Genomic DNA, 141557 nt, shown 5'->3' with positions numbered 1-141557 from the left:
TTCTATGTTTGATTTTTTTTTCAATAATTTTGCATCTATTGATAATATAAGATATTTCGTATTTTTTTCTATTGAATTTACATACTATAGTGAGAATAATATTTAAGGATTTAGAATTCTATATACAAATAAGTAATTATATTTTATTTTAAATTAGTTTTAATCATAAAAATAAAATTTTAATCTTACAATTTCATTATTTAATTCTTTTTATCACTTACAAACTTTCATAAAAAAATTTCACTCTAAATTCAAATAACATAAGTTTTCCCTTTTTTTCTCAAATTTATCATTTTTCTCTTCTTCAAATTTTCTTTTTAATCAAAACAAAGTTATAAATTTTATCCTTTATGAAGAGGCCTAGTAGATAAATTCTTTTGAGTGTATTGGGCCTAGGTTTGCCATAGGTGGGTAAATGTGTTTTTATGTTTCGTGTGTTTAATCAAACAACTTTTCTATTTATTTATGGCAGACCAATTTATCTTTAACTAGAATAAATTAAAATTTTCACTTTAGCTCAATTTTCTTAACCTAGTAGTAAGACTTACCGAAATAAATAAAATTTATCTATTTTTTATTTTTAATTTAAAAATAAAAATTTATATTTATATATAAAGGGATTCCCATCTTTAATTATTTCTTTATAAATTATTTTTTAATATTACTCTTATATCAATATATATTTTATTTTAAATATTTCAGCAATTTTATTATTTTTCTGAACAATAACTACATATACAATAGATTATATAAGATTTGATTTTGAAAATTATTTTACTTTTTAAATTAATTTATTTTTTTCTTTAAATTAATATCCGGTAGTGAATATTCTTTCTCCATATCACACATTCGTGTTGAAGAAATGAAATGAAATAGAAAAGAATAGTAGTACCTGTAGAAGAGGATTGGGAAGATCGCAGCAGTGATATTCAACAAAAAGAATCGTGTCCGTGCACTTATGGCCGAAAATTGCACCAACGAAACGTTTGCGATGAAGAGAGTGAGAGGTGAAGCAATTCAAATTGAAGGAAGCAAAAATGGAAATTCAAGAGAGAAAGAGAGAGATACATGAAGTTAATCGCGTCCGAAAGTGAGAAAGTAGTGTATACGTTGAATGAAAGTGCCTTCGAAGAACCGTAGGAAAGACACAATGACTATCGGACTGATCAAACCATGGCACACCAATAACCATAAAATAGTTTTAGTATTAAATTTGATATGCTTGGACATTTTGCTCTATCATAGGCGCTAGTACTTTGTCCATCAATCTTTGGTAAGTCGCCCCTACATTCTTAAGCCCAGAGGGCATCACCTTATAACAATAACAAGACAACTCTGTCATGAACGCAGTCTTGCACTCATCCCTGAGATGCATCCTGATCTGATTGTAACCAGAAAAGGCGTCCAGGAAGCTGAGTAGTCTGCAGCCAGATGCACTATCTACCAAAGGATCAATACTGGGCAGCGGATAGGAGTCCTTCGGACAGGCCTTGTTGAGGTCTGTGAAGTCAACGGACATCCTCCATTTTCCACTAGCCTTCTTCACCAACACCACGTTTTTCAGCCACTCAGGGTACTGGATCTCCCTGATGTGACCAACGCTGAGTAGCTTCTGCGTCTCTTCTCTGACGAGCTGGCGCCTCTCGTCATTGAACTTTCTTCTTCTCTGGCGAATAGGTCGGACCTGGGGTCCATGGTGAGACGATGACACAGGAAGTCAAGATCTATGCAAGGGATGTCTCAGGCAGACCATGCAAAAGCATCCAGGTGTAGCGCTATGACTTTGCCGATCTGGTCCTGTGTCTCTTGGCCTAGATATTTGCCAAGCTTGAACTTCTTCCTCTCGATTTCCCTTTCTAACATGTCCTCCGCTGGTTCAGGCCGTCTCTCCCGGGCGATCTCTGCTCGGGTGACCCCTTCTTCCCTTGGAGGCTGGGTGGTGACAGCGAACACTCCTATCTTCGTCTTGAGGCTATTCTCGTAACACTTCTTACCCTCCTTCTGGTCAGACTTGATAGTGATCACCATCCCCTCCAAGGAGGGCAGCTTCATCTTCATGTGCCTCGTAGAGGCTATCGCTCCAATGTTGTTTAAAGCAGGTCTACCCAAGAGTATGTTATAAGTTGATGGAGCGTTAACAACAAGGTACCAAATGCTTGCAGTGCGTGAAGTTGTGCCATCTGTGAAGGTCGTCCTTAGCTCTATGTGTCCACGCACTTCTACCTGGTCTCCGGCGAAACCATACAAGCAACCGGTATAAGGTCTCAATCTGGAGACAACTGTAGCTTATTGAAGGTCAACCAGAACATCACATCAGTCGAACTTCCCTGGTCCACGAGAACGCGATGCACCTTCCTTCCTATTGTTACTACCGAAATCATCACTGGATCATTGTCATGTGGGATGGTGTCCTGGTGGTCGGCCTTGGTGAAGAGAAGGTTGACATCGGGAGTCGGATCTGCCTCCTGCACCTCTACCGCTATCACCTCTCGTGCATACTTCTTCCGCTAGGAGGCGGTGCATCCTCCTCCTGAGAACCCTCAAGAGATGGTGTTGATCTCACCATGTATGGGCACCTCGTGCCCCTGGTCACCTCTTGGGAATATTGACGCCTGAGCCCCCTATGGCTCTTGGAGGTAGTCATTCAAGAAGCCACTCTTTACTAGCTCGTCCAACTGGTACCCCAGTGACAAGCAGTTGCGTATGGCATGGCCATAGGCATGCTGGAGTTCGCACCAAGCATTCTTGCTGGGCCCCAATATTTTATCAGTCTTTAGGGGTGTCTTTAATCTTTCCGCTATGTTAGGAATAGCGATAAGCTCCTTCAACTCTACTTGGAAATTATGCTTGGGGCGCGCGTCTTCCATCGTGCGTCCCCTAGTCTGATGCTTCATGGTCTTGTAGGGTTGTTGCTTCCTCAAGGTCTTCTTCTCCGTCGTCGCCTCATGCACCCTCATGGGTTGAGGTCGACCTGTTGCTCGAGGTCGGATGTGGCCAACGCTACTGTGTTTCTCTATGACCCGGTCCTCGGCGACAATGTGTGCCACAACCCGACGCCTAATCTCGAAGAACGTTTTCGGGCAATATCTAATCAGTGAGTCGCTGAAGGGCCCCGATAGCACTCCTTTGGTGAAGGCATGCACTGCCATGGCTTCATCCTTGGTGTTTAGCCTCACCACTTGGACCCCAAACCTGTTCAAGAACTCTTTCAAGGAATCTCCTTAGTATTGCTTTATGTCAAAGACATCGTAAGACATAGGAGGGAGAGCCCTGTTGACGAGGAACTGTTCTCTGAACAGCGTTGAGAATTGGTCGAAGGTAGTAATGTGTCCGTCAGGAAGACTGACGAACCATTCCAATGTTGCACCTGCCAACGTGCTCATAAAAAGCTTGTTGTATACAGCATCAGAACCTGGTTTTGCGCAGGTCTTCGTTGCTTGCCTGGGACGCGGCTAGGTCAACCTGAAAACGATCTTGGTCGACCCTAGACGGCACTACCTCCTCCTGAAGGGCATGCATGGTCTCCATGATTTGTTGCATGGTGACATTGTCCCATCCTGAGGGCGCAACAGATCCTTGCCTCGTACTCCTCATATTGCTGGTAAGCTTTTAACACGATTGTGAGTGAGACCTATTTTTATCGGGCCCCACGGTGGGCGCCAAATGTTCTTGCCGGTTGACTCGAACGACAGTCTCTGGCCCGCCTATCTCCGCTTGAGAATCAAACTTCCTTGGGTTGAAGAACTTCTCACCTGCAGAGACAAAAGGGTGCCTTGGCGGTCGTTTGCACTCCGACGCTCAATTCAGTACTGGGGCAAAGAAACAGTAAGTGTATAAAGTAGCTTCAGTCTTAGAAACAGTGTACCTTGTTAGGGTTCTTACCACCATTTATATAGGTTGTAGCTAGGGTTTACTTATGATCTGTTACCCATCTCTAGGGTTCCCAGGAGAACGTCCTTGCACCGCTATTACACAATCTTAGTCTGGCACATAAGACTTCCCTTTACTAGAGTGCAACGACTAACAGTATGGGTGCCCTAAGTATGGGTGCCCTACTCATGCACCAATGTTGCGGGGCCATCTGTTTTATGGGTGCCCTAAGTATTCTCGTGTCATGCATGCAGTCTTTCTCTGGAAACCCTAACGGGCCTTAGCACCTCCAAGGAACACTTGTTTGTGTCGTACCTGAATGTACTGTACACACCCCATGCATGATCCTCTCGTGACTAGGCGTTGACTTCATGTCAACTCGTACTGCTTGTGGGTCCCAACTTACGTGGCCCACCATTACTATCCAACTTATGGGCCACCATTACAAGGCATCCATACTCACACGACCCTATTCATTCTACGTAAAGTCACTTCAACGTGTGCCAAACTAAATAACTTCATCTCACAGGGTGCCTATGCTCGGGTAGTCGTATTTACACCGAGCTAGGTCGTCTTACCATGTGTCAAAAACAAAAAAATTCATCCAATCAATTCATCTCATAGGGCGCCTATGCTCGGGTAGTCATACTTACGCCGAGCTAAGTGGTTTTACCATGCATCATATCAAGTAATTCATCAACAAGAATAAATTTATCTCACATGACACCTATACTCGGATAGTCGTGCTTAAACTGAGCTAAGTCGTCTTACCATGTACTTCATCAAATAAATTCATCTTCACAAGGAGCCTATACTCGGATGACTCTATTCATTTTAAGCTATGACGTCTTACCATGTGTGGATGACTTTATTCATAACAAACCAATTCGCAGAGCGCCTATACTTGGGTAGTCGCTCTTACACCGAGTTAGGTCGTCTTACCTCGCATCGAATCAAACAATTTATCCATAACACATCAATTTGCAAAGCGGTTATACTCGGGTAGTCGTTCTTACGCCGAGTTAGGTCGTCGTACCTTACCAAATAACTCATATATACCAATTTACGCGCAGGGCGCCTATACTCGGGTAGTCGTACTTACGTCGAGCTAGGTCGTCTTGCCTAACACTAAATCAAGTGAACCACTAGACAGACTAATCTCACAAGGTGCCTATGATCGGGTAGTTGTACTTACGCCGAGCTAGGTCGACTTACCGTGTGCTACATCAAGTAAATCAACGAACAAACTAATGCACCATCTTCTGAGAACAAATTTATCACTAGATGAACTCGTTAAAAAACCCCTTCAAAGGAAAAAGAGCATCAAAATGAAATACATTAACTAAAATAAAACATGAGATTTACCACGTTCCACATTCGTGGGATGGCTGCCCCCTCTAGGGTTTCTAGCTTATACGCTCCATTCCCGAGCACCTCGACTGTGCGAAACGGGCAAGTCCACTTTGGAAATAACTTACGCCGAGCTAGGTCGACTTACTGTGTGCTACATCAAGTAAATCAACGAACAAACTAATGCACCATCTTCTGAGAACAAATTTATCACTAGATGAACTCGTTAAAAAACCCCTTCAAAGGAAAAAGAGCATCATCATATTGTTCAAAAGGAAAGCATCAAAATGAAATATATTAACTAAAATAAAACTTGAGATTTACCACGTTCCACATTCGTGGGATGGCTCCCCCCTCTAGGATTTTCAGTTTATACGTTCCATTCCCGAGCACCTCGACTATGTGAAACGGGCCAGTCCACTTTGGAAATAACTTACGCCGAGTTAGGTCGACTTACCGTGTGCTACATCAAGTAAATCAACGAACAAACTAATGCACCATCTTCTGATAACAAATTTATCACTAGATGACCTCGTTAAAAACCCCTTCAAAGGATAAAGAGCATCCTCATATTGTTCAAAAGGAAAGCATCAAAATGAAATATCTTAACTAAAATAAAACTTGAGATTTACCACGTTCCACATTCGTGGGATGGCTCCCCCCTCCAGGGTTTCCAGCTTATACGCTTCATTCCCGAACACCTCAATTATGCGAAACGGGACAGTCCACTTTGGAAATAACTTATTTTCCAACTGGTAGGGGTGGGCCTTCCGCATCACCAAGTCGAAAACCTTGAACTGCAAGGTTTCATCTCGATCTTTTGCTTTAACTCCACCCTTTTGTTTAAAGCCTCTAAGTTAATACAGGCATGTTCATGCATTTTGTCAAACAAATCCATGTTTACCTTCCTTCCTTTGTTAGTTTCCTCAACAACAAAGCTTTGGAACCTAGGAGAATTCTCTTGCATCTCCACTGGTATCATGGCATCTGACCCATATACTAGATTGAAAGGTGTCTCTTTGGTTGTTGATTGCGGAGTGGTGTGATAGGCCCACAAAATTCTAGGAACTTCTTCTGACCAAGTTCCCTTGACCTTTTCTAACCTCCTCTTCAAACCTCTCAATAAGACTTTGTTAGCTGACCCAACCTGGACATTCGTCTGAGGGTGTTCTACTAAGGCGAACATCTGCTTTATTCTGAGCTCTGAGCACAGCTTACCCAACTGTTGGCTGACAAATTGGGTTACGTTGTCGGACACTAGGCGTCTCAATATCCCAAAACAACACACAATGTTGATCTCGACTGTTTTCCTTATGTCTGGGTTGTTTCGACCGTGAGCTGCCATTTTTCCTGAGCACGACCTTTTCAACCTCGATATGTGTTGTAGCTGGTCCACGCACCTTGGATAACGTCTCCGCCGGATTCCTGATTAATGAATCACTGAATGGGCTTGTTGTCATCCGTTGTATGAAAGCAGCAACCACCATTTCTTCATCCTGAGTTTGAATTCTTACTAAGACTACACAGAATCTATTCAAGTATTCATTAAGCAACTCCTCTTCCCTCTGTTTGATATTGAAAAGATCATATAATCGTGGAGGGTTGACCTTATTAGCCGAGAACTGCTCCTTAAACATTTTAGAGAACTGAGGGAAATAGGTGATGTGACCATCTGGGATTCCACTAAACCATTGCAAAGTTGTTCCTGTGATGGTACCCATGAACATCTTACATCGGATTGCATCCGACCACCCAAAGATGATCATTTGAGCCCTAAACGCCTTTAGATGACTCTCGGGGTCCTCTATCCCAAAGAAAAAAGTGATATTGGGTGTGATATAATGAGGCGACACAAGATCTTCCATGATTTGTTGAGAAAACGGCTTGGGGTCATCTCTTGATGACAAGTTTAGTGGAAGCTTCGTAATCGATGAAATACTTGTCTTAATTACTGTGAGAAAATCAGGTTTAGGGATACTCATATTTTTCATGAAGGGAATGTGTGTCGTGATAAGTTAACAAATTTAAGATTTATTCATAGATAATCATTTCATTGGTATAATAGGTTTTCATCTAGTATGTTTTTAGAATTCTTTATGAATAGGTATAGTCTACCTATGTATTGTTTTTGTTAACATATGAGTTTTGGTCTAGTTCCCCATATTTTCTTTTGTATTTTCTTTCTTTTTTCTTTTTTAATAATACTTTTTTTATGTGAGGACAAATGATTGTTGTTACTTGAAATGTTAGTTTAGCTAAAATGTCAAGTTGGATACTGATACCATGAAAGTTTTTATAAAAAATTAATAGATGTACTGTTCTACTTTATTTAGTTACTTAAAACAAGGGTAGTGGAACATTGGGTGTTCATTTACCTTTTTTCATTATGAAATATTTGAATTATGATGTTAAAATATCGATGGAAATGTTTTTTTTTTTTAAAGTCATGTTATTTTAACCTAATTTTTAATTTTTCATATATGAGTAGTTTTATTTTTTTTATAATAGAAAAAAAATTAATTGATACTTTTTTTATTGTGTAACAAAAATAAAGAAACTCACGAAAACACGTTACATATTATTTGTTTCCGTGCACATAAAATTAATGTATAAGAAAAAAAATAAGAGAAATAAATATGATTTTCCACAAACAATTTTTATAAACACATACAAAAACGAGTATACTGATTACGCAATTATACACATTTAAACATAAAGATGAACAACAGTGCGTTAATCTCACTCTCACTAAGTTAGTTTTATACCCATGTATAGATACAATAACTATAACTAGCTATAAAGAAAATAGCAAAAAGTATAAAAAAAAACAAATAAAATAATTATTTAATAATAGATGTTAACAGTTTAAAAGATAGACTGTTTTTTTATGAACAAAGATTAAATAAATATTTCTGTGTACCAAACAATCTCAATCAAACATTCTTATTAAATTATCCAGCTGATGAAAAACAAGACACAACACAAAATTCTAACATTTTCAAAATATGTATAATGAGAAAACTAAAATGGAGAAATAAATCTGCATGTTCTAATATCTTATTATGGTAATTTACGCTTCCATAGTTGAATGCAAGTCATGAACAATCAAAGTTATAGACTTAAGCTTGTTTCCAAAGTGTAATATTCCACATCAATAATCACACTGAAACTATATTCCAACCTAATTTTCATGGTGAATTACTGCTTAATCTTGTTGCCAAAGTGTATGGTCAGATTTCTTGCTTCGTCTGCATAGCAAACAGGTATAAAGGAATTATTGACTTTCTCATTTGACTCATCATAAGTTCTTGCTGAAAGTGATGATGATCTACAAGCACTTGGTATCACTTGGCCTTTGTAAGCCCTACAAATATAGGTCACAAAATTTCTGTAGTCCTGCATCCACAGGAAAAGGCAAAAGAGTTTAGCCACAACGCAATTCACTTGGGTTCTACAATCTTCAATTTGACATCAGTCACAAACCTCTTGGAGTGCTTGGTTGTTGACAACCACCCATGGAACAAACCTATGGAGAGGTTTAAGCTCAGATGTTTCCTTTGCATACCTTAGGTCAATCTGCTTGGTAAACATAAAAGGTGTTTACATATAATTTATTTTTTCCTTTATAAAACTTCATCTTGGAAATTACTATAGAATTTAACAACTCATATAACTTAACACTTCAAATTCAGCAATCATTTATCATTATATGAAAAAGTATTATTAAAGAAGAAAAAAAAATAATCAAGTGGAACTACTGTGGGATATGACTCACATTTTCCATTTTCTTAGCATAATTGGGAGGTTACTTACCGTTTGCAATTTATTGAAATCATTGGAAGGTTACTCACAGTTCACAATTAATTGTTATCAAAGAGAGGTTACTTACCATTAATTGTTTTTATTGTTGTTGTCTCTTAGAATCACTATATATAGTAGCTTCCTTCAAACAATCTAATACAACAAACAACAATATACACTTGCTTCCTCTCTCTTTTCATATACTATATATTTCTTCTCTTAGGTGTAAGTGTTTAACCCATATAGAGAGAAATTGTTTTGGGACTATTTATCTATTAGCCTGAGAGGAATTTATTGTACTCCCAGTACCATTATAGTTGAAGTTTCAGCTCTCTCGCCGGTGGTTTTTTACTTCTATATTAAAGGGATTTTCTACCTAAAAATTATGGTATCATTCTCATTTTTCTTGTTACTTTAATGTCTCATAATCTTTGGTTGAAATTATCACGCTTTCACACACGATATCCCTACAACTACGTAATCCGTCCAAAAGAGTAAAAACCAAACCTTAAAAAGGAATTATCATTTCTTTTTATCAAAGAATATTAGTTATTAACATATTAAATTTAGGGATTTTACTAATAGCATATATTAATTATAGAAGATAGAAATGAAAAATGAAATAAGAGAAGAAAAAGAACTGACAGTTTTCCCATTGCCACTCGTGTAACAATCAATAGGTGATGTGCCCAAACCAGTCATTTGGAAGCAGTTCATCCATTGCCTGTGTCTCCCTTCTAAGCTCAGACGCTCCAAACACTCAACAAATCTGAAATGCTGCATCTGCATGCATCATAATTCTGTGTTAACTCATTACACTCAACAAATCTGAAATGCTGCTTCATGCATGCATGAAAATGTGATGCATGACTACTCATAGTTAGTATCCTAATTTTTGGAGTAACTTCTTCAAAACCAATTTTAACAAAAAAAAAATAAAAAATTAGAAAGTTCAGAGAAAATTAAAATTGTTATATAGGAACTCTACCATGTCAGGATAGATTGTAATAGTGCAGGCCTCGATCGTGTTTAGGAAGCATTCATCCTCTCCATGCTGCAATTATTAAGAGAAAGATAAAATAAAATTGATGATGGTAAAAATAAATTATATAGAACGAAATAAAAATAGAAAATGGTTTTATTAATAAAAGACATTATGATACTGAAGAAAAATATTTTACCCCTTTTTTCCTTTTTTTAATTTGAAGATATTTTGCATATTTGGGTCATTTCCACCACACTTTTACGATTAATAAATATGGAGTTAACATAATTCACAGTCGACAAAGTAAGAATTTGACTCTTTGGTCAAACTAACTTCATTAAAAACTTTTGTCAAACAAATATGGAGACTTTTTTTTACACCCTTCTTAAAAATGGTCTGAAGAGAAAAAAAACGGTGCAAATAGGCAGTTTCTTCCTGACCCCTACATTTTTCTTCCTGCATCCCCACAATTTTGTAAATTCTGAAACTGACATTCACCTGTTATTTGAATTCAAGATCTGAGAGTGTGCTACGGATTCATCAATCCGAAAGTGAATAATGTTTCTTTCCAAATGAGAGGGTGTTTCGGAAATAAAGTTTGCATAAATTGTTGATTTTCAGATTGCTAAATCCGGAAGCCTAATTTCTATTACAGATTGGTGGATCTGGAATATTTTTTTCAATTATGGATTTCTGAATCTGGAAGACATATTTTGAATTATGAATTGGCGGATCTGGAATGGTTTTTTCAATTATGGATGTTTTGCATTTTTTATTTTGGATTAAACTGTCATTCATGTACTACCGGAAGCACCAATCCGGGAGATTACCGGACGCGTCAATCCAAAATTTTACCTGAAGAACCATCCGAAAATTTACCAGATTTCATAATCCAGAATAAAAAAAAATAAATGTACAGTTTTATATAGGGACAGTTTTTGTCTTTGCGTAACCTTGTGGGGTGCAGGAAGAAAAATGTTATCATTTTTAAACCCAAAACAAGAGGGTGATTGGCAGGCCTATAATGATTAAGCCCAATTCGATCCTTCGTAGATGGGTCCTTAACTGCCGACTAACAATAAAATAACATTGAGTTTGCACTACTCAATCTGTCAATCACATTAACAAACTAAAAGTATGTTTAGATAATAAAATAAAAACTTAAATAGTTGTTATAAAATAAAATTAGTTTATAAGTTAATTTTAAAATGTTTTTCATGTTAACTTGTTTAAAATAATTTTATTATGAATCAAACTATAAAAAATATTATATTATCAAAATTTAATATAACACATTTTTTATTTCCATAATAAAGTTATAATTGCATACATTTAAATACAAAATACTAAACAAACTAACAGTAATATAATAATTTTAAAAAATATATAAAATAGAGACTGGAAAATCAATTTAAAAATATAAAAATATTCAATGTGAATATTTTCTCTGATCAACATATATAACACCCAAAAATATAAGCTTATTTCCCATCCCAAGAGACATCACTCCCTTTTGTTTTACCTTATCCTTAAAGGTGGTTGATAATAGTGGTGGGTTGTTGAAGAATTGAATTGGGGAAAGGAGTGAATTGGGCAAATTAAGGGAAGAATTTATTAGGGTGACAGTGCCTTTAAATTAAGTTTTACGGATCCCAGAAATTGACCCATAACTGTTACAAATTTGTTTCAATATCATAACTTCTAGTTCTCTGGTTTCAGATTTGTTCTGGAACCAGTTTCTGCATAGTCATGCAAAGAGTTTAATTACAAATCAATATAGACAAAAAAGGCTGTTCTAATCATCACAATATAGCCAAATAACTAAAATTCAGATGAATTAGGTTTAACACAATTACAGGAATTCAGATCCATTTTTAAAAATATCAACATTTAGAGTATCTGACTTATGAATAGAAAACTCATTTTAGGACATAATTAGAGTATGCTTACACAAATTTATCCCTAATATTTTTAAGAGAATAAATAAATTTTTTCTATAAATGAAAATTAATTCATGTATGAATGGAAGAAATTAAAATTTGAAAGAAATTTGACTTATTAACTTATACATAAAAAAAGTATTTTATTTTGTATTCTTATTTTTTCTCTTAATTATAAAAAATGTATCGAAGCTCGTTCTAAATGAAGAATAAAATTTGATTCCCACTTCCAGATAATATTCTCCTACATAAAAATGAGAACTTCTTCTCTTTCACTAATAAAAATTTGCATTAATAAAAACTATAAATTATCAGGAAAAAATACCTTTAGTTTTAATTAAAAAATAACAACAAAACAAATTAACAATTAAGTTTACATTTTCTCATTAACATAACTGGGTTAATGAATAAAATGATTGAAGACAAAAATGAACAACATGATGAAAAAAAGAATGGAAGAGATATAACCTGACAAATGATAGAGGCATTTGGTGCAATCCAAGCATTGCCCCAAGGGACCAATCTGAGGTTGACAATGGAGATAAGATCCGTTTGGAAGAGCCTCACAAGATGGTTCACAATGAAATCAGCACAATAGGGGCATAAACTCTCATAGTAGAGTGACACAGTTACCTTGTCATTTGGGGCACCAGAAGAAGAAGAAGAAGAAGAAGGTGGCACCAATAGCAAGAGCAGAAGAAAAAGAGAAAGGAGGAGGAAGCAACAGAAGAAGAATGAACGAGGAAAAGAATGAAGAGAAGGAGGCATTTTCATGTGTTGTGCTTAAGAATCAAAGAGCTTATAATTTAGTAATCGTTGTGTTGTGTTGTGTTGTGTGATTCATAGGTTGTGGAAGAAAGGTATCTTCTCCCTCTCTTCTATCATCTGTTTCCTGCAAAGTGTGCCAATGCATGTGTCACTTTTCTTTTCAACTGCAGATTTATTATCAAACAATTTCCATATCTTACTTTTCAATTTTCCTATATATAGAGTAAAATATTCTTTTAAAAATTATTAAATTCGATTTTAGTCTCTTAAAAAAAATATATATTTAGTTTCTTCAATTTTGATACACAGTATTTTTTTTTATCTTCAAAATAGTTTAGATAAGAGATCCACCAACCATTTGACAAACTACTTGTAGAGGATAATAGGGTTATTTGTATTTATAAAAAATAAAATAAAAGATAGAATAATGAGTGTAAGGTGGATTTAAAATTGTATTGGATGTTAAAATATTGTGTGTAGAAAAGTAAGAAGTAATACATTTAAAATTAAAATTAAGAAGAGTAAAAATACAGAAAAAGTTATAATTTTTTGCTTAAATCCATTTTTTATTGTTGTAGTGTCCATAACGTGTGTAATTTTGATTCTAATGCGAATTTGATAGCATATTTAGTTTTTTAAGTTTTTAAAATTAAGTAATATTCAGCCAATATTATCAATTATTGCTAAAAAATATTTATGATATATTTTTTTATAACAAGGTTAAAACTTTTTATGTTATTAGTATTCTACATAAATACGTAATATACATTTTTTCCATTAATAACATGTCAATATTTTCTGTTAGAAATTATAAAAGGTAATCACGAAGTTCCAGAATAGTTTAATTTTAAAAGACTTAAGAATCAAATATACAATTAATTTTTATTGAACCGAAATTTCACGTTTACAAAACCGTCTTTTAAAATTGAATTTAAACCTATTTTATTCAACTTTTAATCCCATTACAATTATTATTACTAGCGGGCACATCTGCGCATTTTTTATTTTTTATTTTTATTATATTTTTATTTTTATTTATTTAAAAAATTTAAATAAATAATGTTATTATTTGCATACTTATATTAATAATATAAATTTATAGTATATTATGAATAAAAAATATCATTATCATCATTATTGTAAAATCATTATACCTTAGTGTTAATTGGCTTAATCAATGCGAGTGTTCGATCATCCTTCTAAGTGTTTCATTATTTTACAAATTTTATTCCTATTAAAGAATGTCAATTATTGTACCGGTATGGCCGAGAGGCCGAGACCTGAGAAGACTTGGCCGAGAGGCTGAGACCTTAGAAGACTTGGCCGAGAGGCCGAGACCTGAGAAGACTTGGCCGAGAGGCCGAGACCTTAGAAGACTTGGCCGAGAGGCCGAGGGGCCGAGACCTTAGAAGGCTTGGCCGAGAGGCCGAGACCTTGGATGGCTTGGCCGAGATGGCCGAGGGGCCGAGACCTTAGAAGACTTGCCCAAGGGGCCGAGACCTTAGAAGACTTGGCCGAGAGGCCGAGACGACCGAGAGGCCGAGACCTTAGAAGACTTGGCCGATACGACCGAGACCACTGAAACATGGCCGATGGCCGACCCATGCCATGATGATTTGGCCGATGGCCGACCCTATTACAGTTAACGCTCAAACCAAGATCAGTGAAGGTAATCTATCATTAAGAATTAGGTAATGCAAACCTAAGAGGTGTCCACCTCGATAAATGGGCCCAACAAGGTAGGCCCACTAGAATAATATAAATAGTACGCATCCTAAGGAGTAAGGTATGTCATTTATCACTCTGAGAGCTGACCACCCGCTTTACTGACTTGAGCGTCGGAGTGCCTTCGCAGGTACCCCCACCATCCGGTGTTCAGCCGAGGCCGAGGGCCGAAGGAGAAGCAGGAGGACGAAGAGAACCTCAGTTCACTACCCAGTCACCTGACCGACCGAAGGAAGGAGAAAAAGACTTCAACAGTTCTCTAGGTCCCATCTCCCTAGCAGGAACAATTGGCGCCCACCGTGGGGCCGAGGGAAACTAGCTGAAGGAAAAAAGTAGATGGTTTCAACAAGAAGCATGGAAAGAATGACTGAAGCCGACCAAACAATGCTGCTACTGTCTCTCCAGAGGGAGATGGCCGAGATGCGAAGAAAGGCCGAGGAGGCCGCTCAGAAAAATGAACAAGAGCTGCAAGTTCTTCGCAGGGAGAACGAAGATATGAGAAAGAAGCTGGGGGAGGGCGGACCCTCTGTCATACCGACGAACGTGGTCGGCAAGTCCTACACCTCTCCCCCCAACCCGGATGTGGCCGAGGGGACGAGAGGCCGACCCCCTCCCCGCGAGACTGAGATGGGCGACGAGTCGTGCCTAATCAGGTCCACCCCGACGACCGACCCGAACTGCCGACATCCCTTTACAAACAACATCATCGAAGTCCCACTTCCTGAGAAGTGGAAGTGTTTCAACCGAGACCGATACGACGGGTCGACCGACCCGGACGAGCATATGGACGCCTACACAACCCATATGAGTCTCTACACCTCGGACGACGCCGTCTTGTGTCGAGTGTTCCCCACATCCTTGAAGGGTGCAGCCCTTAGTTGGTTCACCAAGCTCTCACCCAACTCCATCGACAGCTTTGCCATGCTCGTCACAAAGTTTGAAACGCAGTTCGCGACCAGCCGGCCGCACCATCTAACCTCCATCGCTCTGGTAGGCATTCGCCAGGAGAAGGGAGAGTCGCTGAGAACCTTCGTGGATAGGTTCAGTAAAGTGGCGATGAGCATCCGAAATCTGAGTCCGGACGTCGCCATGCACCACATGCTGACGGCCCTGCGTCCGGAGGAAGCAATGTCGGTACCACCAAAACACCGGACACTCAACCGACGAGTGTCAGGCCCTTAAGGATAAGATCGAGGAACTTATCCAGGCTGGGCATCTCCACCGTTTCGTCAGGAATGGCCGAGACCCTCCGGGCCGGGCGGATCCACCCAGGCGGACAAAATGGCCGAGATAACAGAGGCGACCGACATCCTGCGAGGGCCGACCCCCTCAAAGGGACGATCCCCCCAGGGAGGCCGAGATAGGAGAGGTAACCGAGAAGTTATCAACACTATAGCCGGCGGCTTCGCCGGGGGAGGAAGCACAAACAACGCTCGGAAGAAACACCTCTGGGCGGTACACCAGGTCAACACAGTGGCATTCCGGCCGAGGATGCCACCCATCACCTTCACGGACGAAGACTTCAAGGGCGTAGACTACCGCCAGGAGGACGAGGCCGATGGTCCAGTTGCTCCGAAAGGGCAAAAAATTCGTCTGGGACGACCAATGTGGGGAAATCTTCAAACAATTCAAGGAGTTCCTCACATCCCCGGCCGTCATCCAGAAGCCGAGGCCCGACAACCCAATCGTGGTATATCTAGCAACCTCGGAAGAAGCAGTGAGCGCTGCCCTAGTGCCGGAAGCCGAGGGCGAGGAGCGACCCGTATACTATGTTAGCCGAACCCTCCACTCGGCCGAGACCCGATATCAGATGATTGAGAAGGAGGCTCTCGCACTCGTCCTCACGGCAAGGCGGATGCGCCCCTATTTCCAAAATCACTCCATAACTGTAAGAACAGACTACCCTATTTTTAAAATTTTATCTAAACCGGACCTTGCAGGGAGGATGATAGGATGGTCGGTCGAACTCTCCGAGTTCGACATACGCTATGAGCCGAGGAGCGCCATCAAGTCTCAATGCTTGGCCGACTTCTCGGCAGCCCGACTGCCCGCTTGCTCGATTAACATCGCAAGTGCCGGCCGATCTCCAACCAAACTTGCTCGATGACATCGCAAGTATTGGCCGAACGCCCGCTTGCTCGATTTAACATCGCAAGTGCCGGCCGCCCGCTGCCCGCTTGCTCGATTAAGATCGCAAGTGCCGGCCTGCCGAAGGCCCGCTTGCTCGATCAAACATCGCAAGTGCCGGCCTGCCGAACGCCCGCTTGCTCGATTAACATCGCAAGTGCCGACCTGACGAACGCCCGCTTGCCCGATTAACATCGCAAGTGCCGGCCTGCCGAACGCCCTCTTGCTCGATTAACATCGCAGGTGCCGGCCGCTCAACTGCCCGCTTGCTCGATTAACATCGCAAGTGCCGGCCGATCTCCAACCAAACTTGCTCGATGACATCGCAAGTATTGCCCGACTGCCCACTTGCTCCATTAACATCGCAAGTGCCGGCCAATCGCCAACCAAACTTGCTCGATGACATCGCAAGTGTTGGCCGAACGCCCGCTTGCTCGATTAAACATTGCAAGTGCCGGCCGCCCAACTGCCCGCTTGCTCGATTAAACATCGCAAGTGCCGGCCGATCGCCAACCAAACTTGCTCGATGACATCGCAAGTATTGCCCGACTGCCCGCTTGCTCGATTAACATCGCAAGTGCCGGCCTAGCAAACGCCCGCTTGTTCGATTCCAACATTCGCAAATATTGACCGATCGCCCATATTTTATTTGCTCGAATTACACGTTCACAATTAAAATGGCCGATCGCCCACACTTTACTCGCTCGAGTTTAGCGCTCGCAAATATTGGCCGATCGCCCACATTTTATTTGCTCGAGTTACACGTTCACAATTAAAATGGCCGATCGCCCACATTTTATTTGCTCGAGTTACACGTTCGCAAATATTGGCCGATCGGCCACATTTTACTCGCTCGAGTTTAACGCTCGCAAATATTGGCCGATCGCCCACATTTTATTTGCTCAACTTACACGTTCACAATTAAAATGGCCGATCGCCCACATTTTACTCGCTCGAGTTTAACGCTCGCAAATATCGGCCGATCGCCCATATTTTATTTGTTCGAGTTACACGTCCACAATCAAAATGGCCGACCGCCCGCTACACTTGCTCGATTAACATCGCATGTAATAGCTGGCCACCTATCCTTAGTTGTTCGATTAAAGATCACAATTAAATGGCCGATCGCCCGTTCTTGTTCGATTAAAATCACAATTAAAAAGCCGACCGCCCAAATCCAACTTATTTGATCACACCTAGGGTCACGTCACACCTCGAGAAATGGAATAGCCGCATGATCAAGGGAAACCGACCGAAACCCATCATTAAAGACTCATCGGACATATGTAACACATCTGCCCTTGAGCCTGGGGGGCAAGTGTACCGGTATGGCCGAGAGGCCGAGACCTGAGAAGACTTGGCCGAGAGGCTGAGACCTTAGAAGACTTGGCCGAGAGGCCGAGACCTGAGAAGACTTGGCCGAGAGGCCGAGACCTTAGAAGACTTGCCCAAGGGGCCGAGACCTTAGAAGACTTGGCCGAGAGGCCGAGACGACCGAGAGGCCGAGACCTTAGAAGACTTGGCCGATACGACCGAGACCACTGAAACATGGCCGATGGCCGACCCATGCCATGATGATTTGGCCGATGGCCGACCCTATTACAGTTAACAATTATGAATAAATTGCAAAATACACATAGACATATATATATATATATATATATATATATATATGCAATATACATATATTAATAAATACCTGTTTGTGTAGATAAATGTGTAAATGTTTTGTGTTGATATCTCTATTCAACTGCAACGCCTATATTCTCCTCATATCCTCTCTTTGTATTTTCAATCTTTGGAAAATTCAATGGACACTGCACCCACATGCATAAATAAATTTAAAAAAAACAGAGTAAATTCACACATTGCATATCCATCTTCTATTTTATAATTGAAAAACAATATTTACTGGTTGATTTCGTGGTTTTGGAATGATAATATAACTTCTGAAAATGAAAAAAAAAGTTTGATGGGGGATAAAAATGAAGATGAACGGAAAAAGATACACTTATGCAATGCTCCTGAGCAAGTTTCATTTTGCAATGTTTAATTTTAAATTTAAAAATAGTTTTATTTATTCTGTTAGTCTCACTTTAATATATAAAATTAAAACTACTAAAAAATATCTTCGATCATATATTTGTAAAATAATAAAATAAAATTAAAATATAAAAATAAAATTAAAATAAAATAGAATTTCAGTTAAATAGGAATCTCCTTTATATAGGTATATATATAGGTATAGAAGTATAAATAACATATATTAAAGTTACATATACTTTAATATAATAAAAATGTGAAAACATAAAATAATTAAATTATAAAAATAACATATTAAAGTTATATGTACTTTAATATAATAAAAATACGAAAACATAAAACAATTAAATTTTAAAAATAACATATTAAAGTTATATATTTTTTAATATAATAAAGATATGCGAAAGATTCCTTTAAGCAGATTGGATTTACTTAAAATTTTAATAAAAAAAACTGTATTTACAATTATTTGTTTAAAAAAAATAAAATTTTATTTAAATAGTATCATATTTATAAAAAAAAATCTTTATGTAAATAAAATAATAATATTTATTTAATTTAAAATAAATAATCAAATAATTTTTCATTATTTTAAAATAACTAAATAATTTATTTTGTAAATAAGGTTATATAATATTTTAATACTATTTTTTAATAAAATTACAGTAAAAAAGTAAAAAAAAACTAAGTTAGTTAATAATAATTTAAACGATATTTCAATATTAAATTCGAGTGGTAAACATAAAATTGTTAAAATATAAATAACACTAAAATTAAAATATATTAAAATTAAATAATAAATTGTTATAAATTAAAAGTGCTTAATTTTATAATAATTTCTTTAAAAAATATATTAAAATTGTAAAACTATTAACTAATTTTAGGATTTTTTTTTCTTTTCTTATATATTTTTCATCTTCCATTGTTAAGATTTTGAATGTTTATACCACATTAATCTTTTAAAAATTAAAAATAATTGAATGTAAAATAAATTAATTAGGATTAGTTATATAAAATTAATTAGGATTAGTTATATAATATTTCTTTAAATTATTTTATATGTCACAATTGTTATCATTCAATTTTTTTCACATTTTGCTATCATAAATACACTCTTTAATAATTAAATAAATATTAGTCTTTGCATAAGTAAAAGGATATAATCTCTTTATATTTTATTTTTATAAAATTAATATAAACAAAAACTGAAAATTGTAGTCAAGAATAAAATAAAATATAAAATCCGATGAGACAGAGTTAGCCAACAATATTTTTTGCAAACTTTAGAATAACACGAGAATTCAACTTTTTTCCAATATTAACAAAAAAGTATGAGATTCAAAATCATGAGAATTAAAAGAAAAGAATACTATTATTGTGGAATACTTTTATTTCCAAACATTCCACGAATATGAAAATACATTAATCAACGGTGGTTGATGGTGCCTCATTGTTAACACTACTTTGTGAGGGTCTCAACATTGTTAGAATTTTTTTTTCTCAACATTGTTAGAATGGTCAATCATCGGTTCTTCAGATGCTTCATCATTAGTAGCCAGTGTTTTAGAAGAAGGAAGTTTCCTTGTCAGGCTTTGTTTCCAAATTGTACATCGAATATATAGAAATATCAACCATCATGCCTAACACCTGGAAGACAAAAGATACTAATTAATGGTGAATTACAATCAAATATAATTTTCCAGATATACAATTACATTACTGTAAAAGAAAAAACACTTACGCAAACATTATTGAAAAAACAACTATATGAATAAGTGAAACCCCATGATTGATATAATACTAAATATAAAATAAGATAATAATAATGATTTAATATGACAACAAAAGTGATTACAGTTCTAATGGAGACATTATCTCTAAACTCATCCAAAAAAAACTGCTAAATATCAAAATAATTGTTTTACCTTGCATACACTGAAAAAAAAAATTCCTGCCAAAACTCAAACAAAACACATGAATAAGCAAACAAACAAATCAGTGTTACGTTAATAATCATTTTTCCCCAATTAAAGGGAGTGAAGATGAAGGGATATAGTAGAATGAGAAAAGGAAGAATAAAAGTGAAACGAGGGTTCAAGCAAGCAAGATCAGAATCAACCTAGTTGAGATTAGTGAGAGGGGTCGCAAAAGATTGGGAAGAACAGTTGATTCTCCTTCACCTAGATCAACTTCTCCATTTTCTACTTCTTCCGCCTCCACTTGCTCTTCCAACAATTAAATAATCAAAATTATATAGACTTCTTTTGTGCTTAGAGAGCATTTTGAAAGAGTGGAGGCAGATGAAAAGGCGGAATGAATGTAGTGGACGTGAGATGGGTGAGAGTAGGAGAAGAACACGGAGCGTGAAGGAAGAGGGTTCAAGATGTGTCAAAATTTATGAGCATTTTTTTCGTTGGAGTCGAAATATAAAAGAGAAAATGAAGTGGATGTAACCGGTGAAAACTGCTCCTTTCGGAAGTGGATGTAACTGGTCCTTTTCAACTACTCTTGAAACCCACTACTCCTATGTAACCGCTCAGTAATAATGAAAAATGACAAAATGACAATATACTCAAGAATTTTTTTCAAAACTGCTCACGTTCGACCACTACTCACTATTCCTAATATTGATTTCTCTCTCATCAAACAGACACTCCTCTTATGCAGTTAATTTTCAAAATAAATTATCTCTTTAAATTCAAAACAGTTGCTCGATTTATTTCAAATATTTTTTAAATTTATTTCTCTCTCATAATTTTAAGAGACACTCCCTCCTTTTAGCAATTCATTTTCAAAAATAAACCATCTCTTTTAATTCAAAACCGCTCCTCCATTTATTTCAAATATTTTTAAAAAGAAGAAAATGACGCAATACCCAAAATAATGAAATAAAACTAAATATTAATCTAAGGATAAAATAGAAAGAAATTTGAGAGCAGTTAAAGAGGGAATCCCCTTTATTTATTTATTTATATATATATATATATAATATGTATAAATATATCTATTTTAATTTTTCCTTTTTTTTAATATCACGTTATTTATTACATATCTTAAAGATGATAACATCTTTTTCTAATATTAAATCATTAGAGCACTACAAACAAATGACCATAGTTCAATTAAAAGGTACAAGAATTATTTTTACATAAATTAAACCTTGTTTTTAAATGTGTTTGGTTGGAATTGAAATAGTGAATCACCAAATTGGATGGACGATGAATGGTTGTTAGATTAAGCTTTTGTATATATGTACTCAAATCAATGTATCTATTCAATTTGAATCATCAATGCTCATTAATAAAAATTGAATAATCAATTATCTGAATACATACTTGGCCATATAGGGTTGTTTAATCACTATCTTCCTTGGTTTAGGATCTTTGTAGGTTCGTTCTCTCTTCTCCTCCAAGCCTTAACTTTTATCATCTGAAATTGAAAGTTATGAGACCACCTGGATAGATAAATGTTAAGCAAGAAGGGTTCATGAAATAGTTTATTCAGAATAAGATAGAATTTTGGGGGACATGATGTTCTACAACAAATGGGTGATAGAGATGAGGGGGGATTGTTAAAAGATAACTCAATAAGTATTGTCTTGAAGAAGCCCACATGAACTTAGAATTTTGGGGGACATGATGTTCTACAACAAATGGGTGATAGAGATGAGGGGGGATTGTTAAAAGATAACTGTCTTGAAGAAGCCCACATGAACTTTATAATTGGCTCATATGTTTTGGTGTCCCATTAAACATGAGTTTCCTATGTTCATAGGAATGAATTTTGATTGGATGAATTCAAATGGATGGAGGAGGATGGTTTCTATGGTGATTCAAATTGAACTTGAAATTCAAAACGATGATGACTTAATTAAGAAGATTTAAGTAAATTTTATGGAATGAAAAAGAGTTATTTATAATAATTTAGAAGAACATTTTTAGTAGCAATTAAGTGGTAGGATGTCAAATAGAGATGTTAAAACCTAGGGAAAATAATATAAAATGACCAAAAATTGGCCCAATGGTGGATTCGTGGAAAAGGAAAGTACAAATGTAGGAATAGGATGCAACAATGTAATGTAATGGAAATTGAAAAGAATGCAACAATGTAATGGAAGCATTTCCTACCTTTGAAAATTATTAATGATGTGCAAATGCAAATTATACTAAAACGAAGGATGGTAAGATCTTTGAAATCGAAAATATGAAAACACATTTTGAATATAAGAATAATGACAAATAAACTTCAATTGAACCAAAATTTAAGGATATTTATGACATTGAAAGATTGGTGGTATTGATGGTGTTTTTGCCGGTTGACTTGCTCGCCTGTTAACTCTGGTGACAAACTCTAGCTTCGTTTGTCTCTTCAAGAATCTGTCTAATCTCTTGTAACTTTGGAACGTAGCTCCGTTGAAACAGAGGGGGTCCTACCAATTGATTGTGTTGAATCAAGTGTGTTCAAAGCTTTGAAGAATACAAATCCTTTGAGTTTGATGGAAGGCTTGATGTGCTTGTTGTTGCTGAGGTGTTTTAGAATAGGATTTGGGGTAGATTATCTGTGTAAATGCACTCTTGATTGAATCCAAAGCTTAAGTATTCTCAAACCTTTTTAATTGAAATTGTTTTTCAAACTAAGTGAAAAACAACTTGTTGTTTTGTCGAAACAACCGATTGTTTTATACTTAGGTGTTTTAAGAAAGGTTGAAAACAATTTTTGGTGGTTGACTTGCTGTCAAACCAAAACAATCGATTGATTCGAGCATTCAACCGATTGTTTGTTTTTAAACCATAACAGAAAACTGTTTTGTGCTTTGACTGAGCTTTAAATAATTTTATAACTGAATGCGCTCCTGTTTTAAATGCTTTGACCAATCTTTTAAAGCAATAAATAGTTTGTTAAGCTTTTGTAACAAACAACAACTAAGATTTAATCATAGAAAAACAGATTTGAGTTTTTCACTGATTTGGTTTTTCAAGAGTTGAAAGATTGCTTTGAGATTGCTTTAATCAAGAGATAGTGGAATAGGATTTTCATCTTGTATTGATTTCAGATCATTCTGTAACAAGTGTAATCCTTCTATACTTTGTGTAAGCTCTGGTGTGATAAGCCAAGAAGTGTTGTGTACTCTTGAGGTTGTCAAGATCAACATTCTTGGTGGTGTATGTGCTGAGCCAAAAGAAGTGTGTGTCTTGAGGGGATCAAGGTCACTTCTTTGGTGGTGTGTGTAAGTAATCTAGGTTTGATTGCTTAGTGGATTCCCCCAGTGGTTTCTGGGAATACTGGATGTAGCTCTTGGTTTAAGAGTGAACTAATATAAACTGTGTGTGCAATCTCTCTATCCCTTAAACTCTTTAATTTCAGTTTGTATATTTTAACTGGTATAAACAACCGATTGTTTCTGCGAAACAACCGATTGTTTTTCTGGTGTTGTACTAAATTGCTTTGTGTTTTTGGCAAACTGAGTTCTTAATCAAGTTTTCTCAAAGGAATTTCATTCTAGACTAAAAAGTTTGTGAAAACCCTCTTTAAACCATTCACCCCCCCCCCCCTCTAGTTTAAAGCCATACATTCTAACAATTGGCATCAAGAGCTTGGTTCTTGAAATTTATTCAAGTGTGATCCTAAAACTGTTTTTACATAGTTGATAGATTACACTTTGGGGAGGGTGCTTCAATCAACAAACCACCTCTGTTTTGTGGTTTGAACTACCAATTTTGGAAATTCAGAATGAAAATCTTTGTTGAAAATCCCTTGACAAAGGAATTTGGGATGCAATTGAAAATGACCCCTTTGTTCCAAAATTTGAAAAAGATGGATCTTCCATTGAAAAACCTTGGTCTCAATGGACTGATTCTGAAAGCAAGAATGCCAAATTTGATTGCATTGCTAAAATCATAATAACTTCTACCTTGAATTCAGATGAATTTTTCAGGGTCTCTCAATGCAAATCAGCAAAGGAAATGTGGGACACCTTGGAGGTAACTCATGAAGGTACCAATGAGGTGAAAAGAGTCAGAAAGCATACTCTAATCCAAGAGTATGAAATGTTCAGAATGCTCAAGGGTGAGACTATTGTTGAAGTTCAAAGAAGGTTCACTCACATCATCAACAACCTCATGAGCCTTGAGAAAACCTTTGAAAAAGAAGAGCTAAACATCAAGATTCTCAAATGTCTTGATAGATCTTGGCAACCTAAGGTAACTGCTATATCTGAATCAAAAGATCTAACATCATTGAGTATGGCTTCTTTGTTTGGCAAGCTTAGGGAACATGAGTTGAAGATGAATAGACTCAATATTCAAGAAAGTGAAGATAAACATGTGAGAAACATTGCCTTAAAAGCTATCAAGCACAAAAGCAAGCAAGAATCCAGTGATGAAAGTGATAAAGAGAACCTTAGTTTGCTATTTAGAAAGTTTAGCAAATTCTTGAAAAGGAACCGCAACAAAAACATCAACAAAGAAAGGTATGGAAACAAAAAATCCAATGATTTTAATTCCAATAATTATACTTGTTTTGGTTGTGGTGAGCAAGGGCACATAAAGGCAGATTGCCCAAATAAAGAAAGCAAGGAGAAGAAGTCAAGCTACAAAGAAAAGAAGGGAAAGTCAAAAAGGGCCTACATAGCTTGGGATGAGAATGAAGTCTCCTCATCAAGCTCATCATCAAGTGAAAAAGAAAAGACAAACATATGCTTGATTGCAGAAGGAGATGATGAGTCATGTAGCTCAAGTGATGTAAGTTCATGTGCTTCTCTAAATGTTGAAAATTATAGTGAATTGCTTGAAGTTTTTCAAGAAACACATGATGAAGCTAATCGATTGGTTCTTCCAAACAATCGATTAAAAGAGCTTAACAGTTGGCTTGAAAAGAGAGTTAAGGCACTTGAAGAAGAGTTGGAAAATCAAAAAGTGATTTTGAAAATCTGGAAACTCATTGCAAAAACTCTTCTTGCAAGTGTGACACTCTCATTTGTGAAAATTGTGAAAATCTTGAAAAGAAAGTGCATTATCTTGTTAGTATTGTGGATAAGCTTTCAAAAGGAAAATCCAACTTTGAGAATGTCTTGGCATCTCAAAACCGTGTTTTTGGAAGAGCTGGATTAGGTTTTAATCCACAAAACAAGCAAGATAATTTTTCAAAGAATTTTTCAAAACAGCCAGTAAAACAACCGATTGTTAAGTCGAAACAACCGGTTGTTACATGCTTTTATTGCATGAAGAAAGGCCATTCTGTTAGATTCTGCAAAATAAGGAAATATTTTGTTCCCAGAGGCTTTATGAAATGGATTCCCAAAGATTGTGAGGTTTCAAATGATAAATATAAACCAAATGGACCCACATTTGTAAGGGGACCAAACCTTGTTGCTTGAATTCATGTTTATGCAGGGAATCTAGAAGAACATGAGGCACTGATGAGATTCCAATAGCCACATAGAGAAAGGTTCTTGACCTTCTTAGGAATCAACTTGAGTTGGACAATAGTTAGGCACTTTTTCTTAGAATTGGATCATTGTTCTAAGTCAAGAACTCTCCAAAACTAGCACCAATTTCAAACTCATATGGAAGTTCCAATTATAGTCAAATTGAACCGAACAAAATGGAACAAAAGATAAGCAAACTGAATTAGAAGTGCTGGAAATTAAAATGCACCGAACCAAAACAAAAAAGAATAAGAACAGCTGCTGGAAAATGAAAAATAACCAAACCAAAACTTAAGAACACAAGCTAAACATGAACAATTGAAAGAGTAGGAAGAAAGGAGAAGAGAAAAGCTTATGGAGATGGAAGAGAAGGTGAGTGATCACGCCACTAGAAGGATGGTTGCTCCTAGATGAGTGTACTGCCGCCACTTGAGGACACCATGGATCCTTCAAGATAAGACTAGAGAAGAAGGTTCAAAAGCTCTCCAATGCTCACTCAAAAATTGAGTATAGTTTCTTTACTCTCATTTCAATTCTGAAAAATACAAGGGCTGCACCTTAATTTATAGCCTAAGGTGCTGAAATGTAAGCTACACAAATTCAAAAAACTCCCTCCTAAAAGCTTCTAGAATTGGCGCCTAAAACAATGCATGAGGAAGGTGTGATCCCTTCTCTCACTTTGGCACCTCCTTATTTACTCCTACACCTATCTACTAACACCCCCCCCCCCCTAAAACTCCTAACTAAAGACTAAAAAATGCTTTAACAATAGAGGTTTCTAATGTTTCCCTCTAAGCACCTTCAACAATATTCTTTATTATTTAATACTTGGCCTTGCCCTTCATGAGATGAACTTGGGCTTTGGCCTTCTTGGGCTTGGGCTTTGGGCCTCATCTTTTGCAAAGAATAATAAGAAGAACTTTAAATGTGAGGGCGAATGATCTTGTCCTTCATTATTAAAAGCCTTCTTTATTTGATTCGCATCACTGAGTCATCTCATCAGGTTCTTGGAAGGAAAAGATTAACTTTGAAGTTGAATCAATGTTATGTACCAGTCCAAGGTTCTTAATAGTCAAAAGAGGCTTCTTGATCACAAACAAATGACTCATTGAAGGAACTTCATAAAGGATAAGACCTTCCTTATCTCTATCCATATTTGTTTTTAATTCAAATTCATGCTTAAATATCTCTTGTTAAATGTTCAATTACATCTTCATTGAATCTTATATGCTCATACTTAATAAATCAAAATCTGTTTTACTGTTGCAAAAAAACAACCGATTGTTTTCTCTCTGGTAGCATTGTGAAAGAATGAATTTAATTCTTTTTTAAATTGTGTCTATTGCAGATCTCAATTATGAAAGAATCATGAGTCAATAAAGCTGTATTGAAAGCCTGATCTTGTTCTGGAGGAAGTTACAACATGTCATAAAGGAATATATTCCAAAATCTTGAAAATTTAAGAGCCTTTATGACTAGTCAAAGATCACATGTGATGACCATGTGATTTTCTGTTTTTTCTGACGTTTTCAGTGCAGGTCTTGGTCAACTCTTTTCTCTTTGAAGACTGAAACCCACTAACATCAATTGAATGCAGTTTGGTTATGTTTCTCTTTAAATTCTGGTGCAGCTGTTCTCTCTCACAAGAACAATCAATTGAGCCATCTCTTGCACGGACTTAGGTTTAAAAGAAAACATTTACTTGACCTAGAACCCATACGCACTAAGCGCACCCCTAGGTCCACAAATATCCTTTATTAATCGCCTTGCCTTTGTGTACAAAAAGTTACCTCAATTATACCAAAACGAGTTTACTGTCCAACGGGGGCCCAATCATGTGGCCCATTATACTGGCCCAACTGTCGAGCTGGCCTGCTTGTGCCATGCACCAAGATCCGACCACCGACCATTGAGCCCTGAGCGCTCTGGTCCAATACACAAGCCCCTCAGGCTCGAGCTGAGCTTGCTTTAGCAAAGAGACTATTCGTGTGCTCTGGTGGCTTACGTGTCAATCTCACAATGGGTAGGTGTGGCACAACACACAAAGCGTTTCTGAGGTGATATTTCACCTTACTCAATGGTGGGCGCACAAGTGGCACTCTTATCAACGGTGAAAAAGCATTGTCGCTTGTTATTCCCATATTCGTTTAAGTTAGCGTTCGAAAGCATTCTTGATTCATTTTTTCATTTCCCCTTCACTTGTAACCCTTCGCGCCTCTCTCAGACTCACTACACCTCCTTCACAAACCTAGGAAACCTCCTCACCTTCAACTGCTCCCTGAAACAAGGTACTTTCTTTCACTGAAACCATTACTTTGTGTTTGCATGATGATCTGTTTGGAATATTTGTTTCGATCACACTGCCTAAGCTGGGTCTTTTTCGATTTATTCTTTCCTGCTTATGCTCGTCATTACTTATGCTGGTTATATGGTTTCGTTTGAATCTAAAATGCATATTTGCATGTGGTTTTCTTTGCTTGAATGTGTGTCTGCATTTGTTTGTGTTTGTATTTTCTAGATACTCTTGCAATGGATTACCAAGCTTTATACCCCTGGGCACCCCAGAGTCTATTAGAAGAGGTTTCCACAAACACCTCTCGTGACCAAATAGTGGCACTTAGAAAAGAGAAGTGCCAACATAAGTATCGTTTTGGCAGAGAGAGCGATATAGCCCTTAAGATAATCCCGTGTAGAGAGGATGAGCTTGTTTGTTGCGATGAGTCATCGGACCCTGAGGGTTCTTCTTTGTTATTTTTATGTCATTGTCTTGAAAAATAAATTCTCACCGAGATTAACGTGGCCCCTGCCCAGCTACATCCAAATAACTGGGCATTTGTTTGGGGTTTCTCAATTCTTTGCACACAGTTTGGCCTTTTGCCATCTGTGGAAGTCTTCCTATATTTCTTTGAGACCAAACACCTAGGTTGCCAACTCTGGGTTTCCTTCAATGGGGTGGTTGGGAGAGCATTGTTATCGCTCTTCCAGCAGTCTTACAAAGGTTTAAAAGGCAAATTCCTGAATATACGTTGCAACAAGAAGGACCTCACTCTTCTAGATGGGTTTCCCTTATACTGGACCAAGAAGCCTAACTTCCAGAGTGCTTGGCACCTGGAAGACATGTTTCAACGTGATCAGGAGGTCTGTCACTTCCTTTCCAGCTTAAAGGTGGTTTTTTACACGACCACTCTCATAAGCCCAGAGTTCTCCCAAGGGGACTAAAAGCATATGTTGGTACCTTTCTTTCTTTCACTTAATGATGCTGACTTAATTTATTGTTGATAAATTTCTCTTGTCCTCTTTGCAGACAACATGCTGGCCTGGATCAAAAAGAAGGATCTAGCAGAAAGGGACAAGAAGATGAGGGCAGCTGCCCAAGCGCCCCTAGCCCAGGATCTCAAACTCAAAGTTGTTGGCATCGTAGCTCCAACCCTTACTGAAGACGACGAGGAAACCTATTCTGGGCCAGTCTTTAAAAGGAGAAGGAAGACAACAGATGCCCCTTCCAAGCTCTCCACCTCAGACGAACGTGCTCCCTTTCACCATGCTCCTTAGCCAAGCCCATCCCCACCACGCGACTTGGTAATGGTGTAGGAAGAAGAGGGCATGAGCATCTAGGAAGAAGGACTATGCAACCAAAGCTTGGACGCTCCCTCTTTTCTCAAGAAGGCCCTCCTACCCAACAAGGCCAAGGAGAAGCTGATGGGCCTCGAGGAGGATCGCTTCTGGGGCAAACAAGTTGCCTGGTCGTCTCCAAGCTGAAGGAGTGGAGAGGGTCAGCTGAGAAGAAGTCCCATGAGGTTGTTGAGCCCCTTCCATAAGTAGGAAACCTCAAGCAAGAAACGTCGAAGCTTCATGAGGAACTCCAACAGTCAAGACAGTTACAACAAGAAGCCAAGGCCCTCCTGACTAAGAAGTCCAAGGATGCCTTGGGCTTATATGAAGAGAAAGCAAAACTCTTGGCTAAGATGGAGAGGCTCAAAGAGAAACTGGCACAAAAATATTAGGAGTTAGCCAAGGAGAAGGAAGCCTTCACCAATGACGCTGCTAACTCATACCCGGTGGGCTTTGAAGACGTCGTTGCACAAGCCTTAAGAATTTATCCTAAGATGGACTTCTCTCGGCTTGGCCCGAGCAAAACTATGGTAGACGGGCAGCTCGTGGAAGAGTAGTACTCTTTGTGTAGCTTACCACATTTTGTAGCACTTTGAACAATTTAACTTATTAACCACTCTTATTTATGTATGCTAGTTATAGCCTTCGTTCTGCTTATCTAGCTTTTTATCTTTGGCAAACTTGTGTTATTCATGCTTACCAAAACGTAATTAGCATAAACTTAACACCTATGGGTAAGATACCAATTCACACTTATGCTAATCCATTTAAGCTAAAAGGACAACAAACTTAAAACTTCCATTAATCACCACAAATCACCATGCTTTGGAAATCTAACATTGGGATGATCCATACTCTCGGCTGCAAAGAACCTTTTGATTCGCATAAGTGCTCTTCAGCTGCTTGAATAAAGGGCACATACTTTGATTTTGCTAAACAGGGACTTCGTTACTCAAAGATTCGCGTCTGATCTCCTCTCCCAGGTCAAGGATAACTTGTTCACAATCATGACACGTCTGTCTAGACCGTTGGCTTACGCACCTAATCAATCCCTTGGCTTAGAACATCTAACTTGAGTGTTGGCTTACACACCAAGTTAACAATTATCTTTGTTTAGAGCATCTGACGTGGGTGTTAGTTCACACATCAGGTTGTCCCTTAACCTTTACCTTTCCCTAGAGTTTCTGACTTGGGTATTGGCTTACGCGCCAAGTCAACTCCTCATTAACTTCGCTCGCTTAGAGTATCTGACTTGGGTGTTGACTTACACACCAATCCAACTCTTCCACTATTTCCTTTGTTTAGAGTATCTGACTCAGGTGTTGGCCTACACACCAAGTCAACTCTTCAACAATTTCCTTTGTTTTAGAGTATTTGACTCGGGTGTTGGCTTACACACCAAGTCAACTCTTCCATGATTTCCCTTGTTCAGAGAATCTAACTCGAGTGTTGGTTTACACACCGAGTTAACTTCTAAACAATTTTCTTTTTGGAGTATTGCCACCCTATAGGGTGCTCAAACTCGGATGACTAGGGCTGAGGTAGGCCGTCTTACCTACTCTCAGCGAACAAATCTTAAGTTACAATTACTCAGGATTCAGGGTGTCTAAACTCAAAATCTTACCGAGAAAAGGTTTCCCCATCTGAATTACACAACTTCTAAGCACCTAGACTTGGGATCTTACCAAGGAAATAGGTCATCTCGTCTAATCATTACGTAATTAGTTATGCACACCTGGTGCTTACTCGAATAATCTTACCGGTAAGTCACCTTATCGTGTGCTAACAAGAAAATAATTCTAATGCATCATCATTCAAGAACAATTTTCATTGGGTGACCTCATTAAAAAACCATCATAAGGGAAAAAGAGTGTCCCCTTTTGATACAAACCAAGTAGCCATGAAGATGACCAAGGAAGCAAAAGACAAAGCACATGGCGAACAGTTATCTCAACAAACAATTCAAGACCCCATCAAGGATCTCATAGACCCGACCAGAGGAGATGGGCATAAACCAGAGCACCAACTGTTCTTCCTTTTGGTCTTCTTAAGAGATAGAATATGTTGTAAATAATTTTGGGCTCACTTTAGGGGTCCAAATAGCAAAGATAGGCTAGAATAAGGTACCTTTAGCATAATAGGGGTGTAGTTAGCATTTTAGTTTATTCCTAGCCTTTTAGGAAGGGATTTTGACCTAGCTTCTAGAAGGACAACCCTAGGGTGCAAGTTTGACTTAGTCAAACCTTAAGTGATGTGAGTTGATTTTTAGATGTTTTCATTTAGGTGACACTTTACTTTAAGATTGAGATTTTAGGAGTTAATGGTGATGACCTTAGGAAAATTCCCACTGGACACTAACTTAACCAAGTGGTTAAGTAGGTGTGAAGGTGCATTTCACAAAGGCAAAGATAAAATGACATTGTATGGTGCCATGTATGCAATTGCCGAAGTAAAGAAGAAAACTAGGAAACGTTTATCGAAAGGAAACATGAAGGAAATGGAAGAAGAAACTTATGGAAATGGTGGTAGGTGGTCACGCCACTTCATGGGTGAAAACCACCAAGATAAGTGTTAGGCCGCCACTTGAGAGTTCCATTCTCATCAAGATAAGACCAAAAGGAAGAGAAGACAATACTCACTCAAGCTCTCACAATATTTGTGCAGAGTAACTTTTCTATTCAATTTCAACATGTAAAATACAATGTGGAAGGCCTCCTATTTATAGGTGAATGAGCCTTGGAGAAAAAGAAGCAAGGGTAGGGTGGGAAACACTAAAAAAAGGGCAGCCTTAGGGTTTGACTAAGTCAAACCCGCACCTTAGGCTTGTCTTTCTAGAAACTAGGTCAAATTTCATTCCTAAAGGGCTAGGAACAAGCTAAAATGATACCTACACCCCTTATTATGCTAAAGGAACCTTATTCTATCCTATCTTTTCTATTTGAACCTCTAAAGAGAGCCCAAATTATTTACAACATATTTGTATCTTATAAGAAGACCAAAAGGAAGAATAGTATGTGTGCTAGTTTATGGCCAGCTTCTCTGGTGAGGTCCATGTGATCCTTGGTGGGGTCTTGAATTGTTTACTGAGATGACTGTTCACCATATGCTTTGTCTTTTGCTTCCTTGGTCATCTTCGTAGCTACTTGGGTTGTATCATGCCCCCCAAGTTCGAGAGAATTCGACCTCGAATTCAAAACTTCTGTAGATAACATAGTTAGTTTGTTCACATATAAAATAATGCAAGGATTGGGATGTGAACTCAACTTATGTTCCTTAAGTGTTGGGAGTGCATAAGATGGGGTTCTATATACATACCAAGTTTGAAAAGAATGTTTGGGAATGACAAATCTTTTTTATGAAAATCCTCTTAAAAGGTGGAAACCTTTAGGAGGTGTTTGAAAATCATCCCTAAAATTCTTTAAGAAAGTTGGTAACTAGATAGAAACCTTTGGTAATGAAAAAGAGAAGGAAAAAGTATACCGTGAAGGCGCAATTATTTTTGTGAGGTCTAACAAGATGAGACCCTTTTTACTTTCCTCGGCTTTTTCATTTTCTCTTTTTGTTTTTATTTGTATTTGTTCTTTAGTTGCCAACTTGGTGCTTTTAGTTGGACAGTTGGCAGCGATGTGCCCAAAACCTAAACTTTTAAAACATTTTATATTGGGGGTTTTTGGTTGGTGACTTAGTAGTAGAAGTAGAAAGGTGGTCTTTATAAACCTTTTGGTGAGTAGTGATTTCTTTTGAAAAATGGGAAGGAGAAGTTTTTGTAGAAATGTTGTTTGCATCCTTCCCGAAAGATTTGTAGAAACCATCATTAGGGGTATTTTTGAAAGTTGTTTTCTTTGAAATTTGTGATCCCACCTTGATGACTAGGTGAGCCAACTTCTTTAAAGAGGAATACTCATTTACTTCTACAACATCTCAAATTTCTCTCCTTAAACCACTCACAAACCGAATTATCTTTGACTTATCACTATTAGGCATATAAATGTTAGTCAAAGTTGTTTCTAAGTCTTCAAAATATTCCTTTACCGCCCTAGGTCCTTGATGAAGCCGTTGGAGTTTCAACAAGTGTTCCTTCCTATGAGGAGGAACAAACTGCGTGCACATACATTCTTTCAAATCGTACCAAGAGACCACGGTTGGCCTCTTGTTTAGTCTAATGTCCAATACAGTTTGTTGCCCCCATTGTGTGGCATAGTCTAAAAAAACTAGGGAAGCTAACCTAACCTTTTTGTCCTCGGTGACCTTATACACATTAAAGAGTTTTTCAACTTTAGCTTCACATTCTAAATACAAAGTAGGGTCATTGTACCCATTAAAACTAGGTAACTTTACAAAATTAAAAGAATCTTGTGGTTGTTGTTGGTGTTGATGGTGCCGGTTTGCAAAATTGTGCACTCGCCAATCATGTTATTGATTCCCATAGTACATGGAATGTCTAGTTGATCTTGGCGGTTCCCATCTTCTTTCTTGAGTTTTCCTCGCTTGAGCTTCTTCTAGTCTTTGCAATCTTTACGCTAGTTGGCTTATTTCCTCGTCTTTGTGAACCATTCGCTTCTAGATCTCCACAGTTCTCCCAAAGCGAATGGTCCACAAAGACGAGGAAATAAGCCAACTAGCAAAAAGATTGCAAAGACTAGAAGAAGCTCAAGCAAGGCAAACTCAAGAAAGAAGACGAGAGTCGACAACAACAACTAGACATTCCATGGACTATGGGAGTCAAGAACATGATTGGCAAGTGCACAATTTTGCAAATCGGCACCATCAACACCAACAACAATCACAACATTCCTTTAATTTTGTAAAGTTACATTGTTTTAGTGGGCACAATGACCCTACTTTGTATTTAGAATGGGAAGTTAAAGTTGAAAAACTCTTTAATGTGTATAAGGTCACCGAGGACCAAAAGGTTAGGTTAACTTCCCTAGTTTGTTTAGACTATGTCATACAATGGTGGCAACAAACTGTATTGGACATTGGGCTAAACAAGAGGTCAATTGTGGTCTCTTGGTATGATTTGAAAGAATATATGTGCACGCGGTTTGTTCCTCCTCATAAGAAGGAACACTTGTTGAAGCTCCAACGACTTCATCAAGAACCTAGGACGGTAAAGGAATATTTTGAAGAGTTAGAAACAACTTTGACTAAATTTAATATGCTTAATGAGTCAAAGATAACTCAGTTTGTGAGTGGTTTGAGGAGAGAAATTCAAGATGTTGTAGAAATATACGAGTATTCTTCCTTAAAGAAGTTGGTTCACATAGCCATCAAGGTGGAATCACAAATTTCAAAGAAAACAATTTTCAAAAATACTCCTAATGATGGTTTCTACAAATCTTTCGGGAAGGGTGCAAACAACATTTCTACAAAAACTTTTCCTTCCTATTTTTCAAAAGACATCACTTCTCACCAAAAAGTTTCTAAACACAATCCTTTTACCTCTACCCCTAAGTCACCCACCAAAACTTCAAGCACAAAATGTTTTAAATGTTTAGGTTTTGGGCACATAGCTGAGGTTCAAGCACCAAAACTTCAATCATGCGTTCAAGTACAACCTCTCACAAAATCCAGTTTTCCAGGAGATTAGAATATTAAAACAATTGTATATAGAATTGAAAAAAAAATCAAAAAATTTATTGATCAAAACCTTAGAACTCAATGGGGAATTACAAAGGAATTAACCAAAAGGATTCCATGCGAAGGCAAAAATAAAGAATTACAAAGTAAAGCATAAACTAAGAAAACCCTGTGAAGCTTTTTTTTTTCTCCTTGAATCTTGAGTCTTTTTATAGATTTTTCTGCTCCAAGGGATTTGGGAAAATATTTTGGTTTAAATTTTACTAACAGTTTCTCAGTTTCTAACTTTCCAAAATTCTTGTATTTTACAGAATATTTGCTTCCAATTATGTTTTTGAGATATTGTAGATTTTATTTTCTCATTCTTCTCCTCAAATTTGTTTCCTATTTTAATTCAAAGAAGCAACTTAGACTTTTGCATAGGCCCATTCACAAAGATAGACACTTCATTCAGACCATGTACTCTAAAAACACAAAATTAACAAAAATAATAGTTAGGGTCAAAATAAACCAATTATATGATTATTAATTAAAACAATGAATTTATTTATTATTATAATCCAATTCTATGAATAAAGCTAGTAAGTGTGAATAAAATTATACTCATCAACATATTTTACATTATACATTCTGAAATATATATAAAATGATATGTTCTAACACATCTTTTAGATTTCAAATTATACATTTTAAAATATATATATGTAAGTCACTTAATACACAATTATTTTTTTAATACAAAATTTATTTATTTTTGAATAATAACAATATTGACATAAAGTAAACACATGACATGTTTGTCATAAATGAGAATATCTCATATATTAATGACTAAAAGTTATTGTACACTGTAGTTTTTAATTTAAAAAATAAAAAATCTAAATACATAACAAAACTAAAATGTGAACATGTAAATGGTCTCTTCATCTATCATGCCATGGGTTAGGTGCAATGCACTTTAGGTTTCATCCCATGTTGGAGTACCTTTTGACACATGTTCACAGTCGATCATGTGTTGTAGGATGTCGACGATCCTCTTGAATATACCCTGCATTCTGAAATGACATTAGACACTTAAAATATGAAAACAAGTAACCATGGTAAAATAGGAATAGATACAAAACAAGATAAATTACTCAGCGGACAAGCATGGTCGTGTTGTGATGTCAGTCGTGTCTTACCATCATTTGAACTATGTGACTGACGATGTGACAATATAGACAATCAATCTTTGTCCACCCTATGAAATACGTATGGGGTGTGACACTGATTTGAACTAGTCATGTATCTGACTACGCTAATGGATGTGAAGCCAATCACACCAGTAATAAGGTGGTTGGCAAATTGCAACCATTAGTCTTTCATAATAGTCATCAAACCTCCTTCAAATGGCAGGAGAGGTCAAGGAACCGTTTGCTCATACCCAAACTGCTGTAGAACACGCTTTAGCAAACGACGATGTGAACATACCTAGTTGGATGTGTCCTGACAACATGGACATCACCTAAAATGACCTACTAAGATGATGGTTCTCACAAGAAGTTCAGATTACCCATCATGGGTAACACCATCTATTTGGACGTGCACAACGGTAATTGTGCATATATGACATTTGACCCAAGAGAAAACCTCTTGATATGTGGAAGTCATATAGCTCATTCTCATCTCTCATAAATGCTCATATATTCACGTTTGTCCCATTATGAACAAAACATTATTTATATATTTAACTAAAAATAAAATCTAAGTTGTCCAAGTTAGTATATTTAACTGTAAAATTATGACAACCACCCAATTGTTTTGTTTAGTAAAAGCAAACATCTCCCAACTGATCATACATGTGGATGAGTGCAACAACTCTCCATACATACCCACCACACATCCTTATATTAATGTATAATGTCAAGTATAATGTGTTAAGGAATTCATAAATACTATCTTAAATGCACACTCTAAAGTACAAATGCCTTAAAAAAATTAGGAGGTCAATGGTATTCTGGCATGATCTCATACGACAACACACGAAATGAAGGTGCACCGGCGGAGGAAGAGAATGACGTGGGGAGAAAGGAAAGTAGGGTTGGTTTATAAATGAATAGGGTATTTTTGCCACTTCACCCCAAATGGGGGGTCCAGGTTTAAAAGACGAGGGTGTAGAATGAAGAGGCCAATCTATTGACGTTGAATTGGGTCCGTTTTCTTTATCCTCTCCTGAATTCAACACAAACAAACACTGCTCACACTTCACTTCAAACTATACCATCATCCTTCATTCATACCTTCATTTTCCTTTTCCTCCAATGGCTTCTATAAACTTCAATCCCTTCGGGGGAAACTGGTTCTCCAAACCCCCCAACCCTCTCTCTCTCCCCTCCTTTCCCAACAATGCCTTCAACCTCGCCGACGCACCCTCCCTCCACCCCAACTTCGCAGCCATCTCCCTCCCCAATCCCTTCCGCCGCAAGCCCAAGGAAAAGCCCGCCGAGCCTTCCGAGCCCGGCCACTTCGAGCTCTTGGCCCGCCAGGCCCTTTGGGAGGCCCAGACTCTCCCGGACCACCGCCACACCCCGGAGGTCGACAAAATCCTCGCTGAGAACGACGCCGCCTTCGGCTCCGACGACTCCGTCTTTGAGAAGCGCGAGGACGCCACGGAGGAGGAAATTCGGGAGAACGCGGAGGTCGTTGAGATGATGCGCAGCAGCCCCGTGGTGCAGTTCCTGGCGCGCGCCGAAGAGATTCTCGACAAGATGAACGAGTATGAGCTGAAGGAGAACGAAAAACCCTACCACGATGAGGATTGGGATTTGTGGAAGGAGGTTCCCAATATTATTGGGCTAGACGGACGGCCAATGCCCCGGAAGGCCCAGAAGACCCGCAAAGAGGCCGACGACAAGTTTTGGGACTTCGCCAGACAGTTCTTTTTCGGGCTTTGGAACTTCAGACAGCGGCCCTACCCTCCCGGGAAACCCATCGACGCGGCCCAGTCCATTGGATATAAGAACCTTGAGAGGCGCTACTATGACTGTGAGTTGCATCCAATTTTCTTTTTCAATCCTACTTATTTGCTTGTTTACTATGTTTCTGGGGTTGTCCTTTCAGGTGAGATGCAACATATTTTCACAACTTTTTTATAACAACTTACGACAGAAAATGGCATCATTCAAAATTTATATTTAGTTAACACATAAGCAAATGTGTAATTTTTTTTTTTAATTTGCGAAAGAAACTTACTTTATTTGTTTCACATACTACATGAGGTTGAAGTTATTTCGGATGGGACATATTACTTCTTTTTTTAAACATATACAACAACACGTTGTGATGTTTTTTACAAACATTTAAGGGGAGATAGTGTAATGTACAAGAGATATCAATCTAATGTCCTTAAAACAATTGAGGAGTTTTTGGTAGGTCCGAAGAAGGAGGGACGGGTGGAACCATGGAATGTGTAAGAATTATAATTAATTACTCTCAGGTTTTGATTATGTATAAACAAAAAAACTAGTGTACCTCAGTTCCTGAAAGTTACTCGCTGTGTATGAGAGGGTCATTTTATGAGAGGGTCATTTTATGCAGAGGTTGTTTTCTCGATGGATTCAAATTCATGAACAAATGCTCACCTAGACAACTTTTCTGCATAACGTAATATTATTATTATATTATTTTAGTGATATTTTAAGCAGTTATAACACAAGTTAATATCACATATTCAGTAGAGATATGACTAATGTAGTTCTTATAAGTCTTGGATGTCTACCTTGTATGTCAATTTTGTGAAATTGAGTTAACGGGTAAGGTTAAGTTTTAACATGTATCATAATCTATCTTTGGTCGTTATTTGGCCTTTTGTATCTTTAGATGTTTGTTAGTTGTGATCTGTGAGGGAATGCTGTTTCACATTAGAGATATAACTAATGTTTTCTTTATAAGTTTTGTGATATTGAATTAGGTCTTGGGTTCAAATTCTAACCTTACCTTATGAAGTGAAATTGATTACATGGATCATGCAATATCATTAAACTTAGTGAAAGCTAAATTCTCAAGAATATTATACAGCATGAAGCGATATTTTGGACATAATTGAAAGGATTATGCTAATGTGTCAAAATTTAGAAAAGAAGATAACCTACACGTTGCAAAGAAGTATATGTCAAATGTTATGAATGTAACCTAGCATATCAATAGCCTATCAAATTAAGAGAACATTTTGATCTTGAATTTTTCTCTTCTAAAGTAAGGGTAAAGTAAATTATCGTAGTCATTGAACAGCATACAAGAAAACGTGTTCAGATTCTATAAGGTCTTGGATTTGACTCTAGGTGAAATATGTGCTGGAATATTTGTGTTGAAATATTTAATATACATTGTTGATGTGGGTTAATTGGTATGAATTGATAACCTTGATAAAAATATATTGATTCTTGTTCATGATCCCTCGTAGGCATTTATCAATTTTGGTGCTCTAATGCTTGGTTGTGAAACAAGTATCAAACTCTAGATGTAAAATATTCCATTAATTGATGTAATTGCCCATTGTTTTACTTTTGGTTGTATGATGTTATTTCCTTTTTCTAAACGATGTAGTTATCATGAGGAGTGGTGGATGGTACTATAAGGATCGGCTGGGTCGCACAAGAGGCCCGTTAGAGTTGATTACACTTAAAAGTGCATGGGGTGCTGGGATTATTGATAAGAACACTTTCATTTGGGGAGAGGATATGGATGAATGGGCACCCATTCACATGATTTACGGAATGGAGCGTGCAATTGCCACTTGGGAAGGTCTGTTGAGCTCCATATTTTTTCGTTCTCTAATATACTCTTTATTGTTTAGATTTGAGCAGAGTCTATGACAGAAATTGTAAACTTAAAATATTTACGTCTTTTGACCATTTTGGCATCATTCTTTATGATGATTGATGAATATACAGAGTTAAAAAGTAGAGAGTATAGCATATATAAGCATTTGAGCATTTGTTTTTGTATGAGCCTACGAGGTGGCAAGATATAAGACTAATGGACCAGTTACCATTTACAATCAAATGTTGGACCTATATGGTATTTGGCTCTGCTCTACAGATCAGTGGTGGTTTTTTTTTCTTAGTTTCAAACCGTTAGGGAAATTTTTAAGATGGGTGAAATTGTTCTTGGTAATTTTCCAAATTTGTGGTCCCTCAGTTGAATCAGTCAGAGGGAGAATACTAGGCTATCTGGAACTGTTTTGAACATGTTCTCACAATGCCCTAAAATTGGAATATTACATTATCCAGTTTTCGACACAAATCTTGATGACTGTCTCTTCAACTTCTTGACAAAAACTGTGGAACTAAAATAATATTAAATGCAATTTTAGGTTGTCTTGGTGTTTTGTTTTTGGCTTGGGGATTGTTTCTGCTGGCCCCTATGCGTTAGTATTTGATAAAACTAATTCTTGGTTGGGCAACTTTTTAGTTAGACTTGCTGCTTCAGCAACAGCATTGCTTCACAAACTACAAAAGGGTATACCACCTTGGGTTCCTTTGAAGGGATTTGAAAAGAAGACTTATAAGCAACTTCAAGAAGAGGCTGTAGAAAGCAAGAGACGTGATTTAGCAGTATTGGAAGCTAATGATGGTCTTTGGCCTGGAGTTAAAATTCCAAGTTATGCCCTATTTCTTTGGGCTAGTGGCTCTGAAATGACCACTATATTGGAACAGGATCACATGCCCAACAAATACATTCCCAAACATGTTAGGTATGCACATTCTGAGACTGTTACCAGAATAGCACTGAATTGTGATTGCTACAACATTCAGTAATATGTTATGGTTTCTAACACTTGCCCTTCCTCCTCCCCCCTCTTATTTTCTTTGGGTTGGGGTGGATTACTATGTGAGGCAGAAAGAGGTTGGCTGAAATCATTCCAGGGTTGAGGCCATGGGAAGTTCTGAGCTTAGAACAAGCGATGGATCGAATAACTTTTAATGGGGAATGGTACCGTGAGCCACTTGGTTCCTACACCACTGGTCCCCCCTACCTGCAGCACTGGAATGAAGATGTTATGGTATACCTTTTCATCAAACATTATGGATTCATTATTCTCTAATTTGATATTATTTTAAAACAGGAATAAAATGACATTTTACTAGAATAAGTGCGTTAATATTTATGTTTTTTTTATAAACATGACAACTTCAATTTTAAAAAAATAACCTCCGCCCCATCGCTCCAAAACTGAATTTTAATTTTCTTTGATTGTTTGCAGGACCTGTATAAGATATTTGAGGATCTTAATTCTGAGCTGTACGAACACATGGAGAATTCAATTGCTGGCTGGGATAAAATTGTTGAGAAGGTCAAGGAGGATTTTTTGGCGAGAACTAACAAACTGTTGGAGCAGAAAGACAAAGAGAAAAGAGAAGAACGCAAGAAAGCTGGGTTGCCCGAGTATTTGTGGCCTGAAAAACCATTTAAACCTTCTACATGATTTCTGCAGATCGTATGGTAAGTCTCCTTTGTGACTGAGTCTTAAAATTTTAGTTAAAGTTATTTATTTTGAACCTGCCAATTTGACATAGTTAACAAAACACATGTTGACTAAAAACGGAATTTTTTGAGGGGGGGGGGGGGGGGGGGGGGAGAGTAAGATTAATTTTCCACCAGTTATTTGACTTTTGATTGACATAATTAAGTGTGTATATATATATATATATACACTATTGGTTAAATTTAGGACAAAATTCAGATGCATTACTACAGGAATTTTTGTATTATTTGTAAAAGGTTCCATTAAATGTCAGTATTCTATGCAATAAAAGATTTCATTTTATGTCAATAATATGCATGATAAAGGACTCCTTTTAATGTCAATAATATGCATGGTAAAGGATTTAGTTAAACGCCAATAATTTGTATAATCGAGTATTTCATAAAATTAGTGTGCATATGAATTGTCTGTTTTTCTTCTACAAAAATCATGAGCCGAGTTTATTAAATAAGGAGTGAAATCTATAATTTTGTGATTTTTAATAGGTTTTAGCATATAGTAAAGAGTGTGCTAAAAAATGTGTTGCTAGCAATTGTTAACACTCAATTGGTTATTAACACGAGGGCATGCATTACGAGCGTTGCCTTTGAGAAGTTCAATATACCTGGCTGTTTATTCATGTGCATTTTGTATGGAATAAAATTTTTAAAAAATATATCTCAAGTTTTCAATCTAGATAATGATGTCTTTTTGAAAAGGAATCTAGATAATGGACACAAATAAATCTGGTTGGTTCTTCTTTTGTTGCACATTGCGGTCTACTAATAAAAAGTTGACATCGTGGATTAAAATTTTTATTTATTTTTATTTTTTCATACTTTTAGATTCATTAGAACACTATTGCAACAGGATCTTTTTCATTACAGGGTAAGACTTTTAGATGGTGAGAAGTGCGCTGAGATTGGTATCGTGTAGTAGGGCAATCTGGGACTGGCTACAACAATTTTTGTCTCTCTTGGAGAACATCACTATTGTTAAATATTGGCATATATATTAGTGAATAATGAGTAAAAATATTCCTTAGCTTCTTATGTTCTTTTTTTCGGAGGTGCGTGATCTCTAATCAGACTTCTTTCAACCCCAACCTTTGAACAGTTTGATTGATGGGGTGTTTAGATCCGCGTTGGGCATCAAATTCACATTTAAAAACATGAAAATCTTGCAATGATCCTGCGTAGCATTACGAATACTGTGGCTTTTTATACACACTATTACCTTTCCACTCTGAAACAAACTTACCAACTGTGTTGAAGATACGTGTCAAGATTTGCAAAATGACGCAGGAACAATTATTTTTTGCTTGAAAGTAGATGTACGTTTATTATCAATAATCATTTTTAATAGTTTATATATAAGTGATTAGAAGGTTACTAGTTTTTATGATATATTTTTTCTCTCAGTTCGTACTTATAGGTATTATAGTGAAGAATGACTTCGAGGAGACTTGAAATAGGATGCCCCTACATGCGGATGAAGAGATTTATAGGGAGAGGAATAGGGTCTCTTTGTTTCTACAAATATACTCTTTCCAAGTAAAGATTTGAGACTATATCACTTATTTGTATCTGTGGTTTTGGTCAGAAGAGAAGAAAGTAAATATTTTTTTCTCTACAAATGAAGAGAAGTTAATGGAAAGCAAGTTTAAAAGTGTTCTTTTTCAATTTTATCCTTTTTTTTCATCCACGTGGACATAGTACTTCTTTTCATTAGCAAAAAAATTGATTTCATTATAAAATATAGTTATTAAATAAATTTAATTAATAAAATCATTTTAATAAAATAAAATATTAATAATTACTAAATTAATAATAAAATAAAATTTTAATAAAAATATATAGTTATTTATAATAAAAAAATTATATAATAATAATAATAATAATAATAATAATAATAATAATAATAATAATTATGAATATTGTATCGACCAGTCCTTAGTCACCGACTCCGGTGACAGACCTCAGATATTACACACCGGTGCCTGATACTACAGATGGGCCTTGTAAGGTGGGTTCTAGATACACATATCAGGGTGTTGGTCAGTCTTCGGACATCGGTACCATAGACATCGATGTAAGGAATCGACATCGGACCTCGCCAGTAGAGGGAAAGGTCGGATGTCGGTGGTCTGAACCATTGTATTGGGCCACGTGAGTTGGGTCTCAGAATTATTCTAGTTACCGGTTAAAACATCAGACATGAGAGGAAGCCCTAAAACACGAGGGATTCATGCAAGTGGTGTGTATAGCGCATTCAAGCGCGACACGAGTAAACAGTCCTTGGAGGCGCTAAGGTCCATTAGGGTTAGGGTTTCTGAAGGAAACTGCATGCATGAAACGTGAATACTTATGGCACCCACATAACAGAGGGCCCCATAGACTTGGTCGACAAGTTGGTAACCAGGCGACCATTCTATTAGTCGTTGCACTCCAGTTAAGGGAAGTTCCATGTGCCAGATTACGCTAAGATTGTGTAATAGCGGCGCAGGGACATTCTCCAAGGAACCCTAGGCATGGGTAACAGAACAAAGGTAAACCCTAGTTTAAACCTATATAAAGGGTGCTAAGAACCCTAGCAAGGTACACGGTTTCTAAGACTGAAACTACTTTATACACTTAGTGTTTCTTTGCCCTAATACTGACTTGCGCGTCATAGTGCAAACCGTCGTCAAGGCGCCCTTTGTCTTTGCAGGTGAGAGATTCTTCGATTAAGGAAGTTTGATTCTCAGGCTAGGAGGGCCAGGGACTGTCGCTCGAGTCAACCGACAAGAACATTTCGCACCCACTATAGGGCACGATAAAACAAGGTCCCACTCGCAATCGTGTTAAGATATGAGGAGTACGAGGCAATGATCTGTTGCGCCCCCGGGGGCTGCGCCCTCTAGAGGGGACAACGCCGCCATGCAACAAATCATGGAGACCATGTGCGCCCTCCAAGAGGCGGTAGTGGCGTCTAGGGTTGAGATTGCCGCATCACAGGCAGACAACGAAGAACTGCGCAGGACCAATGAGGAATTGCGCAGGGATTTGCAACAGACAGGGTAGCGCGTGGTGGATGAGTGTGCCCCACCCATACCACCTAGGGCATGCCCCATGCCATTCTGTTAGGCGATTATGGATACTGCGTTACCAACCACGTTTCTGGGCCCGAAAGTCACCTTCAAGGGTGTAGAGGACCCAAAGGCTCACCTTACAGCGTTCCATACCTAGATGATGCTCACAAGAGGATTTGATGTTGTGTACTGCAAGCTGCTGATGAGCACGTTAGCAGGCGCAGCGTTGGAATGGTTCGTCAGTCTCCCTGACGGACACATCACCACCTTCGACCAGTTCGCAACGCTATTCAGAGAACAGTACCTTATCAATAGGGCTCCCCCTCTAATCTCTTATGATGTCTTTGACATAAAGCAGTACTAGGAGGAGTCCTTGAAAGAGTTCTTGAACAGGCTTGGAGTCCAGGTGGTGAGGCTCAAACCTACAGATGAGGCAATGAGGGTGCACACCTTCACCAAGGGAATGCTACCAGGGCCTTTCAGCGAATCACTACTCAGGTTCTACCCAAAGACGTTCTGTGAAATCAAGCGTCCGACTTTGGCGCACATCGCCGCGGAGGATCGAGTCACAGAGAAACGTGGCTTCGTCAGTCCTGTCCGACCTCGAGTAGTAGGTCGACCTCAACCCATGAGGGTGCACGAGGCGACAATAGAAAAGAAAGGCTCAGGGAAGCAACAACCTTACGAGAAGCCCAGACTGAAGCACGTGCGCGGAGAGACCCGCCCCTCAAGCACAATTTTCGTGTAGAGCTCAAGGAGCTGATCACTATTCCTAGCATAGCAACAAGACTGAAGATGTCCCCGAAGACAGACAAGAAGATGGGGCCCAACAAGAACGCTTGGTGCGAATTTCACCAAGCATATGGCCACCCCATACGCAACTGCTTGGCCCTGGGACACCAATTGGACGAGCTGGTGAAAAGCGACTTCTTGAAGGACTACCTCCTAAAGCCGCATAAGGATCAGGCGTTAGTAGCCGCAAGAATAGATCAGGGGTACGAGGTGCCCATTCATGGTGAGATCAACACCATTTCTGGAGGGTTCTCAAGAGGAGGATGCACCGCCTCCTAGCGGAAGAAATATGCAAGAGAGGTGATGACAGTAGAGGGGTAGGAAGCAGATCATACTCTCGATGTTGACCTCATCTTCACCAAGGCCGACCGCCAGGACGTCATTCCACATGACAATGACCCAATGGTGATTTCGGTAGTGACAGTAGGAAGGAGGGTGCATCACGTCCTCGTGGACCAAGGAAGTTTGGGTGACGTGATGTTCTAGTCGACCTTCAACAAGTTACAGTTGTCTCCCGACCAGTTAAGGCCTTATACCGGGTGTTTATATCGTTTCGCTGGAGACTAGGTGGAGGTGCGTGGACACATATGTTGATCAAGGGTGATCAAGTGCTTTGAAGAATCCAAATTCTATGTGTTTGATGCAAGGCTGGTGTTGCTGTTGTGTTTAGGGAGGGATCTGGGTAGAATAGAATGTGATCCACTCCTTTGTTGAATCTAAAACTGATGTGATTTAAAACCTTTTAGAAAATAAAGTGTTTTTCCAACTAAGTGAAAAACAACCTGTTGTCTTGTCGAATCAACCGGTTGTTTTACTTTTAGGAGTTTTGAAAAGGTTGAAAACTGTTTTAGTTTGGTTGACATAATTGCCAAACCAAACAATCGGTTGTTTCGTGGTTTCAACCGATTGTTTCTTTGAAAATCCTAACAAAATTCTGTTTTGGTTGTTGAATGTGCTTTAAATGATTTTCAACTGAATACATTCCTTAATTAATTGTTTTGACCAATCTTTGGAAAATATAAATGGTTTGTTTATGTTTTCAAATAAGCAAGAGAAACATATTTGAGTTTTTTAGTTGTGACAAAGTTGATTTCAAGATTTGAACATTCACATCAAGCTTTGGTTTTTTCAAAGAGAGTGAAATAGGATTGCAATTGTATTGATTTCAGTTTGTACTGTAAACAACTGTAATCCCTTCTCAATCTACTGTATTTCTGGTGTTGTGTTGCCAAGGAGTGTTGTGTGCTCTTGAGGTGGTCAAGATCAATACTCTTGGTGTGTTTTGCCAAAAGGAGTGTGTTTCTTGAAGGGTTCAAGGTCACTACTTTGGTGGTTTGTGTGTTGTAATCTGGTTTGATTACTTAGTGGATTACCTAGTGATTTTATGGGGATTGGATGTAGCTATTGGATTAAGGGTGAACTAGTATAAACTGTTGGTGTATCTCTCTCTTACTCTAAACTCATTTAAATTTTGTTTTAAGCTTTACTGGTATAAACAACCGATTGTTTTGAAGAAACAACCGATTGTTTCGAAGAAACAACCGATTGTTTTTCTGTTGTTTTATTGCTTATATTCTTGTCTAACTTGGTTCCTGTTATGGATTCACACAAAGAATTTGAAAAACCTTAAAAAGTTTTCAAAAACCTCTCTTAAACAATTCACCCCCCTCTCGTTTAAGGCCATATATTCTAACAACATAGAGTTGAGGACGACCTTCACGGAAGGCACAACCTCGCAGACTGTTCATCAAGAAGTTAAGTTACAAAACAGAAGAAGCTACTCCCGGGGCACGAGCGGCCCATCGACGACCCACTTCGTCTCTACGAATGGGGAAAGATCCACCTCAGGATTCACGCAAGCAAACTGAGCCATGGCATCTTGAAACCCTGTGCCATAAGCATCGACGACGTCGTTGGTGAGCTCTTCTTTTGTTTGCCTGAAGAGTTGGACTTTCTGAGCAAGCTCCCCCTCCACTTGACCTAGTTGAACCTCACGCTGAGTGGCTCTCTCCTCCAGCTTGGCCATCTTGGCCTGCGCCTCCTCGACCTTCTCTTCAGGTCAACCACCTCGTTACGGAGAGGTAAGATCTTTTCCTCAGATTGGAGGGCCTCCTGAGACTTCTAAAAAATAAGCCTCTTGACCTCCTTCTTGGATTGACGAAGACTCGCTAGCTCCTGATACATGGTCGTTTCACTCTTGGAGAAGGTCTTGGCTTGGAGGGTTAGTTCTTCCCTCAGTTTCGTTGTCTCAACCTGTGAATCTCTTGCCTTACTCAGAGCGAGGCTGAACGCAATTAGGAATTCTCCAAAGCATTGCGCCACTCAGGCTATCCACCACCTTCTTATTCTGGAAACACCTAAGTGCTTGTTGGAGGATGGTTGGAAGATCGGCGGCAGAAGGCGCTTGGTGGCCTTCAGAAGCACTCTATCCCCCGCCTTCGTGCACGATAAGGTCGCGAGGGGAGGAGGCGCTCGGAGGGTTGTCCCTGAAGGATGGCGCATGGCCATCAGAAGCAGAGTGTGATGGCGCCGCGACGTGATCCACCCTTTGTCTCTTGAAGACAAGGCCTGAGGAGGTGTCCTCGTCTTCTGTGCCAGCAGCCACCACCACCCCCTTTAGCCTATTGTCACCAGGGGTTGGTACATATGAGTTTGGAGCAGAGGAAGTAGGGGGAGGAAGGTTTGCAGGGCTTGAAGTGCCCACGCCGGCAGCAATAGCCCTGCGCTTGGCAAACAACTCGGTCAACTTCTTCTTCTTCTCCTCGTTAAGGGCCATGTCTGCATAGAAACAACAAAGGATAAGAAACTAAACAACATGCAATTGGCGGAAAATGTGAAGCAGAAATAAGAAAGGTACCAATATAACCCTTGAGGGCCTTAGGGCTAAACTCAAGTTTAAGCAGCTCCACCGTGTTAAACGATGCTTGGAGGCCAGAAAGGAGGTTGCACACCTCCCGCTCTTGAGGAGGAAGGTCCTCAAGGCACCTAGGCTTCTAGAGGTTGGGCTTCTCCGCCCAGTAGAAAGGGAACCCATCTAAGAGAGTGGGGTCCCTCCAGTTGCATCACACCTTGAAGAAGTGCTTCTTGAAACTCTTGTAGGATTGCTGGAAGAGCTTCAGCAACACCCTCCCAGCGACACCATTGAAACTGACCCATAGTTTCTGGCACGGGCTCTTTGCCTCGAAGAAGTAGAGGAACACGTCCACTAGTGGCGTACGGCCAAGGCAGTGGCACATGATAGGGTTAGGGACGCTCAGCTGTTAGGGTGCAGTTGAGCGAGGGCAACATTCACCTCAGTGAGGAGGGCTCGCTCGAACGGGGAGAAGGGAAGTCGTAGTCCAAGTCTTCGAAAGACCGTGGAGTATACGAAGAAGCGCAAACGACAACAAGTGATAGTCGTTGATCTTGCCACGTGTACGCTGATTTAAAAAGTATGGTGAGACGTTACTTCAGTGTATTGTTCACATCTCGTCACCCAGTGCCACGTAGGTCGCCTAGGGCGATCACTTAGTCTCTTCGCTGAACAAGTTACAGCTCGAGACTGGGGACCTTGTGTACCGACCATCCTCGGTCATCGATTCCAGTGACAAACCTTAGACATTGTACACCGATGCCTGATAGTACAGATGGGCCACGTAAGGTTGGCCCCTAGATACACATATCAGGGTGTTGGTCAGTCTTCGAACATCGGTACCATAGACATCGATGTCAGGAATCGACATCGGACCTCGCCAGCAGAGGGAGAGGTCGGATGTCGGTGGTCTGAACCGTTGTATTGGGCCACGTGAGGTGGGTCCCAAAATTATACTAGTTACCGGTTAAAACATCTTATATGAGAGGAAGTCCTAAGACACGAGGGATCCATGCAACTGGTGTGTATAACGCATTCAGGCGCGACACGAGTAAACAGTCCTTGGAAGCGCTATGACCCATTAGGGTTAGGGTTTCCGAAGGAAGCTGCATGCATGGCACGCCAATACTTAGGGCACCCGTAGAACAGATGGCCCTAGAGACTTGGTGCACAAGTTGGTACCTAGACGACCATTCTATTAGTCGTTGCACTCCAGTTAAGGGAAGTTCCATGCGACAGATTACGCTAAGATTGTGTAATAGCGGCGCAGGGACATTCTCCAAGGAACCCTAGACATGGGTAACGAAACAAAGGTAAACTCTAGTTTCAACCTATATAAAGGGTGCTAAGAACCCTAGCAAGGTACACGGTTTTTAAGACTGAAACTACTTTATACACTTAGTGTTTCTTTGCCCTAATATTGACTTGAGCGTCGGAGTGCAAATGGTCGTCAAGGCGCCATTTGTCTTTGTAGGTGAGAGATTCTTCGATCAAGAAAGTTTGATTCTCAGACGGAGATAGGAGGGTCAGGGACTGCCGCTCGAGTCAACCGGCGAGAGCAAATACAATAATACTATTTATATTTAATACAATAGAATTTTCTAATTATAATTTTTAAATTTATAAATATATTTAAATTATTTATTTCTATATAACAATTTACAATTTTTACATATATTTAAAATTTTACATGTAAATTATTTTTCGTCAAGTACCTTGTATTTTTTTAAACTAATTATTCAACTATATTAGAAATAACTTACATAATTTTAATTAATCCAAATTTACACAAAAATACTTAACATTTGATTATTCTAGTTTTTTAAAGATAATGGTAAATTTGTAATCTTACATTTTACTCATTTAAAAAAAATTCTCTCAATCATCACATCACTCACGAACTTCAATAAACTTTCTTCATAGATTCACTCTAACATACTCCAATCCAAAAATACTCACTTTCTTCACACTTTTCTCTCATATCCTTACACATCCACTTCCTCAAATTCTCACATTTCACTTCTCAATCCAAAAACAAACCTGTGTTTGGATTAATGTATTTACGTTGTTGACAATAGAAGTATGAAATTATTCGTGTTCGAATCAAGGTAAATGTGCAGATTTGAAGGTGTGCAAACATGTGAATGAATTAAAATCTTCTCCTCACATGCATGCAAAGAATTGAGTTGAAAGCCACATCAGCAATGATATTTTTCACTTTTACCCCCAAAAATGATATGTGCATGATGCAGCATGATATCATATTAATAAAAAAAATAAAAAATTATAATAATATAATGTAATAATAAAATAAATAATAATAATATAAATATATTTACATATTTATAATAATAATGAAATATTAATATTAATAATATAAATATTAAAATAATAATACTAATTGTTCTTTTCGGCTGACATTGGTCGGATTCAAAAGTGAGCTCCTATCTGAAGTGCCCTTGCTTGGGTGTTGAACCGAGAGCATTCAAACTATAATTCTGTATCCGTACAGGGTTTTGAATCATTTACCTTTACTCGGAGGTCTCAAACCCCTTTTATAGACATTCCTTCAACGATTTTCATCAACTAGAATATTGTTTCAACAATAGGAATATAATCTCAACAACAAGAATATAATTTCAACAATAAAACATTTTGTTAACGCGCACCTTCATTTTCAGGTGCTATGCCACATTATTCCCAACATCTCTTGTTTGTATTTAAAAGATATATATGCTTTAATTAATTATGTTATTCCTTTTTTATTTTTACTTTAAGCATCTTTTTCGCGTAGACTACCAAACATCTGGGTCGACCTCGAGCTGAGTATAACTTATCTAACCGAGCTTACTACACTTAAGTGCTTGGGCCGAGGACCCGAGCACATTCGGCCAATACACAAGCCCCCCAGGCTTGAGCCGAGCTTGACAAGGTGAAGAGGCTCTCCAATACTGGAGGCTAACATGACGTTTCCTCAGGGGGCAGCTGAGGTGTGGTTACCGAAGCGTCCCATGAAAAGACGATTCACCTTACGAAATGTGGAGTGTACACATGGCACTCGCATCGACAGTGGGGAACTGCTGCCGCTTCATCTTCCTCTTTCGAATATACATTCTTCACTTCTTTCATTTCCCTCACCTTGTTTCAAACTTCTTCTGCTCCCAAAACTTTCTTGCTTCCAAATCCTCCTTCAACACCTCCTCTTTCACCTTCGCGCCACCACACATCACCGTCACACCCGGTATTCCTTTCCCACTTATTTCCTTTGATGATAATCACTTAGCTTACTAATTGCATTAAGAGAAATGCATTTTAATCTGCACCGATTCCATTCATTCTGCCTGTCCTGAATGGTGCTTGTATTCTACTTTTGTTTATGCTTTAGTTGCTTCGTTAATGGATTATAGTTCCACATATCCCTGGGCTAAAAAAGAACTCTTAAAGGAAACCTCTTACTATACCACCCATTTACACATTAGAGAGTTAAGGGAAAGTAGGTGTGTTATGAGTAAAAAACATGAGGGTTTCGTTAAAACAGTAAAGTGTAAGGAAAGGGAACCGATATGTTGTGATGAGTCATCAGACCCTAATGGTACCTTTTGTTTCTTTTGTGCCACTTTCTTCAAAAAAAGACATTCTTCATCTACCCCTGTCCATTTTTGAAAAGGAATTGTTGACTGGGCTAATGCGTAGCTACATCCAAATAGATGGGCATTTATTTGAGCTTTCATAATTTTGTGTTCACAGCTCGACATCTCTTCGACTGTTAAAGTCATCCTATATTTTTTTGAGGCCAAACACTCGGGTCGCCAATTGTGGGTTTCCCTAAATGGTGCCTCTGGGAGAGGTTTACTTACCCTCTTCCAATCGTCCTATAAAAAATTTAAAGGCCGATTCCTTAAAATCTGAGCTTCAACAAGAGATTCGTTCCTACTGGACAACTTTCCCTTATATTGGACACCCAACCCTAGATTCCAGAGTGCTCGACGCTTGGAAGATCTGTCTCCAAAGGATCAAGGGATTTGTTAGTTTTTGACAAGCTTGAAAGTCGTCTTTGATACCTCCTTTTTGTTAACCAAATAATACCTTCTCGGTGCCCTGAAAGCTTACACTGATACTCCTCATTTCCTACCTTTAACGGAAAAAATTATATAATTACCACTAATCATCTATTCGTTTTTTTTGTAGAAAAAATGCTTTCCAACATCAGCAAGGCCGAGCTAGCCGAGCTCACTGGGAAGATGAGGGCGGCTACTAGCCTACCCAAGAAGTCTTTGGCATAAAAAAGGAAAGCTCCTGCTGTAATCATTCACACTCCAACTGACTCGGACAAGTAGACCACCTCAAGGCTCGTCTTTAAAAGGAAGAGAAAAATAACCACTCCGTCTATTAAACATTGACACTTAGACGACTGTGCACGACACCAAGAAGTCATCACCATTCAAGAGTGAGAAGACGAGAGCTCGAGGGGAAAAAGTTTGTGGGACCCATGGTGAAGCCTTCTTCTTGCCCAACGAAGATAGAGTTAGGCTCATGGTTCATGACGAAGACCACCTTTGCCATGATACCTTGAAGTTGTTTGGACAAGCATTTGTCATGGCTTTCCTGGTCGATGCTAAGGCAAAAGATCGAAAATCAACCAAGGACCAAGGTTATGGAGAACATGGAGCTCCACAAGGAGATAGAACACCTCCAGGATGAGATCAACCGCTTGAATGGTTTGCACCAAGAAGTCGAACAACTTAGAGCAGAGAAGACCAAATAGGCATCGAGCTTAGCTGAAGAGAGAAACAAGCTTTTGAATGCAGTTGAAGAGCTGAAGCAGGAGGTGACCCGCAAAGGGGAAGACCTTATCAAAACCATTGATTCTTTCAAGCAAGATGTTGATAAATCCTACCTCGTATGATTTGAAGCTGCCTTGAAGCAAGCTGCAGTCATTCATCCCACCATGGATCTTTCATGACTTGACCCGGGTAAAACCGTGATTATTGGCCAACTAAGGGGGGGATTAGTTCAAACTCTTTATGAACTGTAATATTTATTTGCTTGTCGAATGTATCGATCAGTCATCGGGCGTAGTTGACCACTAGCAGGGAAGGAGCCACGTAAGCTGGGTCCCGCGGGCAGAGTGGGTCAATGTCTCGCGAGGCGCCTGCGCCAAGGTTCCATCGCTTCCGAACGGAAGAAGTATGCGTGGGCGGTGATGTCGGTCGAAGTACAAAGGGCAGACAACGCCTTTCATGTTGACCTCGTCTTCACCAAAGCATACCTTCAAATGGTTGGACCTCGAACACGATAACTCGCTACACAATACTATTTCACGATCGTTTTTGTAGGTACATTAAGATTTTTATTTAGGGGTAAAAAAAAAAAGCACAAAAAAGGTGAACTCATGGTTTGACTGTCTAGGCCAGGAAGAAGAAGAAAAACAGAACACAAAAAAGAAATACAAAAGAAACTGCAACACGAGGACTTCCCAGGAGGTCACCCATCCTAGTACTACTCTTGTCCAAGCACGCTTCACTGCATAGTTCTGATGGGATCTGGTGCATTAGTGCTGGTATGATCACACCTGTCAAGTTTAGCGCGATCAATACCTATATGGATTTACAAGTGGGCTTCAGTTTCGAAATGGTTGTACCTCGAACACGATAACTCGCTACACAACACTATTTCATGATCATTTTTGTAGGTACTCTAAGATTTTTATTTAGAGATCAGCAAAAAAAAAGCACAAAAAAGATGAACTCATTGTTTGACAGGTGCACTCATTGTTTGACTGTCTAGGCAACGAAGAAGAATTAAACCAGAACACAAAAAAGAAATACAAAATGAAGTGCAACACGAGGACTTCCATGGAGATCACCAATCCTTGTACTACTCTCGCCCAGGCATGCTTCACTGCGGAGTTCTGATGGCATCCGGTACATTAGTGCTGGTATGATCGCACTAGTCAAGTATAGCGCGATCAATACCTATATGGGTTTCCAAGTGGGCTTCAGTTTCGAAATAGTTGGACCTCGAACGCGATAACTCCCTACACAACACTATTTCACGATCATTTTTGTAGGTACTTGAAGATTTTTATTTAGAGGTCAACAAAAAAAAAAGCACAAAAAAGGTGAACTCATGGTTTGACTGTCTAGGCCAGAAAGAAGAAGAAAAACAGAACACAAAAAAGAAATACAAAAAGAAGTGCAACACGAGGACTTCTAGCAGGTCACCCATCCTGGTACTACTCTTGCCCAAGCACGCTTCACTACAGAGTTCTGATGGGATCCGGTGCATTAGTGCTGGTATGATCACACCTGTCAAGTTTAGCGCGATCAATACCTATATGGGTTTGCAAGTGGGCTTCAGTTTCTAAATGATTGTACCTCGAACGCGATAACTCGCTACACAACACTATTTCACGATCTTTTTTGTAGGTACTCTAAATTTTTTATTGAGAGGTCAGCAAAAAAAAAGCACAAAAAAGGTGAACTCATTGTTTGACTGTCTAGGCAACGAAGAAGAAGAAAAACAGAACACAAAAAAGAAATACAAAATGAAGTGCAACACGAGGACTTCCCAGGAGGTCACCAATCATAGTACTACTCTGGCCCAGGCACGTTTCACTACAGAGTTCTGATGGGATCCGGTGCATTAGTGCCGGTATGATAAAACCTGTCAAGTTTAGCACGATCAATACCTATATGGGTTTTCAAGTGGGCTTCAGTTTCGAAATGGTTGTACCTCGAACGCGATAACTCGCTACACAACACTATTTCACGATTGTTTATATAGGTACTTTAAGATTTTTATTTAGAGGTCAGCAAAAAAAAACACAAAAAAGGTGAACTCATGGTTTGACTGTCTAGGCCAGTAAGAAGAAGAAAAACAGAACACAAAAAAGAAATTCAAAAAGAAGTGCAACACAAGGACTTCCATGGATGTCACCCGTCCTAGTACTACTCTCGCCCAAGCACGCTTCACTGTGGAGTTCTGATGGGATCCAATGCATTAGAGTTGGTATGATCGCACCAGTGAAGTGTAGCGCGATCAATACCTATATGGGTTTGCAAGTGGGCTTCAGTTTCAAAATGGTTGGACCTGGAACGCGATAACTCGCTACACAACACTATTTCACGATCGTTTTTGTAGGTACTTTAAGATTTTTATTTAGAGCTCAGCAAAAAAAAAAGCACAAAAAAGGTGAATTCATGGTTTGACTGTCTAGGCCAGGAAGAAGAAGAAAAACAAAACACAAAAAAGAAATACAAAAAGAAGTGCAACATGAGGACTTTCAGGTGGTCACCCATCCTGGTACTACTCTTGCCCAAGCACGCTTCACTGCAGAGTTCTGATGGGATCCGGTGCATTAGTGCTGGTATGATCACACCTGTGAAGTTTAGCGCGATCAATAGCTATATGGTTTTGCAAGTGGGCTTCAGTTTTGAAATGGTTGTACCTCGAATGCGATAACTCGCTACACAACACTATTTCACGATCGTTTTTGTAGCTACTCTAAGATTTTTATTTAGAGGTCAGCAAAAAAAAGCAAAAAAAAGGTGAACTCATTGTTTGAGTGTATAGGCAACGAAGAAGAAGAAAAACAGAACACAAAAAAGAAATACAAAATGAAGTGCAACACGAGGATTTCCCAAGAGGTCAGCAATCCTATTACTACTCTCGCCCAGGCACGCTTCACTGCGGATTTCTGATGGGATCTGGTTCATTAGTGCTGGTATGATAACACATGTCAAGTTTAGTGCGATCAATACCTATATGGGTTTGCAAGTGGGCTTCAGTTTCGAAATGGTTGTACCTTAACGCGATAACTCGCTACACAACACTATTTCACGATCGTTTATGTATGTACTTTAAGATATTTATTCAGAGGTCAGCAAAAAAAAACAAAAAAAAGGTGAACTCATGGTTTGACTGTCTAGGCCAGTAAGAAGAAGAAAAACAGAACACAAAAAAGAAATACAAAAAGAAGTGCAACACAAGGACTTCCATGGATGTCACCCGTCCGAGTACTACTCTTGCCCAAGCACGCTTCACTTTGGAGATCTGATGGGATCCAATGCATTAGTGTTGGTATGATCGCACCAGTGAAGTGTAGCACGATCAATACCTATATGGGTTTGCAGGTTGTCTTCAGTTTCAAAATGGTTGGACCTCGAATGCGATAACTCGCTACACAACACTATTTCACGATCGTTTTTGTAGGTACTTTAAGATTTTTATTTAGAGGTCAGCAAAAAAAAAGCAGAAAAAGGTGAACTCATGGTTTGACTGTCTAGGCCAGGAAGAAGAAGAAAAACAGAACAGAAAAAAGAAATACAAAATGAAGTACTACACGAGAACTTACCAGGAGGTCACCCGTTCTAATACTACTCACTCCCAAGCACGCTTCACTACGGAGTTCTGATGGGATCTGGTGCATTAGTGCTGGTATGATCACACCAGTCAAGTGTAGCGCGATCAATACCTATATGGGTTTGCAGGTGGGCTTCAGTTTCAAAATGGTTGGACCTCGAACACGATAACTCGCTACATAACACTATTTCTCGATCGATTTTGTAGGTACTTTGAGATTTTTATTTAGAGGTCAGCAAAAAAAAACCAGAAAAAGGTGAACTCATGGTTTGACTGTCTAGGCCAGGAAGAAGAGGAAAAACAGAACACAAAAAAGAAATACAAAAAGAAGTGCAATTCCAGTGCCATTGTTGAGCTAAGATCTTGAACTTTCTGTGGTTAAAATTTCATAATCCAGTTCGCTTTATATCGTTCCTGTTAAATCAGTGAACATCAAGCACAATTTGCATCAATATTAACGCAGTAAGACCAGATAAAGCTTCCACGCTTGCAGGCGGTGCGAAGAAAGAAAATCCCTCTCGTCTTGAACGAGTTCAGATTATTGTTCTAAAACTCAGGAAAGTAGAGAAGGATCTGAAAGGCGCCTCTACCCAGAGATGAGGGAATCATGATGAAGTTATGGAAGTAAGAAAGATCGCGTCGCCAGAACCCTACAGCGTGAGGGTTGAGATAGCGAATGGGCTGTACGACGATTAGAAGAGTTCCAGGCGATGACAGGAGTAAAGGGTCACCTCGCTTGGCAGATCAGGTAAACTGTGTTTTAATACTAGTTTGGGTTAAAACCTGTTGCCTAGTAAGTGATTTATGCTAAGGTTTGTTGCCTTAAGTTCACAAGTTGTGTTAAATGTCATCGCTAAAGAGTTAATAGTTGCTCAAGTTTACTTTGAGTTAACAGTTTGATAAGTTGTTATAAGGTTTACAGTTTACTCAAGTTAAAAGCAGTATGTGAAGGGTTAAGCCCCAGTATTGCTGAGTTGATGCAGTTAAGTAAGTTTCACCGGTTACGTTAGTTAACCCCACCGCAAATAGAGGCAAAAGCATGCAAGGTAAATAGAAACACAGTATTCAGGAAATGGAAATTATATAAGCAGTGTCAATTCAAGTCTGTACCGCCCTGGTAGTCGGAAGTGATGACGTGGCATCGAGCTGTTATATAGGCGTGTTGGATGGGGCACCTGGTTGGCAGAAGGGAAGGAAGTCGGGGGGTTCATGTAGTCGCCAGTTGTAAAAATTGGCATGTTCCGATCTCCAGCATGCCTAAACCGGCGGGCACCGGGTTGAAGATGAAGTCGCCAGATGTGAACCCAGGCGACCAAGTGATTAGAGATCGCCGAAACGAGGACATCGCCGAAGATGAAGGCAGATAGTCATTTCCCAGCTGGCCAGAGGCTGAGGTCGGGAGACAGCTTACTTGAGCATATACGGTGAAACAGGTAGGGTAGATCATGAAGGCGGCCGGCGAGACCACAGGGAAGGTGTGTACGAAGGCACCCGAACTCGCCACCCAGAAGAGATCACGCTCCAAGGCAACTATGCATTGAGTTGTATCATGCATAAGTAAACTTAGCCAAAAAACCTGAAGAGTAAGAAATAGCGCCCAAGTCAAGGATGCCCTAGATGATGGCACGTGTACAGCTGGATGCGAGCCACGTGTCCAGATGTGTAACTGCCAGGAGAGAGAAAGTGTCCAGGTATATAAGAGTTTCCAACGAACTTCTGAGGTACGCACGTTCAGATTGTTTCTTTACGCTTGCGAGTCTTGAGTACGCTAAGAGAGAACTGGTCACGGTTCCTTAGAATTCTTGAGTTTTTACTCTTAAGTAATTGGTGGTTCAGTCGCTGACTTGGGCGTCGGAGCGTGATCGGCCGTAGCGGCGCCGTTTCGTCTTTTGCAGGTTCTTGAGGTGGATCGCGGTGAAGGACGGAGGCTAACACGGCGCAGAAGTCGATCCAAGTTTGACGAGGCAAAGCTCCAGCGTTTTGGTCAACAGGCAGGATCATCAGGCGCCCACCGTGGGGCCGTGTAAAACCTGTTCCCATCCACAGCGTGAGTTCTTGGAAGTTTCTGCGGTTTCTGTGTGGTTGTGTGCTGGTGCAACCACTGTCCGCTGTTCATCTAGGTTTTGTTCGGTAATTTCGCGTTTTCCACCGATCGTTTGAGTTTTTGTTCGGTGAGGTGAGGTTTTTTTGATGCTTGCGCGAGTTTTAATCGGTGAGATCTGAGTTCTGTTGCTCGTTCGGATTTTCGTGGATGAGGTGTTGGTTTTTAGTGGAGTTGCGAGTTTCTGTGAAGGTTCGCTGTGTTCTTAAGGCTTTTCTAAGTTTCGCGAAGTTCTGACCGATTGATCACTGAATCGATCGTCGCTGAAGAAGGTGTTGTTCATCGCTCTCTGTGATTTGTCAAGTTTTCATGAGAAATATGAGAAGCAACCGTTCAAGTCCAGTTGCGCCCGTTGCTGCTGAAGGCGCCATGACTATGGCGCAGATGGTGGAAATCATGCGTTCGCTGCAGGCGAACGTGGAAGCCTCGCGTATAGAGCAGGCGAGAATGCACGAAGACCTGGTCGCCTCTTGGGCCAGGAATGAAGAGCTTAGCAGAGTGACTGAGGAACTGCGTCAAGCTCTTCAGGAGCAGCGAGGGCGTCCAGTTGCTGAAGAGGTCGCGCCGTCAACGCCGCCTCGCGTTTTCCCTATGCCTTTCGCTCAGGCGATTACAAACACGCCTATCCCTGCGAGTGTGGTACCTGTGAAGGCTGTTTTTACCGGCGTGGAGGATCCTGAGGCACATCTCACCACGTTCCATACGCAGATGATGCTGTCAGGCGGATCAGACGCCGTGTATTGCAAGATATCTGTGAGCACACTCCAGGGAACGGCGTTGGAATGGTTTGTGAGCCTGCCTACAGGTCACATAACCAACTTCCAACAGTTTTCGAAGATCTTCGTCGAGCAGTACATAGTGAACAAGGCGCCGCCCAGGGTGTCTTATGATCTGTTTGACATAAGGCAGTACCAGGGAGAGTCCCTCAGGGACTACTTGATTCGTTTTGGGGCGCAGATGGTCCGCTCGCCGGCCAAGGACGAAGAGATGCTGGTATACGCATTCAAGAAGGGCGTGCTGCCGGGACCATTCTGTGAGGCGTTGATCAGGGCTCACCCCGCCACGTTTGTTGAGGTTAGGCGACTTGCGGTGGCCCACATCGCCGATGAAAGTGAGGTCGCCGAGAAGAGGGGAAGCGTGGCCCCCGCTAGGCCACGTGCCCAGACCAGGATCCAGCCACAGAGGGTGCTGGAGACAGCGTCGGCCAAGAGGGATTAGAGGACTCGCCATCCTTACGATCCAAGAAAGAACAAGGGCAGGGGCCCGGGGCGCCCTCAACCAGCACGCCGGGAGTACAATCGCCCGCCAAAGCACAAGTTTGTCATGGGATTGGCGAACCTGATCGCCATTCCCAATATATCAGCTCGGCTGAAGGCGCCCGAGAAGGTGGGCGACAAGGTGTTGGGACCAAAGCCAGACGCCTGGTGTGAGTTCCACCAGGGCTTTGGCCACACCATCGACTCATGTTTGGCTTTAGGATACCAGCTCGACGACCTGGTCAAGAGCGGGTTCCTGAATGATTACTTGCTGGATAGAAGGGCAGGGGGCGCGTCGAGCTACCATCCAGCAGGTGGTGAGGCTCAGCAGCACGAGATGCCTACCCACGGAGAAATCCACACCATTGCAGGAGGTTTCTCGGGTGGTGGATGCACCGCATCACAGAGGAAGAAGTATGCGAGGTCTGTGATGACGGTGGACATGTTCGAGGACCACTCGCCGGATGTGGACATTACGTTCACAAAGCAAGATCTTCGGGACGTTGTGCCTCATGACAACGACCCCATAGTCATCTCGCTGATTACGGCAGGAAGGAAGGTCCACAGGGTTCTGGTGGACCAAGGAAGTTCGGCAGACGTGATGTTCTGGCCGACTTTCACGCAGTTGGAGCTACCCCTTGACCAGCTGAGGCCCTATGGACGGTGTTTGTATGGGTTCGCTGGTGACCAGGTGGAGGTCAGGGGGTACATTGAGTTGAGGACTACGTTTACAGACGAGGCGGGTTCGAGAACAGAGAAAATCAAGTACCTTGTCGTGAACGCCCCTTCAGCATACAACATTATGCTGGGAAGGCCCACGCTCAACAGAATAGGCGCTATACCTTCGACCCGGCACATGAAGGTGAAGCTGCCGTCTATGGAGGGGGTGGTGATCACCATCAAATCCGACCAGAAAGAAGCAAAGAAGTGCTATGAGAATAGCCTGAAGAACAAGAGGTCCGTGAGTTATGTGACAACCACCCCGCCTCCTGGTGTGAAGCCCAGGCCGACGGTAATAGAGGAGACCGCCGGAAGCGAAGGGTGATGGTGGATGCTGAGCTGGGGGAGGGGAGCGCCGGTCTAGAGGAAGAAGAGGCGAGGAATCGCCCTGAGGAAGCGAGGGAGCTGGGAATCGCCAGGGCGGTGATCGCCAGAGAAACCAGACCAAAACCCGTCGAGCAGTGGCTCGAAAGGGAAATCGGGGGAAAGATCTTCAAGCTGGGAAGATCTCTGGAGGCTGAGCTCCAGGACCAGATCGCCAAGGTGATAGAGCGGCATCTGGGTGCGTTCGCGTGGTCCGCCTCGGACATGCCCGGGATCGACCCCGACTTCTTGTGCCATCATTTGGCGATGGACAGCCAGGTGAGACCAGTACGACAGAGGAGAAGGAAGTTCAATGAGGAGAGGAGGCAGGCGATTAGGGACGAAACCCAGAAGCTCCTCGCTGCAGGCCATATCAGGGAGGTGCAGTACCCTGAGTGGCTGGCCAACGTCGTGCTGGTAAAGAAGAACAATGGGAAGTGGCGCATGTGCGTCGATTTCACTGATATGAACAAGGCCTGCCCAAAGGATTCGTATCCTTTGCCGAGCATAGACGCCCTGGTGGACAGTGCTGCAGGGTGTAAGTTGTTGAGTTTCCTGGATGCCTTCTCGGGGTATAACCAGATCAAGATGCATCCCATGGATGAAGAGAAGACTGCCTTCATGACCGAGAGATCGTGCTACTGCTACAAGGTGATGCCGTTTGGGCTGAAGAACGCGGGGGCCACGTACCAAAGGTTGATGGATCGGGTACTTGCACCAATGCTGGGAAGAAATGTGCAAGCGTATGTAGATGACATGGTCGTGACCTCGCCGGAGAAGAGCAAGCACGTGGAGGACTTGGAGGAGTTGTTCACTATGATCGCTAAGTTCAGGTTAAAGCTGAATCCCGAGAAATGCATCTTCGGCGTGGAGGCTGGGAAGTTCTTGGGGTTCCTCTTAACTGAGAGAGGAATAAAAGCCAACCCTGATAAGTGCGCCGCCATTTTGGCGATGAGGAGCCCAGCAACCGTGAAGGAGGTGCAGCAGCTCACGGGTCGGATGGCCGCCCTGTCTCGTTTCGTGTCGGCTAGTGGGGAGAAGGGCCATCCATATTGTGTTTAAGGCGGAATAACAAATTTGCTTGGACGAAGGAGTGTGAAGAAGCCTTCGTCAAGCTCAAAGAGTACCTGGCGAGCCCGCCGGTTTTGTGCAAACCGCTGGTGGGGACCCCTCTCAGGTTGTATTTTGCTGTGACTGAGAGGGCGGTGCTCGCCCAAGACCAAGATCAGGCTCAAAAGCCTATTTATTTTGTCAGCAAGGTGCTGCAAGGCCCCGAAGTAAGATACCAGGCCTTGGAGAAAGCTGCGCTGGCAGTAGTCTTTTCGGCAAGAAGGTTACGCCACTATTTTCATAGCTTCACAATATTGGTGATGACCGACCTGCCCATCCAGAAGGTCTTGAAGAAGCCCGACGTCGCTGGGAGGATGGTGAAGTGGGCGGTGGAGCTATCGGAGTTCGACATCAGGTATGAACCCCGAGGCCCGATTAAGGGGCAGATCTTCGCAGATTTCGTGGTCGAGCTCTCGTCAGAAGCAACACGAGTTGAGGGGGATGACTTTCGTTGGGTTCTTTCAGTGGACGGATCGTCGAACCAGCAGGGTAGCGGTGCTGGGGTCATCTTGGAGGGACCCAACGACGTGCTGATCGAACAATCCCTGAGGTTTGCCTTCAAGGCTAGCAATAATCAAGCAGAATATGAGGCGCTGATCGCCGGTATCTTGCTGGCCAAGGAGATGGGAGCTAGGGTGCTGATGGCTAAGAGTGACTCGCTGTTAGTCACGGGACAAGTAACGGGCGAGTTCTAGGCTAAAGATCCACAAATGGCGGCTTACCTGGAGTATGTACAGGAATTGAAGAGTTCCTTTGTCTCCTTTGAAGTGGTGCACGTGCCCAGAGAGCAGAATGCCCGACCTGACTTGCTAGCTAAGTTTGCCAGTTCAGGCAAGGGGGGTAGGCAGAGGACGGTGATTCAAGAAACTCTGAAGACGCCCAGAGCATTTGTGGCAGATCACCTGGTTCTTCAGATAAGAAAGTCGACGGAGAAAGCGGCGAGGAGTCACAAATCCTTGACTCAAGAGACCTTGAGGTCGCCAAGAATAAGAGCATGTCGGGGAGAAAAGGTGAACATGACGCAGGTCTGCACGACCCATGAGCCAGACACCTGGGTAACACAGTACAAGCGATGCCTGGCGGATGGCCTCCTCCCGTTGGATCTGACGGAGGCTAGGAAGATAAAGAAGAATTCTAGCAAGTTCACAATGATTGATGGCGAGCTGTATAGGTTTGGGTTCACTCACCCACTCCTGGAATGTGTGCATGGCGAGAAGTGTTAAGAATTATGGCAGAGCTCCATGAAGGGATATGTGGGAGCCACGTCGGGGGTCGAGCTCTGGCCGCAAGGACCCTCCGTGCAGGTTACTACTGGCCCACGATGAGAGAGGACTGCAAGAGGTACACGCAGTGCTGCAAGCAGTGTCAGCAGCACGCCGATTGGCACAAGGCGCCTCCCGAGGAGTTGAAGTCGATTTACAGCCCTTGGCCGTTTCACACATGGGGGATCGATATTCTGGGACCCTTTCCATTGGCGATCAGGCAAATGAAGTACTTGGTGGTGGCAATTGAGTATTTCACCAAGTGGATCGAAGCAGAACCAGTGGCCCAGATCACCGCACACAAGATCGAGGGTTTCGTGTGGAAGAACATTGTGTGCCGGTTTGGTGTGCCCAAGCGCCTGGTGTCGGACAACGGGACTCAGTTTGCAAGTCACCTGTTGAAGAAGCTGTCCGAAAGGGTGGAATTCAACAAGTATTTGCATCCGTCGAGCACCCTCAGACGAATGGCCAAGTAGAGTCAGCCAACCGGGTGTTGCTTAGAGGTTTGAAGAGAAGGCTAGAGAAAGCCAAAGGAAGTTGGGCTGAGGAGGTACCTCGTATAGTCTGGGCGTACCACACCACCGAGCAGTCAGGAACCCATGAGACCCCGTTCAGTTTGGTTTACGGGTGCGACGCAATGATTCCAGTGGAGATCCAGGAGAGCTCGCCGAGATTCCAGAACTTTGTAGCGGAAGACTCGAATGAGGAAAGAAGGCTGAATCTGGATTTGCTGGATGAGGTCAGGGAGGAGGCGAGATTGAAAGCTGAGGCAGTGAAAAGAAGGATTGAACGAAGATATAACTCGAAGGTGATGCCAAGGCAGTTCAGAGAAGGCGACCTGGTGATGAGGAAGGCCCACCAGTACGAGATGGAGAACAAGCTGTCGCCTAAGTGGACGGGACCGTTCAGGATAACCGAGGCGCTCGGGAACAGCGCCTACCGCTTAGAAACGTTGGAAGGAGGGGCGATCCCTCGCACTTGGAACGCCACGCACCTCAAGTTATATTACATTAAGAACTTTGTAAGTAAAAACAAACACGAAGAGCTTTACAATGTTTCTGTTAAAACAGTTTGGAGGGGGCACTCTTTTTTCCCTAAGGAGGGTTTTAATGAGGCCGCCCAATAAAGAAGAGTTTTCAAAGTTTAAAGTGTTTTGGATTGCATGCTTGTTGTTTTCCGAAAGTTTTGAAGAAAGACCTTATCACTTATATGTGAATTAAGGCGAGTTGAAGTTATGTTGCATGCTTTCTAAAAAGTTTCTAAGTCCCCATCGTCTTTCGGCGATTGGCGGCATAGTTAAAGTTTAAAGTCCTCATCGTCTTTCGGCGATCGGAGGCACCAGTTAAAAGACCTCAACGCCCTCGCGCGTCTTGAGGCGAGATAAAGACCTCCTCGCCGTCGAGCGAGTGCAGGCGAGGAAGAGTAAAAAGTCCTCAGTGCTTCCAGAGGAGAGAAGATGTAGCCTCTGGGGCAATGTAGAGGCACCAGTAAAAAGTCCTCAGTGCTTCCAGAGGAGAGAAGATGTAGCCTCTGGGGCAATGCAGAGGCACCAGCAAAAAGTCCTCAGTGTTTCTAGGGGAGAGAAGATGTAGCCCCTGGAGCAATGTAGAGGCGAGTTAAAGACCTTCTCGCCGACGAGCGAGTTCAGGCAAGATAAAATCCTTCTCGTCTTGAACGAGTTCAGGTATGGAGTGAAGGGTGGAAGAAGTTCAGAGGGTGGCTAAGGTAGGTTCAAAGAGAACGCCCAGCCACCCGGTTCCCTGTTCTGAAGCTCAGGAAGGTAGAGAAGGATCCGAAAGGCGCCTCTACCCCCAGATGAGGGAATAATGGCCAAGTTGTGAAGGCAAGAGGAAGCTAGTCTCGCTAAGACTCTTTGGCGACCAGGAGAAATTCAAGCGATGGCAAGAAACCAAGGCCCGTTTTGATAAAGCAGATCAGGTAAGCTGCGTCTTAAGCTGTTAGTTGGGTTGAAGCTCGTTACTTGAAAAAACGGTTTCGCGCTGAGGTTCATTACCTTAAGGTTACAAGTTGTTAGAGTATTATCGCTCGAAAGTTGATAGTTTAAGCAGCAAGTAAACAAGTTGCGCTCACGGAGTTGTTAAGTTAATTTCATCTAAGAGAGTTATACAAGGAAAATAAAGTCAACAGAAAGATCATGTAAAGAAGCAAGAAAGGTCATAACATAGTGGCAACAGTTCAAAATACATGCACAGAGAAGAGAAAAATTTATTACAAGTGAATTGTGTAAGAAAGAGACAGGTAAGTAAGTGATGGAGGGAAGCAACAACCAGCTAGTCTTCAGAAGGAACGATCTTCCTGTCCATCACTTCGTTGTTCAGTGACACCATGGAGAGATCCAAATCGGGGTACTGGCAGGCGAATTGTTCCAAGGCAGCATCGAACCCAGCAGCGAGGATTTGGGCAGAGCTCAGCTCGAGTTCTTCAATCTGCTTCTTGAGCCCCTCATTCTGCTGCTTCAATTCTTCAGCCCTCTCCCGAGCTTGAAGAAGGTCTTCAGTAACCCTCTTGTTCTCCGCCTGCGCTTGGACCAGCTCTGCGGCGACCCCTTCGTTTTCCTTTTTGGCCTCGGCGAGTTTGGCCATGGTGTCGTCTCTCTCTTTCTCAGTTTTCCCCAAGAGGACCTCCCGATCTACGGACCTCTTCTCAAGGTTTTCTACCTTGGCGGCATCTGCTTTAATTGACGCCTCCAAGCTAGCCACCTTGAGACGATAGGGGACCAACTTGCTCTCCAGCTCGATCTTCTCTTGAGCTAAGAGGTGCACCCTATGGCGTAGATCGGTGGCCTCCTTGCGCGCCACCCGCAGCTCGGTGCTCATGGCATCCTCCACTCAGGAATGATCGATCTCCGCGAGCATAAGGTTGCAGGACAACTTCTCCGCCTCGATCCGTATTAGGCGATTCTCCTCTTGGAGCACGGAGATGTCATCCTGGAGTTTCTTGCTGGAACTCTCCACAGCTTTTGATATGATGGAGGGGAAATCCTCTGCCATCATCTTGAGTTTTGCTGAGAAGGGTTCCCACACCCTTTTGACCTCAAGGGAGAGGTTTGCTCGGGGAAGCACCGGGGGAGCCTGTTGCTGGTACTCGCCACCACCTTCTTGAGTTGGCTGTTGAGTTGGAGCTTCTTGACGTGGTGGCGACGAGGGGGACTCGGTGATGATGATAGGCGAGTTGTGAGCACCTTCATCCCCGCTTGGTGCAGCTTCCGCAGTTGAGGCAGTTGAAGGAGGACCCCCTCCAGCAGATACATATGGCGTGGAGGCGCTCGGGGGGTTCTCCATGAAGTTGGGCTCAGCAGCCTCAACCACAGGAAATGCAGCCACCAAGGGAACTGCTTGGACTGGTGATGCGGGAACTGGGGGAGGAGGTGGTGTTGGAGGTGGAGCTGGCTGAGAAGGCGGTGTTGATGTTGGAGGAGGAGGTGGAGCCGGTGGTGAGGAAGGCGCCCCCCTCCTTCTTTTGGTGATGAGGCCATCTTCAGTTGCCTCATCGTCTTCTTCTTCATCCTCATGGACCACCTGAGGGGTTTTCCTCTTTGGCTTCCTGAGGATGAGCTTTTTGCGTTGTTGAGCGGGCAAGGCTTCTGAAGGAGCTGGGCCTTTAGGGGGCGATCTGCCCTGGGCAGCGGCGATCTCCACCACTGAATTGGGAACGGTCTGGGAGCCCGACGCCAACCCATGGGCTCGGGCGAGCGCCCTCAATTCAGCCAGTTTTCCCTTGCCCAACATGAGATCTGCATAATACCAAGGTATACAGGTCAGCTCAAAGAGAAAGATAAATGCATGAGCAAGTATGCAGATGAGACAAACAAGTGATGCAGAAAATAAAACTCAAGTCTTGTGCGCAACAGATGAGACGCCTAGCAACAGTTACCAGGGGTACAGCACAGGGCAAAGACTTAAGCGCTGAGATAAGCACTAACCTATGCGAGCCTCGAGTTGATCTTCGAAGAACTCGAAGGAAATGAGCGCAGTGGTGAGGAAGGTGATGTTAGCGTCTGCCACGCTCTTCCAGAAGAGGCACAGATCTTTGTCCAAAGCGCCCATGTTGTCAGGGCTTCTTGGCCTCCTGAAGCTTCCTTTAGAGTCTTTGTTTCCCTTGTTTACCCAGTACAAGGGAAAACCGTCGAGCAGCGAAGCGTCCTGGTCGTTTTGGCGCACTTGGACAAATTTGCCTTTCCAATCCTTGTAGGATTGCTGGAAGATAGAGAGGATCGACCTCCCAGCAATCCCATTCAGACTCACCCAAAGGCGATCTCCCGGATGCTTGGCTTCAAAAAGGAAAAGGAAAACGTCCACTGACGCTGGTAGTCCCAGATGTGCGCATATGATTTGAAACGCCTGCACGAACGCCCAGCTGTTGGGATGAAGCTGGGCGGGGGCGATGTCGAGCTCGGTCAGCAGCTCTCGCTCAAAACGAGTGAAGGGAAACCTAAGTTTCACCTTCTTGAATAAGGTGGTGTATTTTTATACAAAGCAGAACAACTCGCCGTTGTTCCCTTTGTCGTCTGCACAAACTGGCACGTCGGGGGGGCAAGGTAGCACCATCAGCTTGTTATCGTGCTCCTTGTGGAACGACATGTGGGGCTCATCCCCTTTCTTCAACCGAAGAACTGCCCCAGCAGAATTTACTGAAGAAGTCTCCTTCAGCAAAGTCGAGTTGGCCCACGGGTATAGCTTCTCGTAGTCAGGGGAAGGAATGGAGGCACCTCCGGCAATGGGTGGAGTTGCCTGGGCAAGGTTGGGGTGAGAGGTTGCAGGCCTCTCAGCCTGGGAGGAGGAAGCACCAGGTGCCCGTGGTGGGTTATGAGCTTGAGAGGGAGGGTTTCGTGACGAGGGAGGAGGATTTGGGGTGATCTTTGAGCTAGCCATCGCGGAAACTGCAAAGGAAAGAGAAAGGGAAAGGTGAGCAGAGTTCGCAGAGGCTGACTCGATTGTGAAAGAAGGATAAAAACACGAACGAACGAAGGTTCGTTGTAATGGAGACGAAGCCCTAAGTTACGAGAAGGGAGAAACAGAAGAAACAGCCCACAGCGTATGCACCAGACAGTTAATGGATGATGCGAATCAGTCAAAATGCAGGAAAACTCAACAAAAGAAGTAAAAGGAGTACCTTTCGATGATCAGACGAACGCTGAAGGAAGTTGAGGATTCAGAAGGTTGAAAAGCGTCGTGGGTTTTTGCAGAAGAAGCTCAAAGCGTTTGAGAAGGCAAAGAGGTGATGGAACAGTAGAAGTGAAATGGGTTTAAGGGTTTTTCAAATGGTTTTTGGAAGCGTAAACGACAACTGAAGATGACCGTTGATGAAGCCACGTGTCGAGCGATTGGAAGAATGTTTGGTGGAGCGTCAGGAAAGCAGAAAGTACAAACGTTTGGAATTCTGCGCCAGTGCCACGTAGATCGGTAGTGACGTGACTCCTTTAGTCTTTTCGCTGGACAAGTCTTCGCTTAAGACTGGGGGGCTTGTGTACCGCCCTGGTAGTCGGAAGTGATGACGTGGCATCGAGCTGTTATATAGGCGTGTTGGATGGGGCACCTGGTTGGCAGAAGGGAAGGAAGTTGGGGGGTTCGTGTAGTCGCTAGTTGTTAAATTGGCATGTTCCGATCTCCAGCATGCCTAAACCGGCGGGCACCGGATTGAAGATGAAGTCGCCAGATGTGAACCCAGGCGACCAAGTGATTAGAGATCGCCGAAACGAGGACATCGCTGAAGATGAAGGCAAATAGTCATTTCCCAGCTGGCCAGAGGCTAAGGTCGGGAGACAGCTTACTTGAGCATATACGGTGAAACAGGTAGGGTAGATCATGAAGGCGGCCGGCGAGACCACAGGGAAGGTGTGTACGAAGGCACCCGAACTCGCCACCCAGAAGAGATCACGCTCCAAGGCAACTATGCATTGAGTTGTATCATGCATAAGTAAACTTAGCCAAAAAACCTGAAGAGTAAGAAATAACGCCCAAGTCAAGGATGCCCCAGATGATGGCACGTGTACAGCTGGATGCGAGCCACGTGTCCAGATGTGTAACTGCCAGGAGAGAGAAAGTGCCCAGGTATATAAGAGTTTCCAACGAACTTTTGAGGTACGCACGTTCAGATTGTTTCTTTACGCTTGCGAGTCTTGAGTACGCTAAGAGAGAACTGGTCACGGTTCCTTAGAATTCTTGAGTTTTTACTCTTAAGTAATTGGTGGTTCAGTCGCTGACTTGGGCGTCGGAGCGTGATCGGCCGTAGCGGCGCCGTTTCGTCTTTTGCAGGTTCTTGAGGTGGATCGCGGTGAAGGACGGAGGCTAACACGGCGCAGAAGTCGATCCAAGTTTGACGAGGCAAAGCTCCAACGTTTTGGTCAACAGGCAGGATCAAAGTCTATACACAAATAGCTATTACAAACAAAGGATAAGCGACAAGTTTCGAAGAAGAGGCGATGGGGAGAGGCAGTTAGTCTCTAGAGGGTACAATCTTCCCATCCACCACTTCGTTGCAGATCGACACCATGGAGAGGTCGAGCTCAGGGTATTGGCATGCTACTTGCTCCAGAGCGGCGTCGAACCCGGCGGAGAGGACTTGAGCAGCGCTCTGCTCGAGCTCATGAATTTGCTTCTTCAGATTTTCTTTCTCCTCATGAGATCGAGCGAGTTCTTCAGCAGCTTTCTTGCCCTCATCCCGAGTCTGGGCCAGCTCTGCAGCAATCTTTTTGGTCTCCTTACGAGCTTCGGCGAGCTCAGCGAGAGCCTTGTCCCTTTCCTGCTCGACCTTCCCTAGGAGGATCTCCTTATCTGCTGATCTCTTCTCAAGTTTCTCCATCATGGACGCTTCAGCTTTTCGTGCAGCCTCCATATCTGCCACCTTGACCCTGTAAGGAACCAACTTACTCTCCAGGTCAATCTTCTCTTGAAGCTGGGTGTGCAGTTTTTGGCGCAGATCGGAGGCCTCCTGGCGTGTGTTCCTTAGCTCAGCGTCCAATGCATCCTCCAACCTTGAGTGTTCCATCTCAGTCATCAGCAAGTTGCAAGTGAGCTTCTCCGCCTCAGCCCTTATCATAAGATTTGATTCCTTGAGCACGGAGTTCTCCTCTTGGAGCTTCTTGAGTGAAGCCTTCACAGCTCTTGATACGAGTAAAGGAAGATCTTCCGCCATGGTCTTCAGTTGGGTTGTGAAGGGTCCCAAGGTCTCTTCGAAGGAAGCTGGGAGGTTTGAGGCCGATGCTGGAGGCATTGGCGTGGTTTCATGTTGACTTTCACCACCACCCTCTTGAGTTTGTAAAGCAAAGGGGGGCTTCTAGGCGTGGTGGTGAGGTCGGGGTTTCTGTTATTAGTATTGGCGAAATCTGAGCGCCCTCATCTTCTCCTAGTGCGGCCCCAGCGATGGATGTGGTGGAAGGAGGACCCTCTCCGACAGATACAAACGGTGTTGAGGCGCTTGGAGGGTTTTCCACGTAGTTAGGGCCGCTGCTTTCAACTACTGGGGGCGCGGCGGCCAAGGGTGTTGCTTGGACTGGTCCTAGCAGAGTTGGAGGTGAGGGCAGTGTTGGTGTTGGGAGTGTAGGTGGTGTAGAGGTAACCACCCTTTTTCCTTTCTGGGGCGGGTTGTACCCCAGAAGAAGTTGGACCTCGGGGAGGAGTCTTGCCTTGGGCAGTGGCGATCTCCACCACCGAGTTGGGCACGGTTTGGGAGCCCGCCGTGAGCTTGGGAGATCGGGCGATCACCCTCAATTCCGCCAGTTTTCCTTTTCCCAACATGTTATCTGCACAAGGTAAAGGATAGATGAGCAACCAATGCAGAAGCAGAACATGCGAGTATGTTCATACAGAGATAAGACAAGTAGCACATGGATGAATGATCAACGCCAATACAGAATAATGGAATGCCAGAAATAGAGTGGTAAAAATTCTAAGTTAGTTTTAACGCGAAGTGAGAGACTTGGTGTTGAGGTAGGGGCTGACCTATGTGAGCTTCGAGTTGGCCCTCGAGGAACTCGAAGGGAATTATTGAGGCAGTGGGGAAGGTGATGTTGGCAGCAGCCACACTCTTCCTGAAGAGACAAAGATCTTTGTCTAGCTCCCCCATGTTGTCAGGACTTCTTGGTCTCCTGAAGTTGTCCTTGGAGTCTTTGTTCCCCTTGTTTACCCAATACAGGGGGAAGCCGTCAAGCAGTGAGGGGTCTTGGTCGTTCTGGCACACCTTGACGAACTTCCCCTTCCAGTCTTTATAAGATTGCTGGAAGATTGAGAGGATCGACCTCCCAGCAATCCCGTTCAAGCTGACCCAGGGGCGATCACCGGGATTCTTTGCCTCAAATAGGAAGAGGAAGACATCGACCGAAGCCGGCAACCCCAAGTGCGCACAGAGAATTTGGAACGCCCAGCTGTTGGGATGAAGCTGGGCAGGGGCGATGTTGAGCTCGGTCAGTAGCTCTCTCTCGAAGCGAGTAAAAGGAAACCTAAGTTTCACTTTCTTGAACAGGGTGGCATAGATAAAGCAGAACAACTCGCCATTGTCCCCCTTATCGTCCGCACAGATCGGTTCTCCCGGGAGGCAAGGCAGCACGGTCACTTTGTTATCATGCTCCTTGTGAAATGAAAGGTCGGGTTGATCTCCTTTCTTCAGTCGAAGCACGCCCAACTCAGTATTTATTGACGAGGTCTCTTTCAGCAGAGCTGGGGTGGCCCAAGGATAGAGCTCCTTGTAGTCTTGCGCAGGACGGGGGGCTCCCCCGGCGAGTGGTGGAGTTGCCTGGGTAGGGTTGGTGTGAGAAGAGGTAGGCCTCTCGGCCTGTGTGGAAGGAGCACCAGAGGCTCGTGAGGGGTTGCGTGTTGGTGGAGGATTTTTCCCAGGGACAACCCTACGAGTTTTGGGTGGAGGGTTTTGCGATGAAGAAGGAGGATTAGCGGTGGACTTCGTGTGAGCCATCGCAGGAACTGCAAAGGAAAGAAAAGGGATGAAATGAGGATAGCAGAGAATGACTCGATTGAGGACGAAGAGGATAGAACGAACGAATAAGGGTTCGCTGGGATAGACGTTATCAAGGACGAAACCTTAGGTTACGAGAAAAAGAGAAACAACCCACAACGTATGCTTCAGATAGTTAATGGATGATGCAAACCGATTAAAATGTAGTAAATGTCAATAGGAGGGGTAAAAGGGTTACCTTTTTAGGATCGGATGAACGCTGAAGAAAGTTGAAGATTGAGAAAGACGAGAAGTTTCGTGGTTCGCAGAGAAAGCGTTTGGAATGCTTGAGGATGAAGAAAGATGATGAAACAGTGAAAAGCGCAAAGGGTTTAAGGGTTTCGAACGTTGTAGGAAGCGCAAACGACGGTTAAAAACGACCGTTGATGAAGCCACGTGTCGTTTGATTAAAGAGGGGGTTGGTGGAGCGTCAGAGAAGCAAAGGGTACGAACGTACGGAAATCCGTACAAACGCCACGTAGGTCGACGATGATTTGACTTCTTAGTCTTTTCGCTGGTCAAGTCTCAGCTTAAGACTGAGGGGCTTGTGTACCGATTAGGTAATCGGGAGTGATGATGTGGCAGCATGTGATAATATGGGCGTGTTGAATGGGGCACCTGGTTGACAGAAGGGAAGTACATCGGGAAGTCTGTGTAGTCGCCGATCGTTGACTTGGCGTTCTCCAATCTCTAGTGTGTGTAACCAGCGGTCACCAGAGTTGCGTCATAGTCACCATATTTGAGTACTAGGAGATCAGGTGGTTAGAGACCGCCGAAAGGGGCACATCGCCGGAAGATCAGGAAAGCTTGCTTAAGGTTTCCAAGGGGTACAAGTACGGGGACTGGCGATATGCTTGTCACGCAGCAGGGGAGGATGAGGTTATCAGATGGTCATTCCCTAACCAGAGGTCGGGGCAAGGGAACAACTTCCCAGAACATGCATGGTATGCAAGAGAAGCAGATCGTGATAGCGGCAGGCGAGACCACAGAGAAGGTGTGCAAGGTGACACCGCGTACTCGCCACTTAAGGGGTCGCGCTCCAAGGTAAGCTGTGCACCAAGTTACTCCTTGTATGGGTAACTTAGTCGAATGGCTTGAAGAGTAGAGGTGATGCTCAAGTGGAGGGAGCTCCAGATGGTGACACGTGTACAGCTGGATGCGAGCCACGTGTCCAGAGGTGTAACCGTCAGGAGAGAGAAATTGCTCAGGTATATAAGGAACACTTAACAGACTTTTGAGGTATGCTTTCAGAATACTTTCTAGTACACTGAGATTCACTGCGCACGGTTCCTTGAGTTGAGATATTCTCTCTAAGGTTTTGGTGATTCCGTCACTGACTTGAGCATCGGAGCGCAATCGGCCGCAGCGGCGCCACTTTGTTTTCTTCAGGTTCTTGCGAGGAATTAGGGCGTGAGGAGAAAAGGCTAACGTGGTGCGAAGCTGATCAAGAGGAGAAACCTTTGACGTGGCAAGACTCTTGCACTCAGGTCAACCGACAGGATCAGAACCAATCCAAGTGAAACCAAGGAAATTCGCCAACAAATAGAGGCTTTGATTGAAAAAGGTTGGGTCCAAGATAGCATGAGCCCTTGTGCTATGCCTATTATCCTTGTCCGTAAGAAAGATGGCACATGGAGAATGTGTTCGGATTGTAGGGCTATCAATAACATTACAATTAAGTATAGGCATCCCATACCTAGGTTTGATGATTTGTTGGATGAATTGCATGGTTCAAAAATCTTTACAAAGATTGATCTTAAAAGCGGCTACAATCAAATCCGTATCAAACCGGGTGATGAATGGAAGACGGCTTTTAAGACCAACTTTGGCTTATATGAGTGGTTAGTTATGCCCTTTGGCTTAACTAATGCTCGAAGTACTTTCATGCGCCTCATGCATCATGTTTTGAGACCTTTCATTGGTAAGTTTGTTGTTGTTTATTTTGATGATATTCTCATTTATAGCTTATCTTTGAAAGACCATAGGTTGCATGTTAGGCAAGTTTTAGAAACCCTTAGGAAGGAACATTTGTATGCTAACCTTGTTAAATGTATGTTTGCACTTGATCATATAGAATTCCTAGGGTTTGTTGTGAGTAGCAAAGGGGTCCATGTGGATCAAGCTAAGGTGGTGGCCATTCAAAATTGGCCTACACCTAAATTCATGAATGAAGTCCGAAGTTTCCATGGACTTGTTTCTTTTTATAGAAGATTTGTACCTAACTTTGGTACAATAGCCGCACCACTCAATGATATAGTAAAAAAGGATGTGGTTTTTCAATGGGGAGAAGCACAACAAAAAGCTTTTGATATTTTGAAGGAAAAATTGACTAATGCTCCCATCTAAGCCCTTCCTAATTTTGCTAAAACCTTTGAGATTGAATGTGATGCTTCAAGCATAGGCACTGGGGCTATTCTCCTTCAAGAGGGCCACCCCATAGCTTATTATAGTGAGAAATTAAAAGGAAGTCATCTCAACTATTCCACTTATGATAAAGAGTTATATGCACTTGTTAGGGCTTTGTTTACTTGGCAACATTATCTTTTTCCTAAAGAGTTTGTGATTCATAGTGATCATGAATCTCTTAAATATTTGAAAAGCCAAAACAAGCTTAACAAGAGGCATGCTAAGTGGGTGGAATTCCTTGAGCAATTTCCTTATGTGATCAAACACAAGCAAGGCAAAATAAACATTGTGGCCGATGCACTTTCTAGAAGATATGCCTTGATTACCCTTTTCGGTTCTCAATATCTTGGCTTTGATCACATTAAGGATCTTTATCATGATGACCTTGATTTTTCTCCTATCTATCAAGAGTGTCTTAAAGGAGGACACAAAGACTTTTTTATACAAGATGGCTTTCTTTTCAAAGGAAAACGTCTTTGTGTTCCCCAATGCTCAATTAGATTATCTCTTGTTAGAGAAGCACATGAGGGAGGATTAATGGGTCACTTTGGGGTTGCTAAAACTTTGGATGTGTTGCATGAACATTTCTATTGGCATCATATGCATAAACATGTTCATAGTTTGTGTGATAAATGCATAGCTTGCCGCAAGGCTAAATCTAGGATGCATCCCCATGGTCTATATACTCCTCTCCCTATCCCTTCAATGCCTTGGGTTGACATCTCTATGGATTTCATCTTAGGATTACCCAAGACATCAAAGAGAAAGGATTCCATTTTTGTGGTAGTGGATTGTTTTTCAAAGATGGCTCACTTTATTCCTTGCCACAAAGTGGATGATGCATGTCATATTGCTAACCTCTTCTTTCAAGAAGTGGTTCGTTTGCATGGGATTCCTAGAACTATTGTGTCCGATAGAGATCCAAAGACTTTGTGGGGGTAAGCTTGGTACTAAGCTTTTATTTTGTACCACTTGTCACAAACAAACCGATGGTCAAACCGAAGTGGTCAATAGAACTTTAGGTCAACTATTGAGATGTTTTATTTACGGGAATCCTAGAGTGTGGGAGAATTTACTACCCCATGTTGAGTTTGCATATAACCGTGTAGTAAATTCTACCACCTCACATTCTCCTTGCGAGGTTGTCTATGGGTTTAACCCCTTAACACCTCTTGATCTTCTTCCTATTCCCATTCTTGGAGATGTCTTGTGCAAAGATGGGGATGAAAAGGCTTCTTTTGTGAAAACTTTGCATAAAGACATCAAGATGAGAATTGAAAAGAAGGTTGGCAAGTATGCCGAACTTGCCAATAAAAAGAGAAAAACATTGTTGTTTGAGGAAGGTGATTGGGTTTGGCTTCATTTGAGGAAGGATCGCTTTCCTACTCAAAGAAAGTCCAAACTAATGCCTCGTGGTTATGGACCTTTCCAGGTCCTCAAGAGGATTAATGACAATGCTTATGAGTAGATATGCCTGATACATACCTTGGTAGTCATACATTTAATATCAATGATCTAACTCCTTTTTTTGTACGTCTCTAGAATTCGTTGTCGAATTCTCTCCAACTCGGGGAGTATGATGGATATCAAGTTCAAGACCAAATGGAGGCCAATACTCAAGGACAAGAAGAGGAAGAGGCTCAAATGCTAGACGCTCAAGGAGTTGGTAGCCCACCTCAAAGGCTTACAAGAAGTCAATTCAAAGCATTAGGAAATAATGGAAGGTTGTTTTCTCTTTTTGTAATATCTTTGTTTAAAGGTGCTTAGAGGGAAACATAAGAAACCTCTTTTGTAAAAGCATCTTTAGGTCTTTAGTTTAGGAAAATAGTAGGAAGCTTAGGGGGTGTGAACTTAGTAGAGGGGTGTAGGCGTAATAGGGAGGTGCCAAACTAAGAGAGGAAGTCACACCTTCCTCATGCTCTAGGATTGGTGCCACTTTTATGTTATTTGGGGAGAATTTTGAATTTAATTAGCTTTTCATTTTAGCACCTCTTAGGCTATAAATAAAGGTGCTTGCCTTGTTAAATTCAGATTGGAAATTAGTAATAGAGAAACTCTACTCAATTTGAGAGAGAATTGTGAGAACTTGTCTTCTCCTTCATCTTGTCTTATCTTGAGTGCATTTGGTTCTCCCAAGTGGCGGCACTAGCTCACTTATCTTGGAGCCTTCACCATCCAAGTGGCGTGACCATCAAACCAAGTCCTTCATCTCCATAAGTTCTTCTTTCTTTCATCTCCATATTCATATGAAGCATAAACATGTCTTAGTTTCTTTTGTTCGGTTCATCTTCCTTTTCTTGCACTTATGTTCGGATATTTTCAATTGTTTTTGTTTTAATTCGGTTCAGTAGCTTCTTTTCATGTTTTGTTCGGTTCAATTCTGTTCATGAGCTTTTCAAACGGTGCTTTTGTTTTTATACACATTTTAATCGGTTCAATTGGCAATAGATGGAACTTCCATGTGAGTTTAGTGTTTGGTGCAAATTTTGGTGAGTTCTTGAAACATAGAACCTTGATCCAATTCTATTAAAAGTGCCTAAGCTATCTCCAACTCAAGTTGATTCCATAGAATGTCAAAGAATCATCTCTACTTTGATAGTGGAATCATATCACTCGTCCTAGTACTGCTCTCGCCCAAGCACTCTTCACTGCGGAGTTCTGATGGGATCCAATGCATTAGTGTTGGTATGATCGCACCAGTCAAGTGTAGCGCGATCAATACCTATATGGGTTTGCAGGTGGGCTTCAGTTTCAAAATTGTTGGACCTCGAACGCGATAACTCGCTACACAACACTATTTCACGATCATTTTTGTAGGTACTTTAAGATTTTTATTTATCGGTCAGCAAAAAAAAAGCACAAAAAAGGTGAACTCATGGTTTGACTGTCTAGGCCAGGAAGAAGAAGAAACACAGAACACAAAAAAGAAATACAAAATGAAGTGCAACACGAGGACTTCCATGGAGGTCACCCGTCCTAGTACTACTCTCGCCCAAGCACGCTTCACTGCGGAGTTCTGATGGGATCCAATGCATTAGTGTCGGTATGATCGCACCAGTCAAGTGTAGCGCGATCAATACCTATATGGGTTTGCAGGTGGGCTTCAGTTTCAAAGTGGTTGGACCTTGAACGCGATAACTCGCTACACAACACTATTTCACGATCGTTTTTGTAGGTACTTTAAGATCTTAATTTAGAGGTCAGCAAAAAATAAGCACAGAAAAGGTGAACTCATGGTTTGACTGTTTAGGCCTGGAAGAAGAAGAAAAACAGAACACAAAAAAGAAATACAAAAGGAAGTGCAACACGAGGACTTCCCGGGAGGTTACCCATGCTAGTACTAGTCTCGCCCAAGCACGCTACCCATCCTAGTACTACTCTCGCCCAAACACGCTTGACTGCGGAGTTCTGATGGGATCCGGTGCATTAGTGCTGGTATGGTCGCACCTGTCAAGTGTAGCGCGATTAATACCTATATGGGTTTGCAGGTGGGCTTCAGTTTCAAAATTGTTGGACCTCGAATGCGATAACTCGTTACGCAACACTATTTTACGATCGTTTTTGTAAGTACTTTAAGATTTTTATTTAGAGATCAGCAAAAAAAAAGCACAAAAAAGGTGAACTCATGGTTTGACTGTCTAGGCCAGGAAGAAGAAGAAAAAAAGAACACAAAAAAGATATACAAAAACAAGTGCAACACGAGGACTTTCCAGGAGGTCACCCATCCTAGTACTACTCTCGCCCAAGCACGCTTGACTGCGGAGTTTTGATGGGATCCGGTGTATTAGTGCTAGTATGATCGCACCTGTCAAGTGTAGCGTGTTGAATACCTATATGGGTTTGCAGGTGGGCTTCAGTTTCAAAATGCTTGCACCTCGAACGCGATAACTCGCTACAAAATACTATTTCTCGATCGTTTTGTAGGTACTTTCAGATTTTTATTTAGCGTTCAGCAAAAACAAAAGCACAAAAAATGTGAACTCATGGTTTGACTGTCTAGGCTAGGAAGAAGAAAAAAAACAGAACGGAAAAAAGAAATACGAAAAGAAGTGCAATACGAGGACTTCCAAGGAGGTCACCCATCCTAGTACTACTCTCGCCCAGGCACGCTTGCCTGCGGAATTCTGATGGGATCCGGTGCCTTAGTGCTGGTATGATCGCACCTGTCAAATGTAGCGCGATCAATACCTATATGGGTTTGTAGGTGGGCTTCAGTTTCAAAATGGTTGGACCTCGAACACGATAACTAGCTACACGACACTATTTAACGATTGTTTTTGTAGGTACTTTAATATTTTTATTTAGAGGTCAGCACAAAAAAGGTGAACTCATGGTTTGACTGTCTGGGCCAGGAAGATGAAGAAAAACAGAACACAAAAAAGAAATACAAAAATAAGTGCAACACGAGGACTTCCCTGGAGGTCACTTAGCCAAGTACTACTCTCGCCAAAGCGCGCTTCACTGCGGAGTTCTGATGGTATCCGGTGCATTAGTGGTGGTATGAATGCACCAGTCAAGTGTAGATCGAATAATACCTATATGGGTTTGTAGGTGGGATTCAGTTTTAAAATTGTTGGACCTAGAACGCGATAACTCGCTACACAACACTATTACACGATCGTTTTTGTAGGTACTTTAAGATTTTTATTTAGAGGTCAGCAAAAAAAAAGCACAAAAAAGGTGAACTCATGGTTTGACTGTCTAGGCCAGGAAGAAGAAGAAAAACAGAACACAAAAAAGAAATACAAAAAGAAGTGCAACACGAGGACTTCTCAGGAGGTCACCCATCCTAGTACTACTCTCGCCCAGGCACGCTTGCCTGCGGAATTCTGATGGGATCCGGTGCCTTAGTGCTGTTAAGATCGCACCTATAAAATGTAGCGCGATCAATACCTATATGGGTTTGCAGGTGGGCTTCAGTTTCAAAATGGTTGCACCTCGAACGCGATAACTTGCTACATAACACTATTTCACGATCGTTTTTGTAGGTAGTTTAAGATTTTTATTTAGAAGTCAGCAAAAAAAAAAGAACAAAAAAGGTGAACTCATGGTTTGACTGTCTGGGCCAGGAAGATGAACAAAAACAGAACACAAAAAAGAAATACAAAGATAAGTGCAACAGGAGGACTTCCCAGGAGGTCACTTATCCAAGTACTACTATCGCCAAAGCGCGCTTCACTGTGGAGTTTTGATGGGATCCGGTGCATTAGTGCTGGTATCAGTGCACCATTCAAGTGTAGATCGAATAATACCTATATGGGTTTTGCAGGTGGGCTTCAGTTTCAAAATGGTTGGTCCTCGAACGCGATAACTCGCTACACAACACTATTTCACGATCGTTTTTGTAGGTACTTTAAAATTTTTTTTAGAGGTTAGCAAAAAAAAGGCACAAAAAAGGTGAACTCATGGTTTAACTGTCTAGGCCAGGAAGAAGAAGAAAAACAAAACACAAAAAAGAAATACAGAAAGAAGTGGAACACGAGGACTTCCCAGGAGGTCACCCATCCTAGTACTACTCTCGCCCAAGCATTTTTAACTGCGAAGTTCTAATGGGATCCGGTCCATTAGTGCTGGTATGATCGTACCTGTCAATTGTAGCGCGATCAATACCTATATGGGCTTCAGTTTTAAAATGGTTGGACCTCGAACGCGATAACTCGCTACACAACACTATTTCACGATCGTTTTTGTAGGTACTTTAAGATTTTTATTTAGAGGTCAGCAAAAAAAAAAGCACAAAAAAGGTGAACTCATGGTTTGACTATCTAGGCCAGGAAGAAGAAGAAAAACAGAACACAAAAAATAAATACAAAAAGAAGTGCAACACGAGGACTTCCCAGGAGGCCACCCATCCTAGTACTACTCTCGCCAAGGCACGCTTGCCTGCGGAGTTCTGATGGGATCCGGTGCCTTAGTGCTGGTATGATCGCACCTATCAATTGTAGCGTGATCAATACCTATATGGGTTTGAAGGTGGGCTTCAGTTTCGAAATGGTTGGACCTCGAACGCGATAACTCGTTACACAACACTATTTCACGATCGTTTTTGTAGGTACTTTAAGATTTTTATTTAGAGGTCAGCAAAAAAAAAGTTCAAAAAAGGTGAACTCATGGTTTGACTGTCTAGGCCAGGAAGAAGGAGAAAAACAGAATACAAAAAAGAAATACAAAAAGAAGTGCAACACGAGGACTTCCAAGGAGGTCACCCATCCTAGTACTACTCTCGCCCAAGCGCGCTTACTTGCGGAGTTCTGATGGGATCCGGTGCATTAGTGTTGCTATGATCGCACCTGTCAAGTGTAGCGCGATCAATACCTATATGAGTTTGCAGGTGGGCTTCAGTTTCAAAATGGTTGGACCTCGAACGCGATAACTTGCTACACAACACTATTTAACGATCGTTTTTGTAGGTACTTTAAGATTTTTATTTAGAGGTTAGCAAAAAAAAAACACAAAAAAGGTGAACTCATGGTTTGACTGTCTAGGCATGGAAGAAGAAGAAAAACAGAACACAAAAAACAAATACAAAAAGAAGTGCAACACGAGGACTTCCAGGAGGTCACCTAACCTAGTACTACAAAAGATGATGCCCAATGCCCAAGCCCAAGCCCAATAAGGCCAAAGCCCAAAAAGCCCAAGTCCATCTCATGAAGGGCAAGGCCAAATATTAAATAATAAAAAATATTGTTTTGAAAGGTGCTTAGAGGGAAACATTAGAAACCTCTATTGTTAAAGAATCTTTTATTCTTTAGTTAGGAGTCTTAGGGGGGTGCGTTAGTAGATAGGTGTAGGAGTAAATAAGGAGGTGCCAGAGTGAGAGAAGGGATCACACCTTCCTCATGACTTGGATTAGGCGCCACTTTCTTTTGACTGTCTTGGCCAGGAAGAGGAAGAAAAACATAACACAAAAAAGAAATACAAAAAGAAATGCAAACGAGGACTTCCTAGGAGGTCACCCATCCTAGTACTACTCTCGCCCAAGCACGCTAGGTTGTGGAGTTCTGCTGGGACTCGGTGCATTAGTGCCGGTATGATCGCACCTGTCAATTGTAGCGCGATCAATACCTATATGGGCTTGTAGGTGGGCTTCAGTTTCAAAATGGTTCGACTGTCTTGGCCAGGAAGAAGAAGAAGAAAAAAAGAACATAAAAAAGAAATACAAAAAGAAGTGCAACACGAGGACTTCCCAGGAGGTCACCCATCCAAGTACTACTCTCACCCAAACACGCTAGACTGCGGAGTTCTGATCGGATCCGGTGCATTAGTGCCGATATGATCGCACCTGTCAATTGTAGCGCGATCAATACCTATATGGGCTTGTAGGTGGGCTTCAGTTTCAAAATGGTTGGACCTCGAACGTGATAACTCGCTACACAACACTATTTCACGATCGTTTTTGTAGGTACTTTAAGATTTTTATTTAGAGGTTAGTAAAAAAAAAAGCACAAAAAAGGTGAACTCATGGTTTGACTGTCTAGGCCAGGAAGAAGAAGAAAAACGGAACAAAAAAAGAAATAGAAAAGGAACTGCAACACGGGTCTTCCCAGGAGGTCACCCATCCTAGTACTACTCTTGCCTAGGCACGCTTGCCTGCGGAGTTCTGATGGGATCCGATGCATTAGTGCTGGTATGATCGCAACTGTCAAGTGTAGCCCGATCAATACCTATATGGATTTGCAGGTGGGCTTCAGTTTCAAAATGTATCGACCTCGAGCGCGATAACTCGCTACACAACACTATTTCACGATCGTTTTTGTAGGTACTTGAATACTTTTATTTAGAGGTCAGCAAAAAAAAAAGCACAAAAAAGGTGAACTCATGGTTTGACTGTGATGTGAATCAAATAAAGGGGGCCTTTAATAATGAAGGAAAAGATCATTCGCCTCACACTTAAAGTTGTTCTTATTAATCTTTGGAAAAGATGAGGCCCAAAGCCCAAGCCCAAGCCCAAGAAGGCCAAAGCCCAAAATGCCCAAGTCCATCTCATGAAGGGGAAGGCCAAGTATTAAATAATAAAGAATATTGTTGAGAAAGGTGCTTAGAGGGAAACATTTGAAACCTCTATTGTTAAAGCATCTTTTAGTCTTTAGTTAGGAGTCTTAGGGGGGGTGCGTTAGTAGATAGGTGTAGGAGTAAATAAGGAGATGTCAAAGTGAGAGAAGAGATCACACCTTCCTCATGACTTGGATTAGGCGCCACTTTCTTTCGAATTTAGGGGGGAATTTTGAATTTGTGTAGCTTGCATTTCAGCACCTCTAGGCTAGAAAATAAGGTGTTGCCCTTGTATATTTCAGATTTGAATTTAGACTAAAGAAACTATACTCATTTTTTGAGAGAGCATTGGAGAGCTTTGTGCCTTCTTCACTAGTCTTATCTTGATGGTTCCATGGTTACCTCAAGTGGCGGCTTGCACACTCATCTAGGAGTCTCCATCCTTCTAGTGGCGTGATCATCCAACCATACATCCATCTTCATGAGCTTTCTCCTCTCCTTCCTTCCTTCTCTTTTGATATTCATGTTTTAAGCTTGTGTTCTTGTGTTTTGGTTCGGCTAGTCATTTTCCAGCAGTTGTTCTTCTTTTTCATGTTTTGGTTCGGTGGTTTTACATTTCCAGCACTCCTTTTCAGCTTTCTTGCCTTTTAATTCATTTTAATCGGTTCAATTATGTTCTTAGCCATTTCTATTCGGTGCATTTGCTTTTCTTCTCATTTTGTTCGGTTCAATTTGACAATATGTGGAACTTCCATGAGTTTGGATTTGGTGCTAGTTTTGGTGAGTTCTTGACTTAGAACATTGATCCAATTCTAAGAAAAAGTGCCTAACTATTGTCCAATTCAAGTTGATTCCTAAGAATGTCAAGAATCATTCTCTTCTTTGCTATTGGAATCACGTCATGTGGTATCAAGAGTTTAGGTGTGTTCTTGTTTAAATTTTGAGTTGTGTTGCACTTTAACTTCAAGAGCTCTTTAATTTCTTGCAATTTAAGGTTCTGTTTTAGGGTTATTTGAGTTTACTTGCTGTTTTAATTCTTTTGCCTATCATATGTTTGAGTATTTTCCTTTTTGAATCCATACAAGTTTTGTCTTAGTCTTGTTTTTCCATAATTGTCATCACTTTTTGTAGTACTTTTATTGCTTTTGTTGTTTCTTGCTTTAGTGTCCTATAATTTTCTGAATTTGATATTGATCATTTGTGCATTTTCTGTTTTAGTTTGAATTCATGCTTGTATTCTAGACCTATACAAGTTCCTATACATCATTTTCCATTATGTCTTTGCTAGTTCATAATTCTGTTTTTCATTCCTATTAGGATTCCTTTGTTTCTGGAAACATGCTTACTATTTTTCCTTATCGCAATTGATTTACTCACTAGAAAATTATGAAATTCTGGATTTGTGTTATTCAAAGTGTTATAAAAGCATAGAAAAAAGAAGTACTCAAAAATTCAAAGTACACAAAAAATGATAAATAAAATACAAAAAGTGTACAATTCTTCCGAAAAAAATACGGTAATCTGGCAGCGATTTTGAAAAATTTATCTCAATTAATTGGCTTACTGTTTTTAAGTAATTCCAGTGCCATTATTGAGTTAACATCTTGAAGTTTCTGTGGTTTAAATTTCATAATCCATTTCGCTCTATATCATTCCAGTTAAATCAGTGAACATCAAGCACAATTTGCATAAAAAAATATTTTCCAGTAGCTAAATTTTTGTTTTCTTCATCTACTCTAGTGCTTTTCTTTAGGTATTCTTTTGTGTGCCTACTTTCTCATTGAGTTCTTTAATTTTCTTGCTTGTCTTTTGTTCATTAATCTTTGAGTTTGTCAAACATCTAGTATTCCTTTTGTTCTAGCCTTTCTTTGCTTATACTTTTTCTTGTTTGTCTTTATTGTTTCATTGGTTTTGTGGTGGTTGGCTTTGAGATTGGTGTGCTTGCTTTGACATCTTTCATTTGAGGATTCCAAGACCTCAAGATCAGATTGGTGCAAGGACATTATTTCTTTGAGAGTGACCTTTTTTCTGCCCAAATTCACTTCGGCACTTTCATTGCCAAGCTCACTGTTTTTGCTAATTTTGTTTCTTGACTTGTTTTCTGTTTTTGTGTGTTTGCTGTTTTTAATTACACATGGCTGGATTTTCAAGTGATGCATCCTACAAGCAGCATTCTCCTTCCAAAGCTTCAATCCTTGGTGAATTACATGAAGCACAACGAACCATTAGACGCTTGGAAGAGAAAATGCAAAAGATGGAGGTGCAACAAGCTAGACCATCTCCTTCTATCCATGATGAGCATCCTTCACATAGACCTTCAAAAAGAGCCTCTTCAAATGATTTTGGCCGTGAAGAAGAGCATAGGAGAAGGAGAAATCCACCACAATTTCATGGACAAAGACATCATAACCAAGGGGAAAGACATCACTACGGCAATGGCTTCTATCAAGATGCAAAGTCTAGGCTACCTTCGGTCAAGCTTCCTTGTTTTAATGGCTCTAGTGATCCTAATGTATATTTAGATTGGGAGGCTAAGTGTGAACAAATATTTGAGATCCATGAGATCCAAGATGAGCATAAGCTTAAGCTAGCCACCTTAGAGTTTAGTGATTATGCCATGAAATGGTGGCATGGTGTTGTAAAGGACATTATCTATCACAAGGGTCCTCCCGTGGACTCTTGGAACTCTTTAAAGGATCACATGCGCGCTAGATTTGTGCCCCCACATTTTAGGAAAGACCTCATGTTGAGACTCCAACGGTTTCAACAAGGCACGCTAAATGTGGATGAATATTATAAGGAGCTAGAGACGCTTGTGCTTAAAATTAAATTAGAAGAAAGTGAGGAAGCTATGATTGCTAGGTTTGTGAGTGGTCTAAGGAAGGATATTCAAGATGTTGTTGAGTTACAAGAGTATTCATCATTGGGTTCTTTAGTTCATCTTGCAATGAAGGTAGAAGCCCAACTTGCAAAGAAAAATATTTTTAAAAATATTCCCAAAGATGACTACTACAACAATTCTTGGAAGAACAAAAAGTCTTTTTCAAAATTTCCTTCCAAAGATTCTTCTTTCAAACCCAAGGATCCTAAGCCATCTACTTCTAGGCCTAAATCCCCAATTAAATCGTCTAGTCAAAAGTGTTTTAAATGTTTGGGATATGGTCATATTGCTGCTAATTGCCCTTCTAAACGAAGTATGTACATGCATGAAGGCATTGTAGTTAGTGAGCATGATTCCAATTCACCTAGACATTCTTCACCTTCTAGACCATCAAGTGGAAATGAGAGTGAAAGTCCTTGTGAAGGTAACTTATTGATGGTAAGACGTATGTTGGGCACAATTCCAAAATCTTTGAATGATACTCAAAGAGAAAATATTTTTCACACCCGATGTCTTATCAACAACAAGTTATGTTCCTTGATTATTGATGGGGGAAGTTGCACTAATGTGGCTAGTACAAGAGTTGTGGAGAAGTTAGCCTTACCCACTATCTCTCATACCAAGCCCTACAAATTGCAATGGCTTAGTGAAGTAGGTGAAATCATTGTGAATAAACAAGTCCTCATTAACTTTGCAATAGGAAAGTATAAAGATGAGGTTTTATGTGATGTTGTGCCCATGGAAGCAACTCATCTTCTTTTAGGAAGGCCTTGGCAATATGATAGACATGTTTTACATGATGGCCTATCCAATACAATGTCTTTTTCCTTCCTAGGGCGCAAGGTTATATTAAAACCCCTCTCTCCAAAAGAGGTTCATGAGGACCAAATAAAAATGAAAACTAAAAGAGAAAATGAGAAAGAAAAAGAAGTAAGTACTACACCGAGTCACACCATTTTCTCTTCTAAATCCATCATGTTGACTCGTGCTATGCCTCAAATGGACCCTCCAAGGTCTTCTTCTTCTTCTTTATCTTTTTCATTACCCAAGGTTCCTATTTCAACACCAACTTGGTTAAAATATGTTAGGGATGATTTTTTCATACCTCCTAATGGGTTTCACCATTTAAGAGGTCTTTTTCCACAAAATATCATCATTCCCAAACAAATTTTTCCCACTTGGTCGATTTATAGGACCTCCTTTTCTGCAATACCATTGGTTACAACTGCTAAGTCATGTTTTCCTTTTTCTTCCACTTTTCATTGTAAAAGTAAACTGACTTTGTTCTATGCAGGGATTCAGAATTCGTGGGCGAATTCTCTCCAACTCGGGGAGTATGATGTGAATCAAATAAAGGGGGCCTTTAATAATGAAGGACAAGATCATTCGCCCTCACACTTAAAGTTCTTCTTATTAATCTTTGCAAAAGATGAGGCCCAAAGCCCAAGCACAAGCCCAAGAAGGCCAAAGCCCAAAAAGCCCAAGTCCATCTCATGAAGGGAAAGGCCAAGTATTAAATAATAAAGAATATTGTTTAAAAAGGTGCTTATAGGGAAACATTAGAAACCTCTATTGTTAAAGCATCTTTTAGTCTTTAGTTAGGAGTCTTATGGGGGGGTGCGTTAGTAGATAGGTGTAGGAGTAAATAAGGAGGTGCCAAAGTGAGAGAAGAGATCACACCTTCCTCATGACTTGAATTAGGCGCCACTTTCTCTTGAATTTAGGGGGGAATTTTGAATTTGTGTAGCTTGCATTTCAGCACCTCTAGGCTATAAAATAAGGTGCTGCCCTTGTATATTTCAGATTTGAATTTAGACTAAAGAAACTATACTCATTTTTTGAGAGAGCATTGGAGAGCTTTGTGCCTTCTTCCCTAGTCTTATCTTGATGGTTCCATGGTTACCTCAAGTGGCGGATTGCACACTCATATAGGAGTCTCCATCCTTCTAGTGGCGTGATCATCCAACCATACATCCATATTCATGAGCTTTCTCCTCTCCTTCCTTCCTTCTCTTTTGATATTCATGTTTTAAGCTTGTGTTCTTGTGTTTTGGTTTGGCTAGTTCATTTTCCAGCAGCTGTTCTTCTTCTTTTTCATGTTTTGGTTCGGTGCTTTTAGATTTCCAGCACTCCTTTTCAGCTTTATTGCCTTTTAATTCATTTTAATCGGTTCAATTCTGTTCTTAGCCATTTCTAATCGGTGCATTTGCTTTTCCTCTCATTTTGTTTGGTTCAATTTGACAATATGTGAGTTTGGATTTGGTGCTAGTTTTGGTGAGTTCTTGACTTAGAACATTGATCAAATTCTAAGAAAAAGTGCCTAAATATTGTCCAACTCAAGTTGATTCCTAAGAATGTCAAGAATCATTCCCTTCTTTGCTATTGGAATCACATCAGACTGTCTAGGCCAGAAAGAAGAAGAAAAACAGAACACAAAAAATAAATACAAAAAGAAGTGCAACACGAGAACATCCCAGGAGTTCACCCATCTTAGTACTACTCTATCCCAAGCACCCTTAACTGCGGAGTTCTGATGGGATCCGGTGCATAAGTGCTGGTATGATCTCATCTCTCAAGTGTAGCACGATCAATACCTATATGGTTTTGCAGGTGGGCTTAAGTTTCAAAATGGTTGGACCTCGAACGCGATAAGTCGCTACACAAAACTATTTCACGATCGTTTTTTTAGGTACTTTAAGATTTTTATTTAGAAGTCAGCAAAAAAAAAGCACAAAAAAGGTGAACTCATGGTTTGAATGTCTAGGCCAGGAAGAAGAAGAAAAACACAACACAAAAAACAAATACAAAAAGAAGTGCAACACGAGGACTTCCAGGAGGTCACCCAACCTAGTACTACTCTCACCCAAGCGCGCTTCAATGCGGAGTTCTGATGGGATCCGGTGCATTAGTGCTGGTATGATCGCACCTGTCAAATGTAGTGCGATCAATACCTATATGTGTTTGCAGGTGGGCTTCTGTTTCAAAATTGTTGGACCTCGAACGCGATAACTCGCTACACAACACTATTTCACGATCACTTTTGTAGGTATTTTAATATTTTTATTTAGAGGTCAGCAAAAAGAAAGCACAAAAAAGGTGAACTCATGGTTTGATTGTCTCGGCTACAAAGAAGAAGAAAAACAGAACACAAAAAATAAATACAAAAAGAAGTGCAACATGAGAACTTCCCAGGAGGTCACCCATCTTAGTACTACTCTGTCCCGAGTTCCCTTAACTGCGGAGTTCTAATGGGATCCGATGCATTAGTGCTGGTATGATCGCACCTGTCAAGTGTAGCGCGATGAATACCTATATGGGTTAGCAGGTGGGCTTCAGTTTCAAAATGTTTGGACATCGAACGCGATAACTCCCTACACAATACTATTTCACTATCGTTTTTTAAGGTAATTTAAGATTTTTATTTAGAGGTCAACAAAAAAAAAAAGCACAAAAAAGGTGAATTCATGGTTTGACCGTCTAGGCCAGGAAGAAGACGAAAAACAGAACACAAAAAACAAATACAAAAAGAAGTGCAACACGAGGACTTCCCAGGAGGTCACCCAACCTAGTACTACTCTCACCCAAGCACGCTAATCTGCGGAGTTCTGATGGGATCCATTGAATTAGTGCTGGTATGATCGCACCTGCCAAGTGTAGCGCGATCAATACCTTTATGGGTTTGCAGGTGGGCTTCAATTTCAAAATGTCTGGACATCGAACGCGATAACTCGCTACACAACACTATTTCACTATCGTTTTTGTAGGTACTTTAAGATTTTTATTTACAGGTCAGCAAAAACAAAAGCACAAAAAAGGTGAATTCATGGTTTGACTGTCTAGGCCAAGCAGAAGAAGAAAAACAGAACACAAAAAAGAAATACAAAAAGAAGTGCAACACGAGGACTTCCAAGGAGGTCACCCATCCTACCACTACTCTCGCCCAAGCACGCTAATCTGCGGAGTTCTGATGGGATCCATTGAATTAGTGCTGGTATGATCGCACCTGCCAAGTGTAGCGCGATCAATACCTTTATGGGTTTGTAGGTGGGCTTCAGTTTCAAAATGTCTGGACATCGAACGCGATAACTCGCTACACAACACTATTTCACTATCGTTTTTGTAGGTACTTTAAGATTTTTATTTAGAGGTCAGCAAAAACAAAAGCACAAAAAAGGTGAATTCATAATTTGACTGTCTAGGCCAAGCAGAAGAAGAAAAACATAACACAAAAAAGAAATACAAAAAGAAGTGCAACACGAGGACTTCCCAGGAGGTCACCCATCATAGTACTACTCTCGCCCAAGCACACTTCAATGCGGAGTTCTGATGGGATCTAGTGCATTAGTGTTGGTATGATCGCACCTGTCAAATGTAGCGCGATGAATACCTATATGGGTTTGCAGGTGGGTTTCAGTTTCAAAATGGATGGACCTCGAACCCGATAACTCGCTACACAACACTATTTCACGATCGTTTTTGTAGGTACTTTAAGATTTTTATGTAGAGGTCAGCAAAAAAAAAGCACTAAAATGTGTACTCATGGTTTTACTATCTAGGCCAGGAAGAAGAAGAAAAACAGAACACAAAAAAGAAATACAAAAAGAAGTGCAACACGAGGACTTCCAAGGAGGTCACCCATCCTACCACTACTCTCGCCCAAGCACGCTAATCTGCGGAGTTCTGATGGGATCCATTGAATTAGTGCTGGTATGATCGCACCTGCCAAGTGTAGCGCGATCAATACCTTTATGGGTTTGCAGGTGGGCTTCAATTTCAAAATGTCTGGACATCGAACGCGATAACTCGCTACACAACACTATTTCACTATCGTTTTTGTAGGTACTTTAAGATTTTTATTTACAGGTCAGCAAAAACAAAAGCACAAAAAAGGTGAATTCATGGTTTGACTGTCTAGGCCAAGCAGAAGAAGAAAAACATAACCCAAAAAAGAAATACAAAAAGAAGTGCAACATGAGGACTTCCCAGGAGGTCACCCATCATAGTACTACTCTCGCCCAAGCACGCTTATCTGCGTTGTTCTGATGGGATCCGGTGCATTAATGTTGGCATGATCGCAGCTGTCAAGTGTAGCGCGATCAATACCTATATGTGTTTGCAGGTGGGATTCAGTTTCGTAATGGTTGGACCTCGAACGCGATAACTCGCTACATAACACTATTTCACGATAGTTTTTGTAGGTACTTTAAGATTTTTATTTAGAGGTCAGAAAAAAAAGCACAAAAAAGGTGAACTCATGGTTTGACTATCTAGGCCAGGAAGAAGAAGAAATATATAACACAAAAAAGAAATACAAAAAGAAGTGCAACACGAGGACTTCCCAGGAGGTGACCCATCCTAGTACTACTCTCGCCCAAGAACGCTTATCTGCGGAAATCTGATGGGATCCGGTGCATTATTTCTGGTATGATCGCACCTCTCAAGCATAGCGCAATGAATACCTATATGGGTTTGAGGGTGGGCTTCAGTTTCAAAATGGTTGGACCTCAAACGCGATAACTCGCTACACAACACTATATCACGATCGTTTTTGTAAGTACTTTAAGATTTTAATTTAGAGGTTAGCAAAAAAAAAAGCACTAAAAAGGTGAACTCATGGTTTGTCTGTCTAGGCCAGGAAGAAGAAGAAAAATAGAACAAAAAAAAGAAATACAAAAAGAAATGCAAAAAAGAAATCAGCAAAAAAAGATTTTTATTTAGAGATCATCAAAAAATGGTGAACTCCTGGTTTGACTGTCTAGGCCAGGAAGAAGACGAAAAACAGAACACAAAAAACAAATACTAAAAGAAGTGCAATACGAGGACTTCCCAGGAGGTCACCCAACCTAGTACTACTCTCACCCAAGCGCGCTTCACTGCGGAGTTTTGAGGGGATCCGGTGCATTAGTGCTGGTATGATCGCACCTATCAAGTGTTGCGCGATCAATACCTACATGGGTTTGCAGGTGGGCTTCAGTTTCAAAATTGTTGGACCTCGAACGCGATAACTCGCTACACAACACCTTTTCACGATCGTTTTTGTAGGTACTTTAAGATTTTTTTTAGAGATCAACAAAAAAAAGCACAAAAAAGGTGAACTCAAGGTTTGACTGTCTAGGCCAGGAAGAAGAAGAAAAACAGAACAAAAAAAACAAATACAATAAGAAGTGCAACACGAGGACTTCCCACTACGTCACCCATCATAGTACTACTCTCCCCCAAGCATGCTTATCTGCGGAGTTCTGATGGGATCCGGTGCATTAGTGCTGGTATGATCGCACCTGTCAAGTGTAGCGCGATGAATACCTATATGGGTTAGCAGGTGGGCTTCAGTTTCAAAATGGTTGGACCTCGAACGCGATAACTCGCTACACAACACTATTTCACGATCGTTTTTGTAGGTACTTTAAGATTTTTATTTAGAGATCAGCAAAAAAAAGCACAAAAAAGGTGAACTCATGGTTTGATTGTCTAGGCCAAGAATAACAAGAAAAACAGAACACAAAAAGGAAATACCAAAAGAAGTGCAACACGAGGACTTCCCAGGAGGTCACCCATCCTAGTTCTACTCTCGCCCAAGCACGCTTATCTAGCGAGTTCTGATGGGATCCGGTGCATTAGTGCTGGTGTGATCGCACCTGTCAAGCGTAGCGCGATCAATAGCTATATGGGTTTGCAGGTGGGCTTCAGTTTCAAAATGGTTGGACCTCGAACGCGATAACTTGCTACACAAAACTATTTCACGATCATTTTTATAGGTACTTTAAGATTTTTATTTAGAGGTCAACAAAAAAAAAAGGCACAAAAAAGGTGAACTCATCGTTTGACTGTCTAGGCAAGGAAGAAGAAGAAAAACAGAACACAAAAAACTAATACAAAAAGAAGTGCAACACGAGGACTTCCTAGGAGGTCACCCAACCTAGTACTACTCTCGCCCAAGCGCGCTTCACTGCGGAGTTCTGATGGGATCCGGTGCATTAGTGCTGGTATGATCGCACCTGTCAAGTGTAGCGCGATCAATACCTATATGGGTTAGCAGGTGGGCTTCAGTTTCAAAATGGTTGAACCTCGAACGCGATAACTCGCTACACAACACTATTTCACGATCGTTTTTGTAGGTACTTTAAGATTTTTATTTAGAGATCAGCAAAAAAAAGCACAAAAAAGGTGAACTCATGGTTTGATTGTCTAGGCCAAGAATAACAAGAAAAACAGAACACAAAAAAGAAATACAAAAAGAAGTGCAACACGAGGACTTTCCAGGAGGTCACCCATCCTAGTTCTACTCTCGCCAAAGCACGCTTATCGACGGAGTTCTGATGGGATCCGGTGCATTAGTGCTGGTGTGATCGCACCTGTCAAGCGTAGCGCGATCAATAGCTATATGGGTTTGCAGGTGGACTTCAGTTTCAAAATGGTTGGACTTCGAACGCGATAACTCGCTACACAACACTATTTCACGATCGTTTTTGTAGGTACTTTAAGATGTTTATTTAGAGGTAAGCAAAAAAAAAAAAGCACAAAAAAGGTGAACTCATGGTTTGACTGTCTAGGCCAGGAAGAAGAAGAAAAACAGAACACAAAAAACAAATACAACAAGAAATCCGACATGAGAACTTTCTAGGAGGTCACCCATCCTAGTACTACTCTCGCCCAAGCACGCATATCTGCGGAGTTCTGATGGGATCCGGTGCATTAGTGCTGGTATGATCGCACCTGTCAACTGTATTGCGATCAAAACCTATTTGGGTTTGCAGGTGGGCTTCAGTTTCAAAATGGTTGGACGTCGAACGCGATAACTCGCTACACCACACTATTTCACTATCGTTTTTCTAGGTACTTTAAGGTTTTTATTTAGAGATCAGCAAAAAAAAGCGCAAAAAAGGTGAACTCATGGTTTGACTATCTAGGCCGGGAAGAAGAACAAAAACAGAACACAAAAAAGAAATACAAAAAGAAGTGCAACAGGAGGACTTCCCAGGAGGTCACCCGACCTAGTACTACTCTCGCCCAAGAACGCTTATCTGCGGAGTTCTGATGGGATCCGGTGCATTAGTGCTGGTGTGATCGCACCTGTCAAGTGTATTGCGATCAAAACCTATATGGGTTTGCAGGTGGGCTTCAATTTCAAAATGGTTGGACGTTGAACGCGATAACTCGCTACACCACACTATTTCACTATCGTTTTTGTAGGTACTTTAAGATTTTTATTTAGAGATCAGCAAAAAAAAGCACAAAAAAGGTGAACTCATTGTTTGATTGTCTAGGCCAGGTAGAAGAAGAAAAACATAACACAAAAAAGAAATACAAAATGAAGTGCAACAAGAGAACTTCCCAGGACGTCACCCATCCTAGTACTACTCTATCCCAAGCACCCCTAACTGCGGTGTTCTGATGGGATCCGGTGCATTAGTGCTGGTATGATCGCACCTGTCAAGTGTAGCGCAATCAATACCTATACGAGTTTGCAGGTGGGCTTCAGTTTCAAAATGGTTGGACCTCGAACGCGATAACTCGCTACACAACACTATTTCAATATCGTTTTTGTAGGTACTTTAAGATCTTATTTTAGAGGTCAGCAAAAAATAAGCACAAAAAAGTTGAACTCATGGTTTGACTGTCTAGTCCAGGAAGAAGAAGAAAAACATAACACAAAAAAGAAATACAAAAAGAAGTGCAACAAGAGAACTTCCCAGGACGTCACCCATCCTAGTACTACTCTATCCCAAGCACCCCTAACTGCGGTGTTCTGATGGGATCCGGTGCATTTGTGCTGGTATGATCGCACCTGTCAAGTGTAGCGCGATCAATACCTATATGAGTTTGCAGGTGGGCTTCAGTTTCAAAATGGTTGGACCTTGAACGCGATAACTCGCTACACCACACTATTTCACGATCGTTTTTGTAGGTACTTTAAGATTTTTTTTTAGAGATCAGCAAAAAAAAGCACAAAAAAGGTGAACTCATGGTTTGACTGTCTAGGCCAGGAAGAAGAAGAAAAACAAAACACAAAAAAGAAATACAAAAAGAACTGCAACACGAGGACTTCCCAGGAGGTCACCCGTCCTAGTACTACTCTCGCCCAAGCACGTTTAGCAGCGGAGTTCTGATGGGATCCGGTGCATTAGTGCTACTATGATCTCATCTCTCAAGTGTAGCGCGATCAATACCAATAGGGGTTTGAAGGTGGGCTACAGTTTCAAAATGGTTGGACCTCGAATACGATAACTCACTACACAACACTATTTCACGATTCTTTTTGTAGGTACGTTAAGATTTTTATTTAGAGATCGGCAAAAAAAAAGAACACAAAAGGTAAACTCATGGTTTGACTGTCTAGGCCAGGAAGAATAAGAAAAACAGAACACAAAAAAAAAATACAAAAAGAAGTGCAACACGAGGACTTCCGAAGAGGTCACCCATCCTAGTACTACTCTCGCCCAAGCACACTTCACTACGGAGTTCTGATGGGATCCAGTGCATTTGTGCTGGTATGATCGCACCTGTCAAGTGTAGCGCGATCAATACCTATAAGGGTTTGCAGGTGGGCTTCAGTTTCAAAATGGTTGGACCTGGAACGCGATAACTCGCTACACAACACTATTTCACTATCGTTTTTGTAGGTACTTTAAGATTTTTATTTAGAGGTCAGCAAAAAAAAAAAAACGCACAAAAAAGGTGAACTCATGGTTTGATTATCTAGGCCAGGAAGAAGAAGAAAAACAGAACACAAAAATAAATACAAAAAGAAGTGCAACACGAGGACTTCCCAGGAGGTCACCCATCCTAGTACTACTCTCACCCAAGCACGCTTATCTGCGGAGTTCCGATAGAATCAGGTGCATTAGTGCTGGTATGATCGAACCTGTCAAGCGTAGCGCGATCAATACCTATATGGGTTTGCAGGTGGGCTTCAGTTTTCAAAATGGTTGGACGTCGAACGCGATAACTCGCTACACAACACTATTTCACGATCGTTTTTGTAGGTACTTTAAGATTTTTATTTAGAGGTGAGCAAAAAAAAAAGCACAAAAAAGGTGAACTCATGGTTTGACTGTCTAGGCCAGGAAGAAGAAGAAAAACAGAACACAAAAAAGAAATACAAAGAGAAGTGCAACACGAGGACTTCCTAGGAGGTCACCCATCCTAGTAGTACTCTCGCCCAAGGACGCTTATCTGCGGAGTTCTGATGGGATCCGGTGCATTAGTGATGCTATTGATGAGAGTGAAGTAAAGGAGGTTTTTATTAATGAAGGAAGAGGCAATTCAGCATCACACTTGAAGTTCTTCCTTCTAGTCTTCTCAAAATTAAAAGAAGTCATAAAATAAAGAGATGCCCAAGCCCAAACCCAAGTCCATCCTATGAATGGCAAGGCCAAGTATTAAATAATAAAGAATATTGTTGAAGGTGCTTAGAGGGAAACATTAGAAACCTCTATTGTTAAAGCATCTTTTAATCTTTAGTTAGGAGTCTTAGGGGGGGTGTCTTAGTAGATAGGTGTAGGAGTAGAATAGGAGGTGCCAAAGTGAAGGAAGAAGTCACACCTTCCTCATGCTTTGTTTTAGGCGCCAATTCTAGAAGCTTTTTGGGAGGGAGTTTTTGAATTTGTGTAGCTTACATTTCAGCACCTTAGGCTATAAATAGAGGTGCTCCCTTTGTAAAATTCAGATTTGAATTGATCTAAAGAAACTATACTCAAAATTGGAGTGAGCATTAGAGAGCTTTTGAGCCTTCTTCTCTAGTCTTATCTTGAAGGATCATGGTTTCCTCAAGTGGCAGCTTGCACACTCATCTAGGAGAATCCATACTTCTAGTGGCGTGATCATCCAACCTTTGTTCCATCTTCATGAGCATTCTCTTCTCCTTCCTTTCTTCTCTTGTTAATTTCCTTGTCTTAGCTTGTTTCCTAGTTGTTTTGGTTCGGCAATTTCAGCTTGTTAATGTGTAGCTATGGTTCATTTGTGTTCTTGGCTGTCCCTCATATTTTCTTCTTCAATTCCAGCATTTTGATTCGGTACCTTGCTGTTTTGTTCTGTTAATTAGTGTTTTTGCCTTTCCTCCATTTCTTTTGGTTCAATTTGACAATATGTGGAACATCCAAATGAGTTTAGGATTTGGTACTATTTTTTTGGTGATTTCTTGTCTTAGAACATTGATCCAACTCTAAGAAAAGTGCCTAAATAATGTCCAGCAAAAGGTGATTCCTAAGAATGTCAAGAATCATTCTCTATATGGCTAGTGGAATCACATCAGCTATGATCTCATCTCTCAAGTGTAGCGCGATGAATACCTATATGGGTTTGCAGGTGGGGTACAGTTTCAAAATGGTTGGACCTCGAACGTGATAACTCGCTACACAACACTATTTCAGGATCGTTTTTATAGGTACTTTAAGATTTTTATTTAGAGGTGAGCAAAAAAAAAAGCACAAAAAAGGTGAACTCATGGTTTGACTGTCTAGGCCAGGAAGAAGATGAAAAATAGAACACAAAAAAGAAATACAACAAGAAATCTGATCCTGCCTGTTGACCAAAACGCTGGAGCCTTGCCTCGTCAAACCTGGATCGACTTCTGCGCCGTGTTAGCCTCCGTCCTTCACCGCGATCCACCTCAGGAACCTGCAAAAGACAGAACGGCGCCGCTGTGGCCGATCACGCTCCGACGCCCAAGTCAGCGACTGAACCACCAATTACTAAGAGAAAAACTCAAGAACTCTAAGGAACCGTGCCAAGTTCTCTCTCAGCGTACTCTCGTTCTCGCAGTTGTAAAGAAGTAATCTAAACGCGTGCGTACCTCAAAGTTCGTTGGAAACTCTTATATACCTGGGCACTTTCTCTCTCCTGGCAGTTACACATCTGGACACGTGGCTCGCATCCAGCTGTACACGTGTCATCATATGGGGCATCCTTGACTTGAGCGCCACTTCTTACTCTTCAGGCTTTTGGCTAAGTTACTTACGCATGGAGCACAAAACTGTCTTGGAGCGTGATCTCTTCTGCATGGCGAGTTCGGGTGCCTTCATACGCACCTTCCCTGTGGTCTCGCCGGCCGCCTTCACGATCTACTCTACCTGCTTCACCGTGTATGCTCAAGTAAGCTGTCTCCCGACCTCATCCTCTGGCTAGCTAGGAAATGACTATCTGACTTCATCTTTGGCGATGTCCTTGTTTCGGCGATCTCTAACCACGGGGTCGTCTGGGTTCGTATCTTGCAACCTCTTCTCAACACGAGCCCGGAGCACGCCAACCTTAATAATTGGCGACCACACGAGCCCCCCGACTTCCTTCCCTTCAGACAGCCATGGGCCCTACTCAACACACCTACGTAATAGCTTGCTGCCACGTCATCACTTCCGACTACCAGGACGGTACACAAGCCCCCCAGTCTTAAGCGAAGACTTGTCCAGCGAAAAGACTAAAGAAGTCACGTCACTACCGATCTACGTGGCGCTGGCGCAGAATTCCAAACGTTCGTACTTTCTGCTTTCCTGACGCTCCACCAAACACTTCTCCAATCGCTCGACACGTGGCTTCATCAACGGTCATCTTCAGCTGTCGTTTACGCTTCCAAAAATCATTTGAAAAACCCTTAAACCCATTTCGTTTCTACTGTTTCATCACCTCTTGGCCTTCCCAAACGTTCTGAACTCCTTCTGCAAAACCCACGACGCTTTTCAACTCTCTGAATTCCCAACTTCCTACAACGTTCATCTGATCATCGAAAGGTACTTCTTTTACTTCTTCTGTTGATGTTTGCTGCATTTTAACCGATTCGCATCATCCATTAACTGTCTGGTGCATACGCTGTGGGTTGTTCCTTCTTCTTCCCCTTTTTCGCAACTTAGGGCTTCACCTTCCCCTTCTTCCATCACAACGAACTTTCGTTCGTTCGTTTTCCGTCCTTCATTCACAATCAGATCAACCTCTGCAACCTTCGCTCACCTCTCTTTTACTTTTTCCTTTGCAGTTCCCGCGATGGTTCGTACAAAGATAACCGCGAATCCTCCTCCCTCATCGCGAAACCCTCCATCTCAGACTCATAACCCACCGCGAGCACCTGGTGCTCTCTCTTCCCAGGCTGAGAGGCCTGCAACCTCTCGCCCCAACCCCGCTCAGGCTGCTCCACCAGTCGCTGGAGGAGCCTCCAACGCCTCTCCAGACTACAAGAAGCTATACCCCTGGGCCACCTCAACTTTGCTGAGGGAAACTTCCTCAGTAAATTCTGCTGGGGCAGTGCTTCGATTGAAGAAAGGGGACGAGCCCAACCTGTCGTTCCACAAGGAGCACGATGACAAATTGATGGTGTTGCCTTGTCCCCCCGATGTGCCGGTCTGCGCTGATGACAAAAAGAACAACGGCGAGTTGTTCTGCTTTGTGTACACCACCCTATTCAAGAAGGTGAAACTCAGGTTCCCCCTCACTCGCTTTGAGCGGGAACTACTAACCGAGCTCGACATCGTCGCCGCCCAGCTCCATCCCAACAGCTGGGCATTCGTGCGGGCGTTTCAAATTGTGTGCGCACATCTGGGACTACCGGCCTCAGTAGACGTGTTCCTTTTCCTGTTCGAAGCCAAGAACCCTGGAGATCGCCTTTGGGTGAGCCTGAACGGAATTGCTGGGAGGTTGATCCTCTCTATCTTCCAGCAATCTTACAAGGATTGGAAAGATAAATTCGTCCAAGTGTGCCAGAATGATCAGGACGCTTCGCTGCTCGACGGCTTTCCCTTGTACTGGGTAAACAAGGGAAATAAAGACTCCAAGGGAAGCTTTAGAAAGCCAAGAAGCCCCGACAACATGGGCGATTTGGATAAGGACCTGTGCCTCTTCTGGAAAAGCGTGGCAGACGCTAACATCACCTTTCTCACCACTGCGCTCATCTCCTTTGACTTCTTCGAAGACCAACTCGAGGCTCGCATAGGTTAGTGCTTATCTCAACGCTTAAGTCTTTGCCCCGTGTTGCACTTTTGTTATCCATCCTTGAGCGTCTTGTCTATTGCGCACTAGACTTGGTCTTTATTTTCTGCACCACTTGTTTGTCTAATTTGCACACTTACCCATGTGTTTATCTTTGTCTTTGAGCTGACCTGTATACCTTCTCATTATGCAGATCTCATGTTGGGTAAAGGCAAACTAGCCGAATTGAGGGCGCTCGCCCGAGCCCATGGGTTGGCGTCGGGCTCCCAAACCGTGCCTAACTCAGTGGTGGAGATCGCCGCTGCTCAAGGCAGATCGCCCCCTAAAGGCCCAGCTCCTTCAGAAGCCTTGCCCACCCAACAGCGCAAGAAACTCATCCTCAGGAAGCCAAAGAGGAAAACCCCTCAGGTGGTCCATGAGGATGAAGGAGAAGACGATGAGGCAACTGAGGATGGCCTCATCACCAAAAGAAGAAGGGTGGCGCCTTCTTCACCACCTGCTCCACCTCCTCTTCCAACATCAACACCGTCCTCACCACCAGCCCCCATTCCAACACCGCCTTCTCCCCCAGCTGCAACACTGCCGGTTCAAGCAGTTCCTTTGGCGGCTGCACTTCCCGTGGTTGAGGCCACTGAGCCCAACTTCATGGAGAACCCTCCGAGTGCCTCCACGCCCTTTGTATCTGCTGGAGGGGGTCCTCCTTCAACCGCCTCAATCGCCGATGCTGCGGCAGGTGGGGATGAAGGTACTCACAACTCACCCATCATCATCACCGAGTCCCCCTCGTCACCACCACGCCAAGAAGCTCCAACTCACCAACCAATTCAAGAAGGTGGTGGCGAGAACCAGCACCAGGCTCCTCCAGCGCTTCCACGAGCAAACCTTTCCCTTGTGGTCAAAGGGATGTGGGAACCCTTCTCAGAAAAACTCAAAATGATGGCAGAGGATCTCCCCTCCATCATATCAAAAGCTGTGGAGAGTTCCAGCAAGAAACTCCAGGACGACATCTCCGTGCTCCAAGAGGAGAATCGCCTAATAAGAATCGAGGCGGAGAAATTGTCCTGCAACCTTATGCTGGCGGAGATCGACCATTCGCGAGTGGAGGATGCTATGAGCACCGAGCTGCGGGTGGCGCGCAAGGAGGCCACCGATCTACGCCATAGGGTGCACCTCTTAGCTCAAGAGAAAATTGAGCTGGAGAGCAAACTGGTCCCCTATCGTCTCAAGGTGGCTGACCTGGAGGCGTCGATCAAAGCAGATGCCGCCAAGGTAGAAAGCCTTGAGAAGAGGTCCGTAGATCGGGAGGTCCTCTTGGGGAAAACTGAAAAAGAGAGAGACGATACCATGGCTAAACTTGCTGAGGCCAAAAAGGAGAACGAAGGGATCGCCGCAGAGCTGGCCCAGGCGCAGGCGGAAAACAAGAGGATTACTGAAGACCTTCTTCAAGCTCGTGAGAGGGCTGAAGAACTAAAACTGCAGACCGAGGGGCTCAAGAAGCAAACTGAAGAACTCGAGCTGAGCTCTGCCCAAATCCTCGCTGCTGGGTTTGACGCCGCCCTGGAGCAATTCGCCTACCAGTACCCTGATCTGGACCTTTCCATGGTGTCGCTAAACAATGAAGTGGTGGATGGAAAGATCGTTCCCTCTGAAGACTAGCAGTTTCCCTCCATCACTTATTCATCTGTCTTTTTCTTACACAACTTACTTGTAATAATTTTTCCTCTTTGGTACATGTAATTCAAACTGATGCCACTGTGTTATGACATTTCTTGCTTCTTTATATAATCTCCCTTATTTCTTCTTGTATAAATCGCTTCAAACGAAATTGACTTAGCAATTTTGTGGGCGCGACTGTTCAATAACTGCTTCAAACTACCGTCTTTCGAATGATAGTCTTCTAACAACTTGTGAACCTTTAAGATAATGGACCTCAGCGCGGAACCACTTTCCAAACAACGAGCTTCAACCCAACTAATAGTTTAGAACATAGCTCTCCCGACCTGCCTTATCAAAACGGGCCTTAACTCTTGCTATTGCTTGAATTTCTTCTGATCGCCAAAGATTCTTGGCGATACCAGCTTCCTCTCGCCTTCATAGCTTCGCCCTTGTTCCCTCATCTGGGGGTAGAGGCGCCTTTCGGATCCCTCTCTACTTTCCCTGACTTTCGGGACAGCGAGCTGGATAGCTAAGTGTTCTCTTCGAACCTACCTTAGCTATCCTTTAAACTTCTTCCACCCTCCACGCCGTACCTGAACTCGTTCGAGACGAGAAGGATTTTATCTTGCCTGAACTCGCTCGACGGCGAGAAGGTCTTTAACTCGCCTGAACTCGCTCATCGGCGAGAAGGTCTTTAACTCGCCTGAACTCGCTCATCGGCGAGAAGGTCTTTAACTCGTGCCTCTACATTGTCCCAGGGGCTACATCTTCTCTCCCCCGGAAGCACTGAGGACTTTTTACTGGTGCCTCTACATTGCCCCAGAGGCTACATCCCCTCTCCTCTGGAAGCACTGAGGACTTTTTACTCTTTCTCACCTGCACTCGCTCGACGGCGAGGAGGTCTTTATCTTTTTCTCGCCTCAGGACGCGCGAGGGCGTTGAGGTCTTTTAACTGGTGCCTCCGATCGCCGAAAGACGATGAGGACTTTAAACTTTAACTGATGCCGCCAATCGCCGAAAGACGATGGGGACTTAGAAATTCTTTAGAAAGCATGCGACATAGCTTCAAAACTTGCCTTAAATCACTTTTGGGTGACAAGGTCTTTCTTTTTCAAAATTCTTGCAATAACAACAAGCATGCAATCTAAAACACCTTGAACTTCGAAAACCCTTCTTTATTGGGTGTCTCATTAAAAACCCTCCTTAGGGAAAAAAGAGTGCCCCCTTTTAAACTGTTTTAACAGAAAGCTTGCAAACTCTTCGTGTTTGTTTTACTTGCAAAGCTTTTAACTGTAATATAAATTGAGGTGCGTGGCGTTCCAGGTACGAGGGATCGCCCCTCCTTCCAACGTTTCTAAGCGGTAGGCGTCGTTCCCGAGCGCCTCGGTTATCCTGAACGGTCCCGTCCACTTAGGCGACAGCTTGTTCTCCATCTCGTACTGGTGGGCCTTCCTCATCACCAGGTCGCCTTCTCTGAACTGCCTTGGCATCACCTTCGAGTTATATCTTCGTTCAATCCTTCTTTTCACTGCCTCAGCCTTCACTCTTGCCTCGTCCCTGACCTCATCCAGCAAATCCAGATTCAACCTTCTTTCCTCATTCGAGTCTTCCGCTACAAAGTTCTGGAATCTCGGCGAGCTCTCTTGGATTTCCACTGGAATCATTGCGTCGCATCCATAGACCAGGCTGAATGGGGTCTCATGGGTTCCTGACTGCTCGGTGGTGTGGTACGCCCAGACTATACGGGGTACCTCCTCAGCCCAACTTCCTTTGGCTTTCTCTAGCCTTCTCTTCAAACCTCTTAGCAATACCCGATTGGCTGACTCTACTTGGCCATTCGTCTGAGGGTGCTCAACAGATGCAAATACTTGTTGAATTCCCACCCCTTCGCACAGCTTTTTCAACAGGTGACTTGCTAACTGAGTTCCGTTATCTGACACCAGGCGCTTGGGCACACCAAACCGGCATACGATGTTCTTCCACACAAAGCTGCGCGGTGATCTGGGCCACCGGCTCTGCTTCAATCCACTTGGTGAAATATTCAATCGCCACCACCAAGTACTTCATCTGCCTGATCGCCAATGGAAAGGGTCCCAGAATGTCGATCCCCCATGTATGAAACGGCCAAGGGCTGTGAATCGACTTCAACTCCTCGGGAGGCGCCTTGTGCCAATCGGCGTGCTACTGACATTGCTTGCAACACTGCGCGTACTTCTTGCAGTCTTCTCTCATTGTTGGCCAGTAGTAACCTGCGCGGAGAGTCCTTGCGGCCAGAGCTCGACCCCCGACGTGGCTTCCACATATTCCTTCATGTAGCTCAGCCATGATTCTTGTACATTTCTCTCCGTGCACACATTCCAGGAGTGGGTGAGTGAACCCAAACCTGTACAACTCGCCATCAATCATCGTGAACTTGCTCGAGTTCTTCTTTATCTTCCTGGCCTCCGTCGGATCCAGCGGGAGAAGGCCATCCGCCAGGCATCGCTTGTACTGTGTTACCCAGGTGTCTGGCTCATGGGTAGCGCAGACTTGTGCCACGTTCACCTTCTCTCCCCGACATGCCCTTATTCTTGGCGATCTCAAGGTCTCCTGGGTCAAAAACCTGTGACTTCTCGCCGCTTTCTCCGTCGATTTGCTTATCTGAAGAACCAGGTGATCTGCCACAAATGCTCTGGGTGTCTTCAGAGTTTCTTGGATTACTGTCCTCTGCCTACCCCCTTGCCTGAACTGGCGAGCTTAGCTAGCAAGTCAGCTCGGGCATTCTGCTCTCAGGGCACATGCACTACTTCAAAGGAGGCAAAGGAACTCTTCAACTCCTGTACATACTCCAGGTAAGCTGCCATTTGTGGATCCTTGGCCTGGAATTCGCCTGTTACTTGTCCCGTGACCAACAGCGAATCACTCTTAGCCATTAACACCCTAGCTCCCATCTCCTTGGCCAACAAGATACCGGCGATCAGCGCCTCATATTCTGCTTGGTTGTTGCTGGCCTTGAAGGCAAACCTCAGGGACTGCTCGATCAGCACGCCGTTGGGCCCTTCCAAGATGACTCCAGCACCACTGCCCTGCTGGTTCGACGATCCATCCACCGAAAGCACCCAACGAAAGTCATTCCCCTCATCTCGCGTGGCTTCTGACGAGAGCTCGACCACGAAATCTGCGAAAATCTGTCCCTTAATCGGACCTCGGGGCTCATACTTGATGTCGAACTCCGACAGCTCCACAACCCACTTCACCATCCTCCCAGCTACGTCGGGCTTCTTCAGAACCTTCTGGATGGGCAAGTCGGTCATCACCAGTATTGTGAAGCTGTGGAAATAGTGGCGTAACCTTCTTGCCGAAAAAACCACTGCCAGTGCAGCCTTCTCCAGGGCCTGATATCTCATTTCGGGGCCCTGCAGCACCTTACTAACAAAATAAATAGGCCTTTGGGCCTGATCTTGGTCTTGGGCGAGCACCGCACTTACCGCCCTCTCAGTCACAGCAAAATACAACCTGAGAGGGGTCCCCATCAGCGGTTTGCACAATACTGGCGGGCTCGCCAGGTACTCTTTAAGTTTGACGAAGGCTTCTTCACACTCCTTCGTCCAGGCAAACTTGTTATTCCGCCTTAAACACTGGAAATACGGATGGCCCTTCTCTCCGCTAGCCGACACGAAACGAGACGGGCGGCCATCCGACCCATGAGCTGCTGCACCTCCTTCACGGTTGTCGGGCTCCTCATCGCCAAGATGGCGGCACACTTATCAGGGTTGGCTTCTATTCCTCTCTCAGTTAAGAGGAACCCCAAGAACTTCCCAGCCTCCACACCAAAGATGCACTTCTCGGGATTCACTTTTAGCCTGAACTTGGCGATCGTAGTGAACAACTCCTCCAAGTCCGCAACGTGCTTGCTCTTGTCTGGCGAGGTCACGACCATGTCATCCACGTAGGCTTGCACATTCCTTCCCAGCATTGGTGCAAGCACCCGATCCATCAACCTCTGGTACGTGGCCCCGACTTTCTTCAGACCAAAAGGCATCACCTTGTAGCAGTAGCACGACCTCTCGGTCATGAAGGCGGTCTTCTCTTCATCCCTAGGATGCATCTTTATCTGGTTGTACCCCAAGAAGGCATCCAGGAAGCTCAGCAACTTACACCCTGCAACATTGTCGACCAGGGCGTCTATACTTGGCAAAGGATATGAATCCTTTGGGCAGGCCTTGTTCAGATCAGTGAAGTCGACGCACATGCGCCACTTCCCATTGCTCTTCTTTACCAGTACGACGTTGGCCAGCCACTCAGGGTACTGCACCTCCCTGATATGGCCTGCAACGAGGAGCTTCTGGGTTTCGTCTCTAATCGCCTGCCTCCTCTCCTCGTTGAACTTCCTTCTCTTCTGTCGCACCGGTCTGACCTGGTTGTCCATCGCCAAATGATGGCACAAGAAGTCGGGATCGATCCCGGGCATGTCCGAAACGGACCATGCGAACGCATCCAGATGCCGCTCTATCACCTTGGCGATCTGGTCCTGGAGCTCAGCCTCTAGAGATCTTCCCAGCTTGAAGATCTTTCCCCCGATCTCCCTTTCGAGCCACTACTGGACGGGTTTTGGTCTGGTTTCTCTGGCGATCACCGCCCTAGCGATTCCCAGCTCCCTCGCTTCTTCGGGGCGATTCCTCGCCTCCTCCTCTCGACCGACGTTCTCCTCCCTCAACTCAGCATCCACCATCATCACGTCGCTTGCGGCGATCTCCTCTATTACCGTCGGCCTGGGCTTCACACCGGGAGGTGGGGTGGTTGTCACGTAACTCACGGACCTCTTGTTCTTCAGGCTATTCTCATAGCACTTCTTTGCTTCTTTTTGGTCGGATTTGATGGTGATCACCACCCCTTCCATTGATGGCAACTTCACCTTCATGTGCCTGGTGGAAGGCACAACTCCTATCCTGTTGAGTGTTGGCCTTCCCAACAGAATGTTGTATGCTGAAGGAGCGTTCACGACGAGGTACTTGATTTTCTCTGTTCTCGAGCCCGCCTCATCCGTGAACGTAGTTCTCAACTCAATGTACCCCCAGACCTCCACCTGATCGCCAGCGAAGCCATACAAACACCCTCCATAGGGCCTCAGCTGGTCAAGGGGCAACTCCAACTGCGTGAAAGTCGGCCAGAACATTACGTCTGCCGAGCTTCCTTGGTCCACCAGAACCCTGTGGACCTTCCTTCCCGTTGTAATCAGCGAGATGACTATAGGGTCGTTGTCGTGAGGCACAACGTCCCGAAGATCTTGCTTTGTGAACGTAATGTCCACATCCGGCGAGTGGTCCTCGAACATGTCCACCGTCATCACAGACCTCGCATACTTCTTCCTCTGTGACGCGGTGCATCCACCACCCGAGAAACCTCCTGCAATGGTGTGGATCTCTCCGTGAGTAGGCATCTCGTGCTGCTAAGCCTCACCACCTGCGGGCTGGGAGCTCAACGCACCCCCCGTCCTTCTATCCAGCAAGTAATCATTTAGGAACCCGCTCTTGACCAGGTCGTCGAGCTGGTATCCTAAAGCCAAACATGAGACCACGGTGTGGCCAAAGCCCTGGTGGAACTCGCACCAGGCGTCTGGCTTTGGTCCCAACACCTTGTCGCCCACCTTCTCGGGCGTCTTCAGCCTGGCTGCTATATTAGGAATGGCGATCAGATCCGCCAATCCCATCACGAACTTATGTTTCGGCGGGCGATTGTACTCCCGACGTGCCAGTTGAGGGCGCCCCGGGCCTCTACCCTTGTTTTTTCTTGGATCGTAAGGATGGCGAGTCCTCTGATCCCTCTTGGCCGCCGCTGTCTCCAGCACCCTCTGTGGCTGGATCCTGGTCTGGGCACGTGGCCTAGCGGGGGCCATGCTTCCCCTCTTCTCGGCGACCTCACTTTCATCGGCGATGTGGGCCACCGCAAGTCGCCGAACCTCAACAAACGTGGCGGGGTGGGCCCTAATCAACGCCTCGCAGAAGGGTCCTGGCAGCACGCCCTTCTTGAACGCGTAGACCAACATCTCTTCATCCTTGGCCGGCGAACGGACCATCTGTGCCCCAAAACGATTCAAGTAGTCCCTGAGGGACTCTCCCTGGTACTGCCTTATGTCGAACAGATCATAAGACACCCTAGGCGGTGCCTTGTTCACTATGTACTGCTCGACGAAGATCTTCGAAAACTGTTGGAAGTTGGTTATGTGACCTGTAGGCAGGCTCAAAAACCATTCCAGCGTTGTTCCCTGGAGTGTGCTTACAAACATCTTGCAGTACACAGCATCCGATCCTCCTGACAGCATCATCTGCGTGTGGAACGTGGTGAGATGTGCCTCAGGATCCTCCACGCGGTAAAAACAGCCTTCACAGGTACCACACTCACAGGGATTGGCGTGTCTGTAATCGCCTGAGCGAAAGGCATAGGGAAAACGCGGGGCGGCGTTGACGGCGCAACCTCTTCAGCGACTGGACGCCCTCGCTGCTCCTGAAGAGCTTGACGCAATTCCTCAGTCACTCTGCTAAGCTCTTCATTCTTGGCCCGAGAGGCGACCAGGTCCTCGTGCATTCTTGCCTGCTCTATGCGCGAGGCTTCCACATTCGCCTGCAGCGAACGCATGATTTCCACCATCTGCGCCATAGTCATGGCGCCTTCAGCAGCAACGGGCGCAACTGGACTTGAACGGTTGCTTCTCATCTTTCTCATGAAAACTTGACAGATCACAAGGAGTGACGAACAACACCTTCTTCAGCGCCGATTGATTCAGCGATCAATCGGTCAGAACTTCGCTACACTCTGAAGAACTTCAAGAGCACAACTTCGACAGCAAAACCTTCACAGACACTCGTGACTCCACCACAAACCACTGCTTCTTCCACAAAAATCCGAACGAGCGGCGAAACTTAGATCTCACCGATTAAAACTCGCGTAAGCAGCGAAAAACCTCAACTCACAGAACAAGAACTCAAACAAACGGCGGAAAACGCGAATCTACCGAACAAAGCTTAGATGAACGGCGAAAAATGGTTGCACTAGCACACAACCACACAGAAACTGCAGAAACTCCCAAGAACTCACGTTGTGGATGGGAACAGGTTTTACACGGCCCCACGGTGGGCGCCTGATGATCCTGCCTGTTGACCAAAACGTTGGAGCCTTGCCTCGTCAAACCTGGATCGACTTCTGCGCCGTGTTAGCCTCCGTCCTTCACCGCGATCCACCTCAGGAACCTGCAAAAGACAGAACGGCGCCGCTGCGGCCGATCACGCTCCGACGCCCATGTCAGCAACTGAACCACCAATTACTTAAGAGTAAAACTCAAGAACTCTAAGGAACCGTGAAAAAGTTCTCTCTCAGCGTACTCAAGACTTGCAATCGTAAAGAAACAATCTGAACGTGCGTACCTCAAAGTTCGTTGGAAACTTTTATATACCTGGGCACTTTCTCTCTCCTGGCAGTTACACATCTGGACACGTGGCTCGCATCCAGCTGTACACGTGTCATCATCTGGGGCATCCTTGACTTGAGCGCCACTTACTCTTCAGGCTTTTGGATAAGTTACTTACGCATGGAGCGCAAAACTGCCTTGGAGCGTGATCTCTTCTGCATGGCGAGTTCGGGTGCCTTCATACGCACCTTCCCTGTGGTCTTGCCGGCCGTCTTCACGATCTACTCTACCTGCTTCACCGTGTATGCTCAAGTAAGCTGTCTCCCGACCTCATCCTCTGGCTAGCTAGGAAATGACTATCTGACTTCATCTTTGGCGATGTCCTTGTTTCGGCGATCTCTAACCACGAGGTCGTCTGGGTTCGTATCGGGCGACCTCTTCTCAACACGAGCCCGGAGCACGCCAAACTTAATAATTGGCGACCACACGAGCCCCCCGACTTCCTTCCCTTCAGACAGCCATGGGCCCTACTCAACACACCTACGTAATAGCTTGCTGCCACGTCATCACTTCCGACTACCAGGACGGTACAAAATCCAACATGAGAACTTCCCAGGAGGTCACCCATCCCAGTACTACTCTCGCCCAAGCACGCTTATCTGCGGAGTTCTGATGGGATCCGGTGCATTAGTGCTGGTATGATCGCACCTGTCAAGTGTAGCGCGATCAATACCTATATGGGTTTGCAGGTGGGCTTCAGTTTCAAAATGGTTGGACGTCGAACGCGATAACTCGCTACACCACATTATTTCACTATCGTTATTGTAGGTACTTTAAGATTTTTATTTAGAGATCAGCAAAAAAAGGCACAAAAAAGGTGAACTCATGGTTTGACTGTCTAGGCCAAGAAGAAGAAGAAAAACAGAACACAAAAAAGAAATACAAAAAGAAGTGCAACACGAGGACTTCCCAGGAGGTCACCCGTTCTAGTTCTACTCTCGCTTAAGAACGCTTATCTGCGGAGTTCTGATGGGATCCGGTGCACTAGTGCTGGTGTGATTGCACCTTTCAAGCGTAGCGCGATCAAAACCTATATGGGTTTGCAGGTGGGCTTTAGTTTCAAAATGGTTGGACCTCGAACGCGATAACTTGCTACACAACACTATTTCACGAACGTTTTTGTAGGTACTTTAAGATTTTTATTTAGCGATCAGCAAAAAAAGCACAAAAAAGGTGAACTCATGGTTTGACTGTCTAGGCCAGGAAGAAGAAGAGAAAAAGACCACAAAAAAGAAATACAAAAAGAAGTGCAACACGAGGACTTCCCAGGAGGTCACCCATCCTAGTACTACTCTCGCCCAAGGATGCTTATCTGCGGAGTTCTGATGGGATCCGGTGCTTTAGTGCTGCTATGATCTCATCTCTCAAGTGTAGGGCGATGAATACCTATATGGATTTGCAGATGGGCTACAGTTTCAAAATGGTGGGACCTCGAACGTGATAACTCGCTACACAACACTATTTCACAACGTTTTTGTAGGTACTTTAAGATTTTTATTTAGAGGTGAGCCAAAAAAGCACAAATAAGGTGAACTCATGGTTTGACTGTCTAGGCCAGGAAGAAGAAGAAAAACAGAACACAAAAAAGAAATACAAAAAGAAGTGCAACATGAGGACTTCCCAGGAGGTCACCCATCCTAGTACTACTCTCACCCAAGAACGCTTATCTGCGGAGTTCCCATAGAATCCGATGCATTAGTGCTGGTATGATCGCACCTGTCAAGTGTAGCGCGATCAATACCTATATGGGTTTGCAGGTGGGCATCAGTTTCCAAAATGGTTGGACCTCGAACGCGATAACTCACTACACAACACTATTTCACGATCGTTTTTGTAGGTACTTTAAGATTTTTATTGTACCGTCCCGTCATTGGACGTTGACCGAAGGTAAAAGTCAACTCATTGTGGAACCCCTCCGGGGACCCATGGAAGAAGGTCAACAGGTTGACCGCTCGAGTCATCGCCTCGCTGAGGTATCGCCTAAGTAAGGCGTCGCCCAAGAGAGGCATCGCCCAAGAAAGAGGCATCGCCAAGCAAGGGTACCGCCAGTTAAAGCATTGCAAAGCTAAGACATCGCAAGGAGGTTTTGGGCCTCGATAGTTCAGAACAGTAGCATGGGGAAGAGAGAGGTGGCTTCAAGGCCCTAAATTCTAGTACCAGTAGGGGGTAAACCTTACTCGTGAAGTATCCACGCCACTGCTGTGATGTCCTGGAACAGATACGACCCAGGAGAGGGCCATGACCAGGGGAGAACCACGTGCATGATACGAGAGAAAGGTAGATACACCCCCAGGGCGAGTGACTAGTGATTGGGGCGCATGAGTTGGCACCTAAAAAGTCAACCCACATGACAAATGCACTTCGCAGAAAAGAGGGCTCACACGATGGAAAAAACCCTAAGTTGGGTGGCGGCGCTGTAGGACCCTCTGCACAGAATAAACAATCAAGTCAAAGGGGCACGTGGCAATACCAACGTGCTCATTAAAAGTTTCAGGGAAAGTTTGCCAAGGGACGCGTTAATCCAATGTTAAGATTCGAATGTTCCAAGGAATGTTTGGATACGCCTTCAATGCACTCTAACGCGCTTTAAAGATTATATGTGTATAAAAAGGGACCTTGGGGAATTTGAAAAGGGATTCGAGTTTTAACCTAATTCTCACAGTTACACAGAGCACTAACCCTAGTTGTTTTCGTTGCGCACCCACTGTGAGCACATGGCAATTAGGGCAACACCATTCTAGTTCACAGTTTTTAGTCACTCAGCACAGTTTTTTCGTCCACCTCCCAAGGGTGTGTCACTTTGATGTTTCTCGCTAGCTGACTTGATCGTCAGAGTGCAAACGGCCGCGAGGGCGCCCCTTTGTTCACTTCTTTTCAGGTATCAAAGACGGAGCATGACGAAGGTGCCCTAGCTCGCGAGGACAAGCCACGCACAAAGACGACCCTGGTCAGCCGGACGGAACATTTGGCGCCCACCGTGGGGCCAATATAAAACATCAGTACCAGCACACACATTTTTCAGTTCCAGTTCCCAAACCCGGTCAAGTTGAGAAAATTTCCAGAAAGCCATGACCACCAGACCTTCGCGCTCAAGGAGCGAAGAGATGACCATGCAACAACTTGTGGGCATGGTGCAAGGGTTGCAAGAAGCAATGACGGCCTCCAGAGCATATCAGGAACGCATGCAGGTGGATCTCACAGCCTCTCTGGCGAGAAACGAAGAGCTCCACCGTACCAACGAAGAGCTACGTCGCGATCGGCGCGATGTAGACGAGCCTGAGACTGCCTCCCCACTTAGGGAATTCACCATACCGTTCTCACAAGCGATCTTAGGAGCAGCAATCCCCAACACGTTTACAGGGCCTAAGGTGATCTTTACAGGAAAGGAGGATCCTGAGGCACACCTCGCGGCGTTCCACACACAAATGATGTTGGTCGGAGGCTCTAACGCCGTAAAATGCAAGCTCTTTATGAGCACTTTAACCAGAATGGCCCTGGATTGGTTCGTCAGCCTCCCAGAGGGTCACGTCAGGACCTTTGCTCAACTCTCACGACAATTTAGAGAGCAGTACTTAGCCAACAGGGCCCCAGCCCCGGTCTCGTACGACCTTTTCGACGTGAAACAATTCCAAGGGGAGACCCTGAAGTAGTACATAAGCCGCTTTGGAGCACAAGTAGTAAAGGTGGGTACTACCGATGAACCCATGATTGTATACGCATTCAGGAAGGGAGTGCGACCCAGGTCTTTTGGTAAGTCGCTTAACTGCAGGCTTCCTAAGACCTTTGCTGAAGTAAGGCGACGAGCGTTGGAGCACATTGCCTCAGAGGGCGAGGCGTACGAGAAGTGCATACCTGCTGCACCTGCACGACCAAGGGCGCAGATACGCACGCAACCTGCTAGGGTCCACGAAGTTGCCACGGAGAGACGAAACCCAGACATAAAGCGCACCTACGAGGCGAGGAGGGCCCCGCCAAGGACCCGAACTGAAGGAAGGAGAAAGGGGGGTAGACCGCTAAGGCACAACTTTGTGGTGGAGTTCAAAGACCTCATCGTTGTGCCCAACATAGCAGACAGGTTGAGGCCACCAGGAGTCATGGTGTGAATTCCACGAAGCATTTGGACATCATATTAACAACTGTTTGGTGCTGGGCTATTAGTTGGATGAGCTTGTGAAGAGTAGCTTCCTAAAGGATTACCTCGTAGGATCCCCTACGACGGCAGCCACGGCAGTACAAGAGGAGGGCCAGGCACACGAGATGCCAGTCCATGGGGAGGTTCACATCATTTCTGGTGGATTTTCTGGAGGAGGACCCACGGCCTCTCAGCGAAAGAAGTATGTGAGGTCAGTAAGTTCAGTTGTAGAAGGATTCTCGGACGACCCTTGGGAATCAGACCTCGTGTTCACAAGGGCTGACCTACGGGATGTCGTCCCGCACGACAATGACCCCGTGGTCATCTCAGTAGTTACAGCAGAAAGGAAGGTACATAGGGTTCTCGTTGACCAGGGGAGTTCCGCTGATGTCATGTTCTGGATGACCTTTAACAAGCTACAGTTGTCCCCGGATCTCTTGAGACCCTACACCGGATGCTTGTATGGATTTGCAGATAACCCAGTGGAAGTACGTGGGTACTTGGAGCTGAGGACGACGTTCACTGATGGAACGACGTCACGTACCGAAAGCATCCGATACCTGGCGGTTAACGCCAACTCGGCCTATAACATTTTGTTGGGCAGGCCCGCCCTCAACCTGTTTAGGGCGGTACCTTCCACTAGCCACATGAAGATGAAGCTGCCAGACCTCAGCGACAAAGTGATAGTCATCAAGCCGGACCAAGAAGAAGCCCCGAAGTGCTATGAGAACAGCTTAAAGACAAAGAGAGGCGTGGTCATGGTAATTGAACGACCACCCGCCCCATGTTCATTAGTAGAGCCAGAATCCATGGAAGAAGCAATGTCTGGGGATGACGCATGCACAAATGGAAGACGCCTTGACGCCTCGCCTATGGAAGAAGAGGCAGAAGAGGCGATGCCCGACGATGCGACGCCTATAGAAGAGGACCCCATGAACGAGTCTCGCCCGGTAAACGCGCAGTGTGAACAACCCCGACCCGGGGACAACGTGGTGGAAAACCAAATAGGAGGAAAGGCGTTCAAATTAGGACGCCACTTGAGCCGGGAAGAAGGAAGAGAGGAAACGACAGTGATCTCACGACACCTCGACGCGTTTGCGTGGACCGCGACAGACATGCCTGGCATCGACCCAGATTTCTTGTGCCATCGCCTTACCATGGACACTAAGGTCCGCCTTGTACGTCAGAGACGGAGGAAGTTCAATGAGGAGCGATGCCTCGTCGTGAAGCAAGAAACTCAAAAGCTACTAAACGCGGGGCACATCAGGGAGATACAATACCCTGAGTGGCTAGCCAACGTAGTCTTAGTCAAGAAAGCAAATGGGAAATGGAGAATGTGCGTAGACTTCACGGATCTAAACAAGGCATGCTCGAAGGATTCGTACCCACTCCCCAACATTGACACGTTGGTAGACAGTGCCTCGGGCTGCAAGATGATGAGTTTCCTGGATGCGTTTTCAGGTTACAATCAGATCAAGATGCATCCCCGGGACGAGAGCAAAACGACGTTTATGACAGACACATGTAGCTACTGTTACAAGGTAATGCCGTTTGGTTTGAAAGATGCAGGCGCCACCTACCAGAGATTGATGGACAAAATCCTTGCACCAATGCTAGGAAGAAACGTGCAGGCCTACGTAGACGACATGGTGGTAACCTCGAGCGAGAGAGGGCGACACGCGGCTGATCTGGAAGAATTGTTCGCCACCATATCAAAATACCACCTGAAGCTAAACCCAGAGAAGTGCGTCTTCGGAGTAGAGGCGGGAAAGCTCCTAGGATTCATGCTCACAGAAAGAGGGATAGAAGCGAATCCTGACAAATGTGCAGCCATCATCGCCATGAGGAGCCCAACCTCAGTGAAGGAAGTTCAACAACTGACAGGGCGAATGACAGCATTATCGAGATTCGTATCAGCTGGTGGGGAAAAGGTGATGGAAACCAAGTAGAGGATGCTCAAGCCCATGAAGCCCAACGAATCACTAGGAGCATGGCAAGAGCTTTGGGACAAGAGTATCAAAAGATGGCTCTTCTTATTTATTTTATAGAGTAGGGGTGCGGATGTAATAAATAGGTGTGTAAGTAGTAAGGGATGCTAGGGGGAGTGTAGATAGGAGTTAGGAGGTGCCAAACTAGGAAGGAAAGTCACACTTCCTTCATGCACTAGTTGGCGCCGAATTTGAGTGTCATTTGGGGCACATTTGGCTTTGCATTTCAGCACCTTATAGGCTATAAATAAAGGTGCTGCCCTTGTACAAATCAGATTTGGAAATTAGAAGTAGAGAGACTATACTCAAATTTAGAGAGAAATTGTGAGTTTTGTGTCTTCTTCTTCCTTTGCCTTATCTTGTGTGCCAATGGTGAGCTTCAAGTGGCGGCATTCTATCACTTATCTTGGAACAAGGCTCCAAGTGGCGTGACTACATTTTCCAAGTCCCAATCCAGCAAGCTTCACTCCATAAGTGTTCTTCCTTTCATTTCTTTCAATTCCATTCGCTATTTTACCATGTTTAGTGTTCTTCATTCTTTTCCACCGATTACATTTGTGTTTCCTAGCTTAGCTTTCAATTTCTGTTCGGTACAGTAGCTTTACCTTTCAATTCTGTTCGGTTTTCAATTGTTGTTCTTCATTCCTTTTTGTTTGATTCCATTTGACAATATATGGACTTCCATATGAGCTTTGGTTTGGTGCAAAGTCTTGGTGAGTTCTTGAATTAGAACATTGATCCAATTCTAAGTAAAGTGCCATTTCATGACCAACTCAAGTTGCTCCTAAGAATGTCAAAGAATCATGTATTCTTGTTATTGCATTCACATCATGTGGTATCTAGAGTCTAGGCTTGTTTTTGCTTAAATTTTGAGTTGTATTGCACTTTACTTTCAAGAGCTCTTTAATTCAAGTTGTTTACCATTCTGTTTTAGGATTTATTTTGAGTTTCCTTGCTGTTTTTCTTTTGTTACACCATGTGTTTGTGAAAAGGATTATGGCACTCATTGTTCATATGAGTATGGCTGCTCTTTTGGAATGGCATTCTCCATCCTAGACCTGACCTTAAGCTTCCTTTCACTTGTTATATCTTGTGATATGTCTTTTAATTTTGTAATCATGTCAAGTTTTGTCTTAGTCATGTTATTCCACAATTGTCATTACTTCTTGTAGTACTTTTATTGCTTTGATTGTTTCTTGCTTTGGGTTTACTCTCTGTTTTTTTTTTTAGTTTATTGCTTCATCCTTTGTGCATTTTCATTTTTAGATTTGAGTTCATGCTTGTATTTTCATTCTATACAAGTTCTTTTACACAATTTCCATTATGTCTTTGCTAGTTCATCATACTGTTTTTCATTCCTAAATAGGATACTTTGTTTTCTTACAAACGTGCTACTGTTTTCAATTTACTGCAATTAATTGGCTCACTGGAAATTTGTGAAAATTTGGATTTAAATTCTTCAAAGTGTTACAAAAGCATAGAAAAAAGAATTACTCAAAAATTCCAATTACACAAAAAATGATAAATAAAATACGAAAAGTGTACAATACTGCCGAAAAGAATACGGTAATTGGGCAGCAATTTTGAAAACTTTATTTCTCTCAATTGGCTTACTATTTTTACCTCATTCCAGTGCCATTATTGAGTTAAGACATTGAAGTTTCTGTGGTTAATTTTTCACATTCCAGTTCGTTTTCAATCATTCCAGTTAAATCTGTAAACATAGCACAGTTTGCATTTAAATTTTTTTTTCCAGTAGCTGTTTTCTGTTTTCTTCAATCTACTCTAGCACTTTTCTTTAGCACGCTTTTGTCATACATTGCTTTCTGTTTTTTTGGTTTAGCTTTTCTTGTTTATACCTTTTCTTGCTTGTCTTTTTGTTCTTCTAAAAGTTTTGTGGAGACTTGTTCTTAAGTGAGTTGGTTTGCTGTGACATTGTTTCATTTGAAGCTCCTCCATTCCACAAGAAAGGCTTGGTTGAGGACAGAATATTTTCTTGGAGTGGCTTGAGTACTTTCTTGGGCATTTTCCAGCAACCTATATCTCACTTTATTTGTCTAACAAGTTTCTTTCACTATTTGTTTCTGTTTTTTTTTTTTTTTTTGTATTTCTTGATCATGGCTCATTTTTCTAGTGGAGAATCCTCTGAACCTTGCTCACCTCAAAAGGTAGCCCTTTTTGAAGACTTAAAGAATGCCAAGCAATCAAATGCTCATTATCTTGATGTGATAAGACAAATGGAGGCAAGGCTCCAAAGTTTGGAGTTAAGCCGTGAAGAAATCCATGAAAACCGAGAGAGAAGACCTCATCCTCCTCTTCGGCATTCTCATTCTTCTCATGGTTATTATGAAGACAATGCACGGCCAAGGCATCATCACCATGAAGAGAGGCTTCAACATGTGGCTGGCCCTTGTTCCCCTAATGTAAAACTTCCTAGCTTAAATGGTGAAAGTGATCCCAATGTATACTTAAGATGGAAGGCTAAGGTTGAGCAAATTTTTGATGTAAATGGGGTTAGAGATGAGCATAGGGTTAGATTAGCTTCTTTAGAATTTTTGGACTATGCCATGCAATGGTGGCATCAATATCTCATGGACATTGACCTACACAAGAGGCCGCCCGTGGTCTCTTGGAACGATTTGAAAGCTTGTTTACGTGCTAGATTCGTACCCCCACACTTTAGGAAAAACCTATTGTTGAAACTCCAACGGTTTCATCAAGGCACGCTAAGTGTGGATGATTACTTTAAACAACTAGACACGCTTTTAATTCGAGTTAATATGGATGAGAGTGAGGAAGCTAAGATAGCAAGGTTTGTGAGTGGCCTTCGAAGGGACATTCAAGACGTGGTAGAGTTGCAAGAATATTCTTCTTTGGAAAATGTGGTGCACCTTGCTAGTAAAATTGAAAATCAACTTGCACGGAAAAGTGCTTTCTAAAATTCTTCTAAGGATAACTACTGTACCGCCCTGGTGGTCGGGTGTGATGACGTGGCATCCTGCTACAGTGTAGGCGTGTTGACAAGGCGCCACGTTGGCAGGTAGGAAGGAAGTCGGGAGGCACGTGTAGTCGCCAGTTGTTAAGTTGGCATGTTCCGACTTCCAGCTTACCAGAATAGGCGATCGCCAGGTTGAAGATGAAGTCGCCAGATGCAGACCCAGGCGACCAAGCAGTCGGAGATCGCCAGAACAAGCACATCGCCGAAGATGAGGGAGAAGCAGATTATGAAGGCGGCCGGCGAGACCACAGGGAAGGTGTATGAAGGCCCTAACTCGCCAGTTCCAGTAGAGATCGCACTCCTAAGTTAGCTATGCACTGGGCAGTACCATGCATAAGTAACTTAGCCAAAATGAGAGCAGAAGCGGCGCCAAGTCAGGGAGCCTCCAGATGATGGCACGTGTACAGTTGGATGCGAGCCACGTGTCCAAGTCTGTAACTGCCAGGAGAGAGAAAACCACCAGGTATATAAGAGTTCTTAACAGACTTTCTGAGGTACGCACGTTCAGTTCATACACTTTACGCTTGCGAGTGATAGAGCTGTTTGTGAGAAAGGATTTGCACGGTTCTCGTTCTTAGTATTTGGTGATACCGTCACTGACTTGAGCGTCGGAGTGCGATCGGCCGCAGCGGCGCCGTATCGTTTCTTTGCAGGTTCTTGAAGTAGATCCCGGAAGGAACGGAGGTGAGAAGCGGTGCGCACGTCGATCCGTTGACGAGGCATTCTCCAGCGTTCCGGTCAACAGGCAGGATCATCAGGCGCCCACCGTGGGGCCGTGTAAAACTTGCTCCCATCCACAGCGTGAGTTCGTGGAAGTTTTCGAGGTTTTCTGCGTGGTTGTGTGCTGGTGCAACCGTCGTTCGCAGTTTCTTTGAGTTTCGTTCGGTGAATCTGCGTTTTGGACCGTTCGTTTGGCTTTTCGATTGGTGGAGTGAGGTCTTTTGTTGCTTGCGCGCAATCTGTTTGGTGGAAGTTCGAGTTCTTTCGCTTGTTCGGCTGTCCACGGGGAGACGGTGGTTTTTGGTGACGTTGTGGTTTTCTTCGAAGGTTTGCGGTGTTCTTGAGTTCTTGCGCAGTTTCTTGAGTTTTCTCCGATTGCGCTGATTCGATCGTGGTTGAAGTGTTGTTTGCTGTATTCCCGTTGTTCGCTGAAGTTAATGAGAAAAATGAGAAGCAATCGTTCCAGTCCCGTGGCGCCTGTCGCTGCTGAAGGCGACGCCGCCATGACCATGGCGCAGATGGCAGAGATGATGTGCTCGTTGCAGGCAACTGTGGAATCCTCGCGCGTAGAGCAGGCTAGGATACATGAGGACTTGGTCGCCTCTCGCGCCAGGAACGAGGAACTCAGCAAGGTGACTGAGGAGCTGCGTCGAGCTCTTCAGGAGCAGCAAGGACGTACTTCTGTTGAAGAGGTGGCACCGTCGACGCCACCTCGTGTTTTCCCAATGCCTTTCGTTCAGGCGATTACCGACACGCCAATTCCCACGAGCGTGGTCCCGGTTAAAGCTGTTTTTACCGGCGTGGAGGATCCAGAGGCTCATCTGACCACCTTCCACACGCAGATGATGCTGTCGGGAGGGTCAGACGCCGTCTACTGCAAGATGTTCGTGAGTACGCTCCAGGGAACGGCGATGGAGTGGTTTGTGAGCCTGCCTAACGGCCACATAACCAATTTTCAACAGTTCTCGAAAATCTTTGTCGAGCAGTACATTGTGAATAAGGCACCGCCCAGGGTGTCCTATGATCTGTTTGATATAAGGCAGTACCATGGGGAGTCCCTCAGAGACTACCTCAATCGCTTCGGAGCGCAGATGGTCAGATCGCCGGCCAAGGATGAAGAACTGCTGGTCTATGCCTTCAAGAAGGGCGTGCAGCCAGGGCCATTCTGCGAGGCCTTGATCAGGGCTCATCCAGCGACCTTTGCTGAAGTCAGGCGACTTGCGGTGGCCCACATCGCCGACGAGAGTGAAGTCGCCGAGAAGAGAGGCAGCGTGGCTCCCGCCAGGCCACGCGCCCAGACCAGGATCCAGCCGCAGAGGGTGCTGGAAACGGCGGCGGCGGCCAGAAAAGACCAAAGGACTCGCTATCCTTACGATAGGAGAAATAAGGGAAGAAGCCAAGCGCGCCAACAACCAGTGCGCCAACAACCAGCACGCCGGGAATACAATCGCCCGCCTAAGCACAAATTCGTCATGGGACTAGCGGACCTGATCGCCATCCCTAACATATCTGCTAGGTTGAAGGCGCCTGAGAAGGTGGGCGACAAGGTGCTGGGGTCAAAGCCGGACGCCTGGTGCGAGTTCCACCAGTGTTTTGGCCACAACCTAGACTCGTGTTTGTCTTTAGGATACCAGCTCGACGATCTGGTTAAGAGCGGGTTCCTAAATGACTATCTGCTGGATAGAAGGACGGGGGGAGCGTCGAGTTCCCAGCCAGTAGGTGGAGAAGCCCAACAACACGAGATGCCTATCCACGGGGAAATCCACACCATTGCAGGGGGTTTCTCAGGTGGTGGATGCACCGCATCGCAAAGGAAAAAGTATGCGCGATCGGTGATGACAGTGGACATGTTTGAAGATCACTCGCCGGAAGTGGACATCACGTTCACAAAGCAGGATCTTTGGGACGTTGTGCCCCATGACAACGATCCCATAGTTATTTCGTTGGTTACAGCAGGGAGGAAGGTCCACAGGGTTCTGGTGGACCAAGGAAGCTCGGCAGACGTGATGTTCTGGCCGACTTTCACGCAGCTGGAATTGCCCCTTGACCAGCTAAGGCCCTATGGAGGGTGCTTGTATGGGTTCGCTGGCGACCAGGTGGAGGTCAGGGGGTACATTGAGCTGAGAACCACGTTTACAGATGAGGCTGGGTCGAGGACGGAGAAAATCAAGTACCTCATCGTAAACACCCCTTCAGCATATAACATCCTGTTGGGAAGGCCCACTCTTAACAGGATAGGTGCCATTCCGTCGACTCGGCACATGAAGGTGAAGTTGCCGTCGATGGAAGGGGTGGTGATCACGATAAAGTCTGATCAAAAAGAAGCAAAAAGGTGCTATGAGAATAGCCTGAAAAACAAAAGATCAATGAGTTATGTAACAACCACCCCGCCTCCCGGTGTGAAGCCCAGACCGCCGGTAACAGAGGAGGCCGCCGGAAGGGATGTAAAGATGGTAGACGCTGAGCTAGGGGAGAAGAATGCTAGCCTGGAGGAGGAAGAGGCACGGAATCGCCCCGAGGAAGCAAGGGAACAGGGAATCGCCAGGGCGGTGATCGCCAGAGAATCCAGGCCCAAACCTGTTGAGCAGTGGCTCGAGAAGGAGATCAGAGGGAAGATCTTCAAGCTCGGAAGATCTCTGGAGGTCGATCTCCAGGACCAGATCGCCAAGGTGATTGAGCGACATCTAGACGCGTTTGCTTGGTCCGCTTCGGACATGCCCGGGATCGATCCCGACTTCTTGTGCCATCACCTGGCGATGGACAACATGGTGAGACCGGTGCGACAAAGGAGAAGAAAATTCAACGAGGAGAGGAGGCAGGCGATCAGGGACGAAACACAGAAACTCCTCGCTGCAGGCCACATCAGGGAAGTCCAGTACCCTGAATGGTTGGCGAATGTCGTACTGGTGAAGAAGAGTAACGGGAAATGGCGCATGTGCGTCGATTTCACCGATCTGAACAAAGCTTGCCCAAAGGATTCGTATCCTTTACCAAGCATTGATGCCCTGGTTGATAGTGCTGCAGGGTGCAAGCTGCTGAGTTTCCTGGACGCCTTCTCGGGCTATAATCAGATCAAGATGCATCCCATGGATGAAGAGAAAACAGCCTTCATGACGGAGAGGTCGTGCTACTGCTATAAGGTGATGCCGTTTGGGCTGAAGAACGCGGGGGCCACGTACCAGAGGTTGATGGATCGAGTACTTGCACCGATGCTGGGAAGGAACGTGCAAGCTTACGTCGATGACATGGTCGTGACCTCGCAGGAAAAGAGCAAGCACGTTGCAGACTTGGAAGAATTGTTCACGACGATCGCCAAGTTCAAGTTAAAGCTCAACCCGAAGAAATGCATTTTCGGCGTGGAGGCTGGAAAATTTTTGGGTTTTCTCTTGACTGAAAGGGGGATAGAAGTTAACCCAGACAAGTGTGCCGCCATCTTGGCGATGAGAAGCCCGGCTACAGTAAAAGAAGTCCAGCAGCTGACAGGTCGGATGGCAGCCCTATCTCGCTTCCTGTCAGCTAGCGGAGAAAAGGGGCATCCCTATTTTCAATGTCTGCGGCGCAATAACAAGTTCGCTTGGACGAAAGAGTGTGAGGAAGCTTTCGTCAAGCTGAAGGAGTATCTGGCGAGCCCGCCGGTTCTGTGCAAACCGCTGGCGGGAATCCCTCTCAGGTTGTACTTCGCTGTGACTGAGAGGGCGGTGAGTGCGGTGCTCGCCCAGGATCAGGATCAGGCTCAGAAGCCTATTTATTTCGTGAGCAAGGTGTTGCAGGGCCCAGAAACGAGATATCAGGCCCTGGAGAAGGCCACGCTGGCTGTGGTGTTTTCGGCGAGGAGGTTGCGCCACTACTTCCACAGCTTCACAATACTGGTGATGACTGACCTGCCCATTCAGAAGGTCTTGAAGAAACCTGACGTTGCGGGGAGAATGGTGAAGTGGGCAGTGGAGTTGTCAGAGTTTGACATTAAATATGAGCCTCGAGGCCCGATCAAGGGGCAAATCTTTGCAGATTTTGTGGTTGAGCTCTCATCGGAGGCGACGCGGGTTGAAGGAGACAATTTTCGTTGGGTGCTTTCGGTGGATGGATCGTCGAACCAGCAGGGCAGCGGTGCTGGAGTCATATTGGAAGGACCCAACGGCGTGCTGATCGAACAATCGTTGAGATTTGCCTTCAAAGCCAGCAACAATCAAGCAGAGTATGAGGCGCTGATCGCCGGGATTCTGCTGGCCAAGGAGATGGGAGCTAGGGTGCTGATGGCTAAGAGTGACTCGCTGTTGGTCACGGGGCAAGTAACAGGCGAGTTCCAGGCTAAGGATCCACAAATGGCGGCTTACTTGGCGTATGTGCAGGAATTGAAGAGTTCCTTTGCCTCTTTTGAAGTAGTACATGTGCCCCGAGAGCAGAATGCCCGAGCTGACTTGCTTGCTAAGCTCGCCAGCTCAGGCAAGGGGGGTAGGCAGAGGACGGTGATTCAAGAAACTCTGAAGACGCCAAGAGCATTCGTAGCAGATCACCTGGTCCTTCAAATAAGTAAGTCGACGGAGAGAGCAGCGAGAAGCCATAAGTCCTTGACGCAAGAAACTCTGAGATCGCTGAGAATCAGAGCATGTCGAGGAGAGAAGGTGAATGTGATGCAGGTCTGCGCCACCCATGAGCCAGACACTTGGATAACACAGTACAAGCGGTGCTTGGCAGATGGCCTCCTCCCGCTGGATCCAGCAGAAGCTAGGAAGGTAAAGAAAAATTCCAGCAAGTACACATTGATTGATGGCGATCTGTACAGATTTGGGTTCACTCACCCACTCCTGGAATGCATACACGGCGAGAAGTGCACGAGAATTATGGCAGAGCTCCACGAAGGAATATGTGGAAGCCACGTCGGGGGTCGAGCTCTGGCCGCGAGGACTCTCCGTGCAGGCTACTATTGGCCATCCATGAGAGAAGATTGTAAGAAGTATGCCCAGTGCTGCAAACAATGTCAGTAGCACGCCGATTGGCACAAGGCACCTCCCGAGGAGTTGAAGTCGATCTATAGCCCTTGGCCGTTTCATACTTGGGGAATCGACATCCTGGGACCTTTCCCGCTGGCGATCAGGCAGATGAAGTACTTGGTGGTAGCGATTGAGTATTTCACCAAGTGGATTGAAGCAGAACCAGTGGCCCAGATCACCGCACACAAGATCGAAGGTTTCGTATGGAAGAACATCGTGTGCCGGTTTGGAGTGCCTAAGCGCCTGGTATCAGATAATGGGACGCAGTTTGCAAGCCACCTGTTGAAGAAGCTTTGCGATGGGGTGGGAATTCAACAAGTGTTTGCATCCGTCGAGCACCCTCAAACAAATGGCCAGGTGGAATCAGCTAATCGGGTGTTGTTGAGAGGTTTGAAGAGAAGGCTTGAGAAAGCCAAGGGAAGTTGGGCTGAGGAGGTGCCCCGTATAGTCTGGGCGTACCACACCACCGAGCAGTCAGGAACCCTTGAGACCCCGTTTAGCTTGGTCTATGGGTGTGACACCATGATTCCAGTGGAGATCCAGGAGAGCTCGCCGAGATTCCAGAACTTCGTGGAGGAAGATTCGAATGAAGAGAGAAGGCTGAACCTGGATCTGCTGGATGAGGTCAGGGAAGAGGCGAGGTTGAAAGCTGAAGCTGTGAAGAGAAGGGTCGAACGAAGATACAACTCTAAGGTGATGCCAAGGCAGTTTAGGGAAGGTGATCTGGTGATGAGGAAGGCCCACCAGTACGAGATGGAGAATAAATTGTCACCCAAGTGGACTGGACCGTTCAGAATAACCGAGGCGCTCGGGAACGGGGCCTACCGCTTAGAGACGCTGGAAGGAGGGGCGATCCCTCGCACCTGGAACGCCACACACCTGAAGTTGTACTATAGTTAAGAGCTTTGTAAGTAAGGACAAACACAAATGTTATATTACAATGTCTCTGTTAAAACAGTTTCAAGGGGGCACTCTTTTTTCCCTAAGGAGGGTTTTTAATGAGGCCACCCAATAAAAGAAGAGTTTTCAAAGTATAAGGTGTTTTCAGATTGCATGTGTGCTATTTTCAAAAGTTTTGAAGAAAGACCTTGTCATTTGTACATGATTTAAGGCAAGAAAAGATATATCGCGTGCTTTCTAAAAAGTTTTAAGTCCTCATCGTTTTTCGGCGATTAGAGGCACCAGTTAAGTTTTAAGTCCTCATCGTTTTTCGGCGATTGGAGGCACCAGTTAAGTTTTAAGTCCTCATCGTTTTTCGGCGATTGGAGGCACCAGTTAAGTTTTAAAGTCCTCATCGTCTTTCGGCGATCGGAGGCACCAGATGAAAGACCTCAACGCCCTCGCGCGTCCTAAGGCAAGTAAAAGACCTCCTCGCCGTCGAGCGAGTACAGGCGAGAAAGAGTAAAAGTCCTCCGTGTTTCTGGGAGCGAGAAGATGTAACTCCTGGGGCAATGTAGAGGCAAGTTAAAGACCTCCTCGCCGTCGAGCGAGTGCAGGCGAGAAAGAGAAAGGTCCTCAGTGCATCCAGGGGGGAGGAGATGTACACCCTGGGCAAGTTGAGGTACCAGATAAAGTCCTTATCGCCGTTGTACGAGCTAAGGCCAGTTAGAGACCTCCTCGCCGCCGAGCGAGTGCAGGCGAGAGAAAGAAAAGGTCCTCAGTGCATCCAGGGGGGAGGAGATGTACACCCTGGGCAAGTTGAGGCACCAGATAAAGTCCTTCTCGCCGTTGAGCGAGTTCAGGCGAGTTAAAAGACCTTCTCGTCTCGAACGAGTTCAGGTATGGCGCAGAGGGTGGAAGAAGCTTGAAAGGTGGCTAAGGTAGGTTCGAAGAGAACGCCTAGTCAGCCAGTCTTTTGCTCTGAAGTTCAGGGGGCAAGAGAAGATCCCAAAGGGCGTTTCTACCCCAGATAAAGAAACGATTGCCAAAGCATGAAGCTAGGAAAGGCTGATGGTACCAAGAGTTCTTGGCGATCGGGGAAAGTTCAAACGACGGCGAGAAGGTTGAAAGACTTGTTTGATAAAGCAGGTCGAGTGGGACGTTGTTTGAGCCAATCATTGAATTACAGTTCGTTGCTTGAAGGGTATTCTTGCAATAAGGTTAGTTGCCTTAAGAATACAAGTTGTTTGAAGTGATTATTGCTTAAGTTTGAATTGGCTCGAGGCAGTTGCGTCAAAAGTCGCGTTTGCAAAATCACTAAGTTAAATCCGACAAAGTTAAACATGCAAAGAAGGCTAAAGCGCTTAAAAGGAGTCAGGGGAGAGAATATCCAAGCTTTGTCATTGAGATAAGTATTTGATAAAAGCACACATACAAGAGTTTTTACAGAATAATACGAGGGAAATTATAAAGTAGCAGATGAGGTGGAGTGGATTAGTCTTCAGCAGGAACGACCTTTCCATCTACTACTTCGTTGTTCAACGACACTATGCTGAGGTCAAGATCGGGGAATAGGCATGCGAATTGTTCCCGAGCGGCTTCGAATCCAGCAGCCAGAATCTGAGCAGAGTTTAGCTTAAGTTCTTCAAATTGCCCTTGAAGTTCTTCAACCTGTTTCTTGAGCTCTCTGTTCTGCTGCTCCAGCTCTTCAACCTGTTTTCGGAGTTGTTCGTTGGTCTCTTGAGCATGGAGAAGGTCGTCAGTAACCTTCTTGGATTCCGTTTGAGCTTGGGCCAACTCGGCAGCCATCTTTCCTTTCTCCTTGTTTGCCTCGGCGAGATCAGCCATGGCGTCGTCCCTCGCTTTTTCTACTTGCCCAAGTAGCTTCTCGCGGTCGATCGACCTCTGCTCCAGTTTTTGCACCCTGGCGGCGTCAGCTTGAATGTGAGCCTCCAGGTCGCTCGCCTTGGTGCGCAGAGGCACGATTTTGCTTTCTAGCTCAACTTTCTCTTGGGCAAGATCATGAACTTTGCGGCGAAGGTCAGCAGCTTCCTTGCGCGCCAGCCTGAGCTCGGTATTCAGGGCATCCTCCACTCGGGAGTGATCAAGTTCTGCGAGCGTCAGGCTGAATGACATTTTCTCCACCTCGACCTTCATAGTGCTATTTTCAGTCTTGAGGTGGTAGAGATCGTCTTGAAGCCTCCTGGTGGAGCTCTCCACAGCCCTCGTTATGATCGATGGGATATCCTCTGCTATGGTTTTGAGTTTGGCAGTCAGAGGTTCCCACATCCTTGTGACTTCAAGGGAAAGGTTTGCTGCTTGGAGAGGCGCCAGGGGGGCTTGTTGAGGGTTCTCGCCGCCACCCTCCTTGGCAATATCTTCAGTGGTTGCTTCCTGGCGTGGCGACGCAATCGGGGATTCGGTAATCAAGATTGGAGAGGTATGAGCCACCTCATCCCCGATTGGAGCATTTTCTGCAGCTGAAGCGTTTGAAGGGGGGCCCCCTCCTGCTGACACGTACGGCGTAGAGGCGCTTGGGGGGTCCTCTAATAAATTTGGCTCTTGGGCCTCAGCTGCAGGTGGCGCAGTGGCCAGTGGGACCGCTTGGACTGGTGATGAAGGAGCTTGTGGTGTTGGCGATGAGGGAGGAGGAGCAGGTGTTGATGGTGGTGTTGAAGCTGGAAGAGGGGGTGGGGCAGGTGGTGAAGATGGTGCCACCCTTTTCCTCTTTGTAACGAGGCCATCCTCAGTGACCTCGTCGTCCTCTTCCTCCTCCTCTTGGATGACTTGGGGGGCTTTTCGCTTAGGTCTCTTAAGGACCAGTTTTTTGCGTTGGGCGGGTTCCTTCGGTGGTGATCGCCCATGGACAATGGCGGCCTCCGCCACTGAGTTTGGTACTGTTTGAGAACCGCTCGCCAACCCGTGGCTTCGGGCGAGTGTCTTCAAGTCGGAGAGCATGTTCCCGGGCAACATGTCGTCTGCATGGAATGAAAATGTGCGAGTTAACTCAAGGGAAACGAATAAGTGCATAAGTGTAATAAAGCAGCAAAGCAGGTAGTATATGCAGAAAAGGTAAAACCAAAGCCTTGCGCATAACGCACAAGACGCCCAAAAACAGCTAAAACAGAAGCAATGTCAAGACAAGAGTGTCATGTCCTAACCTATTCGGATATCTAGCTGATCTTCGTAGAATTCGAAGCATATCAAGGTGGCAGTGAGGAATGATACATTGGCGTCCGCCACCTTCTTCCAGAAGAGACAAAGGTCTCTGTCCAAAGCTCCCATGCTATCAGGACTTCTGGGCCTCCTGAAGCAGCTTTTGGATTCCTTTTTCCCCTTGTCCACCCAGTACAAGGGGAAACCATCAAGAAGGGAGGTGTCCTTGTCGTTTGCACGTACTTGGACAAATTTCCCCTTCCAGTCTTTGTACGATTGTTGGAAGATGGTAAAAATGGACCTCCCAGCAATCGCATTCAAGCTCACCCACAGGCGGTCTCCTGGGTGTTTAGCTTTGAACAGGAACAAAAACACGTCTACCGACGCGGGCAATCCCAGGTGGGCGCACGTGACTTGGAAGGCTCGAACAAACGCCCAGCTGTTGGGGTGAAGCTGGGCGGCAGCAATGTTGAGCTCCGTCAGTGAAGGGGAACCTGAGCCTGACCTTCTTGAACAGGGTCGTGTAGACAAAGCAGAAGGGCCCGTCGGCGCTTACTTTGTCATCAGCACACACGGGCAGGTCGGCGGGGCAAGGCAGCACCATCATCTTTCCGTCGTGCTCCTTGTGAAACGATTGGTAGATCTCGTCTCCCTTAGTCAGCCGCAAGACTGCTCCCGTGGTGTTCACAGAGGACGTCTCTTTTAGGAGGGTTGGGGTGGCCCAAGGATATAATGTTTTGAAGTCTGGCAGAGGGACGGGGGCTCCTCCAGCATTAGGTGGAGTCGCCTGGGCCAGAGCAGATTGGGAAGATGCAGGCCTCTCAGCCTGCGAAGAGGAAGCACCACGAACTTGTGTTGAGTCGTGTGCTTGTGGAGGAAGGTTTCGCGCTGATGGAGGGGGGTTCGGGGTAATCTTGGTGCGAGTCATGATGGCAGCTGCAAAGGAAGAAGAAAGGAAAAATGATCAGGGGGGTTACGAAGGTTGACTCGATCATAGAAGGAAGGTGAAAGACGAACGAATGTGAGTTCGTTGCGACGATCGACAAAGCCCTAAGTTACGCAGAAGGAGAAATGGAAAAACGACCCACAGCGTATGCACCAGGCAGTTACAGGATGATGCAAATCGGTGAAAATGCAAGGAAACCCAGCAGATGAAGGAAAGTAATTACCTTTCGATGATCAGGAAGACGATGGAGGAAGATGGTGATCTGGAGCGTTGAAGAGCGTTGAGAGTTTTCGCAGAGGGAAGTTAGAGCGTTTTGCAAGCACGAAGAAAGTGATGGAATAGTGGAACGAAATGGGTTTAAGGGTTTTCGAAATGGGTTTAGGAAGCGCAAACGGCAAATGAAGAGAGCCGTTGATGAAGCCACGTGTCGAGCGGTGGGTGAAGGGTTTGGTGGAGCGTCAGAGCAGCAGAAGGTACAATCGCTTGGAATTCTGCGTCAGTGCCACGTAGATCGGTGTTAACGAAGGCTTTTTCAGTCTTTTCGCTAGACAAGTCTTCGCTTAAGACTGGGGGGCTTGTGTACCGCCCTGGTGGTCGGGTGTGATGACGTGGCATCCTGCTACAGTGTAGGCGTGTTGACAAGGCGCCACGTTGGCAGGTAGGAAGGAAGTCGGGAGGCACGTGTAGTCGCCAGTTGTTAAGTTGGCATGTTCCGACTACCAGCTTACCAGAATAGGCGATCGCCAGGTTGAAGATGAAGTCGCCAGATGCAGACCCAGGCGACCAAGCAGTCGGAGATCGCCAGAACAAGCACATCGCCGAAGATGAGGGAGAAGCAGATTATGAAGGCGGCCGGCGAGACCACAGGGAAGGTGTATGAAGGCCCTAACTCGCCAGTTCCAGTAGAGATCGCACTCCTAAGTTAGCTATGCACTGGGCAGTACCATGCATAAGTAACTTAGCCAAAATGAGAGCAGAAGCGGCGCCAAGTCAGGGAGCCTCCAGATGATGGCACGTGTACAGTTGGATGCGAGCCACGTGTCCAAGTCTGTAACTGCCAGGAGAGAGAAAACCACCAGGTATATAAGAGTTCTTAACAGACTTTCTGAGGTACGCACGTTCAGTTCATACACTTTACGCTTGCGAGTGATAGAGCTGTTTGTGAGAAAGGATTTGCACGGTTCTCGTTCTTAGTATTTGGTGATACCGTCACTGACTTGAGCGTCGGAGTGCGATCGGCCGCAGCGGCGCCGTATCGTTTCTTTGCAGGTTCTTGAAGTAGATCCCGGAAGGAACGGAGGTGAGAAGCGGTGCGCACGTCGATCCGTTGACGAGGCATTCTCCAGCATTCCGGTCAACAGGCAGGATCAACTACTACCACTCTTCTTGGAAAAATAAAAATAACTCTTTTTCAAATATCCCTTCTAAGGACTCTACTTTCAAACCTAGAGAGTCTAAGCCTTCCACTTCCACTTCTAGGCCTAAATCTCCACCTAAATCGTCTAGTAAGAAGTGTTTTAAATGCTTAAGCTATGGATATATTGCTTCTAATTGCCCTTCTAAACGAACTATGTATATGCATGATAGGGTAGATGGTAGTGAGCATGAGTCTGAATCTTCTAGACATTCCTCACCTTCTAGATCCCCAAGTGAGAGTCAGAGTGAAAGCCCACATGAGGGTGACCTATTAGTAATAAGACGCATGCTTGGTTAAGTTTTAGAACCTTTTGATGAAACTCAAAGAGAAAATATTTTTCATTCAAGGTGTCTTATTAATGATAGGGTATGCTCTTTGATTGTGGATGGGGGGAGTTGTGCTAATGTGGCAAGCACAAGAGTGGTAGACAAACTTGGATTGCCTACCATCTCTTATGCCAAGCCCTACAAGTTACAATGGTTGAGTGAGGTGGGTGAGTTAGTGGTGAACAAGCAAGTCCTCATTACATTTTCCATTGGTAAATATAAAGATGAGGTCTTGTGTGATGTTGTTCCAATGGAAGCTACTCATATTCTTTTAGGTAGGCCATGGCAATTTGATAGAAAAGTTTTTCATGATGGCTTTATCAACAAAATTTCTTTTAACTTCCATGGGCACAAAGTCATTCTTAAGTCTCTCTCTCCAAAGGAAGTGCATGAGGACCAAGTCAAAATGAGAGAAAAGAGAGAGAAAGAAAATGATAAACAAAGTTCCAAGAGAAGCCTTCTCATATCTACCCAACAAGTTAAAAAGGTAATAGTTACTCACAAGCCTATTTTTTTAGCTATTCCTAGCCTTATTGAATGTGAGTCGGCTAAGGATAGTCCCACATGTTTGGACAATTTGGTAAAGGAATATGAAGATGTGTTTCAAGATCCTCCTAAAGGCTTACCACCTCTAAGAGGGATTGAACACCAAATAGACTTCATGCCCGGGGTTTCTTTACCAAATCGCCCTGCATATAGGACCAATCCTCAAGAGGCCAAAGAAATTCAACAACAAGTTGAGGATTTATTAGCTAAGGGGTGGGTACAAGATAGCATGAGCCCATGTGCTATGCCTGTCATACTTGTCCCAAAAAAAGATGGGACATAGAGGATGTGTACGGATTATCGCGCTATAAATAACATTACCATCAAATATAGGCATCTCATTCCTAGGTTAGATGACTTGTTGGATGAATTACATGGGTCTAAAATATTTTCCAAAATTGATCTTAAGAGTGGTTACGATCAAATTCGAATTAAACATGGTGATGAATGGAAAACCGCTTTTAAGACCAAATTTGGTTTATATGAGTGGTTGGTCATGCCTTTTGGCTTGACTAATGCTCCTAGTACCTTCATGCGACTCATGCATCATGTATTAAGAGCATTCATTGGCAAGTTTGTTGTGGTTTACTTTGATGATATTCTTATATATAGCTTGTCTTTAGAAGATCATGAGTCACATGTTAGACAAGTATTAGAAACCCTTAGGAAGGAGAAATTGTATGCTAATCATGCTAAATGTTTCTTTGCATTAGATCATATAGACTTCATAGGGTTTGTGGTAAGTCATAAAGGGGTGCATGTAGATCAAACAAAAGTTGCAGCAATTCAACATTGGCCTACACCCACCAATGTCAATGAAGTACGAAGTTTTCATGGACTTGCTAGTTTTTATAGGAGGTTTGTGAAAGACTTTAGTACAATTGCCGCACCTTTAAATGCCATAGTAAAGAAGCATGTGGTTTTTAAGTGGGGACAAGAGCAAGAAAACGCTTTTCAAACTTTGAAGGATAAACTAACTAAAGCCCCCATTCTAGCCCTTCCTAACTTTGCTAAGACATTTGAAATAGAATGTGATGCCTCTAATATAGGCATTGGGGCCGTTCTCCTTTAAGAAGGACACCCCTAACTTATTTTAGTGATAACTCAAAGGGAGTCATCTCAATTACTCCACTTATGATAAAGAACTTTATGCTCTTGTTAGAGCTTTGCAAAATTGGCAACACTATCTTTTTCCAAAGGTGATCCGGTCGGTCATCGGTAGTCGGTGACGTCAGCAGCAGATAACCACGTGGACCACTCGCAGGGTGACACGTGGATCAGGGAGGAGATCACCCGGTATGGTGATCGGTGGTCAGTAACCGAGTGGCCACCGACAGATCAGTTCCAAGATAAACACCCGGGGGGAGAACGCGAGAAGCAATAGAGAACCGATCAGTCATCGGGTGCATGGTCATCGGAGTTTCGTCTTACACGCAGTTAAACTGGGACTGAGATTCCCAGCGAGAGCGTTACGCATGGACCTTGCATGATCATACCTGATCCTGCCTGTTGACCAAAACGTTGGAACTTGCCTCGTCAAACTTGGATCGACGTGTGCACCGCGTCAACCTCCGTCCTTCGTCACGATCCACCTCAAGAACCTGCAAAAGAACAGAGCGGCGCCGCTGCGGCCGATCGCACTCCAACGCCCAAGTCAGTGACTGAACCACCAAATACTTCAAGAGTAACACTCAAGAACTCTCAAGGAACCGTGAACCAGTTCTCTCTCACAGTATGCTCAAGAACTCGCAAGCGTAAAGAATACCATCTGAACGTGCGTACCTCAAAAGTTCGTTGGGAAACCCTTATATACCTGGGCACTTTCTCTCTCCTGGCAGTTACACATCTGGACACGTGGCTCGCATCCAGCTGTACACGTGCCATCATCTGGAGCCTCCTTGACTTGGGCGCTGCTTCTGACTCTCCTTTGGCTAAGTTACTTATGCATGATACTGCTCAGTGCATAGCTAACTTGGAGCGCGATCTCTACTGGAATTGGCGAGTTAGGGTGCCTTCGTACTCCTTCCCTGTGGTCTCGCCGGCCGCCTTCATAATCTGCACCACCTTCATCTTCGGCGATGTGCTTGCTCCGGCGATCTCTAATCACTTGGTCGCCTGAGTTTACATCTGGCGACTTCATCTTTAACCCGGTGACCGTCGGTTCTGGTATACTGGAGATCGGAGCACGCCAACTTAATAACTGGCGATTTCACGAGCCCCCCGACTTCCTTCCCCTTTTGCCAACCTGGCATCTTGTCAACACGCCTATACTGTAGCTTGATGCCATGTCATCACTTCCGACTACCAGGGCGGTACACAAGCCCCCCAGTCTTAAGCGAAGACTTGTCCAGCGAAAAGACTAAAGGAGTCACGTCAATACCGATCTACGTGGCACTGGCGCAGAATTCCAAGCGGTTGTACTTTCTGCTTCTCTGGCGCTCCACCAAACACTCCTCCCATCGTTCGACACGTGGCTTCATCAACGGTTACCTTCAATTAACGTTTGCGCTTCCCAAACCCATTTCGAAAAACCCTTAAACCCATTTCGCTCCACTGTTCCATCACTTTCTTCGTATTCTCAGACGCTCCAACTCTCTTCTGCAAAAGCTCTCAACGTTCTTCAACCTCCCGAATCACAACTTCCTTCATTACTTTCCCGATCATAAAAAGGTACTTCTTTTACTGCTTCTGCTGGTTTTTCCTGCATTTTAACCGATTCGCATCATCCTTTAACTGTCTGGTGCATACGTTATGGGTTGTTTTTTCTATTTCTCCTTCTTCGTAACTTAGGGCTTCGTCTTCGTTGCAACGAACCTTCGTTCGTTCGTTTTTCACCCTTCTTTCATGATCGAGTCAGCCTCTGCGAGCCCTGACCACCTTTTCTTTTCTTCTTCCTTTGCAGCTTCCGCAATGACTCGCTCAAAGATCACCCCAAATCCTCCTCCTTCGTCACGAAACCCCTCATCTCAAGCACACAACCCACCGCGAGCACGTGGTGCTTCTTCTTCTCAGGCTGAGAGGCCTGCACCCTCCCGCCCCAACTTGGCTCAGGCCACTCCACTCGTCGCCGGAGGAGCCTCCGTGCCTTCTCCAGATTTCAAAAAACTATACCCATGGGCCACCTCGACCTTGCTGAAGGAAACCTCCTCAGTAAACTCTGCTGGGGCGGTTCTTCGACTGACGAAAGGGGATGAGCCTCACCAATCGTTTCACAAGGAGCATGACGACAGAATGACGGTGCTACCTTGCCCCACCGACCTGCCCGTGTGCGCCGATGACAAGGGGAACAACGGCGGGTTGTTCTGCTTCGTCTACACCACCCTGTTCAAGAAGGTGAAACTTAGGTTTCCCTTCACTCGCTTTGAAAGGGAGCTTCTCACCGAGCTCGACATCGCCGCCGCCCAGCTCCATCCCAACAGCTAGGCGTTCGTACGGGCTTTCCAGATAATGTGCGACCACTTGGGGCTGCCAGCGTCAGTGGACGTCTTCCTCTTTCTTTTTGAATCCAAGCACCTAGGAGATCGCCTGTGGGTAAGCTTGAACGGGATTGCTGGGAGGTCGATCCTCTCTATCTTCCAGCAATCCTACAAAGACTGGAAGGGCAAGTTCGTCCAGGTGCGCCCAAATGACAAGGACGCTTCTCTGCTCGACGGTTTCCCCTTGTATTGGGTAAACAAGGGGAACAAAGAGTCCAAAGGCAGCTTCAGGAGACCAAGGAGTCCTGATAGCATGGGTGCCTTGGACAGGGACCTATGCTTCTTCTGGAAGAGTGTGGCAGACGCCAACATTACCTTCGTCACCACCACGCTCATCTGCTTCGAGTTCTTCGAAGATCAACTCGAAATTCGCATAGGTTAGAACTCACCTCAACGTCTAAGTCTTTATTTTGACATTACCTCTGTTAACTGTTTCTGGGCGTCTTGTGCGTTGTGCGCAAAACTTTGGTTTTATTTTCTGCATCATTTATCGACTTTTGCTGCATACTACCTTATGTGTTTACCTTTTCTTCTGAACTAACCCATGTATCTTTGCAATTCTCTGAGCTAAATCATGTATCTCTGCATTATGCAGATCGTATGTTGGGCCAAGGAAAACTTGCTGAACTGAGGGCTCTCGCCCGAGCCCACGGGTTGGCATCGGGTTCCCAAACCGTGCCAAACTCTGTGGTGGAGATCGCAGCTGCTCAGGGCAGATCGCCACCCAAAGGCCCAACTTCCTCTGAGGCCCAACCCGCCAACCAACGCAAAAAGCTTATCCTCAGGAAACCAAAGAGGAAAGCCCCCCAAGTAGTCCATGAGGAGGAAGAAGAAGACGACGAGGCGACTGAAGATGGCCTCGTCACGAAGAGGAAGAGGGTGGCACCTTCTTCACCATCTGCTCCACCCCCTCTTCCAACATCAACACCACCATCTACACCTGCCCCGCCTCCAACATTGCCTCTTCCACCATCTCCCGCCTCGCCAGTCCAAGCGATTCCTTTGGCATCTGCGCCTCCTGTGGTTGAGGCCGCCGAGCCTAACTTCATGGAGGACCCCCCGAGCGCCTCCACGCCTTATGTATCAGTTGGAGGGGGTCCTCCTTCAAATGCCTCAACCGCAAACGTGGCACCAGTCGGGGATGAGGGTGCCCACAACTCTCCGATTCTGATTACTGAATCCCCGACGTCGCCGCCACGCCAAGAAGCACCCGCTGAACAACCAACTCAAGAAGGTGGCGGCGAAAACCAACAACAAGCCCACCCGGCGCCTCCACAAGCAAACCTCTCTCTTGAGGTCAAGAGAATGTGGGAGCCCTTCTCAGCGAAACTAAAGATGATGGCGGAGGATTTCCCCTCCATTATATCTAAAGCTGTGGAGAGCTCCACCAGGAAGCTCCAGGATGACCTCTTCACACTTCGAACCGAGAATAACTCCATAAGGATTGAGGCGGAGAGGTTATCCTGCAATCTGACACTCGCCGAGATTGAGCACTCCCGAGTAGAAGATGCCATGAGCACCGAGCTCCGGGTGGCGCGCAAGGAGGCCACCGATCTACGCCATAAGGTGCAGCTTTTGGCTCAAGAGAAAATTGAGCTGGAGAGCAAGCTAGTACCTTATCGCGTCAAAGTGGCTGACCTGGAGGCCTTGATCAAAACTGACGCCGCCAAGGTGAAGAAACTCGAACAAAGGTCAGCCGATCGGGAGGTCTTCCTGGGGAAGGTGGAGAAAGAAAGGGACGACACCATGGCCAAGCTCGCTGAAGCCAACAATGAGAACGAGAAGATCGCTGCTGAACTGGGCCAGGTGCAGGCAGAATCCAAGAAGGTTACTGAAGACCTTCTTCAAGCTCGGGAAGCAGCTGAAGAACTTAAGAAGCAAGCTGAAGAGCTGAAGCAGCAGAATGAGGGGCTAAAGAAACAAATCGAAGAACTGGAGCTGAGCTCTGCCCAGATTCTTGCTGCTGGATTCGAGGCCGCCCGGGAACAGTTTGCCTGCTTGTTCCCCGATCTAGATCTTACCCTGGTGTCTCTTAACAACGAGGTGGTGGACGGGAAAGTTGTTCCTGCTGAAGACTAATTGATTCCCCCCATCCACTACCTTTATGCTTTCTCCTTTCATATGATTGTAATAAACTTTCTATTTTTCTGTACACGTGCCCTGAACTGATATTTACTTTATGACAAACTGATGTTCATTTAATGATAAGGTCTTTGTACTTCTTCTCATAACTTCTTTGGCTGCTTTATCTTTCCTCGCGCAATTTTCTTCAAGAAATTAACTTAGCGATTTCGTAAGCGCGATCATATACTTAACTGCTTCGAACCACTTCGATTTCGAATAACAATCACTCTAACAACTTGTAATCTCAAGGCAATGAACCTTAGCGTAAAATCACTCTTCAAACAACGAACTTCACCTCAATTAATGGCTTAAGACATTGCTCACCCGATCGGCTTCAACAAAACGGGTCTTTGACTTTCTTGCCATTGCTTGAATTTCTCCTGGTCGCCAAAGACTCTTGGCGATATCAGCTTCTTACTGGCTTCATAACTTGGCCATTGTTCCTTCATCTGGGGGTAGAGGCGCCTTTCGGACCCTTCTCTACCTCCCTGATCTTCAGAACAAGAGACCGGGTGGCTAGGCGTTCTCTTTGAACCTACCTTAGCCACCCTCAAAACTTCTTCCACCCTTTACACCATACCTGAACTCGTTCGAGACGAGAAGGATTTTATCTTGCCTGAACTCGCTCATCGGCGAGAAGGTCTTTAGCTCGCCTGAACTCGCTCATAGGCGAGAAGGTCTTTAGCTCGCCTGAACTCGCTCATAGGCGAGAAGGTCTTTAACTCGTGCCTCTACATTGCCCCAGGGGTTACATCTTCTCCCCCCAGAAACACTGAGGACTTTTTGTTGGTGCCTCTACATTGCCCCGGGGGTTACATCTTCTCCCCCCCAGAAACACTGAGGACTTTTTACTGGTGCCTCTACATTGCCCCGGGGGTTACATCTTCTCCCCCCCAGAAACACTGAGGACTTTTTACTGGTGCCTCTACATTGCCCCAGGGGTTACATCTCCTCCCCCCCAGAAACACTGAGGACTTTTCACTCTTTCTCGCCTGCACTCGCTCGACGGCGAGGAGGTCTTTATCTCGCCTCAGAACGCGCGAGGGCGTCGAGGTCTTTTAACTGGTGCCCCCGATCGCCGAAAGACGATGAGGACTTTAACTTTAACTGGTGCCTCCGATCGCCGAAAGACGATGAAGACTTTAACTTTAACTGGTGCCTCCGATCGTCGAAAGACGATGAGGACTTTAACTTTAACTGGTGCCTCCGATCGCCGAAAGACGATGAGGACTTTAACTTTAACTTTTTAGAAAGCATGCAACATATCTTTAACTTGCCTTAAATCACATATAAGTGACAAGGTCTTTCTTCAAAATTTTGGAAAACATCAAGCATGCAATCTAAACCAACCTTAAGCTTCGAAAACTCTTCTTTATTGGGTGGCCTCATTAAAAACCCTCCTTAGGGAAAAAAGCCCTTCAAACTGTTTTAACAGAGACATTGTAATATAACTTCGTGTTTGTCTTTACTTACAAAGTTCTTGTACCGTCCCGTATCCGGGCGTTGACTAAGTCAAGGTCAAAGTCAACTGCTGGAGAGTCAAAGTCAACGCAAGGCGTCGCCTAGGTGGAGGAATGCCAAGAGGAGGCGTCGCCTGGTGAAGGCGTCGCCCCCACCAGGGCGTCGCCAGTTCAAACAGCCAAGCAGAAGCGTCGCCAAGGCAAGGCGTCGCCTAGGTGAAGGCGTCACCCAATCAGGGCGTCGCCAGATCAAACAGTGCTAAAGTAAGGCAATCACGGTGTGGTTCCCCGATACCCATGGGTAGGAAAGACCATGGAGGGAGCGACGCCGTGGGAAGGCCTCAGGTCCCAATAGCACGGGGCAGCGATAAAGAGAAGGAAAAGGTGGCTTCAAGGCCATAGTAATAGTACCAGTGAAGGGCAGCCTGACTCGTGACGTGCTCCTGCCGCCCCAGAGACGCCCGTAGGGCAGATACGACTCAAGAGGAAAGTCACGCCCAGGTCAACCGGGTGCAGAGTACAAAAGGAAGGTAGATACGCTCTCAAAGTAAGTGACTAGATACTTGGGGGCATGAGTTGGCACCCAAAAAGTCACCCTTAGCGCAGTAGCACTCTCAGCAGGAGGACTCACACGTAGAAACGTCCCCAGATGGGCAGAAGCGTCCCCGGATGGGGCCATGGCGTCGTGAGGCCCTCCACGTGTACGACAGCCATGCCAGAATAGAAACACCCTTTAGTCAGGTGCCAGGTAATTAAAGGTTATTCAATACAGTTTCCCTTTCGAGCATTCAGGTACTATAATGGCTCCCGAGCATTTCAACGTCTTAAATGCGCTACGTTTTCTAATTAAGCGCTTTAATGAGTGCGTTACGTTTGTGATTAAAAGCGCTTTAAGACGCTTTAAATGCTTGGGCAGTTTAAATACGCGGAGAATGTTGGAAAAAGGGTGGGAACTTTTGGCAAATTGATCAGAGAACTCTCTAGTTGCTTGCTCGTGATTGAAGGTTACGTACAAGTGACTGGGAAATATTTTTGCCTGAAAGAGACAACACACACATATACACAGTTCTTTACCACCTTCAGAGTGCCATACGCGGCGCTCAGACACGTAGGTGAACAGCTTTTGGTGTTTCTTGCTGGCTGACTTGAGCGTCGGAGTGCACACGGCCGCTAGGGCGCCTCTTTGTCCTCTTTTTTGCAGGAATTCACAGGCAACCAGTGGGAAGGAGTCCCTAGCTGACGGTTGAGGTCGCGCACGAAGACGTCCTGGTCAACCGGACGGAACATTTGGCGCCCACCGTGGGGCCGATATAAAACATCAGTCCCATCACAAGTTCGAGAAAATCTATCAGGTTGCAGTAGTGCTGAAGGAGGTTGGAGTGACAATGGCCCCCACCAGACGAAGAGTAGCACGCGCAGCCCCAGCAGACCTATCCATGCAGCAGGTCCTGGAAATAATGAGGGGGCTGCAGCAGGACATGGCGGATTCGAAAATGGAGCAGGAACGCATGCAGGCAGACCTTGACGCCTCGCATGAGCGGAACGAAGAGCTCCACCGTGTGAATGAGGAGTTGCGCCAGGGCCTGAGAAACGATAGGAGGCGGCCTGGGCATGACGAGATGGAGAACCATTCCCCACCAAGGGAGTTTTCCACTCCTTTCTCACTGGAGATCCTAGACGCAGCGATCCCAAACACGTTCGCGGGACCCAAGGTGATCTTCACCGGGATGGAGGACCCAGAGACGCACCTGGCTGCATTTCACACGCAGATGGTCCTGATAGGCGGTTCTGATGCTGCCAAGTGCAAGCTCTTCATGAGCACCCTGACCAGGATGGCCATGGACTGGTTCATTAGCCTCCCAGAGGGTCATATCACATCTTTCCGCCAATTGTCGCGATTGTTCCGAGAACAGTACTTAGCCAACAAGGCCCCGCCACCGGTCTCCTATGATCTGTTCGACGTAAAGCAGTATCAGGGGGAGACCCTGAAGGAGTACATCAATCGCTTCGGGGCCCAGGTCATGAAGGTTGGCACAACAGAGGAGCCTATGATCGTGTACGCGTTTGTGAAAGGCGTGTGCCCCGGCCCCTTCGGAGAATCCATTATCCGCAATCGCCCTAGGACTTTCACTCAATTACGGCGCAGGGTGGTAGAGCATATTGCTTCGGAAGGGGAGGTATGTGTGAAGCGCACCAGCGCCGTGCCCTCACGCCCGAGGGGACCGGCGCGAGTTCAACCTGTCAGAGTCAATGAGACCACGACGGGAAAAAAGAAGCCAGAGGCGAGACGCCCCTACGAGGCCAGAAAGCCCCAGCCCCGGGGCCCAGCAGGAGGCGAACGCCCCGCCAGAGAAAGAGCAAGACCGGCGAGGTACAACTTCGTGGTTGAGTTGAAGGATTTGATCGCCGTGCCCAACATAGCTGAGAGGCTGAGGCGACCGACGAAGACCGACAAGGTGTTAGGGCCCCGTAAAGACTCTTGGTGCGAATTCCACGAGGCTTTCGGGCACCAGATTGATAATTGTCTGTCGTTGGGCTACCAGCTAGATGAGCTGGTGAGAACTGGGTTTTTGAAAGATTATGTCACAGATTCCACAACGACCGCCACCTTGCCGCCGCCGGCAGAGGAGCCAGCCCACGAGATGCCTGTGCTTGGCGAGGTCCACACCATTGCTGGAGGTTTTTCAGGCGGAGGACCCACCGCCTCCCAGCGGAAGAAATACACGAGGTGGGTGAATTCAATCGAAGAAAGGCTCTCGGGGGAGCCTTGGGAGTCAGATATTGTGTTCACAAGAAGAGACCTCCGAGATGTGGTACCCCACGACAACGACCCCGTTGTCATCTCAGTCGTCACAGCTGGAAGGTCCACAGAGTGCTTGTTGATCAAGGAAGCTCGGCAGACGTCATGTTTCTGTCGACCTTTAATAAGTTACGGTTGTCCCCCGATCTGCTGAGTCCTTATACGGGATGTTTGTATGGGTTCGGGGATAACCAGGTAGAAGTCCGGGGGTACCTGGAGTTGAGGACTACGTTCACAGACGGAGAGGCCTCCCGTACTGAGAGCATCCGGTACCTCGTCGTGAATGCTAATTCTGCCTACAATATTCTGCTGGGCAGACCGGCGTTAAACCGTCTGAGTGCGGTGTCCTCCACCCGTCACATGAAGATGAAGCTGCCGGACCTCAGTGGCCGGGTGATAGTCATCAGGTCAGACCAGGAGGAGGCGAGGAAATGCTATGAAAACAGCCTGAAAACGAAGAGAGGCGTATTCATGGTGTATGAGCGTTCGCCAAGCGGGGACGCGACGATGATTGAGGCGACGCCCGCTGGGCTGACGCCTGAAGAGGCCATAGCGGAGAGGGCGATGCCTGAAGCAGATATGCCAATGGAGGAAGGCCCTGACGACGCGGTGCTCGCGGAAGAGGCGGCGCCCGTCGAAGAGGCGGCGCCCGTCGAAGATGATAGCAGGGAACAGCCTGCAGCTAACGCCATAGAAAGGGAGATTGGCGGCAAAACTTTC

The 141557-nt window shown here is 43.9% G+C and overlaps 2 protein-coding genes, 2 non-coding genes and 42 pseudogenes across 6 annotated transcripts; 1 reads left to right on the top strand and 45 right to left on the bottom strand.

Annotated features, from left to right (window-relative positions):
- Positions 1–8247: 8247 nt before the first annotated feature.
- Positions 8248–12867, bottom strand: OSH1 (gamma interferon responsive lysosomal thiol (GILT) reductase family protein). Its single transcript, XM_068623104.2, is given in 6 exon segments — positions 8248–8447; positions 8449–8616; positions 8704–8796; positions 9667–9804; positions 10010–10075; positions 12415–12867. Coding segments are annotated over 6 exon segments (810 nt in total). The 5' UTR covers positions 12721–12867; the 3' UTR covers positions 8248–8408.
- A 24476-nt stretch (positions 12868–37343) lies between these two features.
- LOC137818377 (histone-lysine N-methyltransferase ATXR3-like protein) lies at positions 37344–43414 on the top strand. 3 transcript variants are annotated; one of them, XM_068621768.1, is made up of 6 exons: positions 37344–38251; positions 39812–40009; positions 40679–40961; positions 41108–41270; positions 41472–41710; positions 43154–43414. In XM_068621768.1, the coding sequence occupies exons 1-5, from the start codon at positions 37528–37530 to the stop codon at positions 41691–41693; spliced, it is 1590 nt and encodes a 529-aa protein (XP_068477869.1). In that variant the 5' UTR covers positions 37344–37527; the 3' UTR covers positions 41694–41710; positions 43154–43414. The 3 variants fall into 3 exon arrangements, with proteins under 3 accessions (XP_068477869.1, XP_068477866.1, XP_068477868.1); XM_068621765.2 differs by lacking the exon at positions 43154–43414 and adding an exon at positions 42620–42921; XM_068621767.2 differs by lacking the exon at positions 43154–43414 and adding an exon at positions 42603–42921.
- A 10486-nt stretch (positions 43415–53900) lies between these two features.
- LOC137819795 (5S ribosomal RNA) lies at positions 53901–54019 on the bottom strand (annotated as a pseudogene).
- A 259-nt stretch (positions 54020–54278) lies between these two features.
- On the bottom strand, positions 54279–54397 carry LOC137819874 (5S ribosomal RNA; annotated as a pseudogene).
- Positions 54398–54637: 240 nt separating this feature from the next.
- Positions 54638–54755, bottom strand: LOC137819803 (5S ribosomal RNA; annotated as a pseudogene).
- A 239-nt stretch (positions 54756–54994) lies between these two features.
- Positions 54995–55113, bottom strand: LOC137819866 (5S ribosomal RNA; annotated as a pseudogene).
- A 238-nt stretch (positions 55114–55351) lies between these two features.
- Positions 55352–55470, bottom strand: LOC137819871 (5S ribosomal RNA; annotated as a pseudogene).
- Positions 55471–55710: 240 nt separating this feature from the next.
- LOC137819842 (5S ribosomal RNA) lies at positions 55711–55828 on the bottom strand (annotated as a pseudogene).
- A 238-nt stretch (positions 55829–56066) lies between these two features.
- On the bottom strand, positions 56067–56185 carry LOC137819877 (5S ribosomal RNA; annotated as a pseudogene).
- Positions 56186–56422: 237 nt separating this feature from the next.
- LOC137819867 (5S ribosomal RNA) lies at positions 56423–56541 on the bottom strand (annotated as a pseudogene).
- Positions 56542–56779: 238 nt separating this feature from the next.
- On the bottom strand, positions 56780–56898 carry LOC137819868 (5S ribosomal RNA; annotated as a pseudogene).
- Positions 56899–77932: 21034 nt separating this feature from the next.
- On the bottom strand, positions 77933–78051 carry LOC137819814 (5S ribosomal RNA; annotated as a pseudogene).
- A 239-nt stretch (positions 78052–78290) lies between these two features.
- On the bottom strand, positions 78291–78443 carry LOC137819788 (5S ribosomal RNA; annotated as a pseudogene).
- Positions 78444–78682: 239 nt separating this feature from the next.
- On the bottom strand, positions 78683–78801 carry LOC137819961 (5S ribosomal RNA; annotated as a pseudogene).
- A 239-nt stretch (positions 78802–79040) lies between these two features.
- Positions 79041–79159, bottom strand: LOC137819947 (5S ribosomal RNA; annotated as a pseudogene).
- A 586-nt stretch (positions 79160–79745) lies between these two features.
- Positions 79746–79864, bottom strand: LOC137819793 (5S ribosomal RNA; annotated as a pseudogene).
- A 598-nt stretch (positions 79865–80462) lies between these two features.
- LOC137819843 (5S ribosomal RNA) lies at positions 80463–80581 on the bottom strand (annotated as a pseudogene).
- Positions 80582–80809: 228 nt separating this feature from the next.
- LOC137819959 (5S ribosomal RNA) lies at positions 80810–80928 on the bottom strand (annotated as a pseudogene).
- Positions 80929–81167: 239 nt separating this feature from the next.
- Positions 81168–81286, bottom strand: LOC137819827 (5S ribosomal RNA; annotated as a pseudogene).
- Positions 81287–82159: 873 nt separating this feature from the next.
- On the bottom strand, positions 82160–82278 carry LOC137819802 (5S ribosomal RNA; annotated as a pseudogene).
- Positions 82279–82517: 239 nt separating this feature from the next.
- LOC137819813 (5S ribosomal RNA) lies at positions 82518–82635 on the bottom strand (annotated as a pseudogene).
- A 5684-nt stretch (positions 82636–88319) lies between these two features.
- LOC137819869 (5S ribosomal RNA) lies at positions 88320–88438 on the bottom strand (annotated as a pseudogene).
- A 239-nt stretch (positions 88439–88677) lies between these two features.
- LOC137819801 (5S ribosomal RNA) lies at positions 88678–88795 on the bottom strand (annotated as a pseudogene).
- A 239-nt stretch (positions 88796–89034) lies between these two features.
- LOC137819837 (5S ribosomal RNA) lies at positions 89035–89153 on the bottom strand (annotated as a pseudogene).
- A 241-nt stretch (positions 89154–89394) lies between these two features.
- Positions 89395–89513, bottom strand: LOC137819968 (5S ribosomal RNA; annotated as a pseudogene).
- Positions 89514–89753: 240 nt separating this feature from the next.
- On the bottom strand, positions 89754–89872 carry LOC137819810 (5S ribosomal RNA; annotated as a pseudogene).
- A 240-nt stretch (positions 89873–90112) lies between these two features.
- Positions 90113–90231, bottom strand: LOC137819787 (5S ribosomal RNA; annotated as a pseudogene).
- A 238-nt stretch (positions 90232–90469) lies between these two features.
- Positions 90470–90588, bottom strand: LOC137819809 (5S ribosomal RNA; annotated as a pseudogene).
- Positions 90589–90828: 240 nt separating this feature from the next.
- On the bottom strand, positions 90829–90947 carry LOC137819870 (5S ribosomal RNA; annotated as a pseudogene).
- Positions 90948–91184: 237 nt separating this feature from the next.
- On the bottom strand, positions 91185–91303 carry LOC137819958 (5S ribosomal RNA; annotated as a pseudogene).
- A 369-nt stretch (positions 91304–91672) lies between these two features.
- Positions 91673–91791, bottom strand: LOC137819786 (5S ribosomal RNA; annotated as a pseudogene).
- A 237-nt stretch (positions 91792–92028) lies between these two features.
- On the bottom strand, positions 92029–92147 carry LOC137819815 (5S ribosomal RNA; annotated as a pseudogene).
- A 238-nt stretch (positions 92148–92385) lies between these two features.
- LOC137819820 (5S ribosomal RNA) lies at positions 92386–92504 on the bottom strand (annotated as a pseudogene).
- A 241-nt stretch (positions 92505–92745) lies between these two features.
- On the bottom strand, positions 92746–92864 carry LOC137819895 (5S ribosomal RNA). The gene has a single exon (XR_011082477.1). It is a non-coding gene; the product is annotated as a 5S ribosomal RNA (ribosomal RNA).
- A 238-nt stretch (positions 92865–93102) lies between these two features.
- LOC137819836 (5S ribosomal RNA) lies at positions 93103–93221 on the bottom strand (annotated as a pseudogene).
- Positions 93222–93463: 242 nt separating this feature from the next.
- On the bottom strand, positions 93464–93582 carry LOC137819849 (5S ribosomal RNA; annotated as a pseudogene).
- Positions 93583–93820: 238 nt separating this feature from the next.
- LOC137819798 (5S ribosomal RNA) lies at positions 93821–93939 on the bottom strand (annotated as a pseudogene).
- A 238-nt stretch (positions 93940–94177) lies between these two features.
- LOC137819819 (5S ribosomal RNA) lies at positions 94178–94296 on the bottom strand (annotated as a pseudogene).
- A 239-nt stretch (positions 94297–94535) lies between these two features.
- Positions 94536–94654, bottom strand: LOC137819835 (5S ribosomal RNA; annotated as a pseudogene).
- A 238-nt stretch (positions 94655–94892) lies between these two features.
- On the bottom strand, positions 94893–95011 carry LOC137819831 (5S ribosomal RNA; annotated as a pseudogene).
- Positions 95012–95250: 239 nt separating this feature from the next.
- LOC137819852 (5S ribosomal RNA) lies at positions 95251–95369 on the bottom strand. Its single transcript, XR_011082463.1, has one exon. It is a non-coding gene; the product is annotated as a 5S ribosomal RNA (ribosomal RNA).
- A 243-nt stretch (positions 95370–95612) lies between these two features.
- On the bottom strand, positions 95613–95731 carry LOC137819845 (5S ribosomal RNA; annotated as a pseudogene).
- A 13678-nt stretch (positions 95732–109409) lies between these two features.
- Positions 109410–109528, bottom strand: LOC137819965 (5S ribosomal RNA; annotated as a pseudogene).
- Positions 109529–109766: 238 nt separating this feature from the next.
- On the bottom strand, positions 109767–109885 carry LOC137819872 (5S ribosomal RNA; annotated as a pseudogene).
- Positions 109886–110122: 237 nt separating this feature from the next.
- LOC137819825 (5S ribosomal RNA) lies at positions 110123–110241 on the bottom strand (annotated as a pseudogene).
- Positions 110242–110477: 236 nt separating this feature from the next.
- Positions 110478–110596, bottom strand: LOC137819824 (5S ribosomal RNA; annotated as a pseudogene).
- Positions 110597–141557: the final 30961 nt, after the last annotated feature.

Source organism: Phaseolus vulgaris, chromosome 10 (assembly GCF_051622355.1).
Source record: "Phaseolus vulgaris cultivar YP4 chromosome 10, ASM5162235v1, whole genome shotgun sequence".
Classification (NCBI taxonomy): Eukaryota; Viridiplantae; Streptophyta; class Magnoliopsida; order Fabales; family Fabaceae; genus Phaseolus; species Phaseolus vulgaris.
This window is presented reverse-complemented; position numbering and strand designations above follow the sequence as displayed.

What these genes read in the sequence shown, in the direction of transcription:
- LOC137818377 (XM_068621768.1), top strand. Translation starts at nt 37,528, where the DNA reads ATGGCTTCTATAAACTTCAATCCCTTCGGGGGAAACTGGTTCTCCAAA. An exon ending in TGAGAGGCGCTACTATGACT is followed by an intron (nt 38,252 to 39,811) that starts GTGAGTTGCATC and finishes TAAACGATGTAG; the next exon opens with TTATCATGAGGAGTGGTGGA. An exon ending in ACTGGAATGAAGATGTTATG is followed by an intron (nt 41,271 to 41,471) that starts GTATACCTTTTC and finishes GATTGTTTGCAG; the next exon opens with GACCTGTATAAGATATTTGA.